A 144,179-nucleotide genomic window follows, 5' to 3' on the forward strand; every position below is an offset into this window, starting at 1 on the left:
AAGGAAAAAAGAGGGGAAAAAAGAGGAGGAGGAGAGGAAGGAAGGGAAAAGAAAAAGAAGAAAGAGAGAAAAAGGAGAAAAGGAGGGAGTAAAAGAAAAACGCGAAGACACCGGGAAGAGAAAGAGGAACAGTGACATCATTACAGCGCTGAAGGGTAGCCAGTGGCGGATCAATGATTTCGCAAAAGTGTGACTCACCCAACCCCTTACACCGACAACTCCATTTTTTGACGTTTCCATTTTCCTCTCTCACTAATGATCTATACATATACTATATATGGTCTATCATAACGCGTGTGTAGAATTGTGCTATGAAACCGACTGTGGCTGGTCTCGAACTCGACCGTGTCGTCGGGGAACATGACGCATTTTGGGATGGGGGCGACCGCCCGCCCCCCCCCCATTCAGCATTTTTTTAAATGATATCGCTAAGTAATTTCTAAATGGAAAGTGCTTAGAGGCAACTTACAAGGCCTGGGAAGTGTCATTTCCAGCGATCTGGGAGACATTTTCAGCCAAAATTTTCTTGTACGCTTCGCGCCAACCTGTGGTGGCGCTACGCTTAGATAATTTGCCTACAGGCTTCGCCCCTCCCTTGGCAAATTCCTCGCTACGCGCCTGTTCGAATTTGTAACGCAAACAGCAGATATCACATCATATCAGTGAGCATGAAAATGGCGTTCCAGGATGAAAAGCCTCAAAATTGTCCGACTTGCATGAAAAAATAACCAAAAATTTTCGCGCGCCAAGCGCGCGTTCAACGTGTTCATGTCAATAACCTATAAGCAGGCATCGGTTATTACATCGCATGCCATCATGTACCGTATGGTCCGTTCAAATTGCGCAGTATACCGCGGGATGCTAATGTAAACAACGACATGTCTCATGTAGATGCATAAAAAGCATGGAGGTCCAATTATGTCAATACTCTCTTTTACATTAGTAATGGCGAATTAGGGGCTGCACCCCGCCGCGCAGTGGCGGAGCGTCCATACGGTCAGGGGGCGGATGCCCCCCTGACGGACTCAAATGGACTGCTGGCGCCTTTTTCAGCTCTTTACCACTTTTTACTTATTCGTGATTATTGACTTTTTTATTGCGCTCTCATCTACTTATTGACATTTGTCACATTTTGTTGGTGTAATTTGGCGATGACACCTTATTCTTCGTTTATCTGCAAATTAGCCAGGCCCGGAAAGGGTCATTTCCGCGATCTAGGGAGTATCTTGACCCAAAAATTTTCTGTACGCTACGCGCCAACCAGTGGTGGCGCTCCGCTTAGATAGTGTCGAAAGCGCCCCTACAGACCATTCTCGCCACTCCTGACCAATACCCCTAGCTCCGCCACTGCCGCCGCGCCCCTACGCCTATGTGTGTAGTGTTCGCTTTCGGAAATATCTGCTATTTTTTCATTTCCTTCAACCAAGTTTTATAATAGCCGTTATAAGAGGTTGTAATATTTCTACACTAATAAATTAACTGTGTCTGAAGTTTAGAAAATTTCTGACCAACATTCTGCATCACACTTCCCTCTACTCGTGCAATTTTGACCGGTCTGTTAGGGGTTGAAGGAAGTTTTTCTATATTGGTTGTCCATCATGATGAAATTTTATACAACATTATGGGTATGTTTTGAAGTGAGTTTATTCACGAGAAATGTGAATTTTCAAATTCTGAACAAATATGGGGCTTAAAACCTTGAAAAGTGGGGCTGACGGGTATTTTGGGCCGCGACGTAGAATCACCTACAAAAGCAAAGACCCACAGGAGATGCGATCAGGTCGAACATGATGTGTGCCGGGTTGACAATCTTCAAAAAGGTTATGGATGGAAAAAAAACTATTAGGAAATACTTGGTTCTCCAGGCAAAAAGTGTACATCTGGTTGGTCATTTCAAGCCCGAGAAGTGCCGTTTCCGGTGATCTGGGGGGTTTCAAAACAAGAAATTTTCTTGTACGCTGCGCGCCAACCGATGGTGGCGCTCCGCTTAGATAGTAATTCGCGCCCCCCGGGTTTGAAAATCCTGGATACGCGCCTGATGTGCCAGACCGTCTTTACACAGTTAGTGCTTACTTTTATAGAGGTTGCACAAGAGTCATCTGGAACAATTTAACTGATGAAATCAGGAACGCGTTTTAAAATGTACCTGAAGACCTTACATCATATAGTGAATGGCTATCTTCCTTCGTTGTTCTCTTTAATGAAAAGTTGTTGTCACATTTATTTGTCTCATATCTGGTGAAAAAAAACAAGCAAGCAAACGACCCTCCTTCATTCTTGTTAAACTTTAGATTATTATATGTAAACCATCACCTCTGGACTTCATTTGAAAATTCGCCAAACGTTCCCACCAATAACCCGACGTGGGGACATGATCAGCCGTGTTAACTACCAAATACAAGGGTCCCCCGTCCTCAATGGGCCCATATAACCGCTTCACCACGCTATGAATATTTTACCTCTGCCCCCCCCCCACCACCACCTTACTCTTGTCATTATTGGATGTTCAACTTTTCTCTGTATTTTTTTTAGGAGGAAGGAGTAAAGGGAAGACGTACGTGCTTTGCATTAACGGCGGCGCTATTTACATAAATATGAACACAGCCACCCACCACACATTGTTTTTAATTTTTATTATTGTTGGTAACAAATTTTGGAGTCGACATGGAACCCCAGAAGTTGTCATCTGTTTTCAACGAAGCTTGGGAGATAAACGAGAAGCTAGATAGCTCAGAGTCATCAACAGGGTCAGGAGAATACCAGGTTTAGTGCATTTACTGTTTCCTTACCAAAATTGTAGTTATGTTTAGCCTACAGTAAGATTTAAGTTGGTATGGTGTTGTAGATGCAAGGTAGACTGTACAGTTTAGTCCTTATAGAACCAGTTGCGCGAGTAAATATGGCTCGGCTTAAATCTCATGTCAATAGACATGCACTTGTAGACGGCGTAGCCTAGACTGGGTTTAAAACTTCAATAAGATAACATATGAACCCATTAACTTTAGAAATGTGTCTTAAACGAAAAGTAGCAGGTGTACATGTATGAAGGCTTCACAACTGTGGATACAGGCAATAATGATCAAAGTAGTTCTAACTAGTAGTAGGCTAGTACTAGTCTAGCCTGGGTTGACAGAAAATATTACTTTTGCAAGTTTTGGGTCATCTCTCTTGACTAGATCCAGACCGTAAAGTTTTTGATGTAAGGGGAAAACAAAAGGAAGTATATGAAATGCACAGAAACACAAAGTTTGAGACAAATTTGTTTGTAGAAATTTGCATATAAGACCATTGTTCTAATGGTGCATTAAGATGTAGGAATTAGTTCAAGATGAAAGGAAAATATTTTTGCCATAACAAAAAGGGTAGCCATCAACATATTCTATTTCGAAAGACTATGTTACACTTTGTAAGATGTTAATAATACATTCCAACCAATAAAGCCTATCCAGGTTCATGGCCACTTCACCTCTGAAGCAAATTGAAGTAATAAGTCAGTTACAAAGAAAGAATTTAAGCGATGTTCATGTTTTCAAGAAAGAAATTCAATCAAACAAATTGTTTGACCTTTGAGTTATGTTATTTAATTCCTCACATGGACCTTTATCAGCCTGGATGCCACAGTTATTTTATTCTCAAAATAACTGTGCCCAACCAATGCCCCTCACTAATTATGCCTGTCAGTCATATTCTTGTATGTCATTATAGTGCAGTGTAGACTGCAAAAGGCAACAACTTGTCCTCCTTGCTTCTGTCAGATTAAACATGGGAACCACAGGTAGACAGTATGGGATTTAGTGTAACAAAAACCGAATTAAAAGTATTATTGAAGTTTAACCCTGTAATATTGTAAAATATTTTTAGCTAAACAAAACTTAGCCTACTTAGTATCAGTAAAGAATAGCAGTTCTAATACTAGCAGAAGTATAAATATTCAATATGAAAAATTACAAGTATGCCATCAAAAAAGCATGTGATGAGAACATAGTACTTACAGAAGTGCCTGGTGTGCATTGCCTCTACATACCGTTTACAAGCTCTGTCACTCTAATGTACTTATCTGGTCTACAATACAGGCAGCACTGCCAACTACTCTGTGTCCTGGATATGACTAGCTCAAAGAACTGAAGCTCCTTGCCCTGCATAAAACTTCTCAAATTGTTCACTGGATGTGTTAGAGTGGTTGTACAAAGTGACACCTTCTTTTACATACATGTACTACACTAGGAGTGAGTCTTTACATAGGCAGGCGGCAAACGTTCAAGATAACTAACTTTGGAGCTACTGATGAACAGCAAGTACGGAAGAAGAGGAAACTGTGTTAACTCTGACCAAGTAGTTTTGTGTGAGGAATGCCTTGCAAACCGGAAAAATATACACAGATTTTAGTAGTATCTGTATCGATATTGTGGGGCGGTAATCTGACACAATTTTTTTGACTGGCGAACATGTTCCTTTGCACAAGGCCTACCACTTTACAGTCTGAGATTGGACTGAATTTTAACACAGAGTCAGACCATTTTGCTGACATATGTCATATTCAGAAGCAGAAAATGACTACCTCTTAATGATTTGATTTTATCAATCATTGAAATATATTTTTTCAAACTTATTCTTTGCTGATGCAGACACAACTCTCGAAATGCATTCAACTGTTAGAACGGGCAACTCTCATGGTCAACGATCTGAGCCTCTTCAGCCAGAACGAGACGGCCGAGGAGATCTCCACAAGTGATATCAGGTGAAGTGTGCGACATGACTCTATATTCTGAGTTTCTTTATATTTAGAGAGTAACATGGTTTCAATGTGATCAGGATTACCACATCCTTCCCCCACCCCCCCCCCCCACAAAAAAAAAGAAAATATAGAAAGTCAAATATGATCACTTATGCTGATGCTTCATCAAACAATAAACAAAGCATGTTTGCCCTCCAGAGAAAAATTTATCTAATTAGCATATATGTCTCAGTGTCTGAAAGAAAAGGTTGGGGGAGGAAGACACTCCAGGAAATCATACTTTATGATTTTTCCTCGAAATCAATCAATTGAATAACTGCATACTTAGTCATAATGTACAGTACCTTTAGTAGCTAGATTAATGGAAGGGTGGCTTTGTTATTAAATTGATCATCTGTCTTTCCTCTCTTGGATTTAAGTTCTCAATGTTTCACATTTTACAGCTCAAAGTACAGTACTCTACTTAATCAGCCCGTCAACCGTCTTTTTAAAAAATGTTAAACTCACTCAATGTTCCAGATTGTCAGATCTATGCTTATTAATTGTGACCTTCCAAATTGCCTCGGCTTTGAAATGTTTTAAAGTATCGCCATCTATTTGTGCACAATAAAAGCCCTCGCTCAGCTTTCCTCACCTTCTATCAAAGGTATCCAGACCTTTCTCAATTTTCAACGTTTCAAAATCAAACAATGAAACAATGTCACGTTTTGCCTTATTTTGATTTTGATGACCTGCAGATACCTCCTGTTACCGGCTCTCCTCGGAGATCTCACCATGAGAATTACGACCGATGAAAGACTCGACACTCTCAACAGAGCCAAAGTTTACTGGAAAGATTTCATAGCCAGGTGTAAATGTTATGAACTCACTGAGGAGGTGAGAAGATATTAATAGAGTTGGTGCCAGGTGCTTCTCTTTAGAGTACAATGATTTATAATTGGCTGAGCTATAATAAACTACAGTACTTAATATTACAAAACCTGTATGGAAAAAAGGTCATCCTATTGTAGTATCTATATTTGGTAACTTTGGCAGTATTCTTTTGAAGGGTTTCTAAATGAGGAGACCTAGCTATAAGTCTTCAGTGTATGTTCTATCATAAAGGCCCCTATGCGCTAATAGCCAAGAAACACACTTCCTGTTGCACTACCGTGCAATGGATGTAATACAGTGTGCAATTGATGTGATACAGTGTGCAATGGATGTAATACAGTGTGCAATTGATGTGATACAGTGTGCAATTGATGTGATACAGTGTGCAATTGATGTAATACAGTGTGCAATTGATGTGATACAGTGTGCAATGGATGTAATACAGTGTGCAATTGATGTGATACAGTGTGCAATTGATGTGATACAGTGTGCAATGGATGTAATACAGTGTGCAATTGATGTAATACAGTGTGCAATTGATGTAATACAGTGTGCAATGGATGTAATACAGTGTGCAATTGATGTAATACAGTGTGCAATTGATGTGATACAGTGTGCAATTGATGTGATACAGTGTGCAATTGATGTAATACAGTGTGCAATTGATGTAATACAGTGTGCAATTGATGTGATACAGTGTGCAATAGATATAAGACAGTGCGCAATAGATATATATTAAAGTGCAATAGATGACAGTGTGCAATAGATATAATACAGTGTGCAATAGATGTTATACAGTGTGCAATAGATGTGATACAGTGTGCAAAAGATGTGAAACAGTGTGCAATAGATATATAAAAATACAGTGCAATAGATATAATAATAGTGCAATAGATGTTATACAGTGTGCAATAGACATAATCGGTGTGAAAATAAGTGTAAAACAGTGCGCAACAGATAGAATACAGTGTGCAATATATTTGATATAATACAGTGCAATACATATCATACAGTGTGCAATAGATATAAGACAGTGCGCAATAGATATATTAAAGTGCAATAGATGACAGTGTGCAATAGATAGAATACAGTGTGCAATAGACTAGACAATACTAAAGATGAAGTGATTGGTTAACTTCTCTGGGTAACTGGAAACTTATGTGTCACAATTTTTTTTTTTTTGGGGGGGGGGGGTTTCTTTGTCATTGTTTTGTTCACCAACCTAAGTTTCTGTTGAGCCAATTATTAAACAGGTTCAAAGCCCAGAAAATGAGTCTTAATGTCTATCAAATAGTTTGTATTTCACTTTTGAAACTGGTCAATGTGATGGCCATAATGCACTATAAGCTTCAAGACTCACTGATCTTCCATGAAAACTGGGCCATGACCTACCAGATCCCCCTAGTGCAGAATCTATGCACAGAGCTCATCTGACATCTGGAAAAATCCTACAAACCACTGAAAAATTTGGCTCCAGAGTTTGTGGATCTATAGAATTACTAAATGTCCCCTAATGCCTGACATCAGAGCTAAGTGAAGTTTTTTTCCGGCCTTAACAGTATGTTGATAAGCTCTATGAGATAAACTGAACAGATATATCAATACTATACTTGTACATTCCTAAATTTCTGTGAACTCTTATGTTTGCCATTCTTATGTCTTTTTACCCTTTATCATCTTGTATTTGTCTTATATGTACATATGCGAGCTTGTAATTTCCCTTTTGGGATGAAATAAAGTTTTACTTACTTACTTACTTACTAAAGAAGGATTTAGGTAGATAGCAGTGGTGGATCCAGACTTTTCAGGAACAGGAGGCCTTGGATACAAGTATATATACGACAATTACTACAGAAATAGCAATGAATATTAGAAAACATTGGGAAAAGAAAAGGAAGTCCATGAAGAGCGTACTCAAATTTTGACAAAGTGTTCCTCGGTATGAGAAAAATTATATTATTTTTGGAGCTAATTTTTTTGTTAGCGTCGAAAGATTTCAGAAGAGGGAGCCCGGGACCCCTGAACACCCCTCCTTGGATGCAGCCTTTGATAGTATTGGTTCTCATTTCTGTGATCCTTTCCTTTTCAGGAGATTCCAGAAGAGCCATCGCAAGAGAGACCCCTGGTGACTGGACCTCCTAATCTTAGAGCGATGGAGGCTAACAGAGAAGCAAAGATCAAGAGATACAAAGAGAAAAAGGACATTGAGAAGAAGATGCAAGTCATAGGAACGTTGAAGTACATTACCACAAAAGATGAGGAAACTCAGGTATTATTTAACATATGAATTATGAATTGAATGTTTTTAAATTTTTGAAACAAGGTGAAAGGTAGAAAAGTCATTAAAGTGTTTGAATGAAATCATTTAGGTCACTGGACAACCAGGCTTTACATATTGGTTGTCCGAACGGCAAATTTGGTTGTCCTTAAAAAACAGTTGCAAAAAAAGACCAATATATACACTAGAAGAGATGTGTAAGTTGGTCAGTAGATCACCTCATAATAACAAAGAGAACCAGGGGCGTAGCGAAAGGGTTTTTGTTGGGGGGGTGTGGAGAATTTGATTTGCCGACGGATCTGGAAGTGGTGACTGAAATGGGGGAGGGGTCTAAGGGGAGCGGGTGTCCCCCTCCCCTTTGGAAATTTTTTAGTTTTGAAACGTCCTTAGATGCAATCTGGTGCATATTTTAGGTCAAATTTGATTTGCCGACGGATCTGGAAGTGGTGACTGAAATGGGGGAGGGGTCTAAGGGGAGGGGGTGTCCTCCTCCCCTTTGGAAAATTTTTAGTTTTGAAACGTCCTTAGATGCAATCTGGTGCATATTTTAAGTCAAACTTGATTTGCCGACGGATCTGGAAGTGGTGACTGAAATGGGGGAGGGGTCTAAGGGGAGGGGGTGTCCTCCTCCCCTTTGGAAAATTTTTAGTTTTGAAACGTCCTTAGATGCAATCTGGTGCATATTTTAAGTCAAATTTGATTTGCCGACGGATCTGGAAGTGGTGACTGAAATGGGGGAGGGGTCTAAGGGGAGGAGGTGTCCTCCTCCCCTTTGGCAATTTTTTAGTTTTGAAACGTCCTTAGATGCAATCTGGTGCATATTTTAAGTCAAATTTGATTTGCCGACGGATCTGGAAGTGGTGACTGAAATGGGGGAGGGGTCTAAGGGGAGGGGGTGTCCCCCTCCCCTTTGGAAATTTTTAGTTTTGAAACGTCCTTAGATGCAATCTGGTGCATATTTTAAGTCAAATTTGATTTGCCGACGGATCTGGAAGTGGTGACTGAAATGGGGGAGGGGTCTAAGGGGAGGGGGTGTCCCCCTCCCCTTTGGAAATTTTTAGTTTTGAAACGTCCTTAGATGCAATCTGGTGCATATTTTAAGTCAAATTTGATTTGCCGACGGATCTGGAAGTGGTGACTGAAATGGGGGAGGGGTCTAAGGGGAGGGGGTGTCCTCCTCCCCTTTGGAAATTTTTAGTTTTGAAACGTCCTTAGATGCAATCTGGTGCATATTTTAAGTCAAATTTGATTTGCCGACGGATGTGGAAGTGGTGACTGAAATGGGGGAGGGGTCTAAGGGGAGGGGGTGTCCCCCTCCCCTTTGGAAAATTTTTAGTTTTGAAACGTCCTTAGATGCAATCTGGTGCATATTTTAAGTCAAATTTGATTTGCCGACGGATGTGGAAGTGGTGACTGAAATGGGGGAGGGGTCTAAGGGGAGGGGGTGTCCCCCTCCCCTTTGGAAAATTTTTAGTTTTGAAACGTCCTTAGATGCAATCTGGTGCATATTTTAGGTCAAATTTGATTTGCCGACGGATCTGGAAGTGGTGACTGAAATGGGGGAGGGGTCTAAGGGGAGGGGGTGTCCCCCTCCCCTTTGGCAATTTTTTAGTTTTGAAACGTCCTTAGATGCAATCTGGTGCATATTTTAGGTCAAATTTGATTTGCCGACGGATCTGGAAGTGGTGACTGAAATGGGGGAGGGGTCTAAGGGGAGGGGGTGTCCCCCTCCCCTTTGGAAAATTTTTAGTTTTGAAACGTCCTTAGATGCAATCTGGTGCATATTTTAGGTCAAATTTGATTTGCCGACGGATCTGGAAGTGGTGACTGAAATGGGGGAGGGGTCTAAGGGGAGGGGGTGTCCCCCTCCCCTTTGGCAATTTTTTAGTTTTGAAACGTCCTTAGATGCAATCTGGTGCATATTTTAGGTCAAATTTGATTTGCCGACGGATCTGGAAGTGGTGACTGAAATGGGGGAGGGGTCTAAGGGGAGGGGATGTCCCCCTCCCCTTTGGCAATTTTTTAGTTTTGAAACGTCCTTAGATGCAATCTGGTGCATATTTTAGGTCAAATTTGATTTGCCGACGGATCTGGAAGTGGTGACTGAAATGGGGGAGGGGTCTAAGGGGAGGGGGTGTCCTCCTCCCCTTTGGCAATTTTTTAGTTTTGAAACGTCCTTAGATGCAATCTGGTGCATATTTTAGGTCAAATTTGATTTGCCGACGGATCTGGAAGTGGTGACTGAAATGGGGGAGGGGTCTAAGGGGAGGGGGTGTCCCCCTCCCCTTTGGAAAATTTTTAGTTTTGAAACGTCCTTAGATGCAATCTGGTGCATATTTTAGGTCAAATTTGATTTGCCGACGGATCTGGAAGTGGTGACTGAAATGGGGGAGGGGTCTAAGGGGAGGGGATGTCCCCCTCCCCTTTGGCAATTTTTTAGTTTTGAAACATACTTAGATGCAATCTGGTGCATATTTTAGGTCAAATTTGATTTGCCGACGGATCTGGAAGTGGTGACTGAAATGGGGGAGGGGTCTAAGGGGAGGGGGTGTCCTCCTCCCCTTTGGAAAATTTTTAGTTTTGAAACGTCCTTAGATGCAATCTGGTGTATATTTTAGGTCAAATTTGATTTGCCGACGGATCTGGAAGTGGTGAATGAAATGGGGGAGGGGTCTAAGGGGAGGGGGTGTCCTCCTCCCCTTTGGAAAGTTTTTAGTTTTGAAACGTCCTTAGATGCAATCTGGTGTATATTTTAAGTCAAATTTGATTTGCCGACGGATCTGGAAGTGGTGACTGAAATGGGGGAGGGGTCTAAGGGTAGGGGGTCCACCCCTCCCCTTTGGAAATTTTTTAGTTTTGAAACGTCCTTAGATACAATCTGGTGCATATTTTAAGTCAAATTTGGCACGGAAGAAGCTCCCGTTCTCCTTTTCTCTATTCAGCTTTCCTTCTTTCTTCCCCTTCCGCTCTCTTCACCTTTTCTCCTTTTGCCGACAGACCCAAAATTTGCCGACAGCGACCAAATTATTGGGGGGGTGTGACACCCCCCCACACCTCCCCGCTCGCTACGCCCCTGAAGAGAACCTCTAACACCTCTCCATATAATAGTTTTTGCACCCCTTCATTAGTTATCACACACTGTTTGTCTGGAAGCGTTACCTGTACTACAATAAGTGAATGTTAGGCTATGTTGCAGCCTACACTAAATCCTACAGCATATCTGTTCAAAGAATAGCCTTATATCCTAGTTGCAAAATTCAATATGCCTAGATGACCCAAAAAAATAAAAAATACATTTGAGATTTGAGGATATATTTTCCTACTATTTTATATTTCCACCAGTTCATGTTGTGAGAAAATAAAATTTTATCCCAACTAAAGCTGACTTTTAAATAAAACTTCAATAATAAAACTTCAACATTTAGAGAAAAACAACATTCTTTCCACCTTTACTTTGTAAGTAAAAAACATTGAAAGGAAATTTATAGCACAAAGATTGCAAGTTCTAGTCTTGGTCAGATCATTGCTTTGTGCCTGTGCCTTTGGACAAGGCACTTTATCTCCATTGTCTCTCTTCACTTAGGTGTATAAATGGATGGGGGGCCTGTGAGATAAAACTGTCAGCTGGGCGCTGTTTAACTGCTGCCATGTGGAGGGATTGTCTCTACATGTTTGACAGGTTATCGTTGACCAGGGTAATATTGTAATGCGCCTTGAGCACTGTTATCGGTGGATATGTCTGCGCTTTATAAATCCTCAATATCAATATTATTATTGTTTGCCCATACAGAGGGAATATTACCTTCTTTTGCTCAAGAGTTGGATCAACAAGGGTTTAGAGGAGCTACCCGGGCTTTATCAAGAGGCAGAAATGCTGGAGTTCATGGCCAAGAGGAGAGAACGAGGGGAGGAGAATGAACCCACGGCGGCGGTCGAACCAGCTCGAAAAGTCAGTCTTATGCTTGAAGTTTCAAGCAATTATTTATATGTCATGGACATTGTTCTCCCGACACACAAAGATATGAATATCTGATATATTGTTAGTTCCTTATCTTAATGGTACAACAGGATAAGAAATAAATGCAAAAGCCATTTTGATAGAATGTTGTAATTTATGTAATGCCATAATATCATGGTCAACTTTTTCATAGCCCAGGTGGAGGCTTACACACAGTTTTACAGCATGTGAAGCTATCTAAATGTCGTTTACATATTAACCATGCCAACAGAAAGGTGAGGGGTGAGGCAAATTGCACCGTGGTCTTCCCTTGACAACAAATTTAAAGGGACTATATAGCAGATATACTGATCCCAGGAATTGTGTTTGTTACCCTGAATACCAACCGTCAAACAATGCTTGGTGATGACATTACTACATGTTACCTCAGTAAGGTTGCATTTTTTAAAATAATAAAAATTCCTGGAATTGTCTTCAGATTTTATCAGAATTTCAAAAGTGATAAAATATTTTAGGACTGGACATCATAATTAGACAAATATCTCCAAGCCATTTTAGAAGAAGTGCCATACCCTTGAGAAAATAAGGTTACAGTGAATGTTAGAAAATAAGTACACTAATTCTCTGCAAATGGGGCTCTCCAACAGAGGGCGCTGTCACAACGATCCTAACATGCATGATCAGTAGTGTTTTAACCATCTCTGAATTTAAAGGATTAACACGATTGCGTGAAAGCAGTCACAACTTTCACAAACACACCGGGTGCATTTGCACACTGTACCACTGGGTGATTGACAACACTGTTCCATCTGTACAATTTTACCGAATGAAAACCCATTCTTATCTGAAGACAAAAGTTGAGGTGATTAAAACAGTAAACTTGACTTGAATCTTCCGAAATATAGTTCAAGAGGTCTCTTCATCATTTATAGTTACAAACAAAACTGTATATATACCACTAATTATTGACTCATGGTACCGTTACAATCTGTGGTCAGAGAGCTCTTTGAGTTTAGGAAGGGGATGGGAGGGGATGGGAGTAAGGAAGGTAGGGGAGGGGAAGGAATGAGGTATGAGAGGTTTAATGACAGGGGAGGAGTTTGATATACAGTGTCTTGGACAAAGGTTAGGAAGTGAAGGGATTATTAAATGACTGAATTTTCCCATATAAGATAGCACTCTTAGTTTGTGAATGGTTGGTTTCACTCCATATGTTTGAGTCATTCCGTCTCTGTACGATCTAGACTCTTCATTCCTGCTATCTCGTTGGTTTTTATGTCTCTATGTGTCTCTCCCACATTTGAATCACCCAGCCGTTGAAACCATTCGTGTTGCTGAGAGACAAGTTACAGGCTCATGTGTTTGGTGCCGGTTACCCTAGTCTACCCACGATGACGTTAGAGGAATATTTCCAGAAAGAAATTGATGAAGGAAAGATACAGTTAGACTCCAGGTAGATCTTTGGTTTTCTTTTCCTTTCACTCCTTAACTGGAAAAAACATTGTCACAATGCATAAAGGTAGTAAGCACTCTATGTAGATTGAGACCACCAGCTTACAGTATTCATAAATGCAAAGCATCTAGTAGCTTCTGCAGCATATTCTGTGCAATGTTCCAACTTAAAGTGGGGGAGGTGGGAGCCCTTGATTAAACTCTTGCTCTTATGAAGCTAAGTTTCCCGGTGATACGCGTTGATCAGACAGTCTGTAAAATGTAGGCCGCACTTTCTTCCTACTTGCCTCCTTGTACTCTTACTTTGCTCGCAGCATTTTTGTAAATCTAGTACAAGATTAGGTACCGATACTCGTGCAGCTCACAGCCTTGTAATCGCCTCCTATTGGTTCCATGGGAAATGAAGTTGTAGTCATAGTGATGCCTTCAGGCTAACCCTAGTAACATTTATAGTAAGTTAACTTTATTTACACACAGCATTTGTGTAAATCTAGTACAAGATTAGGTACCTGTTCTCGTGCAGCTCACAGCCTTGTACTAGACTCTTATTGGTACCATAGGAAATGTAGTTGTAGTCATGGTGATGACTTCAGACTAACCCTAGTAACGTTAGTAAGTTAACTTTATTTACACGCAGCATTTTCGTAAATCTAATACAAGATTAGGTACTGGTACTCGTGCAGCTCACAGCCTTGTAATCGCCTCCTATTGGTTCCATGGGAAATGTAGTTGTAGTCATAGTGATGCCTTCAGGCTAACCCTAGTAACATTTATAGTAAGTTAACTTTATTTACACACAGCATTTGTGTTAATCTAGTACAAGATTAGGTACCGGTTCTCGTGCAGCTCACAGCCTTGTACTAGACTCCTATTGGTACCATGGGAAATGTAGTTGTAGTCATAGTGATGCCTTCAGGCTAACCCTAGTAACATTTATAGTAAGTTAACTTTATTTACACACAGCATTTGTGTAAATCTAGTACAAGATTAGGTACCGGTTCTCGTGCAGCTCACAGCCTTGTACTAGACTCTTATTGGTACCATGGTACCAAATGTAGTTGTAGTCATGGTGATGACTTCAGACTAACCCTAGTAACGTTAGTAAGTTAACTTTATTTACACGCAGCATTTTTGTAAATCTAATACAAGATTAGGTACCGGTACTCGTGCAGCTCACAGCCTTGTACTCGACTCCTATTGGTACCATGGGAAATGTAGTTGTAGTCATGGTGATGACTTCAGACTAACCCTAGTAACGTTAGTAAGTTAACTTTATTTACACGCAGCATTTTTGTAAATCTAATACAAGATTAGGTACCGGTACTCGTGCAGCTCAAAGCCTTGTACTCGACTCTTATTGGTACCATGGGAAATATAGTTGTAGTCATGGTGATGGCTTCAGGCTAACCCAAGTAACGTTAGTAAGTTGACTTTATTTACATGGTCGTCGAGAGGGAAATATTAATGCGTATTTCGCTCTCAGACTGCATGTATTACTTTATCCCTTATCTACATTGTAGCGATCAGCATACAGATAATAGTATCGAACAATTCAGCACCACCTGTCCCGCTCTGAAGTCTTGTAACATTTGTGATTGGAAGTGAATTACTTCTCAAAAAGCAACATATTATACTATAGACTCATTGGCAAAGGTCTTCCCATCATCAACTTTCTTTGTCAAGAATCAAGGAATTTGTTAACATTTAAGTCCTTTTGAGTTTCTATGATTTGTGATAAGTGCTAATGAAAGCTTCAGCATTAAGAAGAAACATTTAGTCAGCATCAGATTGGCACAGCAAGAGACCCATGTCCAAACGAGGATGGGGGTGGTGAGGGAGAAGGGGTGGCTGCAGCCAGGCAATGTAGGGCACAACCTATTGTGCTTAACGGTGTCACACGCAATAGTCGGCGTGTGGGCGTTCGGAGGTAATCTCTCTTTGTTTATTAATACGGATTCATCCTAGCTGAGCAAGGTTTTGCCTCCATAGTTGTTTTAACTACAGTTGCTTCATTTGATCACGATCCAATTAATCCACGACAGGCTTCTGATACATGACAAAAACACGAGAAGTATCTCAACTCTTTGACCTCTGTACTAATTCAAGGATTGAGGGTGTAAGGTTGCTCGTTAACAGATCTTTGGTACACTTTTGAAATATCGATCATCAAAAACTCACGTTCTGATAGACCGTTTGCTTTTAACAGGACACAATTTTTCATTCTCTTTTGACAACATCTATGCTTCCCCCTAACCCTCTCCCTCCTCCTCACCCCTCACAAGACACAAAATGAACATGAATTATGTGATTTTTTAGTAAGGATTCCTATCTTTATTTTTGGCAAAGTATGAAATGGGACAAACATTGGTTGCTTTCTATTGATACCATGCCGGTTAAGGAAACCTTGATAATAAGGCTGAAATCCAAATTAATGTCTACATAAAGTTGCATGACAATGCAATTTTTGTGCATTGCTTTTTGTCAATGAGTGGCAATGGGATGGAACAAGAAGGAGGGGAGTGTGGAATGTGGGAGGGTTACAGAGTTGATCTGGTAGAAAGTGGATGTGTTTTTTTGAAATCCTTAAGGACACTAATAACTGGCTGTTTTCAGACCACATTTATGCAAGGCTTATCGTTACGACTAATAACAAATTACAAAGAGGTAAGTTACAACTTTGCTAGAGCTGGCTGCATGTCATATTTTATTTTTGTTTTATTTCTCAACCTAGGGTCGCACAGTTCTTTACATTTATATGAATACATATATATATATGTGTGTTTATATATATATGTGTATATATATATATATATATATATATATATATATATTTACATATATATATATGTATATGAATACATATATATATATGTATATATGTGTGTGTGTATATATATATACTGTATATATATATATATATATATATACATATATATATATATGTATATGAATACATATATATATATGTATATATGTGTGTGTATATATATATACATATGGTGCATATGATGTACATTTTGTGTTTTATTTGTGTTGTATACATATTTGTATATATATGATGTCTATATATACTTTGTATGTATATATATATATATATATATATATATGATTCATATATTTTGTTTGCATCACCAGGAATCCTGGCCCTCAAGAGGAAGCAGAGGAGAAAGAGGCAGCAGAGGTTAAGAAAGAGCTAGAGGTGGAGACAGATGATAGAGCTGCCTTACAGAAAGCAAGAGAATGGGATGATTGGAAAGATGGTGAATTTTATTCATATTTCCCTTTGATTAAAGGATAGTACAGGTGAAAGTTTATTTCTGACCAATGAGATGGGAACATACATATTTAATATCATGGTGAAGCCTGTATTCAATTCCTATGCTCCATTTTCTAGATCATTGTCTGTCTGTTATAAATACATTTGGGTTGTCTACATCCTTGTGGGAGATGTTGGAGTTAGGAATGTAATGTTTGGACAGAGTACACTACCATTTATTATTTCTTGACAAGATTGGTAGTAAAAAAGCGTCACAAAAGTATGCTGTTATTTTGCCTATATGTTCAGAGTTAGGGTAATTACTTTCCAACAATTGTAGGTCAGGTCAACTCATGTGACCTAACTCATACCCTATGTAGCACCTCAGCATGCCCCTTCTCATGTAGCTTACTAATAATCATGTAAGCTAACTCATACCCTGTGTAGCACCTCAGCATGCTCCTTCTCATGTAGCATGTTAGCTAACTCATACCCTATGTAGCACCTCAGCATGCCCCTTCTCATGTAGCTTACTAATAATCATGTTAGCTAACTCATACTCTGTGTAGCACCTCAGCATGCCCCTTCTCATGTAGCATGTGAGCTAACTCATACCCTATGTAGCACCTCAGCATGCCCCTTCTCAGGTAGCTTACCAATCATCATGTTAGCTAACTCATACCCTGTGTGGCACCATAACACCCCCCCCCCCCCTTTTCATTTTGGTCTGACTGACATTCTTGTTTATCATCATTTGTCATTCACTGTCATATCTCACTCATTCCCTCTTGTATCCCCTCTCATACTCCTAATAAGACTTTTATCCCTTCAAAGACAGAATTGCTGCTCCTTTTGAACAAATGTTATTATGATATTAATCTTACCTGTCATCGAATTATTCTTTATTTATTGAAAGATGTTTTCCTTTGAATATGTGAAGGATAATCACAAGCGACATTGATATGAAATTAGTATCCATTGTTTTACCATCTCTTTTCACAGATCACAAAACAGGCTGGGGTAACCGTGACAATATGGGCTAGTTTCTCTCTGATGGTCAGTCAACTTTTCTGTTAACTGTCGTACCTTGAGGTCTGGACATATTGCTTCACAGGATATATCCCTTGAACCAGATCGAAAGTGCAGAAGCGACAGTTTTATGCAAACTCTAAAAATGTGACAGTTCGATTCCGGCATCAGTCATGAAAATAGAGAGTAACTGGTCCAGATATCTGATGAAGGCTTTCACGAGGATGAAATGAAGTGTTGCATCTAGAATTACCCTGGGAACCCTCCAGGGGAAGGGTCCCCAAAGGTGTTGATATCGACCCCTCCCAGGTGTCGATAGGACAACCTGCAGGGGTCAATTCAGGGGTCAATTATAAAGCCTACTGAAAGGTTATGTTAATTTATCTTCATGTGTTAAACATACTGATGCTAGTGTAAAATATCTTCTTAAGTTTTCAGATATTGCATTTGTTTTCTTTGGGGGTCAGTGAAGGATTCCATGAAGTTTCATATAGCTCCTCGAGTACTTTTTGTTTTTCCTGACATCATCTTTTTTATACAAAGATGCAGCCTGTATAATTAACATAGTCACGTGATCAGTTTAACTCTGTTCATTCATTAAGGAAACAAAGCCTGCAGTCATAGTTAGCTTGCATAATAGATGTTATCATCAGCAACTACCCCTCCCTTTCTCCCTACCCCCCCCACCCCATATAGCTTCCCAAATTCTTGTCCCACGTGAACTACGGTTGCTGTATCAAAATTAATCAACTCCATTGACTTACACAATAAATTTGTCACATTCGAAGGTCGCTAGAAACATAAATAACTGGTTTCAACTCACATGTCCTTCCCTGATAGCTTGGATTGTCATGGCACTTGCAAATGTACGTACAATACCTGTGTCGACTTTTCAGCTAGGCAAGGCATATGGTTATTGTATTACTGATCCCATTGATGCTGGTGTTGTACCCCATTCAGGCTGCTCTGTACCCATACGATGTTAAATGAACATGTTCTGGTTGAATTATTATGATGATTATTATGATTTAAAAACATGTATATTAAAGCTGAATATCTTGAAAACCATCATTATAGTAAACATGGTCATCATTTCGTGCACTTCCGGTTTCTCTATTTCGGGGGGTATAATATGTCGTATCGAGACAACAACAAAATGTCTGCCTAAGGGTTACCGTTTATGAACAGTTATAAATATGAATATGTATGATATCAAAGACAGAGATGAAAACGAGAATCAAATTATGAAGATGAGGACAACATTATCAGTAAGAGTACAAGCAGAATTTACATTGTTACTTTTATTTGAGGAAAGTCACCCTAGATAGCAAAGGAAACGACTTGATACACACTCAACCCCATACATGGCATGACGATGTCAAATCAAGTGAGCATGACTGGGGTGGGAGGGTGGGACCCTTGCAATGGGAATAGACCTATATACTGATCAGGTTAAAGGGTTGGTGAGGGATCTATGCTATGTACCGTTAACACTTGATCTTAGCCAAAGGGCAGAGAAGCAAATTTCCCTTGGTATGATACGATAACAAGACCCTTATCGGGAGTAAGCAATCTTCCACTATTTTATTTAAACTCGATTTTCCCATAATGCACTGAGTATGACTCTGCGAGCGTATACGAGAACGGACTTGCTACAAGTCGATTGATGCGTGTTTATCAATATCGATGAATATGTATAGCTGTAAAGGATCATGATGTGTTTTCAGTCACTGTATGACTGAAAGCATATATCCTTTAAAGAGTTCAGTATTCATGAATAATATGAATAATAAATGACTTATAAATATGCATGATAGATCTTCTTTTCATTGTCTTCGATATGCGTTGAATTCTGCAAATATTATTTTTCGTACAGAACTTCAGAGGATCGACGGAACTTGTTATTGTGTTTGAATGTCAGAAAGTTAAAAACACCAACCCAACCATCAGGTTTAGCTTCTATGACAGAGATCTCTATGAAGCAAAATTCCACCAAACAGCTGAGGAAAATATTGTTTCGTTTGGGAGATATCCTAGCTAAAAGTCGGGTCTGGGAGCTGTCATTATGTCACTAGGATCCGAAACCATTTTTCCTTCATATTTTCAGAGCGGGCATGTTAATGGCATTGAAGACTCGCCCCAAACCGCGTGCCTCGCTCTGAAAAAGATAACTTTCCGTTGCTTGCAAATGACGTTTCCTTCTTGTCGCTACAAAATGCAGACAGTAATGAAACGTGGTCCCTTGTTATCTTTTATCTAGACCTGAGATGTCCACGCTGCTATGTACACTGTGTTGTGGGTATTGACCGTAGCTGTATGTATTGACTACACTAATAGTGTCTAATTACCGACGGCAGCCTGTAAGCTGTGTGTGTATTTTCTGGGATCGATGGTGGTGTCTAACACTTCTGTTACACCTCCTTCGAAACTAGGTCAGATTACCGGCATGAGACGTTTCTTTGTGCGCGAATCTTCACACCCTTTAACTGTTTGACCCTGATACCAATGACATCATTAGGTCAGCTGCAATATTTAAGATTTGTAAATCCCATCATCATAGAAAATAAAGATAGCAAAGAAAGAAAAAAATAAACAATTGGAGCACGTGTGACTCGATGATGTCATATTTAGACTTGATCAAGTCTTCGGCTTTGAATATGAAGACAACATTAAATCCCATGATATCTTTAAAATGGAATAAGGTCTTTCTTAGCTGGTTTGCGTGGAACTTGTTAATGACAGTTATATGTTTTTATAATGATGTTTGGCTTTGTGTCTCCTTTTTATAGAGGGAGATACTGTGACGATTATGCTTCTACGTCTTATGAGTTTCAGTCACAATGTGAGGTAATGATTAGTCATTTGACCCCGCCACCTACCCCCACCCCTCCCCCACCCCTCCCTCCCCCACCCGCCTTTCCTTATCCTGGAAGATGCCTGTGGAGTCCCATTTCGTAATTTGCGCAATTGCTTAGCCTATGACCAGTGGCGTCACCAGACTTTTCAGTCAGGGGGGGCACCAGCATTTGATGGGGGGCACTTAGGTGGATACGGATCGCCGTCCTGGGGGGGTCTAATGGGAGGGGGTTCACTTCCAGGCGCGGCGGAACGGGAAAATTATTGGGGGGGGGCTAATGTGTAGAGACTACCTAAGCGGAGCGCCACCATCGGTTGGCGCGGAGCGTACAAGAAAATTTTGGGTTTTTCAAACCCCCAGATGGCCGGAAACGGCACTTCCCGAGTGTTTTATGCTGCGAATACCTAGCCCTAAAATATGGGTCTCAAGCTTGCAATTTCTCAGATTGCACGTTAAAGTCTGTAAATACATTGTAATTTGTATATGGTGTTTTAAGAGAGTAGCTATTACTCGTAGTGTACTCGCAAAGACGTTTTTGAGTGTAGTAAGGGGATGTTGGAGAACTGGCTGAAATGAAGCAAGCCATTGGCCTAAGACCATTGGCGGATCCAGGGCCTTTGTTTGGGAGGGGCCAAAGTGGCATTAGAGTGATATGGGGGAGGGGTATAAGGGGAGGGGGTGTCCCCCTCCCCTTTTTATTTTTTTGGAATCCTGGTGATGCCTACATGTAAAATGGTGGCACTTAGAAAGGCTTTTGTCACCCACAATTTTCTGAGAAATATGCATTTTTTTGTGTGTAGCATCAATAAATTGAATAGTAGGTGATAATTCATTCTTTCCCGTGGCATGAAAATGTTCGCTGCTCGCCCCAATTGAAAAGAATTATAGGCTAATTTGAGGTTCAAATGATGCTGTAAAGGAGGTTTTATACTCTATTATGCTAAATGCTAAAGAAATGATGGTTGCTAAGTCAAAATTTGATGCAATTTTTTTTATGTATACTTGACAATTACAATGCGTTTTTTTCGGACGCTTGTGCGGGTCAGCGGGTTTGGGTGTTAGAATGCGGGTCTAATTCCCGCGAATTGCGGGTCAGTTGGGAGCTCTGCATTTAATTTTAAACCAGAAAACGAAAAGGTTTAGACTAGACTACCACTGCTATTCCTCTCGATTTTTTTAATTTCCAATCATATGATTTAGCGGATGTTCGGAAACACTTTTGGGCTCACCTTTGGGGGGGGGGGGGCCATGGCCCCCCTTGGATCCGCCAGTGTCTAAGACGAAGTTGTGTTGCGCTTACCGGTACTCACACTCACTGCTTCCACTTTTCACGGGCGTGAAGACGCGATTGGGGTGACAATGTGGTCTATAGCCAGGGGACGTGCCCCCAGCATTTACTAAAATTATTACACCTATATAGTATATGTGTGCATCGGACAGATCGACAAGTATGCATTGAAAAATGGGCAGATGCACATTTCGGAGCCTTGGTAAATATTGAGGGGCTTATCATGCATTTGCCCCCTCAACTTTTTCATTGAGGGGGGAGGGCTGAGCCCCCCAAGCCCCCCGGTTCCGCCGCCACTGCCCCTCCCCTTTGGAAAATTTACGCATACGGAGGATGGGCTGGATGCAAAATGCTGCCACATTTGATGCTAAATTCGATCTGAAGATATCTCCAGAAATTGCTATTTTTGAGGTAATGATTTTAACAAGGCGCAGAATTTTGCAGAGGATATGAACCACATGCTGTCGATATTATGCCTAACCCTATCAATAGAACCTACATTTGTTGAATTAATGTGTGCATGACCCCGACTCCTTTCTTGTCCTTCTCGTTTTCGCCCATTATCTATTAAGATGTAACAGGTTCCAGCATCGTTATTGGCTCCTATCAGGGATCTCACCATGCAATCCAAAGTTTGATCACACATCGAGTATGGCTCAGTATGCAGGTGTGAACATTCGCCATTTGTTCCTACAAGCATCTGACCTCAAATGACTTCTGCAGCCCCTACACAACAGAGTTATTATATGGGTCCACAAATATAGGCAAGTATGGTGCCGGCGGACCCTCACATTCTCACATTTCGTCAGCTCCTAACCTGTCAACCTCAGACCAAGGCAACATATTGCAGTACCCTCCCTTCTCACAGTCATGTAGCTCGCGAAGCGGACGTGTATATCCGCTGGTATGGCGTGAGCACTGACACATTCAATGTAAATATCGACACCTGTTGTGATGGCGCGGGTTACGACTTCGATACCCGACATTCAAGGAAAAACTTTTTCATATTTTCGCAGCTCATTTGAAGAAAATACGAATTACTGTTGAATATAACAAAATATATATATATTTTTTTACCAACCTAAATCTCAGATGGGGGGGGGCACTCGGGGGGCACTCGGGGGGCACTAGGTTTTCCAGGGGGGCACGTGCCCCCCTGGTCCCCCCCCCCCTTGGCGACGCCACTGCCTATGACGCACAAGTCAGAAATAAAATGATTCGCGCTTCATGCGTGTGGTATATTACCTTCCCCTGCATGCAACGTTTAAATATCTCTCTACCTAAAAGTAACCTTAAAGTTACCTTAAAGTTACCTTAAAGTAACTTCATTCCTGGCCATTCAAAACTATGAAGCTCTAGAGCAACTATGAAGCAACTAATTTGAATACGTACGCACGTGATAATAATAAGTACGTACACGTTAAAATATCACGTCCATTAAACGTAAAACTATTACGTAGGTAAGATATATAACGTGTGAAACTATTACGTACGTACGTCTAATATAAAGTACGTACGTGGAACATACGCACGTGTGTAAGCACGTGTGTAAAACGTATACGTGATACGATTCATAACAACAACTACATTCCCGAGATGGATAGGGATAAACTCGTATACGTCTCTACTTCGACTTAGGGTTTAGTCAAAAATAAATCCTGTATAACTTGTCTACAAAACATCAGATAATAGTAAGTCCTAGACATCTGGACCGAATTCTGAAGAGACTTTCTTTATATCGACGGAAACATTCAGACATTGTGGATGTGACCATTTTTTATCTTGAAAAAATTACGAACGTCTTCGTAGTTACATTGATATCGTTGGATGCACTCGAAATGTGTGTCTAATGAACTGAGACCAATTGTTTCATATAGTTTCATATTTTCATTACGACCGGCACCATAACTTTATATAATGTATATTCCATCCTCAGTTGTTTCGCACTGAAATTATGCATTCCACAATTCCCTTTTTTTCTCCTTGCGTTAATGCACATGTTTTCTAATACTTATGATCACTACTTTTACTGTTCTCTGAAAGTGTAATTTGTTTTTTTAAAGTTTCGAATAATTCCATTATGACTAATTATTCAGCACATACTGATGTAGGCTATACGCCGAATTCCGGATGGCAAAACTGCACTGAATATAGGATATATATTATAAAAACACCAAATACAATGCATCCGGGCCGTTACCCTTACCCCCCCCCCCTCCGTTCCCCACCTCCTCCCCTTCCCAGGTATCAGAGGGAATCTAACCTTAATTATTCCCTTCACATGATCACTGATCAGATTTGAAAAATAATAATAATAATAAAAATACTTAAAGAGCTTGAGTACAGCCATGCTTATTTTGTTAAAGATCCATTGTAGTTTTATTTTCCGCCGAAACTCTCTTCCTGCATGACGTCAGACGGCAGTGGATGCTTTACCTACCTATTTTGAAGCACTTTACACAACATGACATAAGTTCTGTTTCGCGCCATTTAGGATCCTCCTGATCGTGTGCCTAATTCTCATATCAAGTTATCGCAGAGAACAAGATAAGAAACCAAGCATCCTTGAAGCCAGTGAAGTGTTTAATCTTCCTTATTGCATTAATCTTTATCTTCCATGTATATAGTCTCATATCAGATAAAAAAAATAAATAAATAGATAAATAAAAAAAGAGCTGTATGCTCTTTTCCTTTTACGATCCGATTCGCTGTTTTTTTTTATTCCACGTATAAGCCCTATATTTTCTTCTCTTTATATATTATAAAAAAAACCTTTGGCCAGCTTGAATGAGTTCTAATACATCAATGCCGGGCCGGTAGTGATGATGTCTCGCTTAAAAAAAAAATCAGTCGAAACCTTTGGCTCGCTCAAGTGACAAATTAATTAAATAAACAAAGCGAACGGGGGAAAGTTGTATGTTTGCTCAAGTCAAGAATTTGATCAGTGGTAACAACTATACGTGCTAACAATGATGTATTTGCAAAGCGACGCAAAATAGTCCATTTCCACCATTTAGACGGCACCTCTGTGCAAGTTTCAAATCAATAAAGGAAAATTATCTTTCCTCTCTAATTCTTTTCCCGCCAAAAAGCTGATCCATCAGACGGTATATGCCGGGAGAATGTGTTTTCGCCCAAACGGTTTAACAGAATATAAAAAAATATATATATAAAAAACCAGAGAGACTTGGCATATTGAATCAGGTGGCCACAATGTGTGGTTTAACCTTCAATTTCACGGACAAGAGAAAATAAGTTGAATAAACAAATCGAAACAACTTAATGAGATTTTTAAAATGAACAATTATTTTCGCTTGGCTACAATTTAACACCAACATTTCCCGTGGTATTTTGTTACTACAAAGAGCTAGTGTATTTTTTTTTACTTTTTAAGGTAACTGTATTTATATATATATATATATATATATATATATATATATATTTATATATAATGAATATGTAGCAAGTGGTATGACAGATCTTCTGGTGTGTTGATCTTAATTAATGTACGATATATATATATATATATATATATATATATATATATATATATTTATATATATGTATATGTGTGTATATATACATATATATATATATATATATATATATATATATATATATATATATATAAATATATACTTATATTTATATAATTATTAATATATATATATATATACTGTGTATATATATATATACACAGTATATATAACAAATATATATGCTATAACAAATTAATTCATGCAATCAACTTGCCATTTTAATGATATTTTTGCAATGCTATAATAACCATTCTGCACCGTCCTCTTATATCATACTATAAAGTACTCTAACTGACAGTATGAACAGTTCCTCAGCCTTCATATGGTAGAAGCATGATATTTATACTGCTCCCAGCTAAATCCCTCTTTACTCTTGCACGCCAAACGTCCCACACAGACCCCCATCCCACACCTTCTTTATTCTCAACCACTTTGTGTCCGATATTTTGCCAGTGCGATATATAGTGTTGATACAAGAAATATGAACGAAAAAACAAACTTAGATATTTGGTTTGATGAAAGAAAAAAAGAAAAGAGTTTTGCAGATATACGAAAATGTAGCTCCGCGTGGTACTTGGTCGCGTTTAGTTTATACGTATATCATTCCCGCATGTTCCCATATACTGATTCACTGCAACCGTGTGCTTAATAAGCCCATTTAAGCAGGGCATGCATGGGTGGGGATGGTTGGGGATAGGTGAGGGGATGGGTGGGGATGGGTGGGAATAGGTGGGGAGGGGTGGGGACTGGTTTGCAAGGGTATCGAGGATGCCACAAAACAACTTTCTTCCGTTACATTAACCACCTTGACCCATTGAACGTGAAATACATACAGTGTTCGGTAATACACAGGCTAGTGACGTGAACAAGGATATCAAATGTGGAGATGGGGGGGGGGGGGATTTTAATTCCCCCTGACTGATTTATTTGGGGTCATGAACCTTTATGGAAGTGCCAGAGGAGGATCCAAGATTAAGGAGGGGGAGTGACCCTCGGGGTCTATAGAAGCCGATTCCCATGTAGGGGATATGTGGGAGTGGGGGGCGGTCCTCGCCCAGAAAAAAAATCAAATGTTTAGACGTTAATTGGTGCATTCTGAGCGGCCATAATTAGACTATCAATTCAGTCTAAATTTAAATGCAATCAATAACACTAACCGATAAGTTATAGTGACCTCAAAATGATATCTCTGTTTCACTTTCCTAAACACACTTGGTCTGATGAATATTAACAATTTTGCTATCAGTCCAAAACGTTAACTATGGATTACTTTTATATTGTTTATGATGACCCCTCTTGCAACACCTCATATAATGTTATATTCCCACTGAGGCATAGACTCCTGATAACATAACATTGCCCATCGTGCGGTGTGCATCGCCCTTCAAAATGGTGCCCCAGTTGCCCCTCATGCCCATCAAGCGGTGCGCTTCCCCCTTCAAAATAGTGCCCCAGTTCCCCTCCCTCTCCCCCTGTCCTCAATCCTCTTTCCGGTTAAGCATATGAATACACTGATCAAAAACGTTTACTCATTGAGGTAGTTTCGTCCTGAAGTAATCCGCAATTTGACATCAAACCAGATGTCCGTTTTCTGATAGGTGGCAGCAAACAACCGTCGTGTAAGTTGCACGTTTACGGCAGGTGGCGCTTGATATACATGGATTAAGATCACTTATCGATGCTAAATTGTACATGGAGTTCACATATGCACATTGAATACCCCCCGGGCCAACACTTTGGCGCCCTTGTAAAACTATCAATGTGTTTTAAATGTTTTACCCGTGTCTCTTAACTCGCCATTAGTTGCGTTAAAAGTGCACGATTTGCATATATTTAGTGATAATTAAGTTTTTACCATTGCAATGATATCTGTAGTATCGCTGGTAGCTATTCAATAAGCAAAGCTCATTAAAATCTGCGCTTCTCCTGACAAGAGAGTTGTATTTGAAAATCGATGGTTTCCTTCGCCTTTGGACAAATACGTTTCCCTGCTCGGTAATACTATATGGCTATACCTACAACATAAGATATAACCGATCAAGTTTAATATGTCGCGGGCCCCTATTATACACAATTTGGGTTTCCGTTAAAAAGTAAAGAAAAAAAGTAGTTGTCCTAGATGTGCATATTCGCCGTATTAGTATTTTGTTCAAATTCTTGTTTTCATTTTCCAATGGTTCCTATAACTTACATGAGTACGTTACATATAGAGTCACTCATTTTCATGAAAGATAAATAAAGTTAATGGAGATATGGAAAGCAAAATGGAAACATGTCAAAACAAAACAAAACCCGAAGGCTTTATTTAATTAAAAAGGAACTTAATCCAAATGCCTGTATGAGTTGGTGCAACAGCTCTCTCTATATATATTATATACGTTAAATACTATATAGATGCGTGTTACAGAAAAAAAGCGACCGCAAAAAAAAAATGGAAGGCCTACTAAGTTTGTCGAGCATCTTGCATCATTGTAAAAGTCAATTTATAGAAATTAAAATGAAAGAAATACAGAGTTTAATTGATTTCATTTATTATTTTATTTTTAGGTTATTATATTATTTTCGACTTTTCAATTTCTTCCCATTTTATTTATTTATTTATGTTTTTTTTTTTAACTTTTGAGAAAGTTGGGAATATGAATTTTATATCATCTTATGTCCATTTTCAAAGTCTCATAAGTTAGTTTCTAATGAGATATTTGTAATAGACTAATTTTAAATTGATTATTGATTATTGCTAACTTTCAAATTCCGCGGTGTGTCTTCAAGTTGATTTCATAGTCAGGCTTAAAGGTGCAGCCTCGTTCCGAAAAGCTGACCCCAGAAAGAGAGAATAACGAAGGGAGCGAGAGACACTATAAGATATTTTTGCAGTATTTGTATTCTTCGGTATTTGTATTTGTATTTGTTTTCTTCGGTATTTGTATTTCGGTATTTGTATTTCGGTATTTGTATTTCGGTATTTGTATTCTTCGACCCTGTCTCTCTAACCTTCTCTACCTATCCATATATATTTTTTTCTATCCACCTATCCCTATAACGGGATGAGGAACTTACTTTAAGCTGATGATAAAATTCAAAGCCGCATACATTGCATGCATGTGTAAATGACTGTAAATTACTAGTCAATTGGGACAATTTAAATATGATGCTAATACCACTCGATACTCCCATATCATGCTTCAAAGCGCTCGTACTGATAGTACAAATAGTTCCTACCCTTTTGCTGATAGAAACAGGATATTCATTCTGTTCATACTGTCAATGTGAGTGCATAATTGAAGCAGGACATCGGAAAGTAAAGTATGAAAAAACAAATTGTCCCAACTGGGTGAAATTATACTACTAACAGGACACGTCATAGAACATTGTGATTCATCGTACAACAAAGTGGAACCAACGTTCGCAATATATAGTCCTATATCGGCGTGCGAAAAGACGTGTAGTAGGAAGGGGTGATGGAATGCCCCCTCCCTCACTTCCCATCTTCAGTCGGGAGAAACGGTTCAGTCAGGGGATTGTTACTCACGCAGCCTGGAGAGTATTAGACCAGTCCTCGAGTTGTCTTGCCTCCCCCCTGCCCCCAACCTTTCGACTTTGAACCTCACATGGAACAGTATTTATATGCAGAAACTTTCGTTTAAAGTAACTTAAACACTTACTTTGTATAAGACAGAGAAGAATATATATATATATATATATATATATATATATATATCCATACTAATCTTTTCATACCTGCATGCGGAAATGATTGTCGTTTAGACTGGTTACTCTAATTGGTGTCCACATGTCACTAGTTACGATACCTATTGACTAATGTACTACAAACTATGTTTTATACAACATTAAAAACCAAGTATCATTAACCCAAACATAACGTTATCGCAACTTTAAGGTGATGGATCGGAGTTAATTCTTAGAGTAAATACTCCAAAAGCTGTTTCACACGAGAGGAGATTGGGAGCATCGCTTCTTAATTCCTTGCCAAAGGGTTCTCCTATCGATTTTTATTCACAAATTTCTAGCTTCATTGTAGCGTGTAGCTTATGGACTATCAAAAAGCCAGGTCGATTCACTCTGCGCAGGCGCGTTGGCTTGGCTCACTTTATTAGCCCGTGTGCAATTTTTAAAAGAGTGTGGTAGGCAGTAACAGGTGCCAATATGCAATCTGAAATTTCCTGACAAGTTTTTATGGGGATACCTCTGCAGGAAACCTGAGCAAAATATCGTCCTTAAAAGAGCAAACAAGAACGATCCAAGCTTTTTTTTCAGTCTTTAAAGTTAAACGTTTTCTAAAGTTCGAAGCTGTTTCCTTCTTCTTATTTCTAATTATAAGCTTCGTGAATTTTATCTAAACGTCGATTAAAAAGCTGAATTATGTGAGGATTATTTTGTTCACGGGAATCAACTTTTATCAGCAAAAGTAACTCACAGAATAAGATAAAAAGAAAAAAGTTCGTTTTAAAAAATACGTGATAAATTGCATTTTTTTTGCTGTGTTCTTTCTTAAAAATGGATAAATCTACCCAACGAGGGACTGATCAAACGGAATCATTAGCAGAAGGATCATCCATGGGAGTAATGGATCCGCGATCCCGGTCAGAGATAAATGCACAGTTGGGATCAACTCATTTCATTGATCCATCAAAAGTGTCGTCAGATTACGATTTACCGGATTCTCCATCTTCTGACGGTAGCTCTCCGATATCCTCACCCGACGAGCCCGGCTATAAAAATAACTCTTTCTCCATCCAGAACATATTAGGCGAAGGATCCAAGTCGCATCTCACTTCTACAATTTTCGAACAAACTTCGGACAATGTCGACTTTAACAATAATCACAAGAGCAGTTTAAACTCGGTGAGACACTCGGCAGAAACTTTGAAACAGGTTCGGAACGATATGGCAGCCATTTTAAAACCAACTGCGATTCGAGAATCCGCAGGAATTCCTATCGCCGACAGTCATTGGTTAGTACCACCCGGGTTCACTCAAATTCAGCCGTCTTCACCCCTCACACCACCCAATGTGGCCCACGCATGGTCCCCCTGGTGCTCAAGCCCCTTCGGATTGCCACGCCCACTTGTTCAAGGTAAGAAGTCCAACTCTATTAAGTTATCTTGTCATGGTATATGGATTCATGGTATATTGATTTATTGTATTGTTGTGCTTGTGTGCTTTGTCGGTAGTGGGAGAAGATCATGTGGATGGGGTGGGCTAGGGGTAGGGGGGGGGGGTCTAAGACTCTAAGGACATTTGCTCTATCCGCTTCATTCATAGGGACCGTATACTACGGTTTGAAACAGAGTAAATAAAATTAAAAATCTGACAATACATACAAGTGTATCGCCCATTAATTTTGAACCATGTTTGCTTTATGGAAAGTTTCAAGAAAAGTTCACTTCTGAAAATTCCGTAATTAAACAAATCATGTGTGTGCGGAAGTAAGCATCGAAAAATTGAAAGTAGTTAAAATAAGCCTAATAAAAATGGAATTCTGTTTTTCTTTTTAATCGATCAAATTTTATTACTTATTCGAGATATCCCATCAAGTTTGTTATATGTTTATATACTTCATTTGATGAAATGCAATTAAACAAAACAAATGATAATAAATAATAAGTGTATTGGAAAAAGCCCCTCCGCCCCGCCACCCTCCACTTTGTAAGCGTAATTTGACAGAATAACAATATGACACCGCTTAAATTAGATTTCAAAAACAAAATCGAAATATTTAGCGAAATGACAGATATTTCTGTTATATCCCAAATTTTCGATATTGCCCCTAACACATTAAAATAAAATAAAAACCGAGTCAGAATCTTCTCTGTGATGGTTATTCGACGTTCCTCGCATATCCGTTTTTCGTTCCATTTTGGATGGCAAAACACTTTAATTTCAGATAAAAACGACAAAGATATAAGTCATTCCTTTCGATAAAGTGACTGTTTGGATAAGTTGCGTCGTCTCATTCCCTTCTTCTCTCACAATATGTAAATTTAATTAATAAATGGGTTATCGTAATTCAGCATTAATTTCATTGCAAAAGTTACAACTAAATATAGATGTCTGATATTAATTTTGTTTTCAAAATTTGTTGATCAGTGATCACTTTCCACATTAAATTATATCTTCGGGTTTTCTTTTATTTCTGTTCATAAACTAATTAAGTTTATTTACTTCTTTTTTATGGAGAGCTATAATTTACATGTCCTTTTATATAATATACATTCAAATAAGAGCGTTTTGTTCCCCCCCTTTGAACCAAAAGCCCAAATTTTACAACCTCCCATAAACATGAAGTATCCCAATATCTTCTCTCATCATCTTTAAGATTATTGAAGAGGATGTAAGATAGCCGGGAGGTTATTGTAGATGATGTCTTCAAAGAAGAAAACATAATTCAAGTAATTTGCTTCGTTTTATTGATTAACCCTTTTACTCTTGCTCGGATTTTGATCGCCTTTAGTTCTCTTAGGTTATTTATGAACTTTTAATTCATTGCACTTTCGGTAATAATACAACAAAAAGAAATAAGAAAAAAAGAAGAAGCCAAGACAGAAATTAGAAATGTACGGTTCAAAAGAAATTTCAAACCACGTAAGCGAAATTCAAGGGCGTAGGAACCGGGGGGAAAAATTTGGAGGGGCGGAAGTATCATTCCGCCCCCCCCCCCGCTCCGCAAGTCAGAAAACCCCTTTTTCATTTCCAAATGAGAAAAAAATCTCATTTGGAGCACCAAATTGCATCTAAGGCCAGGTGAAAATACAAAATTAAGTTTACAAAAAGGAGTGGGTGTTGAAGTGTGCTATATTGCACCAAATTGCATCTGAGGCCACCTGGAAATGCAAAAAATTCCAAAGGGGAGGGGACACCCCCTCCCCTTGGACCCCTCCCCCAGGCCGGCCATCAGTCTTCAGCCCCCCACTCAAAAGTACCTTCCTACGCCACTGGCGAAATTTATTCTTTAACTCATAGTTGGAGATAAGGGGCATTCACTTTCCCCTATTTACAGCCCCTCCCCCCTGCCTCCGCATGAGCCGACTGCCTTACCCAAACTACCCGAGCCCACCCAAAACCTCACGTGTCAAGGATTTGAGTATGAATCAGTTATTGTCCCATGATATGCTATATGGAAACACTTCAAATGCTCACCTTTATGGTCAAAGTGCTGTAGAATCATTAACGTCCCTCCCTCCCCAACTCCCACCCCAGCCCCATAGTGGGGAATTCTCTACGAGACCTGGATCATTTACATTTTGCAGCAATATTGACGATTATAGTAAAGTATGTACAATACTTAAGTGTTGAATGTTTCCTTTGTAATTGAGGTGGGGAGGTGACCGGGGTGGGGTGGTGGAGGAGGGGGGTGGGGTGTAGTACTGATGACAATCGGCAAAATGTTTCTTAACTTCTTTAACTTCCCTATTCTGGACCATTTTGCCAGAGGTTTGATAATTTTATTTGGCCCCAACTTTTGAGGAAAGGAACATGATTATCTGTTTTCAGCAGAATTGTGATTTAGTAATTCCGCTTAGGTATATAGATTCTATGTTTTTGGACAGTTGTAAAAATATAATAAAACAGACCTGTATCCGGGTATGAATCATAGTGTACATGTTGTTGTACGGGATAAGGGGGGGGGGTAACACATATAAGTATAAAACTATTCACAGACCTGCATACGGTTTCCTGCGAATTGCTGTCTTTTATTTCTCCACCCCCCCCCCACCCTTTCCCTTTTTTTCGTGTCCACGTTACACACGTAACACATTATCTATATGTTTGGCCAAAAATTCACTTAATATATATTACCTTTATTTTCTATATATATATTTAAAGCTTTCTACCCTAACAAAGTTGCCCTGTTTGGTGGAGTTTAATAATGAAGTCAATAATTCCACGATAACACATATAATGTCAAACTGAACTACAATGGAACCTATTACATCATTGAACGCCAAAATGGTCACAATTTGTACCCCCTAAACACCATATAGAACGACCCATGTACAACACAAAAAAAAAAAATATTACTGAGTTTTCATTGATTGATATGTTTCTATTCCTAATCACCTTGTTCTATTAAATTTCGTAATATCTCTTTACATGTTCAATTTCTAGTATTAACGTGGGGCATATGACCTAAAATTTGGTGGCGGAAAGATCCTCGAAATGCCTCTTTGATGTTTTTCTTTTAAAACTTGAATAAGGCCTTCTTGTTTACTTTTACTTTAGATACTTTTGATACTTTTTCTGTGTCTCAAAAACGAAGTTTCGTGTACTTGCTTTTATCCCAATACAGTTTACATTATACTGATTTATATTTGTTATAATATGTTAATTTCATTTAAACTTATGTATAAGTTTTGTCAGGAGCCGCAGTGGGGAAGAGAAGGGAAAGGGTGACGGCGGTGGGTGGGAAGGCGGGGGGGATTGGGGGGGGGTGGACTTGAGATAGCATGTATATATGATTGGAACCCATTCTACGCTAATCTGTTACCATTGTAATCTCCTTCGAAGTTCAGAAAAATATATATATATATGTATATATATATATATATATATATATATATATATATAGCAAAGCAAGGCATAAAATATGAAGTCGATGCGGCTCAATGATGTCATGTTTAGACTTGTCCAAGTCGTTCAGCCTTGTGTGTGAATGAATATTCAACCTGTAATATTTGCCAAGGAACAAGAGTTCCTTAGCTGCTTGGAGAAGTTGTTCACCTAGGTTATAATCTGTATCAAATATATGGCGGTGGGTTTGTATCTCTTGTATTTCCAATTATACTTGCCAAGTCTAAACATGGCGTACAAATCGGAAAAGAAAGGAAGGGGAGGGAGTTGAGGGAAGGAAGAGCATAAGTTTCTTTAAGAGATTTGTCCAACCATGGTTACCATACTCATCCGTTTCCTTAACGGGAGTTGATGTTAGGGTAAAACAAACATAAATGATGCATTCGATCTAGTCAAATGTGATTCCCAAACAGTTTTAATTCATAAAGGTCAAGCACTCGGAAATTTCAATTTTTAAAGTGATTGAAAATGTCATTAATTATTTTTGAGCGAAAATGAAACCGAGTGAATTCGTTTATAACTCCACCCATCGTTCTCCCAATACCCTTCCTTGGCTGGACAAAAATAACCCCCTTTCACCATTTCTAGCGTGCATTATTTCAGTCCTCTACCTATTGCAATACATTTGTGGAGTGTTAGCTCAGTGGTTAACACCGGTGCCTTCCAATCATAAGGTCCCCGATTCGAGTCACTCCAAAATTAATGTATGTCGTCCAGTTACAGAGTTGTCGACAATTGACAATTCATAATCATGGACGTTAAATACGAATCTACTAGAGACTGACTTCGGTCAGCTTGCGGCTTTGATAAGCCAATGAGGCTTCTTCGCGAGTTCCTGCTTGCAGGAGGATCTAAAATACATACATCATAAGTTAATAGGCGTACATTTTTATAATATTTCAGTTTTACAAAAGTATGGCCATCATTTCAGTACGTATACCATAAGACCCTCACCCATCAAAACTTTTTTAAGGTTAAAGAAATGGAACGTTCTTCGTTAATACTGTTGAAAGTTATACCGGTAGGTCCTATGTGTATTCAAGCATATGTGAATGTTATAATGTGGTATATACTGCGCAATGCATTATTCGCATGTTCATATGCGGTCAGTGTCTATAGTGCAAAAGCTCATTTAAAGTTGACCATGTTAAGACCGTGTAAGGTTCGTTCAATTATATATCTTATCATCCTTCATTTGTACTAAATCAATAAAAGTCAATTTTCATTGTCTATTTCATAATCCGTTGTAAACAAGAGAGTGGTGGGTGGGGATTATCTTGTTAAAGTCCAGACGACAGTCTGAGCATGCGCAGAGTTAATTTTTTTTTACTGAGTAACAGGTTATTGATTGGCTGTATCAAATCTCTTTTATCGTCTGCCTTTGCTTATCGTTTTCAGGTGTCATACATCATTGTAACACTTCACTTGAGAGGCCGTAGCCCCTCATATTGTTGTCAAACAATGGAAATGTCTCCTCTAGATACACCGATGAAGAGCCCTGCCACAATCGATATGAGACAAGTATTGTTATTTGGCGATGATTGTAACATGAAGGCACTTAAATCAACATAACAGGCTGTCAATACCCCGTTGAAGGGGGGTAGGCTAGCACCCCGTGTGTCACTTTCAAGGTAGCCCGCTGATTGAAACACAGTATCTCCGTCCTTTCAAGCGCGCTGTGTTTCCGAGTTGCAAATTTAACGCCTGAAGAGTGTTATCCAAACAACAACACATTGTCATTCAAACGATTACTATGTTAGAGTGATAAACAAGGGATTAGTAAAGGGTTAAACATTGAAAATTCTCAGTTTCCAATCCCATTGTTACTTTTATATCGAATAACGTCAATTTTGATATATAACCTTATATAGCCTATTTTTGTGTGTCGCACTATTATGCCTATAAAACTACCATACAAAACTAATTGATATAAACCTACACATATATTGCACATCAAATGAAGTCGGCGTACCTTAATTTGCATTTAAAAACTCTGGGCGGAAGTTGTACTTACCATGTAAAAATAAGGCTAGACATTAATTCTCTTCGCAATGACGAGGTGATGGAATGTAAGCTTAATTTGAAAAGGATAGAGAGGGGGCATATATATATATATATATATATATATATATATATATATATATATATATATATATATATATATATATATATATATATATATTTCATTGCCGACAATGGTTAACCTTTCAGGCTAACGTATTCTACTCTAATTGTGGGTACGGTATATACCTTATCATTATAAACGAACTTTCCAAGTGAATTGATGCTAATTCGTAAATCCTTAATGTACACTCGAAATGTTACGTGGTTTACCTTAACTAATGTAGCGCGATAATTTATGTTTGATGAACGGCCTTCCCTTGATGAATGCAACTGTCGAAACTACTCAAAGTTAGAAATTAAAAAAAAAAAAAACTGTCTACCTCGGTTTAAAAGAACAAAATTATTTATTACTTTTTTGGTTTTCAAAATTATTATTTTGTTTGTACTGTTTTAGCCCGATAATTTGTGTGACATAACTTGAAAATACTTCATGCAAACAATAAGCAATAAGAGAAAAGAATAACATAGAAAACGAGATTACCAAAGCTGAAATTAGCGCGTCTTTGACATTTCGTTTTCGGATTTTTTTTTTTTTTTTTTGCCGGTGGAAGTAATTCGATTATTGGGTCAACCGAAGCGTTAAAATGACATGTACATAGTACAGACGGTAGCTGTTTGGTCCCATAACACGGTGTTTGTCTTCCCTTCATTAAGTATTTATAATATCAATACCGCATTCTTGGTGCGCGATGGTGCCTGAAAAACCCTTGAATGGGAAATGTACTTAACTTAAAAATGGTATTTTGTTTATCGATAGAATCTACAAACCGTATGTCGATAAGATGTCATGAAATGTCGTGAAATGATGGAGAAAGAGTTAAGGAGTTCTCTACGTGCCAGCTATAGTATTATAATGAGATATGATCAATTCTCAACTATACATATATATATATATATATATATATATATATATATATATATATATATATATATATATATATATATATATATATATATATATATATATTTGTCGTGAGCCAATATGAATCTAAAATGACACAACATGAAGATTTAAATTAGCTTTCAGGAATCGGGATGAAGATGGAAATATGGTAGAACTAAACATGGAAGGATGGATGTTGGGACAGGGGGAGGGAGGTCGATGGGTGTTAGGAAGTTTAAAATCAAGAAATCTACCCGACTATGACATTATTGGACCTAGGCTGCAGTATATTTATTTTGTACACAGAGGGTGTGAATTAGAAGAGAGCAACACGCCATCATATCAATGGAGATTCGGGGTAGGGAGAAGATCGAGTTTGGTCGTGAATTGAAAATTAATACCCATTAATGCTTAAATAATGCTCATTAATTAATTCTACTCTCTTTTTATTGGCAGGACCTAAACCAGTCGGCCGTAGGCCAAGAAAACCCGGTGTCGATAGGAAACCCAGACAAGCCTACTCATCAAAACAACTCGAACGGCTGGAAGAGGAGTTTAAAGCCGATAAATATCTAAGCGTCAGTAAACGACTGGAATTAAGTTTAGCCCTCAATCTCACTGAGACGCAAATCAAGACATGGTTCCAAAACAGAAGGTAAATTTAATTAACCATTTTCCGTCGTACCATAAGTGTAACGACGCTCAGATATTTTCTATAGCTGAATACCTCCTACTCTCCCATATCCTTCACCTTGAGCCCCCCCCCTACCCCTACCCCAGCCATATTCCTCAATTCACCGGAAGCACTCTGAAAATATCAACAAAGCATTAGCACTTTCGCACAACCAGGGTACCAATGTCATCTTGGGAAACCAAATATAGCAGAATATCTCTCTGGTCAAGGGAGGGGACAAGGAGAAGGGGATTATCCGGAGATACCAAGATTGCGTGAAGGAGGGGATGTACCAAATTCCAAAATAAGTTTTTCTGCAATCTTCCAAATCTTTCGGTCCTCTGTAATATTTTGAAATGATTAGAATCGAACTATAATTTTTAGTTTACCGATTGCTATTCCGACTATAACGTTCTAGCTCATTTTCCATATTTCACTGGTCACTGGGTTGTGTAATTATCACCTTGCGGGACGACATGATAATTAAAAAACACAAAATCTACCGAAAATGGATGAACTACACGTGAACAATAAAACCATTAATAATAATTATAACAAAGCTTGTTAGACATGTTGATTAATGGAAGAGTGCGGCTGGGAAACGTTGGAGTGGCTACTAGTAGTTAACGTGAAGTATTAAGGATCATATCTCGAGTGTGTGGACAGCGATAAAATCATAAAAAACTGAAGAGTACTTTGGTATTTATTTCAAACGTTTCAATACGAGCGGCAATTTAATTAAAATATTTTATCGAATAATTATGGCTATGAATATCAATTAAGATGCGGATTGTTTGCCTGTCTGTCTGTCCGTCTGTCAGTCAGTAAAAGAGAGATGATGGGACGCAAGTGTTTTGATTGGCCAGCTGACATTGTTAAGTGAACAGATGAAGTAGGGTAATAGTTCATAGTAGATATTAATGCAGTACATTAATCATAATGATCATACATTATGTCCGCAATATCTATAGTACTTGTCTGTCTATTCTCTTTATATTGTTCCTTTCGGTAGCTTAAGTTCTTTTGGAAGCCTAACTTATCTTAAATTAATTTATATATATATATATATATATATATATATATATATATATATATATATATATATATCGTTCTTTACTGATTACAATGTGTATTGTCTGTTACAGAGAGTTTGCATGCAGCCTTAAAACATGCTTGCATGCAAGTTTGCTAAACATCCTAAAAGTGTTCAAAGTTGTGAGGATCTAACTTTAGTCATGTGCGCATGAAATGATCTTGCGGACCGCAGTGAAAATTTGTACTAAATCCGCGGGGCGCAAGACATGAAACCCTCCCGTGACAAGATGGGAAAATATTACATTTTATATGAGAAATGAGATGCATTTTAAATAATCATTGATGTTAATTTGTATTTATGAAACAAAGGTCGTTAACATAGTTATCCAGCATATTTCGCCTGATTTGATCTAGCAACGAAACAAAAAGAACAAATGAAAAATTAATGACTTTGAACAGATTGAAGTTGGTAGCATCGAATGATACAGTTTCAACTCTTTGCTTTGCTTTGATGAAGATCGGCAAAAAGAAAAGAAACTGGATATTGCAGTGTTAACCAGCATGACGTCATGACCAGCGTGACGTCAGAGTTATATTTGGATATGTCGTCTTCAGAAGTTACTTCAAAATATGACTCCTTTCCCTTTCCAAGTTGACTAGATGGAACATTGTTTCTTTTCTTGTGTATCAAGAATTTGATTATAGAAAAATTCATTAGGTATTTCGTAGCGCTGTTTTGATTGAAAACTATGAGAAATTGGGGGCGAAATCGCAAGATCCAGTTGATAAAATGATAGCCAAAAAACACAAACTAATTTGAAGTTCAGAATTTGTCATTTAACCTTAAAGCAAGTCAAAGATACACAACAGAATATTTTCACGATAATCGTTCACGGTTCATACAACTTACACTATCAATGACCTCTTTAGCATTACTCATTGTTTAATTAAAATTCTTTATGAGCTTTTGTTTTTTGTTCTTTTGAAGTTGTTGTGACGCATCCGGTGAAGGACAAGATATCCCTCCGGACCAATCTGATGAAACTATAGACAAAAACATATTCAATAATTGCATTAAAAAAATATTTAAAAGCATTTTCCCTTTATTTCACCTACTTTTATTTAATTCAATCAATACATTTCTTATGTAAACCCTTCAGGCAAAGGGGACGGTTATAAACTCACGTCGATCGTCCGTCTGGGTTGAGAGTATTAAACAAGAAAATATTTGCATATGATTAGTTATAAATGCCTATCACCAATCCTGGCGGGTATTTGAGAAAAAAATGAAAGCAATAATAATAATAATAATAATAATAATAATAATAATAATAATAATAATAATAATAATAATAGTAATAGTAATAATAATAATAACAATAATAACAACAACAATAATAATAACAACAACAATAATAATAACAACAACAACAATATTAACAACAAAAATAATAATAACAATAATAATAAAAGTTCTTACGCAGGTATAATTTGCCTAATGATCACTTAAGTATTATTGTTACTACGAATAGTAACAGATGTATATAGAGAATGATCGTTAAACGGAAAAAAATAATAATAATAAAAAAATAATAATATAAAAAAAAATCTGTGTTTCTCAACCTTCGGTAGAATGTAACGAAACCCTCTTTGCTTTAAGATGGGAACAAACTGAATAACAACAACAAAATATTTAAAGAATGGATTCGCCTACGGGCATGCGCAGAGTAATCTACCGAGAGTGGCCCCATCACATAATGTTTCTTTCAGGCCATATTTGCTTTGGAAATTGGCTAGTTTTAGGCGTATCCAGAAGGGGGAGAGAAGTTTTGCAATGACGTGTATATATATTCAACGAAAGGGGTGCAGTTAGGGGGTTACTATTTTACGTTAAGTGGAAAAGTGGAAAAATTAGAAAGATTATCTGCTCCAAGTGAGTCTTAACTAAAGTGAAATAGTCTATATAGCTGCATCAAGAGAACTGGAATTGTTTGTTCCTTCTTTGATATTCTTTGATTAATTTAATTTGTCCCCAAAAAAAAGCTGAGAAAAGTAGCAGAAAACAGGAAGATGTGAAATGACGAACGGTTCCTTGTTATAAAAACTAAGTTTTATTGGCAGACACCAAAGTAGTGAAAAGTATTTTAAAGAAATGCTTGTTATTGATTATTTGACAAATAATAACAAGTAATAATTAATAAATGTGAATTTGAGATTTCGCTCAAGAACGGCTGTATTTAAAACAATTTACCTTATTGCAAAACCATGAAATTCCATCTCTTGATATTAAAGTACCCTATTTCTGTGACCAACTCTTTTTTTGCGTCTTGCATCATAAAAGAATAAAAATTCTTAATACCATTGGATAATTAAAAAAAAAAATTCTCGTTAAGACAAATCAAGAAAAGATGATGTAAAAATAACTGAAAATATTTTAAAAGAGGTAAAAAGATAGTTTCAGCGGATTTTTTTGTTGTTGTTTTTGTTGGCTGATGAAGAGAAACATACTCTAAATTGCATTTAATGTATCGTTTTTGAGATAACAACATTATGAACATTATGTGAACTTCAAGCAAACAGGTGTGATGTCATAGATGCAGTCGAAAACGCATTGTAAGAATCAATTGTATGCAAATTTTAGCAGAATGATTATAGTATGTATGTCCCAATTTCATAAGTCAAATACCCACATTTCCTCTGGACTATCTTCATAGAAAAAGGCAAGAAATTATCAGACGGATAATTTCGAAAGTAGGCCGATGTAATGTGATAGTTTTTCATCTTATATATTTAAAATAACCGAAGTGTTTTCACGGATTAATAATGATTGACGGAAAACAAGAAAAGAAGATATTCCTATAGAATGTTTGACTGCTAAAATATTTTAATAACAAGTGAACACGCTTTAATGACAAAGTCTTACAACAAGTTTGTCATTTAATAATACACACATATGACAATAAGAATATAAAGGAACCTTTGTGAAAGAACAAAGAATTGTAAACAATAGTTGAAGATAACAATAGAGGAAAAAGCTGTAAGAGATAAGAGAAGCAACAGAAAATATACACACACTTGTTTTTAGAAACAAACCGCAAACTGCAATAATGTTTTCATTCCGAAAACGTTTTTTTCCTTCTCTAATTGACACCGAAGGGAATATTAAGATAGGGCAAAGTGATCTAGAACACAGGGAGACATTTTGATCATATTAAGGCCTAGATATGTTTTTTTTCAATCATCGAATAATTATTTATCATATTCAAAGGTGATTCTATACTTGTTCCAGTTCTTACAAGGGCGGGATTGATCTTGTGAGGGGGGTGGGGGAGGGCGAGGGGTGGAGGTGCTGGCAGGGAGTGGCGGGCGAAATGTGAGGGCCCTTTCAGCATAACTTATTAATAATCAAAAGTAATATAAAACGACATATATCGAACAACAAAAACTGTAAGAGATACCTAAATTCCATAATCATGATTATAACCTCACAGTATACTATTTAAACTGCGATCCGTTTATAGGCATAACTGCTGTGTAATCACCAATGTGTTATGCGTTACGCCCATGTGTTACCAATGTGTTATATGTTACGCCCATGTGTTACCAATGTGTTATGCGTTACGCCCATGTGTTACCAATGTGTAATATGCCCATGTTTGGGTGTTTTTCACAGTATAACTTGAATATCACGTAAATACATCTCGTGTATTCAGAATATTATGAGAATACCGTTGTATTTCGCATCGCTCATCTTTATATAGAACGGCAATTAATAATGTTAACAAATATTTTGGGGTCCTACATTTGGGGGAGGGGGGGGGGAGCTGCCCGATGGCCCTCCCTAAATCCCGTACTAATTACTTCAGTTTTACTATCAATCAATAAAATGCGGTTCGGGATCACCTTCACCTTAGGAGGGTGTTGGTGGGGATGATGGAGTGGGGGTGGGGTGAGGGGAGTGGGGGTTGGGGCGAGGAGAGTGGGAGTTGGGGTTGGGGTGAGGGTAGAGTGGGAAAGTGTCTCACCGCATAGGGACTGACATTTATTTTAAAACGATAACTGATTAACATAGGCATCGTTTCAACTTTTTCTTTTCATCCCATTAAAGCGAAACAGCAACGTTAAATGATTGTAGCATACGTTGATATTGACTGTGCATTGGCACCTGTTGAATATATATATATCGAAAAATAGTGTTTTGGGTGTTATTACCTCACATACGGGATTCCTTCCCCATCCGGTCCCCCGCACGGTCCCGTCCCGTCCCGTCCCAGCCCGCCACGTCCCTCCACCCACCTCCATTTACTTTACTCCATAAACGAATTATTAAATTAAATGTAACGATATTTCACGAAATACCAAGCCAAAAGACATTTAGTTTTATTTTACAGGCTAACTGTGTGGATTTAATTACACACGGCCCTTAATGTGTTTGAGTTAAAAGGAAACTTAGTCTGCATGCGAGTAAATCAGTGTGAGCTACTTTGGCAACAAAGAAATATTTTCAGAACTAATAAATATTCATTATTTGCATAAATTAATTTCAGAATTTTTAGCATTGATACGTCCGTTCCACTAAAAAAAAAAAAAAAAAAAAAAGTTTCGTTCTTGCGACACAACTTCTTGAACATTTTATTAGCCGAGAAGAACCTTTGATAACGCGCTTTCTTTAAATTTCCCGGGGCTTCAATTTGCAAAAACGCACGAAGCATTGATGTCATCTTTAATGATTTATGAATATGTAATTAACGCTGACCAATGCCAATGAATATACAACAAGAAATTTGGCAAAATCATTTGTTGATCAAATATGTTAATTCGTTAATTGCTTTCTGCGTGGTTCTTTCAAGATATAGATTTAGCAGAATATCCTGTGGCAAAAGTGGTCAATTAGAATGTTTGAAGAAAATTCAATTTGTTTGTAAGCGGCCCTGGGTCGACCTCATCTTTTGGGGTTAATATAGTTTCTTGAAATGGATCGATGGTTTTGGCGCCAGTTCTTCGTTTTCACCGGCTCTAGGGCAGTTTCGATAACTTGCCGGACGCCCTCACTATACCAATCTTTCCTTTCTCCCAGTACTAATCTCAGATGCACACAGTCAATTGTTTTTACTTTTTTTTCGTTGCGGAAGAATCTCTTGTCGGCGGAAGCGGTTAACCCCTTCGCCGAATTGACTGTTAACATTTAATCTTATGTAATATTTTGCCACGCAAACACCTAACGCACGCTTCGTTACACACGAGTTAAAAACCATTCCAACGTGCGCACGCGAGCGCGCCTTTCACCTGTCAATTAACTATTTTCAAATAATAATTCCAAATCTCAACTAGGAACAAGAAAATAAGTCCCTTGAACCGCAAAGATAAAAAAAAAAAAGATAAAAAAAAAAGATCTTTTCTGCGGCAAAGTTTGGATCGATACCTTTTGATGGTATTTCTGAGGTTATCTAATTAAGGGAAACGATTACATGCAAGTAAAAACAAACTGCAATGACGGAATGAAATAGCGTTTTCCCCTTAGCAATCCTTGGAACGCGAAGAGGGACATAAGGTTCTACGATTAAGTAAATTAGCTGAGAACACTATTGATTTAGGAAGTTAGGCAGCTTGTTCGGCCTCTGGTTAGGAGATAATTGAAACAGTTTAAATCGATGAAGAAACGTCTTCCTGTCTATAATCCTCTGGCGTAGTCAGACGATATTAAGCGTTTCATAAGAAGGAAAAAAATGGCGCGAAAATTGTCAAAAAAGGAAAATTTATTAGCACGTGATTTTGTCACCTATAGCAAATACCATATAGGAGAATGAAGTTATTACTTGGATTAAATTTCTCTTTCAAGAGTATTGACTTCCTTCTATAGTTGGAAAGAAAAGAAAATGTAATAGAAAACAAAGAAGAATAAGAGGAAGAAGAAAGAAATGTATGGAAAATATTGCTTGTAGATATTCGCTTCGATTTAACATTTCGAAACGGCTCTATTTCACAGTTATATATTGTATAAAATTTTAATCGCGCGGGAAATTGTCCGTGATTATGGAATTTTGGTTACTGTTACGCAATCAGATTGATATTGGTGAAGGTAAAACTTTTTGTTTGTTTTCATATGCGAGTTCGTTTGTTAAGAAAGCGGAAAACAAACCGAAATTAAGTTTTTGCCTTTTATTTATATTTGGTTTAGGTGATTTCTCTAAGATGTTTACATTTTTACGAGGCAGAGGAGGAAGTATATGAGTGAAGACAACCGCAACATCACACACTCAATAATATCTAATTTCGCTTAAATAATAATAATAAAAAATAGTTGTTTTATTATGTGGGCAAGGGATAAAATTATTTATTCTATGTATTCCTGTTAATTAATCATATATATTTTGTTTACTATTCCTTGCAGAACAAAATGGAAGAAACAAATGATGGCACGTCTGAAGATAGCTAATCGACACGGTCTTTGGGGTTCTCATTTCTTTCCGCCCTGGTTTGGCCCTCTCGGTCCAATGGGTCCTGCATTAGGACCACTAAATACAACGTCAGCTCCGCCATCATTTCTAGCGGCGACGCTTCCCCCTGCAGGGACCATCATGTCATCCGCGTCGTCTTTGCCATCTAGTGACGTCATCACTCTGTCAAACGGCTTGAACAAACAAATGAAAGTAAACCCTCCTAGAGTTCTCAGTGTCGGAGATATTCCTCCGCGTTCACCGTCTTCGACAACAAACTTATTTGCTCCTTTTCCGTCTCCCCTTCACAAAGCATAAATCTGGTTAACATATGCAAAATATGTTTTCATATTGCTCATGAATATATGGAGTTTGCAAAGGCATTAGGACCACTAAATACAACGTCAGCTCCGCCATCATTTCTAGCGGCGACGCTTCCCCCTGCAGGGACCATCATGTCATCCGCGTCGTCTTTGCCATCTAGTGACGTCATCACTCTGTCAAACGGCTTGAACAAACAAATGAAAGTAAACCCTCCTAGAGTTCTCAGTGTCGGAGATATTCCTCCGCGTTCACCGTCTTCGACAACAAACTTATTTGCTCCTTTTCCGTCTCCCCTTCACAAAGCATAAATCTGGTTAACATATGCAAAATATGTTTTCATATTGCTCATGAATATATGGAGTTTGCAAAGGCAAAATATCACTGCGTAATAATAAGAAGTTTAGTTAAGTTAAACAGTTTCAGAAAGAAGCAGAATGAAAATGATATATATGTAAAATTTAATTGTGTATTCATAATCGGGTATGGATCGGTGCAATTGTACACACTTTTCAACCTTTCTACATTTTCTTCTTTTAAACTCTCTTTTTCTTTCCTGTATGGGTTGACGGGGAGCCGGGGGGGGGGGGGGTAAGGGGTTGTAGGACAGGGAACTGCGAAAAGATCATACAGTGAGTGGAAGGGCAAACTTATTTTTGGTTATAGAGGTAAAACGTTTTCGTTTTCAAGAACTCTATGAGGACAAACTGCATTGTTTCATAATAGTTTAAATTACTTCTCTCTTTCGCACTATGTTATTTGCTTCTCTGCTTCATGTCACAATTGGCTGCAATCATTTAATATATAGAACAATAGGTTCTAACTTTAAAAAAAATGCTTTGTCTACATACTAAGCACTCTTTCATCGCAGGTGGGTCAATCTAAACTAGCCTAATTTGCAATAAAGAATTCGGTATGAAGCTGTAATCAATCTTTTCTGGCTTGTCACCGTTTTTTTCACCATTTTCGACATGGAGCAGAAAACTTCATGAAGAATCTTCACAACAAAAATCCAAATGGATATTGAAAGAAACTGGTTCAAAGCATAGGCGTAGGAGCCCAATTTGATTGGTGGGGGGGGGGGGGGGGGCTGAAACGACTTGCCCGAAAAATATAACCAAAACGTTCAACATGGCAATGTACATATCATATAGGCATGCATCGGTTATTACACCGCATGCCATCGTGTACATTACGGTCCGTGAAAGTTGCGCGGGATGCAACTGTAGACAACGAAATGTCTTATGTAAATGAAGATAAAGTATGGAGGGCCAATTATGTCAAAACTCTCTTTTGCATTAGTAATGGCGAATTAGTCGGGCAAGCTTAGAACTTTATTTTAATTACCAAGGAGATTTTTTAAAACTATTGATATCCTTAAGCTACATCATTGCAATTTATTTTTCTTTCAGTAGACGCCCGAAAATTCTCAGCATATTGCCCGAATTTTCCCAAAAATATTTGGTTGGGGACTGCAGCCCCCAGCCCCCAGCCCCCCCCCCCCCGCCTCCTACGCCTATTGTTGAAAGTGAATGTAGTTATGACACAAACGCATTTACTTTTAATCGCAGTCGTCCTCTTGTAGACGAGTTTATTCATAATTAACTCGAATAACTGAAATAACACTAGGCTCACGACGATTCATGTTAGGCTACACATCAATCCGCACTTTGTATGGCTTATTTATCGAACCTTAAAAGTTATTTATACATTTAAGGTTTCGCTATTACAGTAAAATTCAGAATAGAAAATTGTGACAATATGAAATGTATTCGTTTTGTTTTACTTTTATCGAAATAATTATGATTATGAGAAAATAATGTCAAAGGTATAAAAAATTATATTTATCTCTTTATTGAATTTTTATTATCGTAGCTTGTGATATTAGCTTAGACACCTTTAATTATGTGCTTGAGTATATTGGTCGTTTTTTTAAAGAATGATACCGTTAAAGTATATACATTATAACGTAATGATTAGGCCTACATTATAATGATGACTACATTTTAAAACATTTGTGTACATTTTTGTACAAGTTTTATGTCAAGTTTTGTTTTAATATTCGATGTGATGCTCAGAGCTCCAACATAGAGAATGATTCAATAAAAACTCGAGAAATTAGAAACCTAATAAAGATATATATATATATATATATATGAAATTGTATATGTATGCATATAGTCTCTGGTTCTATGCATTCACGAGAGGTGGCGGAAAAGTGTTCGATCGGCAGGGGGGCGATGGGGGTGGGGGTTGGGTGGGGGGTGGGGTGGAAACGAGATAAACTTCGAGGGGCAGGAGGACGTGTGACTTTGAATTGAGGGGGCAAACCCCCAAATCACTTCAAATTTTCCCGTTTTCCTCTGTTCATTTAGTACCACAGAATCCAATACTTGGAATGTTTTTCAATCAAACGGTCCTTATTTTACTTACACTTCTAGTTTTATATTCTTCAACAAAACGGCACGTTTTATTCCATTTTTCTTAATGTTTTAACAACATAGCACTTTTAAATACCAAAAGGACACTGTTTTGTCATAACAAAGATGAAAAATGCACTTCTAATCAATGAAAACGTGTTTTTTTAAATTTTTTGCACAAGGGAGAGGGGGGGGGGGTGTTGACTGAACCCTGTGCCCCGCACTCCAAATCACGTTAAGGTATATACAACGATAACACTGTCAAGAACAGTTTATGTATAATCCAATCACACACATTTTTTAAAAATTGACAAACTTTTGTCGTAAAATTAAAGTATGTTACATTCTGGTCCACTAAAATGTCTTAAAGTGGGTGGGTTTATATCGTAAATTGTCAAGGATTTAAAAAAAATAACAAAATCCATTTCAAGTGAATGAAAACATCAGTGCTGTTTGTTATATTCGTTGTAGTAAGAATAATACAGAAGTCCTTCTATTAAATGGAATCCTCGTGGGAGTAGAGTTAAAATATCTTAGCCTACTTAATATCTCCCATTATCGAACGGCATGCATGTATATTAGTGCCTTACAGATGATTAACTTCAAGTAGCCTAGCGTCGCCAAGTAGGAGTAGTAGGTATCCATGAATTTTCCGCCCTCCACTGGTGCCCCCCAAATGAATTTGCCATGTCCAAAAGAGAAAAAGGGGCAAGAACATACCGAAATCTTTCTCTTCTACAGACTATCAGATAAATATTACAAGTTTAATTAACTGGCGTATAACCTCCAATATTCAGCAGATTTGATGCTGGTATTATAACTTCCGGAAAGTTTCAGAGGATTTCACCCCCTTGGACCCGACGCCGAGAAGGCTTCACGCTCGGCTCTCGCACGGGCGACTCCCGCACATGACCCGCATTCTTTACCCCCCCCCCCCACACCAGTGCAAACGTCGCTTTCATTTGAGTGTGCCCCTCCACCTCACTTCCAAATGTCAAGCGACGTCACTGGCTTCAAGAAAGTTAATTTCACTTTAAACTTTTCTTTGTTAAGAGTTGATGTAATGATCCAGCCTTACGTTATAAAACGAGACTTTCCATGCAAGTGAACATAGATTTATTCTAATTTGCATATGATTCTCAGGGCGAAAGTTGTTCCTGACAATCCCGCGTCAAAATGAGTGATTATAGTCTATAGTCGCCCGATTTTAGAAATTCAAAATGGATGATTTTGGTAAAACGGTATGGGATTCAAAAATCTACCATTCAAGGCATTGTCATGGTAACCAGATCAACGTAGCTAATAAAAATTGGGTTATTGCGTTACATTTAGTCCAATTAAAAAAAGTTCAATAACTTTCGGATGATAGTAGGGACTCCGCCTTCAGAATATGTTAACCTTTAGAAATTTGATGTTATCTTTTTATGGCAGGCATTGTTACAATTATGTGATAAAAAAAGGTTCCTAAACAAAGAAATGGAAAGAAAAAAAAACATAATTGAGGAAGCAAAGTCTTCCTCGTAACCAGAGATTATTTTTTCAGTTTATTTGAATTTATTTAAATCCTTAAAAGGCTGGTTGTGACGTGTTCCCTGACGTCACCAACTCAATTGTCTTCAGATACTGTTTTTTGTTTGTTTGTTGGGAAGTTGTTATTTTATCCTTGAAATATGTTATGCTTAGGAAGAATTCCTAAAGCTGCAGTAAATTATTATATAGCTGAGAGGAATACAAATCACGATTTCTTAGTATTTGACCTTGGATAATTACAAAAGACAATCAGAAAAAACAACAACAATATCAATTAAACAAGAACAAAAGAAACTGATTTTGAAATGGTGATCAATTGAATTATTTTAAAAGAAAATACGGAACTCAAACATCAAAGACTATATCTGGCGGTAGAGCGATGGGTGGGGGTGGGGGGAGGGGAGGGGAATTTTGGGGATAGGGATACCACATGCAAACGCAACTTTCGGGCTACAAACAGGTGTTAATTAAACAGTTGTATAAAACAACCAGAATTGATTTGGATTTTGAAAATAGAAAGGAGTCAACTAAATGTTTTATATTAAAGATGTTTAAAAAAACATTCAGATTTTACAACTTCTGTTCTTCTTTACTATTGCTTACATCTTTATTCCGTTTAGTTTCCACATGCACACACATATGTTTTTTTACATTTTTTTAAATATATTTTTATACATATATGAACACCATAACGTACGTGCATGGAAAGCAATAAGGAAAAAAAAAACCCATATATTTAAAATAATTTGTTTTAAGAAGTTTAGTTTAAAACGAATAGCGATGGCTTTTGTAAAGCTATGCATGCCTGATGTTGTTATATAAAGCCATCGATTAGGTTGTCAGTGCACACTGAATCATTAATTACATGCATCTTTGTATGTTGAATCACAGACCGAGTTTACTGTTGAAACACCTGCCTGAGACGTGTACACATGAACCACTCAAGCAACATAAGTTAAGTAACAATTAAATCAACAAAAGCCATTTCCTATACCTATGGTTAATTCTTAACGACAGATTCTTCCTCTCTCTCTCTCTCCACCTATTTCTCTCTCTCGTTTTTTTTTTTTTTTTTGGTTTTGGTATTTGCAGGAAAAAAGCTCTTGTTTTCATTTAATTAGCCTTGATGAAGTAAACCATTGATTCAAGGTAAGATATCATATGCATGGTGTTATATCACATTAATTGGCCTATATCTCTATAGGAACAGTGTAACTGGTCGCTCATTCAGCCGTTAAGACACGTCACCATGCTTGGTTGCTTGCGAGATATTCTATATATCGTAAAACCAAATAGAATTATGTCGTGGGGAGAAATTTAGTTTAGTGCATGTTAACAAGTAGATTAAGGAAATCGGTGAATTTGTCGTCTGGCTTTCAAAAATGTCACTTAAGTTTCAGTCTATAAGGCATTAAGACATACATGAAAAGTGTGTTGAACCACCTCCACCCACGGCAACCACCCCCTCAACAGGCAAACATACAAGTGTATCAATATATATATATATATATATATATATATATATATATATATATATATATATATATATATGTGTGTGTTGAGACTAATTGAGACTAGTGGAACACTAGTAGTTGTAACTCAGAGTTTCACGCGTTGAGCGTTCATCAGACAACTGCAGTTGTCTGATGATCATACATATATTCCGCTCTGTCCACCGGACATAGAGCACTCTGCGCCAAGATAGACGCCAACCAACCAACCAACTATATATATATATATATATATATATATATATATATATATATATATATATATATTATATTTAAGTTATATATATTATATATATATATATATATGTGTATGTGTGTGGGTGTGTATGTATGTGTATGTATATTTATGTGTGTGGCTGTGTGTAATCCACCACATCCTACGCAAGCAAAGTGAAGGACCCCAAAATGTTGAGCTTACTCATAGATGACCTGTTATGTTGCCGTTTGAATTAAAATATTTACGTTTATGAGAACAAGGGTAGATATAAATATCTTGAATTTGTCGAAGTTAAACCAAATATGAGGATCTATTTACTTCACCATATAAAGTTGCTTAGCGTAAAATTTCTCTTTTCATGCTTTTAAACTGAGAGGAGTAGAGGGCGCGTAACTGATTTTCAGAAATTTATTGTCCCATACCTGTAGATAATCGCTATAGATCAGCTTTACACTGAACTGGTTCTCATTAGTATGCACTATTTGTGACTTTCGTGAGGGCGGGAGTTGACCAACCGGCATAATGGCTAGGAACCGGTGCGCCGCTCGCTCCCAAGGCGCTGCCAGTGTGCCGATTTTCTCTTCGTCGCAAAATGTGCTATAGTTTCATCCGAGGCGTCAAGTGAGCGTTGTACAATGTTAACCATCTCCAAAGTCTAGAAAGGAAAGTCGGGGATAGATAATATAAGCTGAACCGTATTTTACCATCTTTGCATATAGGGCAGGGTGGATAGTATGCGTTGTTATTTCAGATCACTGTAGACGAATTAAAAGAGAGGGTAATTTCATGGTGTAAAGGACACAACTTGAGCGCTCTTAACGGTGTAATCTTTAAAAAAAAAAAATTGACGTAGGTGAGGACGCCCAACTGATATACCAAACAAAGATGTAAATTGCTTTATCCTGTAGGAACCGTGCCACAATTAGAGTAGTGTGCGTCCGCCTGACGGGTTAAAATAGGCCAAAATTGGTTATATTCATCACAAAAATGATGTATATCAGTAAGGAGCAAATGATAATGGTTGAGTTGGCTTTTATCTTTCGAAGAAGTATTTTGTCCCTCTATTTCGGGATCTGATATGTTCAAGCGAAATAATTTAATCTACGCTAATGGAATAAAAAATAATAATAATAATGGTCAAAACGTAATTTTTTTCATGTTTGCTGTACTGATCATGAACTGCAAAATATGTTTTACCCTTTGTTAAAGTGTTTTGATTGGTCGAAGAGAAAGAAAAAGATACAAAAATGAAGGAGAAGGAAATGAAACCCCCCCCCCCACCCAAGAAAACCCTTCTGGGTGTTTTTGGACATTTTAACTAATGTGAGATTTTAGTGTATACATTTCCGCTCATTTATGACTATTTATTCATCTTTTCACATGGGGGCCTCTCAATTATTGTGGCTATTCTCAAACCTTAGGCGTTATAGAAACATTCCATTTCTGTTCGGTTCGAAAAATACATTTCGCCTATCGGCAACGTACGCTCTAAGTTCGTTGGTTATTCTCTTTGCATTGGAAATATATATATATATATATATATATATATATATATATATATATATATATATATATATATATATATATATATATTATATATATTCCCCTTTCAAATTCCTTATATTCTCAAATGTACTCAAATATAAGAAAATGACGACGATCGTTTACACAAAATTCCAGTGAACAATTTACGTAATTCAGTAAGCACTTAATGTAACCAAACGGAGCGTAAGACGAATAAAGAGGGAAGGGGTAGGGTGGAGGCAGTGCGCAAGGGAGGGAATGGCCCCAACGCCATCGTCGTATGAATCCGGTTTTATTTCATAATTACAGAATATCAATTGCGTTTGTATCTAGTTCAAAACGCAATTTTATTTATGCTTCGGAATGCACCATTTTTCTGGGGGGGGGGGGGGACTCCTAAACCCCGTCTCCTGCTCCTACATGAAAGTTCACTTCAATTATACCAGGCCATACACCATATACTCTCAGACTTTAAAACCTTGGTCCGCCTCTGGTCCTTCCATAAAGGTCAAAGCCTCTTCCTAGATCAGTCGATAGAAACTTAGAATTTAGCATTTACGATGTACGTCAAACATTTGATTTTTATTTTGAAATGTTATTAATCTATCTGGCAACATCAGAATGAGTCAGTGATATTGCCATGACAACTGCATTGAAAATGTCCTTAGTTTTCCTCATTTACAGAGGATGATTTTATTCTTGAAAACAAAGTGAATTTTGGCATAACCTTCATCATTTCCAGCTTATGCAAATCTATTCAGATTCTTTGTATCACAATTTCGAGAATTAGCCGAGAAGCTTTTCAAGAATCTGTTCAATGCTGACGTCACATCTCTGATCCATTTCCAGGGGTAATGAAGGCTTTCTTTGGGAAAGTTAAGACCCATCAGATGCAAAAATCAAACACAAAAAAAGAAACCGCAACAACAGATTTTTTTACGCTAGCACTGTTTCTAGAATATTTTTCCCCTTCTAAATATAAATGTTATTGTTACTCTTCCCAAGATAGTAACTCCAATTGGAATAATTAAATCAAAAACAAATACCCTGACAGTCATTACATCAACATGCATTTTTATCTCTCTATGAAAATAAATGAAGAAATTCTTAGACGTTGAACTATTCACAAATCTTGTAATCTGGAAGCAATGAGTTTCAAAAGTCATGCCTGGTTAGAAATTGTGTTTCCTTCACCTAACACACTCGTAGACGTAACTTTACTGTGACATACAAATTTTAATCCACATTATTCGTCGGTAGTTCTTATCATTAGCAAGTTTTTTCTTATTTCTTGAATTTTAAGGAACCCCCCAAAAAGATCATTTTATAGAGACAAATGCTTCCAAATGTACAATTCCTACTTTGCTGGGGATTTAAATAAATTGGCCAATCATTCTGAACCAGTGGCCTCAGAATCTCTAGTCCTGTAAACTACCAACTCAGCTTTCCAACCCTTGGTTGGTAATAATACATTTTTACACCTTCACATCTTTAAGTACTTGTTATTAAACATATTTGAAGCTAGCACAACGGAATAGTTCTGTAAAACAAAATATAAACACAAACCCTCAGACCTCAACTTAAATCTACCTCAGTGTTTTTAAACCAAACTAAACATGAGCCTAGAACTCATTCCACTAATTGCGTCATCCCACTATGAAATAATCGCAGTTTCCTAGCTCCAAATATGGTAAGACCATGACAACATAATGGAAGCCTTTAGGCACAAAAATTAATTATGATATGTTATGAGAATGCTATAAAAAAACACTGCCCTCAGTCTCAATCGGATTGCTATAACACTTTTAAATGTTTGAGAAATGACCATTTAAACAAGTGAGGTTCACTAATTAAAATGACTGCACTAGTTAGTCTAATATACATACTATTTAGGTCATTTGCTCAGACACTCAGTTTTGTAATACAAAACGCAAATGACATGATTACAATACATAACAAATTTGTTGATGACAAATGGTGTTTGGATGTCACCACAAGGTGGCCCTGTTTCTTGTAAGAGTTTTTAATAAACATATATAAAAAACATATGTTTAGGTTGAATTATTAGAATTGATAAAAACAATGAGTTAACATCGATATTTTGACATGTGATGAGAAGCTGACGTTAACCTTCCTTGTAAGCATTAAAGTAGCATTCCAGGATAATAGAATACTTTAAACGTGAATATCTTGAAATCCTGCAATAGCTATATCAATGTTGCTATCACTCACATATTTATTTTTTATTTCTCCCTTTTTTTGTTTTTTGATAATAACATATCAAGACTTAAATTTTGCCTGATGTCACCCTTGTCTCATATTCAGATAAAAACTTCTTCCAAGATCAAGAACCAATATGTTAACGTACATAACCGTACAAACGTTACATTTTGCAAATAGGGCCGGCATAGTGAGCAATAAAAATAAGGCCAAAAAAGTTCATGCCTTTTCTAGTCGAACAAAAATTTACTTTTCATAAGGCACATCATTTGAACTACAGAGTTGGAAAGTATCTATAGTTATATCAAGGAGGGTTGTTAAATTGAAAGTGGTATTGTCTTTAAATATGCTAGAAAATATCTTAACTGGTTACCTACCACACTAACTTATGATTCATGTTCTCTTTAAAGGTCATGTGTATTGGTACGACATTTTCGCATTATAAATTCACTCAGAGTTGTCAAATGAGTACTTATCGAAACTTTTCTGCTCTTTTTAAAGCTATGCTCACACATTGAGGAGTGTCGTATTAGACAATTAAATACCTAAATGAGCAAGAATGTTAAAAAGGGTGGCAGTAAATACCCATTGTTCAAGTTTGACCTTATATTTTTTCGGGTCAATCCACACGAATGGCACCATTTACCAATTCCGAATCCACAGCAAATGTTATCAGATGTGAATTTAAAATGAATGATTCCTCCTCTGAGTATATGCGTAGGTTTTTGGTTATTTACATTTTTCATTGCATCTTTTTTTTTTAATATTTCATTTATAGTCCTCCTCATCAAGTAGTCCGTCCATCAGTCTGATGGAAAACAAAACTGTGCAAGGTTATACTTCCTTCAAATTTGCTTTTGATTTTACGATAAACTAACATGAAAGATTTCTGGTAAGATACAACAAAAAATAGGGGAAAAAAAGGAAGAGAATAAAACAACGGCAGCTTCAGAAAGCTGTGAGGCGGAATCTATGGAAATCAGGAAGATTGGTTCTTGAGTTGTGTGAGGAGGTATTAAAGCTCATCTTTATTTGGTCTGCAGTAACCTGTAAAACAAGAAAATGAGAGGGAATACGTTTAGACAGTCTAAAGCCAAAACCAAACTCGAATCACATCATTTCAAATCAAGCAATGGTAGTATATTCAGCAATAAAGAAACCAAATAAGACTACGAAATACTAAGCATTTTATCTTCCATCTCGTGAAGAATTTATTTAGGCCAACAGGAGTAGAAAAAAAAAATCATCTATATTAGATAATGATGATCTAAGATGCATTGTGATATATAAAGTGTCTTGTATACCATCATGCAGAAGTTATGAGGGTAATAACTGAGGAACTACTGTTACCCCCACCCGCCCCCCCCCCCCCACCTCACTTCCTATCATCCCAACCCCCTCCATACTCCAACTGTATTGCATTTCCCAGTTAACAATGATCAAGGATGGTAAAGTAACTCCCAAAGGTATAAACTATTTGAAAAGATCAAAGAAATTTGATTGGTTGGAGCGAGATTAAAAATCAATGACCTAAGGTCAATGGTTCAATATTCCAGCCAACCAAAAATTTTTTTTTTGCTCTTGTCAGATTCTTTACAATTTTCCAGGCATTTTTTTTTGTTTGTTCCATTTTGGATATACAATTTCAACACCCCCAAAAATTGGACAATGTGAAATAGTTGAGTCAATATTGTTTTTTTGTTGTAAATCTTACAAATAAAATATACATATTTCATGCAAAAAGAAGTTACAAAGACGGTTTTTGGTTTTCAGAAAGCAGTATTTTTTTCATCGTTTTGTTGCAAACAATGTTTTCTTTATTTATTTTATTTTTTTGCTTCATTTTTCAATCCATCGATCTGACCTTGGATTAGATAGGGTTCTAACTAAAAAGAAAGATAAACCAATGAAATGGTTTCATAATTCAGCTACATCCCTATTCTAAAGTAGAAGACTGGATGTAAACTTTCACGAGAAACGTGCAACACATTTGTCAGTGTGATTTTATTGACATGACACCTGCAAGCTAGCTTCAAGTTCACTTTTGGTGCAAAACGTTTCAACTTCTTCAAAGGTAGTTATCTCGAAAATGGTACGTAGGAGTTCAATGCAAATTTCACCAACGATGCTTTAAGAATACGTTTTCACTTCCCAATAATTGTTTTTAACAAGCTTTTCATAGTCAACTCTTTTTACTCTTTCAACCAGTCAAAAAGTAAAGTTTCACCTAGGCTATCATTCACAATTAATTGCTTGAGAAGTTTGGACTTACCTATAATATTGTCACAAAGTTCTTCATGAATATTCATCGTTTTGGCTTTAAAATGTGCAATTATATCATCCTCGTAATCTTCCAATATGTTACCACACTATCGAAAGAAAAAAAGAAAAGAAAATAGTTAAAACTAAAATTAAACCGTGATTGCTTGCTTGCTCAACTCTTGTTTTATATCAGAGGTCCCTTGGATTTGAGTTTGATCATCAATTCGTAAACATATTTTGAGCAGTACTCGGTTAGGTTGATAAAATGGCTGACCATACAGGGGGGGGAGGGAGGGGGTACAAGCTTCGAGGGGCAGTGGGAGTGTGGGACATGTCATTCTGATTTCAGAGGCAAACCGCAAAGTTACTTCAAATCTTTCAGACGAAAGTTATCCTTTTGTGCATTCCATTCTACAAATTTCAGTATTTGAGTGTCTTTCAGCAAAAGGGCATTTTATAATGACTTTTTTAAGTACCTTAATTTTTCAACAACAGTACATATTTAAATAACAAAAGAACACTTGTGAATAGGAAAATGTAAATAGTGTACGTTTTATTACTACAAGGGACAATATTTGGTTATGAGAAAGGGCACATTCCAGGTGTTTCAATTTTTTATGGCGGGGGGGGGGGATGGTAAAGAGGGGGAATGTGCTCACTGTTCCCCTGGCTACCCAACCCTGACAGTAACTAACAAAAGCTGCTTTATGCCGTGGTTTTATCTTACAAGAGGAAGTTTTGTGTAAACCACATCTAGTGGCGTGCACAGAAGCCCATACGTGTGCATGTGACTCTACGTCACCGTGGCGACCTATTTCTTAGAACCTTACAGGTGGGAGATGGGAGGAAGCCATCAAATAGAATTTCATGACAAGTGAAATAAACAACTTCATGATGCTACAAAAAAAGTTCAAATACATTCAATGAAGCTTTCCTGGAAGGATTCACTATATATTTTATCTCAAAGACTTCAAAGGATCCTCATTAGCAGAAGGCTGTTGGTAAACGCCCCACCCCCAAGGCAGTAAAAGTCAAGGTAGCAATATAATGGGAAGATTTAAAAATGCAATGTCACCAGCATCAATCAAGGTGATGAAAACCATTGTCCAACTGATACATCAATTTCAGAAGACTCAAAGTAAGCTTATAGCAGATCAGAGAATGCAAGGACAGTGATAAATATCCCTTACGACTATCCCCACGACGTCAACCCACATGCACGCACACTTTATTGGAGTTTAAAAAAGGTAAAGGTAAAAAAAAAAAAAAAAAAAAGAAAAAAAGAAAGAGAGAGCATGTTCTCTTTTTTTTTGTAACTTCTTTGAGTTCACATTATATGTATCGTCATTGGAAATGAAAGGTTTGGTTACAGTTTTGTAAGACCAGTACATTTGCTGAGATAAGGCCACAATAAGTTCAGAGTGTTTGGTGAGTATAGATGCAATCTCAAATTCTACTCAGTGGAGTGACGGAAGGGATTGGGGAGGGAGGGGAGTGGGGGTAGAGGGGAGTGGGGAAGGGTGGGAGTGCGGGGAAGGGAGTGGGAGAGAATGGATGGGGGAGTGGGAGAAGAGTGAGGGGGAGTGGAAGAAGGAGTGAGAGTGGGAGGGAGTGGGAGAGTGGATGGGGGGAGTGGGAGAATGAGAAAGTGGGAGGCAGTGGGAGAAGGAGTGAGGGAGGGAGGACGAAAGCAAAAAACTTAAAATGAAAATGTAAGGAGGAGAAGGAAGGGGTGGGGGTGGGGGGACTTGTTGGGGTAGGTAGGGTAAGCAAGGCAGACTGTATCACCATCCTAAGTACTTACCCCCTTTCTTTTTATTCCTTTTTCCATCAACTGAGTATTCCAAAACACATATGGTTTGGATATTTATGGGCAATAAACTCATCTCATATGACTGCACGTTCACACTACCATAACTAGAGCACTTGATAACCTTTTAGCAATGTCTCCCAACCTGTGGCTGGCCCATTGAGGTCTACAACTCTCATTCTCATGTATGCATTTGTTGCGACAAGACTTGATTTCTCAATTCTCAATTCTTCAAGTTGCAATCTGCATTGAGATCTCCTTTGTTTCACTAAACATGATCAAGTTGCACATTTCGTAAGAAGTAGACACTTAATTTGCAAGCACTTATTGAAACCACTGACAATAGCAGCTGATCTAGAAACATGTCATTGATATCAGAGAAAATAAAGTACCCGACCTTCCTCAAGACTAAACACAAAATGACAAACAGTAATTGACATGGCTATGAACACAATTTCTCTGCCCAGATGGGGAGCTTTTGCCAAATGCTTCGTTAACTACGTCAAAACTTACAGCTATTTTCAATTTCTTTCCCGTTTCCGCAGTTATAGATATGTGTTCAAGCTCCAAAGGTTCGTCTCCTCTCGCTTGGAATCGGACATAGCTGATCTTCTCCGTTTCTGGGTCGGTTTTTACGGCGTAATCCGTCATCTTGTCACAGACCGTTTCCACAATTTCGTGCAGGTGTGTCTCTGAGCCTGCATATGGTATCTAAGGAGGAGGAAAGAACAGAGGTTGAAATATAATATTGTTTATATCAGATAATCTAATAAACTTCCCAACTGGACCAATAGAGAAAATATTTCCTTTGTTTGTCTTAATATCAATATTTGTGTTACAGGTTTTCTGAAGCCATTGAGGAGTTTCCTTTTGTTGTTAAAATTTCTACAATGATCACAGAGTGCAATCAAAGATACAAGGACAAACTTCCATCTATGATGTTATCCACTGCTAGCCTATTGGACAGAATTTATTGCATCAGAGACACCACCTTGCATAATAAATACAAATATTGATATTTAAGTAGCTGGTAGATAGGTCCGACTTTGATTGCCATTGATAGCTTTCTTTCGACCCATTGATATCTCCTGAAAATACTTCAGGTTAGATCAGACTAATATTAAATGGAAAGCCCAAATGAACGCTGATTCAGAACAGTGACAACTTTTGAGATTGCTTGAAATGAAGGTTACGCAAAAGCATTGTATTTGAATGGGGGCTACAAGCAATAGACAAGACATGCTCAGTTTCGATAGGTAATTACATTAATTACATTATATATACATTATAATTACATATCTTAACTTTCTCTCTCTTTATTCTCAATTTCAGGATAAACATCTCTCCCTCTACCTCTCCCTCTGAAAGTCAGCAACCCTTTTTTTACTAACAAAATATGGGACTTGTTTACCACGGGATAACTTTGGCAAATTTTCTTTCCTCTTGGCCTGAACATGCAATGAATAACTTAAGTATGGGATACACCTCAGAGGGATATACTGTACCTTTACACCTTGAAGGGACACACCTTTATTTCCCGAAGTTGATTAAATTACCAACAGGGATTTTTTTGAGCCACTTTTTCAATAATATCAATAAGAGAAAAGGATAAGGGGAAAAAAAGGGGGCGCTATGGAAAAATTAACAGCACACACATGTTTTTGTCCATATCTGAGAAATCCAATTAAAGGAAGGTAATATCTTTTTCCAGTCATTCTGGGTTTGAAAAGTGAAACCAGAATGTAAGCACACTGCAACAGGAGATGGTTCCATTGGCAGGTTTATGACACTTGTATGCTTAAGTTCATGGGAGAATACAGACAAACCCAAAACTAAGATATGAAAATTACTTTTGAAGTGTTAGTCTAAATAATTTGCAGAACTGCTTTACAGATAAACCCCCCTCTACCCCCCCCCCCCAAAAAAAAAACCACAGAAAAAAAAAACAGATTATAATACAAGGGGAACAGTATTTTGAAAGTTATTTGAAGTAAATAACCTTTGTTATTTTGAAATTATTTGTAAGTTGGATATGTATGGTAATAAGTACATTTATAAATTTCGTATTTTGAGTAAATTTTTTAAAGCAGCTTTCTTAGTTTTCTGTTCCTTCATGTTTTGACTCCTTTCAATAAACAATGCAGTCCATTCACTTGCTTAAAGGCATTCAAGACTCGCCCCAAACCGCGTGCGGCCATCTGAAAAAGTTTACTTTCTGTTGCTTGCATGTGACGTTTTGTTCGTGTCGCTACAAAATGCAGACAGTAATGATACGTGATACCTTAATTGTTTTCTTTAGCTGGACACGAGATGTCTATCGCTGTATCGTTTGTATGCTGTGCTGTGGGTATTGACCGCAGCTGTATGTACTGACTGTACACTAGTGTCTAATTACCGACGGTTGCAAGCTGTGTGTGTGTATCTTCTGGGATCGATGGTGGTGTTTAACACTTCTGTTACACCTTATTCGAAACTAGGTCAAATTACCGGCATTAGACGTTTCTTTTTGTGCGAGTCTTCACACCCTTTAAGTCTACTTTTTTTCCCCATAAAACTTAAGGAAAAAAATTAAACACATTTTGATTTTACATACATGTATACTTTCTTTTGCATACTATACTAAATGATATTCAATATTGTAAAAACAAATGGTGTGGGATGACATCCAAAAGTTGTTCTGTTTACAATGGATTAACATTAACATTTTGACTTTTTCTTATGAACAGACCTATTGACCTGTGTGTTAGACTAAGTCGTTCAGTCACTTTAACTGATGAGCCTCTGAAGATTAAAGGATCATTTTTAAGAAACTAGACAGCAGGATATAGAAACAGGCCCCGCACTGATAATTTAAACAGTGAAGGGGGGGACACTAAATTAATTTGGCGGGCCACGAGGATACATCTACCCGACTCCATGTGCCACAAGATTGGACTCATAGCATTTTATGGGAATTAAAGGTTAGAATATTCTAAATGCATATATTGTCTATCTGTTATAATCCTGGTCCGATACACAAACTGCACAAAATATAAATATTTCAGGTTTGACCTAGTTACGAGGTTCTGAGTGCCGCATTGATATGGTTGATGAAAAGCTTCTCTTCGGCCACAAGCGCATATTGTTTTTTAGCAGGATGCATATCAGCACACAGGCACCACTTTGCCCACCCGTGATCTAAATTACAACAGATTAACATCAACATTTTTGTGCCTATTTACTGTCAACCGTTAAACAACCATGCTAACATACTTAATATCTTGATACTAGTATTAAATACCGTTTCGTGTTTTCTTTGGCCGTTTGGGTCAATCCTAAAGCTTCCAACATCTATCTTCCTTCGAGGATCTTCGGTCTCGATTACGTACCTGATTTCATCGATTAATGCCGTGCAAGCTGCCAAGAAAAACAAAAAACAATGTCGTAAAGTATTTAATTCATCTTTTATGATTGACAGAGGCACAACCCCCCCCCCCCCCCCAGGTAAACGACCTTAATTACTTCTTGTTCAACAGGATACCCTTTGCCAAGGGTGGGATCACCATGAGGAAGATGCCAGATGTTAGCACAAGGCAAGCAAGAGATCTGCATGCATGTGCAAGAAAACAGAGATTGGTACAACACTGTGTCATGGCAACAATGACAATAATGTCACTTTCATTACAAGACCCTGCGTGTTTTAAAAACTTGTTAATTTGACACAACATTGTCACTAATTAGACTTTCATGTAAGATCTACATGAAATTTTACAGAAACTGATATATGTTTCAATTCATAAATATGCCTGTGAGTACTTGATTTCAGCCCGTAGATTGTTTATGGAGTATGTATTGTTTTAGCCAAAAAAGGCTAAAATTGGTAGGAAAAAAAATTGTAGGCCAGTTCTAGCGTTATTAGCTAGTAGATACTAGTACATGTGACCAAGGAAACGTGACTTTGTCAAAGAAGTTACATAATCTATTGGCCTTAAAGGTTGAGAACCTCCAGAAAAATCACTTTTGAAACAATTAGCGATATTAGCAACATTTAACGATTTGGAGCCGGCTAAAAACTGATGACCTCTAACTGTTTTATAAAATATTTAAAAGAATGTTTTGCCTAGACTAATGCAATAAAGTGGATAATACAGATTTCATTTGAAGGAATCTATTCCAACTTCCATCAAAGTCAACTTACCTCCGCAATAAATCTGGGGATCTCTTTTAGCCCATACTTTATCGGTTTGTAGCAAGATATTGAAGAGTGAAATGACGATTGTGCAACAAAATGTGTTCATCTCCATCTCTGTGAAGATATAAAACCATACCATGTTCAGTTAAATGGACCATTCAATCAAGACATGAAGTCAGCAGTTTCGATCCCAATTATGGTTTCGATCCCAACTATTTCTGACAGAAACAACACCATTATGTAGCTCTGCATAGCAATTTTGCATGACAAAAAATATGAACAGATATTCAAATTTTGTGATATTTTGTGAACGCAGATCTGGTATTAACTGCAGAGAGAATGATGTCATCACACAAGTTCGGCAGAAAATTTTGGATTTTTGTCTTTTGGCTTATAATATTTATTTCACTTATTCTTAAAAGGAAGATAATATTTCTGCCAAAAAGTTGCATTTTGATGAAATTCTATAATTGATGAAAAACACTGAAAACCATGGCAGCTATGTAAGCATTCAAACCTTATAACAGCAGGAAAGTTAAGCTTTTGAAGAAAATTTGCCATTATGAGGTAACAGAACATCTACTGTGATCTACAGTAGGGTAGACTCTAGGCTTTACCCTGCCAAAATAGGTTACATATATATCTTGAGTTAGTATGGGCAAGATATTGAGATGGGGGTTTCAAACTAGCAAAGTGGTGAATATTTTTCTCTTCGATATTATAAGTTTCACATTGTTTGTTACTGGTCAGAAAATCCTTATTTAGTACAAGAGCCCTGTTTTTTAGCTTACATTAAATGTTCTCATGTGAAATTTGGCAAGGAATCACTCTCAGCCAACGAACCATATGGGTTGAGTTAGGAACAAGATAACTGAGACGGGATTATCAATTAATATCAGTGTAGAAGATATTTCTGCCACCAGCACATCCCTATTAGCTCCTCTCCTCTCTGCCCTCCGTTCTTAATAACTTCCAAAAGAACTGGTCAACTTCAAAATAGATAATGTTGTCCTTAGTTACCACACAAGTACACAACTAGTACTTAATATCACTGGTGAACATACTATTGCCTAGCAACTATTGTTATAGGCTAAGGAAACAATTGAAATAAACCTGGAAGATCACAAAATATCACACTTAAATATTAACAGTAATACCAATTTAATAAAGTATGATAAGTCGATTGAAGGTTGAAATGAGGCACAAATAATTAATAAGATGTCCTGAAAAGAAAATAATATATATCACTGTTGGAAACACTGAAACATACAGCAGCCTAGGCTTAAAGTTAAAGCCCAATTATTCATTCTATTCTATTCTACGAACTAACCAATCCTTCACTCAACAATGGTTTTTGGCAAGAAAGTACATCATCATGGTTGTGTGATTATTTACAACACAATAGTACTGAAAAAAAGAAGGTTTACACCACCGAGAGTCAATGTGGAATGACGCTTTAAGGTGACAAAACTTACAGTACTCCTCCAGAGTACAACAAATTTATAAACGTTAACGTAACAATGTACCGACTGAAACAAGGCCTTAAGTAGTTACATCGACTGTTATTGTGCTCAAGAGTCAATCATCTCTTTGAAACAACTATTGTATGGAGGCTTGGATTAAATGTTGTCAATTGTCAAGTAGCATATACGCCTATCATACCTATAAACACAAACTCCTACTCCTAGTAGATTTGCTGTTACTGCTGTTATTACTTATGTTTACTCTGGTTAGTAGACTTGACTAATACAAGTATCTCAATAATGAGAGAGCTTTGATCGAAGACTACCTGTATCTATTCAAATTTAGCATTAAGATGCAAAATTTTATGTAAGATCGCACTTGCCATCGTTAAGTTTGAACCCAGGCTGGGTTTGAACTTAGGCTATTCCTAAGGAAGAAATTGTATAGGCCTAATGCCGACTTCGCCTAGCCTGTCTCATCTAACTTCTAAGTTCAAGTTGACTTTCTTTGCCAGTGTAGTTACTAAGCCTTAAAAGTACCAATTTTGTGACGATCCTTTTGATAGTTTCGCTATAACAATCCAACGCTGAATACACATAACCGAGAAGGAAACATTACGTGACCGAAATTTCAATGAACACCGGAATGTGTTATCTGCTGGCACCTGATACCTCTGATACTTCACAACAACAGGGATACATACATACTCTAGAAAAAGTACACGTGTATAAACGACCGTTGCCCAGTTACGCGACGAAAGGGAAGTTCCCATCAGGATGTACAATTGTATTATCGATCCTACCCATAATTAAAATACGTTACTGTTCGAAGAGAAAAAAAGAGGGCGTTTGATTTCTTTTTAGCTGTTTTACTTAATTTAATTTGTGTATCTCACTCGTGTTCCAGCTATTCTCTAAATGCAGCAATATATATATATATATATATATATATATATATATATATATATATATATATATATATATATATATATATATATATATATATATATATATATATATATTCTTTTTTCCTATTCGTCTACGACTTAATAATCACAAAAGCACAATCAGACTCAACAAAACCAGTTTTCCAGTGGCTGAACATTTTAATCTTCCACAACACAATATCGACTGTCTTAAGTTTGCCATATCCCTGGGTAATGTGTTTGACCATAATAAAAGAAAATATATATATATATATATATATATATATATATATATATATATATATATATATATATATATATATATATATATATATATATATATATATATATATATATATATATATATATATATATATATATATATATATAAAAAGTTGGTTGGTTGGCGTCTATCTTGGCGCAGAGTGCTCAATATCCGGTGGACAGAGCGAAATATATGTTGAGACTAGTGGAACACTAGTAGTTGTAACTCAGCGTTCACGCATTGAGCGATCATCAGACAACTGGTAAACCCCGTTGTAAGGTCTGTCATCACATTATCACGGACCCTGATATTCAGCTCTCTCCTTCAGGGGTATGTTACATCCAGGTACATACAATTATTGTAACACTACCTTTGTTGGCGAAACCAAAACCACCCTCAAGAAGCGATTCTATGGTCACAGATCCCCAGTCAACACCATGAAGACTGAGACCTCAGTTGGAGAACACTTTAACCTTCCCAACCATGCCACTAATGACATGTCCCTATACAGGAGATTGAATCCTTAGGTAGCCGCCCCGATCTAGTACGAATCAGCAGAGAGAAACCGTGGATGCAACGTCTTCGCACCATTCGACCTCATGGGCTCAACATTTAGGAAGGACATGAATAACTTTTCTTTTGTCCCCCTCCATCTCCCTTGCCCACCACCCCCCCCCCGCGACACTTCCCTTCTCATAGCTGTCTTGCACCCTTTTTTTCCTCACTCCTGTCTATGTCCTTCTCTAGTTTATGCCCTGCTCCTTCCTATCTTTGTCCCTCTACTGTTTATCTCCTTTCCTCTTCCCCTGGTTGTTCTTTCTTTCTTCTCTCAATCCCTATATATATATATATATATATATATATATATATATATATATATATATATATATATATATATATATATATATATATATACATACATATATATCCGCAGTGAAAAGAACTTAATGTATCAATGTATGTATACAACGCTTGATTCAAGTCCCCAGGGGAATTTCCGCTGTGGAAATTTTCTCACCTATGGAGAAATGTGTTCAAAGTCTCACATTTTTAGCCCACGCGATCGACCAAACTTTGTCCAGCCTTCTTGAAAAATCCATACATTTCAATGGCATATGCATGCTGATCCAAACACACAAAATAATTCGACACCACAACCCTATATATGAATGTATAGGGTCCACTATCCGTAATGATCAAGGATAATGATGATAATCATGATACTAATAATAATCATCATCATAATAATAATAATAACCTTCTAACAAGCACCTGGTTCAGCAGTATGATAATACTTTGTGTAAATAATCAATTATCGCTCTGTACAAAATGATTGTGAAAACTGGTCACATGTCTAGTATAGCGACAGGTGTTGAAAGTGCTACATATAAACGCGACTGCGAAAATAACAATGTATAGTTACCGTGGCATTGCGCATATGAATATATATGCCTGACTAATCATTTAACGTCATCATGCAATCAAATGCAGCGTAGGCTTATTCTTTAACTACCTGTTCATGATTTTATGGATAAAAAACGAATGAAAAAGGGTTTAAATTGTACCCTAGAGAATATTCTCCAAGTGGGAAAGCGGAACATTGACCGCTTTCATCAGGAGTTTGAGAGAAGAACGGGGAGGAAGACATCATCGCAGAATAGTTTGCTATAGCTGGGAAATTAACCGTCATCACTATATAGTAATTGGTAAATCACGGGCACACATACGTTACTAGTGGATGTTTTGTAACCCGCAGCGATTGCCGAGATTTCGTTACTTTTGAACAGGTTAAAGGAAAACGCCATGGAGAAAAGCAAACAATTCTTCTTAACCTTGTCCCTGGGAATCTGTGTATTGGTCACGTACTATCTTTTGGAGCAAGGTATGGTTAATCGATCGATATGTATGTATGTGTGTATGTATGATCGATATGTTTGATCGATATGGGTGTATGTATGTATGTATGTATGGGTGTATGTATGTAGGTATATATGGAACATTCTCATTACCTGTGAGGGTACCTGTGATGTAACTTGTCATTAGTCACAGTATACAACTGCAGCCGCCTGGATGGATTGTCTCTGGCACAGATTATCATTGACCATGGGTATTTAACGTATGTAAAACGCTTTGAGAGCTATTGCTTGTACAAAGCGCTAAAAGTAGAAAATTATTATTATTATTATTATTATATTTATGAAGATGAGATACAGTAAAATGTTCAATATCAATGAAAGTCGTTTTGCTTTTAATTATTACAGGACAATTAATACCCTTCGCTGATGTATTCGGGAAAAAACAGAGGAACATTTATCATCCTAGTGTGGATGAGGCAACTGCGTCCGAATCGAGTCATTTAAGAAGAAAGAAAGTTATATTTCTGGTTTCATCTAAACGGTCTGGCTCGTCTTTTGTCGGAGAATATTTCAACAAACATTCCGATATCTTCTACGTCTTCGAGCCTTTGCAGATGCTTACTTTTTACGTACTAGAAGGGAAATTAAATAACAGCGCATTTGATGACGTTGCCATGGATATCATGCAAGGTTTGGTAGATTGCCAATTTAACCATGGCTACAATTCTGCCAAAGAATGGTTAAGGCGTGCTTCATCAGTTTGCGCTTTTAACCAGGAAATAGGAAAGTCAAATCTTTGCCCCTTTAAACACTCAAGTGTTAGCCAAACGGAAGTGGAAGCAATGTTGACAGATACTTGTGAGACTACAACAGACATTGCCTTTAAGTTAATAAGGATACGAGACATTGAATTTATCAAACCGTTAGTATTAAACCAAACTATAGATGCTAAAGTATTGTATCTTGTACGAGACCCTCGAGGTACAATGAACTCAAGAGACAGAGGTGGAAAGAACTTTGATCTGATTCGTCGGATGCAAAATGCATCATTGGAAGTTGAAGACTTGTGCGATACGATGGAGAAGAATCTTAAGCATTACTGGATGGATACACCCACGTGGTTAAAAGGGCGGATTAAAATGATACGATACGAGGATGTCTCCCTCAATCCGATCGATCTCGGAAAAGAAATCTTTCAGTTTATAGGAAGAGATTTCGATCTGGAAGTCATAAAATGGTTATTTTTGAGCACTCAAAATCAGATGACTGATGAAGTGGGTAAAGCACACTATTTTACGACCTCTCGTAATTCCGCTGAAAGAGTGACCGGTTGGCGAAAAGAAATGAGTTGGTCAAGAATTTCATCTATCCAGAATAAATGTGTAAAAGCTATGAAAATGGCAGGATACTTGTCTATTCAATCAGAAATATTTTTAAGAAACTTTAGTATTCCTTCCTTTTTACCATATCAACCTTTAATTAACAGTACCACTACCCATTAATGTTTCATTCTATCGTTGTTATGTTTTGTTGTTCTGCTCGACCTGAAACCGCGAGTATAGCCTATATATATAGAGCCAATATATATATATATATATATATATATATATATATATATATATATATATATATATATATATATATATATATATATATATATATATATATATAGCCTATATATAGCCTATATAGCCTATATATATAGCCTATTTATATATATACCTGTTGTGAAGTCTATAAGTAAGGATAGGAAAGCTGCTTATGTCCTAGGATTACAAAGCTGGGATTACTTTGTACGTAAAGACTTGCTAATAGGATTAAAGGATAGAGCTAGAGATGAGGAGAAGGGGTTACGGACAGTTGGACTGTGGCTTTTTGAGGTGAGGAGCCAAGGTATTAGGAGAGGAGAAAAGGAGAGAAGCGTAAGGGAGTGTGGGAAGATAGCGAGGATAGTGTTGCAAGGAAGCAGAGGTTGTTTAAGGAGAATTGATGTTAGTGAATTGTGAAAGGAAGCAGTGGAGTTATGTGGAGCTATGTGGAGTTTGAAAAATAAAGGAAGAAAAGCAACGAATGACACTGTCTTGAACTTATTACCCCACACTACGTAACAGTACCCTATATGTAAAGCCTATATATATAGGCTATATATATATATATATAGGCTATATATAGGCTATATATATATATATATATAGAGCAGGTTGGCGTCTATCTTGGCGCAGAGTGCTCTATGTCCATTGGACAGAGCGGAATATATGTTGATACTAGATGAGACTAGTGGAACACTAGTAGTTGTAACTCGGAGTTATAGCGATCTTCAGACAACAAGTTGTCTGAAGATCGCTATAACGCGTGAAACTCCGATTTACAACTACTAGTGTTCCACTAGTCTCATCTAGTATCAACATATATATATATATATATATATATATATATATATATATATATATATATATATAAGTGTGTGTGTGTGTGTGTGGATGTGTGCGTTTGTTTACATTTAATACATAGGTCCCTGATGCTTTCTTGTAAGAAAGTACCTTTCACATGGGTGGCAACAAGTGTATAGTTGCTTGCCGGCTGTTTGATCATTTAGTATATAAGTATGTTTCATTCATGTTACAATGTATTGGCTCATGTTGACAAGGTTGTTAGCATCTGACCTTGTTCACTGTTTGTCCATGCTATAGAATATTGTTCTTTCGAAATTTCCACAATTTTATCTCAAAGATTGGACTGTTTCTTGCCTTACATTTCGGATGTTTTGTCATCAATTTATGGTTTTTTATACGGAAAATTCGAATGTTTATGCCAAAATCTGGAGCTTTTCATGTCAAATTTTCATCGGCTTTTTTATTCGAATTTCTGTTGCACGAAACATGAGTGACGAAATGTCCTGACAAACTGTCACGATTTCAGCCTTGCAACCGCAATTTTCACTGATTTTATGTCGAGATTAAAAATTTTCTCTCGAAGATTTTGCTGTTCTCTAAAAAGTTCGGAAAGTTTTCGAATTGCGTTCGACTCTTTTTGCTAAAGCAATTCCGTTGAATTGGATGAATTTACTGACATGGAGAACCAGGATGAACCGTAAGTTAGAAAAATGAGGAGTAACGTACTCCTGTCCCCCTCTCCCCCTACCCTATACTTTTGAATTCAAAATAGAGTGAAGCTGTCCCATCTGCCCGTCCCCCTAGCCCTCCCATTTTTCTTACTATATGTCAATATGTAGCTTTCAGGATGTGTCTTCAACGGAGTTTGGATTACGAATTTACAAAATCGATAGATGAACCTTACGAATGTTCCTCGTGTAATTCACACAGAGGTTGATTGGCGATAATTATATTACTCTGATAAAGTTCTGGTAACAGCTGGACATTTGTCAACAGTGCCCTAGCAACCAGTGGGATTATTGCAAGATAGAGACAGTTATTATACCTCCAATCAAGATCATTTAAGCCACTAAACTAGTTGCTTCTGGTCGTTAAACGGGTTGCCAGCCAGATCGCATAAAACCAAATGATACAATATATGATAGGTATTAGCAGCCAGTGGCGTAGGAAGGTACTTTTGAGTGGAGGGGCTGAAGACTGATCACCGGCCTGGGGGAGGGGTCTAAGGGGAGGGGGTGTCCCCCTCCCCTTTGGAATTTTTTTGCATTTCCAGGTGGCCTCAGATGCAATTTGGTGCAATATAGCACACTTCAACCCACCCACTCCATTTTGTGTATAATTTTGCATTTTCACCTGGCCTTAGATGTTATTTGGTGCTCCAAATGAGATTTTTTTCTCATTTGGAAATGAAAAAGGGGTTTTCTGACTTGCGAAGCGGGGGGGCGGAATGATACTTCCGCCCCTCCACATTTTTCACTGGGGGGGCTGGCGCCCCCCAGCGCCCCCGGTTCCTACGCCCTTGTTAGCAGCAACGAACAAGGAATTCTCATCATGAAGCTACAATTATCTTAACTGGTTGATACTGTAGACTTCATGCATTCATTTGTTGACGTCATCATGACAATAGTTAGAATATTAGGGGGTGGGGTTATGTGGGGACTTGTGGTGAGGGGTGGGGGGATGGGCGTGATCTTTCATTTTACCAAACGTACCGATTATTAAACAAAATATGGTTGAAAACGATCCAAACCTATATAGGCACCCTCCTATACTTTCTCTCGTCCCGCCATATTGTACATTTAATCATTAAGTAATATTTTTTTCCCGTTCGGTGCTCTGACATTTCGTTTCTCGGAAACTTTTGTTCGTATACTCGTATTAGTCTCGTATGAAAAACCGCTGCTGACTGGCTGACGTTTTCGTCCGTTTATGAAATGAGACTATAGTTGGCTAATCAAGTTATTGAAACATAACCTGTTAATGGATTTTGACATCGAATAGCTTAGAAATATTGATCAAGAACAGCACAACAACCTACATTCCGTCTATCAAGGAAATAAAAAGAATGTATCAGAAATGACCTGAATAGGTTAACAGCGAAAATACAATTTAACCCAAACAAATGCTAACATGAGTAAACATACGGCGGTTATTTGCCTGAAAACTACAATTTTTCTGTTCAGTTATTTCCATGAGTGATATTTTCAAAAGTGAGCGACTAAATACTCTAATCTCTAGCATAAGAAATATAGGAAGAGAGAGATGATTACGGAAAGGGGGGCATGTAGTGAGAGGAGGAGGGGGGTTAGAGTTAAGAAGTTGTAGAGGAAACAAATTAACAAATTAAAGAATGGACACAAACAGTGGAAGTCAATAGAGGGCGCTATGTATTTATTGTCAAACACCGAAGAAGGTTTTCGAGCACAATTAGACTACTGACATATTCAGTCTTACATAACAGTAAAACCGACTGAAAGCATATCAGCGACAAACTGAGCTGTATCTATAGTCTATGAAACATGTACCCGCTGGGCAAATTGAATCATTCTTGTTCTGCTAAAAGCAAGGCAAAAATATTTATTTTATTTTTATATGCTCCAAGTTTACCATCATTGGTCCCATACGTACCGTGTAAGCCCCCCCCCCCCTGTAGCAATTCAAACCTCAGATCAGTCAGAATAAGCGACATATAAGAGGAGCTGAGTGGCGTAGAAAGGGTGTAATTTGGGGATGGAGGAGTCAGAGTGGAGGAGCACTCCGAGGTGGAGGGGGGGTCAATAATAACAGACTCCCAGTTTGGTAACAAAAACAATGAATTTTTGTAATGAAATTTCCCATCTTGTTAATCACACTCCAATGTGCCCTTCTAACGAAAAGTTTTAATAAAGTAAACATTTCCAACATAAACATTGATGCAAAGTTGCCTATTGTTCAGTAATGAAGAAAAATATAAATCAAAGTACTAGTCTTGATTTCACCAGCGCCTCCCCTGTTTTAGAACCAAAACAAGGCTTTACAATCGTCGTAATCTTCGCAGACAATGAAGGACTAAAGAAACGAAATACCCGGAATTAACTGAAAACTTTATAACGCATAGAAGTATATGAATAAGGGAACACTGTTTAGTAAATTATAAGCAATGGAAAAATGCTATCCAGTCATAATGCTTGTTGAAAGCGTTCCATAAAAAAGGGCCATTTCTTAAATAGGGGCGCTAGACAGATTTGTTTGGGGGAATTCATGACTAGCAAAGCGAGTGTGAATTCAGTACAATTGCCCCCCCCCCCCTCCTCCTTGCCTCCTAGAGCAGATCATTATTTCCCCGGGCAGTGATTATGTGTTGACTCTTGGCGATGTTTGGTCTACCGGTATGTGGATTCCGCCCCCCCCCTCCGCCCCTGAAAAATAAACACTCAGACGTCAAATGGTGAATTCTGAGGCATATTTTGACTACAAATTAGGCCTTTAATTAAGCTGTCTTAACGCCCGGTTTAACTATAAAATACTTTTCTTTTCTTGTATAAACAGCCTAGTGTACCTTTCTTTTTCACAAAGCTATTTTCCCGTATCTATTTGCTGTGTTGCCCAGAGAACGCCCACGGCAACGCTTTCGATGGTGACATTCGTATAATGTTCCGACGTCTCTATGTTCCGACGTCTCTCTATGTTCCGAAAAAAGAAAAAAATCGGAACAATTTTTTTTTATCGAAAAATTTGTTTGTACCAATAAAAGTAGTTTTGTAACCCCAATATTTTTGTGACCAAATTTTTGAAAGACTTTTTTTTGGACCAATATATTTCGGAGCAAATTTATTGAGACCAAATTTTTTTTCACGAAAAAAAAAAAAAAAAAATGTGATCCAAAGTTTGTTAATTGGGGGCAGTGGCCTGCGCGATTGATACTAGGTTTGTATCGGACATATTCTCGGGTATGTAAAATACAGTGGGCAGGCCCATTCGTGGTAGGGAGAAACGGACTCTGAGCAGGGAGTTGTTATGGAACAACTCCCTGCTCTGAAGCATGTACAGTCTGCACACGAGCAAAATAGTATTACAAACGACTTGGCCAAGACTAAGACGCGGTAATCTCTTTGTCTTCGTCTGCTTCAAATCGTATGGACAGCCATAGGCGTACGAGGCGGGGGGGGGGGCAGGGGGGGGGGGCAGACTGCCCCCCCCCCAAATTTCCAGAGGACAAGAAATTCGGGCAAAAGTCCTGAAAAATTCGGGCAGCCTAAGAGGAGAAAAAAAAATATCTATATATATATTTTTTTTCTCCTCTTAGGCTGCCCGAATTGTTCAGGACTTTTGCCCGAATTTCTTGTCTTCTGGAAATATATATATATATATATAAATATGCAGTAGCTTGCCCGAATCTTTTTCAAATTTTTGCCCGACAATTCCATGATTTTCTTTATTTAGCATCATGATGCCCGAATATTTCCGTGTAACACCACCGTAAGCGCAGTTCATCTGGGCTACCACGCTTTTTGCACGATCAATTTTTTTCTAACTAGTCAATTGTATACCTGGACCAAGGGCGGCGGAACCGGAGGGGGGCACAGGGGGCACGTGCCCCCACTTTTCCTCAGGTTAAAAATGTGCCTTTTATCTACATAAAAATTGAGGTGCCTCAAGTTAGCAAGAGGCCAGGGAACCAGAATGAACACTCGGGAAGGGCCGTTTCCGGCCATCTGAGGGGTTAATAAAACCAAAAATTTTATAGTACGCTCCGCGCCAACCAATGGTGGCGCTCCGCTCAGATAGTCGTGCATACAACTTTGCAAATCCTGGCTAAGCCCCTGACTTTTAATGAATTTCTGTGGGTCAAACTCAAAGCTATTTCGAATGGAAAAGATTTGTTTAGATATTAACAAGAAAAAAACTCTGATTCGGAAGATTCCTACATTAGCAACTAGCATGATTTCACCTCATTTTGTCTCAAAAGAAAACTTGTTCTTTGTTTCCCAATTTGCACATTGGATATTGCAGTGCTAGTATGCATATATTCCTTTAGGGGGGGGGGGGCGTTGATGGAGTGATGTGTTTACACAAATAAGATAATACAATAAGAGTTATAAAGGGTACTAAATATAAGGCTGCATCAGTCCAATCGAATATCTGCAAAGTGCCCTTCGACACGTTGGTGCCCCCCCCCAGATTAAAAGTGCTTCCACCGCCCTTGACCTGGACATCCCCAACATGAGTGTATATAAGAAACGTATTCTTGTACATGGATGGTGGGGGGGGGGGGGTGCCTACAAGCCTAGAAGTACAGGTTTATCATATTCTTTGTTATATTTTATACTTTTTTGTGAGACAAATTGCAGTCTCACCCGACACAGCGACATTATCCCGCCTACGTGTCGTTGAACAATGTATGTTTTTCTGGAGGTAGCTGAGTACTGTGTTAAAATAATAAATAAGGTAACTAAATAGGAGCTTCAAAAATATACTGTCCCATTTTTCCCCTTCAAAGTGATGTTACCATTTTTTCTTCTTCTAATTTACCAAATTTTTGGGGAAGTGTAAAATTTCTAAAACGTGAGATTATAAAATAAAGAATGTTTAGATGCAACTTGCAAGGCCTCAGAAGTGCCGTTTCCGGCAATCTGAGAGGCATTGTGTGCCAAAAATTTTCTTGTACGCTACGCGCCAACCGATGGTGGCGCTCCGCTTAGATAGTGTCATGGGAACTTTCGGGCACAAAAAGTTCTGCCCCCCCAAACTGAAATGGTCCCGTACGCCTATGTGGACAGCCTGGTGTTGCAAATCTCAGTGTAGTTATATATACTCTAGATATGATACATGGAGATACATGGACCAGCAAAACATGACATAGGCCTAGTTGGATTTATACTGTACTATCATCGCCCGCCACCTGAAATGTAACCATCTTCCTACACAACGAGCACTACTGCACTAATCAGCAACGAGGGAAAGCGTTACGAATAGATCTTGACTTTCAGTACTGCTGTTTACAGCAACTCATAAACCGACGACTACACAGCGACCGTGTACGTAACCGGGATGTGACCCGTACGAAATTTCTCCGCCGCGGATTAGTTACGCTACGACGCACGCGCAGTTGTGCTTTATTGTCTAGTATTTCTTCGATTGACCCCTAATGATGAGCAAGACATAACATATATTGACTGTATGTCACAGATCAACTGTGTGGCGCTAGCTATCCGCTAAAAGCAACGCTGCTCGAGGACTATATGGCTTCACACATGTTCAGGTAAAACAAAATACTTCAACTTATCATCCCACCAATCTTTAGTCCTTCCTTGTTTTGCAAAGGAAGGACGTATAAACCGATTGAAGTGTCAGCCTTTCCTGTGTGTGGTTCATCTTTCGGAAACAGTATACGGATGATGTGCCCAAGCAATATTTTCCGTTATTAGATCGTGTTACAGTGTCAAACCATCTCATCATTTCTGCGGGCTATGACAAATCGGCTGTTTCGAATCATTCCGTAAAGATGTCTGCCACTGTCGGCCGGTTGTACAGTAAGTCTATTTGACTGTTATTTCGTATAAAACTCTATATTAGTATTTGACAAATACGTCGGTGGCATTTTCTCATTGTGTTCTACATACGTATCATTGTAATTGATCTATTTATGAAAATATTTATATTCGAAGTATAGTAGGCCTATGCTCATTTCAGCAGCTTCAGTCCTCGAATGTTTTGGAATGGTTTGTCGAATCGCCATTGCGTATCAGGTTTTTATGTTTTGCCTGTTGTGTTGATGATTAATGTATATTTAAGATTGTGAAAATGGTTAATTACTTGTAAAGTGTATCGATGTAGTACATGAGCAGGACTACCCTTATTCAAGATGACAATAATAATTAAAAAACAAAGTACTGGTATACAGTCCAGCGTGGTCATACATCACAGGAGAATACTTGCAGGGAATGCATGGTACATCCATGCAAAGTTTCTGCAGGCCTGGTAAGTTCGCGATGACAAGTCAATCTATGTATGTGTGTGTGTATGCGTGTTTGTGTGTGTGTATGTGTTAAATATAACTTGGCGTGTAATCCCGATTACCCTAAATGTTTAGAAATAATGTTAGTCATTGTGTTAGAAACGGTATGTGGTTAGTAGATGAACCGTATAACTAAGCACAAAAACCATGTTGCTTTTTGTAGAGGTCAAAGGCCATTTCAAGGTCACCAGAGGTCAAGGGTCTAAAATTCTTGACAACGGATTAGTTTTGATATAACTTGCAAGAACTTCATAGTAATTAGTAATGTTTCAGCGTCCATTTAAAACTTAGTTCCAGAACAGACCGTCTCTTTGAGGGTCAAAGGTCATAGACCTTGGTGTATAGCGCCACCTTTATGAGTATAAGAACGATATTTATCATCCGTGGATGTCAAAGGTTGGTTGAAAACTCCGAAACTTATTTGTGAAAGAACTTTGCTGTCAACGATTGTCAAAACCGTGAAATATTATGGTGTGTCGTGTTTTATTTAATGTTTCACATAATTAAATGTGACAAGGAATCACTAAGCCTATATTTATGTTATCTGGACTACTACATACCCCTCACTCATAGTGTGAGACGTGAGGTTGACTAACTTGACTATGTTGTGTGTAACGTCAATTACGTATGTCATAATGTTCACCACCCATCAGAACAACCCATTCATCCGTTTTTTTACCAAATTCTTTATCGCTCAACTTCGATACATTAGTGGTAATGTGGCTGGGAAATTAGAAAGCATTTTAGAATTTCAAATCATGATTGATAAATTGAAAAACCCCAATGCAACTTTGTGCTTGAATATAGTTATGTCAATATGTCGATTCACTTTTTTACTTCTTTGAATTGCATTTATCTTGGGATTGGTTACCGCCTTTCATGTGCGTGCAGTTTGATCATTTGAATTCACAGCTATACATACACCTATATTGTATGTAATAAACTATTGATTGATATATGATTCATGACGGGGAGAAATCTAACACATCTCTACATCCCTGGCACATGTCTTCATCCGTTTACTATATAACAGTCGTACGTGTGAACTATATTGGCAACAATCCGTCCTATATACCATCAATTAACATAAATATATATGCAGCTGCATCCGTCCGATCTGTAACTTTTCATCACTATAATGATCATCATATACCATAGTTAGTATCTTCACACCTTATTTCATACCCCTCAAGGCCTCAATGCTATATTCTTTACTAATATACGTATAGTTTGCGATCATATCTCAATTCTGAGTACGGTCTTTGAGATAACAGCATTTGAAGTTGGCACGTTTTGAACTCAAAAGTAAACCTGAAGCAAGCTGGTGTGATGAAATAGAATCACAGTGACCATTTCGTTTATGTTTTTCTATAAAGTTAACATCCAAGTTTTACCAATTCAAATTAAGGATGCAACTCAATATGAACACACTACATGTAGTCATTGGCTAATTATTAACTCTCCATCCCCTTAGAACAAGTTGTAAGTCTATATCCAGTCCAAGGTCAAAACACATTTAAAGAAAAGGAAACCATTTTGCTGCCCGGTGTGCAACTATGACGTCACATCAGCTGTTTGTCTCAAGTTCAACTATTGCGCAATCTGTGTCAATGATCAATATCTCTATATAACGCTATGTGGGAATTGCTAGCAAATTTCAGCAGAATGCTTATAATGCTTAGAATTTATTACTCTTTCGACAAAACAAAAAAATCTTCTTTACGTTTCCATAACTTAATAATGGATTTACAAATGAATTTATTATGTGAATGAAAAAATAATGAATTGGTCAATTTGTGGCCAATGTTAAAATATTTAGTGATCGATAATTCGAGCCATATATAGTTGAAAGTTGCCGAGAGATCTTATCATTTTGACGATACCTTTTACGTTTCGATATACTGTATATATAGGTGAGTGTTTACGGCGTAACTTATTACATGGAGGTAAAAACCTCCATGCTTATTAACACTGGTTTTCGACTGTTTACGTTCATCGTGAGCAGGTGCCTGTCAAATAATGCTCGCAATCGTTCAACGCGTTCTTTCTTTTGTGTTGTTGACCTTTCGCGCTAATGCCAGATTATGTAATACTCACTCAGCCATGAAACTAACTCCTCGACTCCTCACTTCAACGGTATAGGTTAACGGTAGGTTAATCGAAGACACACGTTACTCACACCAGACTGTACATAACAGCCTTTATGTATAGTTAAGGGTATACACAACTGCGTATGTAGCTATGTATGCATACTGTTAATCAAAGCAAGTATGTGTTGTGTTATTGGGGGATGATTGTTTATACTTACTTGGCATGGATGTTGCTTTTCTACACGGTGTTAGAAGATAAACATTTGATCTCTCCGTCGTTTGAAAGGATTTCACAATAATGCTCTTCTGCTTATTCGGTAAACCGTCAGGTAAGTTGTCGTTACAATTTTGATGGTACCAACTAAGAACTCTCAACTGGGTTTTGTCCTCTAATACTGTAACCGACCAATACAATGCAATCTGTCTGCTCTGCGAGAACGACTTTCATGCACTGAATCAATAGTGTACGTACATTTTACCCCTATAGTATAGAAATACACGGTATATCGTCTTATTATGATTATGATTATATTTGTTTTTGATGCGGTGGAAATGAATTGATACTTCTTTAATTTTGTCAGAAGAATTAAGAAATTAAACCTTCAAGTGTAAACAGGACTTTATGCATCGTTATTGTACAGGTCTCGGTCACATCAATATAGCGTTTTGAAAATTGTTTCCAATATACTGTATATATCGACTATAGGTATAGATATATCAGGGAATTGTTAACAACTCCCTGGATATATTAGCCGTTCACAACAATTTGATCCATTCACACCATTTTGGTGGGCTGCATCCAGTGGCGGAGCTAGGGGTATTGGTCAGGAGGGGCGAGAATGGTCTGTAGGGGCGCTTTCGACACTAAGCGGAGCGCCACCACAGGTTGGCGCGTAGCAGAAAATTTTTTACAGAAATTTTTTGAGTAAAGAAGATACTCCCTATAGATCGCCGGAAAGGACCCTTTCCGGGCCTGGCTAATTTGCAGATAAACGAAGAATAAATAGGTGTCATCGCCAAATTGCACCAACAAAATGTGACAAATGTCAATAGGTAGTTGAGAGCGCAATAAAAAAGTCAATAATCACGAATAAGTAGCAAGTGGTAAAGGGCTGAAAAGGGCGCCAGCAGTACATTTGAGTCCGTCAGGGGGGGGGGGCATTCGCCCCCCCCTGACTGTATGGACGCTCCGCCACTGGCTGCATCCATTCAACAGCTCTTGATATATTGTATGTACGGCTGAAACAATGAATTTGTGATTAAGGTATAGATAGAAAGTGCTATGATATAATGAGTCATCATTAATGACGTAACATCGTCGTCGTTATGAAAAATATTCGTAGCAAGAGTATCCATGTTTATATCGATGTATTTAATTTGTTTTAACAAACATCCACTAAACCATTTGGCATTTGGTTATAGAGAATATCATTTTGATATGTAACATTTATTGACTGGACCTCTCCTCCCTCTCTGAGATATTTACCTTCTGAAACTGGGGTCCGTGACATTCCGCCGTCGGTACATCCCGCCATAGAAAATGTGCTTTTGCCGCCAGGTAGAAAAGGGGCCATTCCGCCATTTTATCCCGATGGCGGTAAAGCACTTTTTGTATGGCGGAAACTCCGGAAAGAGCACATCATTGTGGGTGCACTGTGGGCCTATATGCACTGTATATTGCTTCGCTTCACACTTCCTAGGCCCGCAAAATCGGTCATTTTAATCGTAAATCAGAATCGGTAGTTTGAATAAACAATCAGCCGAATTTAATTTCGATTTATTTAACCAACTGTATATATATTTGAAGGCAGTGTATCGACTCTTACGAACTAACAATTAAAACTATTCAATCAATCTGTATACATTGATTAAAGACTCCCAATTCTTGTCTTTACTACAATTCAGTCTATCCAGCGAACTATTACATTTGAAGACGAAGTACTATAGTACCTACGTATCCTTCCACGCGTTTCAAAGAAGTTTCAAAGAAGTTTCACCGATGCATTCCTGTACACCAGGGTAAAATCCATTCCTAAAATGTACCTTTCCGCCAAACTTACGCATTACGAGTAGAACACCGGGCCTTGTGACTAATCTTACGCGGTACAGGTAGGACCCTTGCAATGTCATCTGCGAATTAATCAGGTCAGTGAGGTCACACATCCGGAGTCTATGCATGCTGTGTTCTTCAACACCGTCCTGATTCCTTTCGGGGGACATTCATACTGTATAGTTTCGTTTTTCGTCTTCTCTTTTTGAGCGCCTAATGATGTCTTGTTAGTTGTTACCACACAGGCTATGCCAAGCTGAAAACAAATATTCTTATTTACTAATGCGGATTAAGATCTGGGCTTGTGATAGTCCTTCATATCATGGAGCTATTTCGTTAATAGCTCCATGTTCATATATAAAGTTCACGCTGGCAGTACCTCAAGTATATATATATAGTTCAATGGTTGATCGATCTCAGGTTTCTTTTGCATGTGTGATTCGTCCTTTCGGGGTCATCCGATGCCAACACTAGGGTGTCACTCACATAAATCTCATAATCACAAGTAAAAATTGTTTATAATTACTGTGGCCGAAAGCATGCATGTAACCAGGGAGTTGTCATGGAAACTCCCTGATGTAACGCAAGCAGGAATTTGTATAGCGAATTGTTGAAATAGACTTTGTTAGATATGGTCAGGTGTCACTCTGTGGTAGACTGTATTATTATGTAGAAGTAGAACCAAATGTGTTTTCGTCACAGAGCACGCGCCACAGGGTTAAAAGGCACCGATTGTAACATGCAAAACTGTGGTTTTAAAGTATCACTATATTCGTTAAAAACGTTCCTGATTTGTGGCAACAACAGGACGACCGTGTAACAATCGTCAACAACGTCCAGATATGTAGCAACGGGAATGTAAAATTCGTTAATAACGTGATTTGTAGCAACGGCGCCCTTACAGAAAGTTTTTGGGAGGCGAAGTTTTTCTCTTCGCGTTCCATAACAGAACCGAGCGTTCACGCTTAAATCTTGCACACCTTTCTGCTAATATCAACAAACGACGAAAGTGTATGACCTGCCAAACCTTTTGATTGAGTTTTTTTGGAAAGACCCCAAGGGTAATTCTTTTTCTACTCAGTACTAATTGCTGCTGTACTCCTATACTTGGGTAAGTCTGGTAATAAGGCTTTCATCTGTGGCTTTTATCTTTTGTGTGGCCTTATGCATAAAAGCCAATGAAGCAGTCATCTGTAAAAACACACAAAAAAACCACACAAAAACCCAGCCAAGAACCAGTATATCTTCGCGTACCGCAAAGCACCAATGCCTACGGTGACGAGTATCTATGGAACGCCAAAAGGACCACAGGTGGCGCTACTACTCTAAACAGGAGGTGCTACTACCCTAAACAGGAGGTGCTACTACCCTAAACTGGGGGTGCTACTACTCCTATTAGGAGGTGCTACTACTCTAAACAGGAGGTGCTACTACTCTAAACAGGAGATGCTACTACTCTAAACAGGAGGTGCTACTACTCTAAACAGGAGGTGCTACTACTCTAAACAGGAGGTGCTACTACTCCTAAGTGACGATGCTGCTGTAAAAAGGTGGCGCTGCTACTCTAAATAGGCGATGCTACTGCTACTACAGGCGGCGATGCTACTGTAAATTAGTGGCACTACTACCCTAAACGGAAGGTGCTACTACCCTGTAACCAGGGCGTGTTTCCAAGGCGTGTTTCCAAAACAATTTGCACACGGGGTCAGCGAAGGTCACTCTTCAGTTTTCCTACATATACATATTCATGTCTGTACAGAATGAGAGTATCAACGGTTACTACCATATGAAACGTTAGTTTCGATATTAAATTGTGGGAAAATTCAAACAGTTTACGCGAAAAAAAAATCCATACTATAATTACAAAGAATGTCGTTCAACGTGGACGAGAAGATACGCGAATACGTAGAGATGGGTTTTACAAATCAACAAATGGCTGAAATGTTGGACATAAGTGTAACAACGACTAAGAGGAGACGTCGCGATTTGCACATACGAAAGAAAGATTTGAATGTCAAACTTAGTGGTCAGTGATTTCTTATTTCCTTAAATGTAACTCAAACAGGCTCAGGACTGTTAATTCTAGATACATGCTAAATAACGGTGTAGTAAGAATCAACCAATTGTACAATCACATCTAGTAATATATATTAATCGCATATCTCTCATAGTTCAACTGTCAGAGTTATGCAAAAATGCATCGTTTTCAATCCAAAGAGGCAAAGGTTTCCCGATTGATCGAACGAAATATGTTCTACATGTATCTTATAATGATGGGCGAGGTTGTGTTCGGTAGTATAGTAGCTAATGCTTCAAAGTAAATGGGGCCTGACGTTTCGATCCTAGCATAATCTTTCCAGAGGCTGGATGACCAGTGCATTATTTTACAATAGTAACTAATTATTCTTTTTTTACGCATTAATAAGAAGGTATGTTCTCTCCTTAATGTGCCCTCTTCAAATTATTATCAGAAAGAGATTAATGACTATTTCGGCGTAGAATACCATTTAAGGGCTGATCCATGGCGTATGAAAGGAGAGGGGGCCATACCTCCATAGTCTGTCCGAAGGGTAACGTTTTAGTCGTCGGGGGGGGGGGGGGCTTTCGGGGAAACCGTGAAAACAAACAACAACTTTTGAATTTTGTTTCTTCAAAATTTAAAGTTTCAACATACACAACCATGTGTATATATAAACCTAATTATTTACCTAATTTGATTTAGGCTAAACATACATTTGAAGCCCGAACTGTGTAAAATTCTTCCGAGAGCACTCCCCAGGAAAATACACATTCATGAAACCCATAGTCACAGCCTGTCTTTAAGGTGTATACCTCAACAAATCATTCGGGGAGAGCGATTGGAATTTAGTCCCCACCTTTGGAATTATGTGCCCGTCACCGGGGCGTGGGTAGGCTATAACGTTTATTGAAGTTTAATGCCAGAGTTACCATGATCACAATTTACCTAACCCATACAATCTTGTAAGGTAGATTGTGTTCGAGGAACGTAATAAACTTGGCGTGGTGAAACCAAGGAGCTGTTACTTGCTCCCTGTCCAAACAGGATGACAGTATATAGATACACTATAAATGACACAATACAAAACTTTTAAGTATGACAGTCTTTCATATACTTATTTTAGTTAATGGCTCATGCACATATTTAAACCTGAAACAAGAGTCACAGAGTAAAGAACCCCCATTCCCCCAACACAAAATAAATCATACTAATGTTTACATGGTGATACACCTTTTCCTTACGGACATGTTTGCAACCGCGCCACAATGAGTAACAATAATGGGTTGACAGAAAACTTTATTTTTACCAAGGAATTGATACGTAACTCATTGGTTCTACCATGGAAGTCTGATCAATACTTCCACGGTTCAACCGATGACAGGTTTCTTTGAATAATAATAACAACTACATTGAGGTAACCGAGCAATCAATTTGGTATATGTTGTCACAAAGAGATAACACCACCCTTCCTTGTCGCAAACCCGTACGTCCCTAAAAACACATTAAAGACCAACTATGGAGACTTTTCGATGAACATAAAATCCCACCATTTTTCATGTATGTAATCCTTAACTGACTCCAATTACATTGCTGTAATTAACTTTACCAATTTCGGACGTTAAATAAGTGAAAAATGGGACGAAAAGTCAGCTTCTATTTCAGACATTCCTGAAACATTCCTAAGACATCAGGTGACCATGTGACGTCAACGTTTGTATACCTCACTCACAACTATACTTTTAGTGTGTAAAGTCGTATACTTGAGCTGCCAAAAACATCAACGATATTACTCCTTTTTCCTCAAAATGTCACAATTCTGTGTTGTTGGAGGTTGCAGTTATACCTCATCCAACAAAATCATCAGCTTTTTTAGATTTCCGAGTAAAAGAACCGACGTAAAACGCCGCAGACTTTGGATCAATTTTTTGAGATCCACGCGGAAAGATTTTTCAGCACCCGGAGTATCTCATGCCCATGAGTCCACATGCATGACCCTGCTTCTGTGTATGCTGCAAGCCTGCAAATGTCTCATTCTGTGAAAATTATATACTGTCGATAGCTGTGTCGGACCATGGTCGGACATAGCTAATGTGAAATTGACCGTAAACACGCCCTGGACGTCCTTACATGTAACATTATATCACGCAATTGACAGTAATATATTTACTGTAAGAGATGACCGTATATATATACGGTAGTTAGTTACAACTCTCGCCGGCGTTGGCTCACAGCATGTGTAAATAGCCATGTTAGGATTTATCTATTTCATTTGTTGTATTCCAGTATCGTGAGTTCGTGATACATGTGTAATATTGTCCGTTCTGTTTATTCCGACATCTGCATGGTCCAAGGAGTTGAATAAAAACGGTAGTATGTAGCGATCGGACGTTTTATTTCGTTAGTGACTGTCTTGTGATTGTGGGATGTTAGTACTGGTCAAGGCCTGTTTCAACTAGACCTAACTCTATGGAATTACACAGACTCACGGTAGTTTTTCGCCCAGGATTGAACAAGAAACGTGGATTAGGATATTCACTGCTAAATTTGTTACAGGATACTTTTTCTGTGTTTGTATACTTTTGGATTTTAAAACGAGTAAGTACTATGTAAGTATATTGTACCGCACGGACCTATTGACGCTACGCTATGTAAAAGATGCCTCCATTTGAGTGGAAATTTTGCTAATAAAATAAGCAATTTAACTAAAATTTCTGCTTATAATTTTCTTAAAACTTGTTGTTAACCTTCATGTGTTCTTGTTTTAAGCTAACAGCTTTTCAAACGCTCGAAATTGGAAGTCAAAAACAGTACAATTGTTCGCTATCTGTGTACAAACAGTGCCTATATCAGCGTTTGATTTTCGCGGTATACAAACTTTGACGTCACACGGTGACCAGAGGCTCCTTTGGGTCAATCTCTGTTTTCAGACATTCCAGAGGTTCATGTCACGTGACTACCCAAAATGTCCATTTTAGTGGTCGTTTTTGATGGGTTATAGTAGGTTTTGGAAGATTATTTTTTACACATATTGATTATGGGTATGTAAACTCCTAAATTAATGGAAAATCTCAAAAAAAAAAATTGCCTCCATATTTGGTCTTTAACCACTTTGTGGGTCTATTTGTGGCCGATTAACTCTTCGAGGCTATCACATGGAAACTTTTAGCAATTTGTCAAAGCAGAGAGAAAGAGAGAGAGAGACACCATATGCCAACAGTAAATAAACCAGGATAATTACTCAGTATATGCACTTCGAACATTTCCATATTTTTTACACAATCAGTATAAGGATAGCTTGCTTTTTCAAGTTGATTACCCTTCCCTTCACCTCCTTTTTCTTAAATTGGTTTATTGTATTCATTAAAGATCAGTGCATATAAATTATTATCCCCTTTCATGTAAATAAATGTATATCAGCGACAGAAACTTCACTCTGCAGTTTCTTTCTATATTTAAAGGAGTTTAACCGCTGATCGACCTCGCGAGAGTTTCCTGTGGGGAATAATAGCTTTGTTAAGAATAATGTGGTTTGATTACGCAATAACCACATGCGGCGTGGAGATTGACCTTCATGATAACCCCCTCTATGCATATTGTTTTGGAAACACGCCTTGGAAACACGCCTTGGATACAGGGTAGTAGCGTCTCCAATTTGGAGTAGTAGCACCTTCCGTTTAGGGTAGTAGCGCCACTAATTTACAGTAGCATCGCCGCCTGTAGTAGCAGTAGCATCGCCTATTTAGAGTAGCAGCGCCACCTTTTTACAGCAGCATCGTCACTTAGGAGTAGTAGCACCTCCTGTTTAGAGTAGTAGCACCTCCTGTTTAGAGTAGTAGCACCTCCTGTTTAGAGTAGTAGCACCTCCTAATAGGAGTAGTAGCACCCCCTGTTTAGGGTAGTAGCACCTCCTGTTTAGGGTAGTAGCACCTCCTGTTTAGAGTAGTAGCGCCACCTGTGGTCCTTTTGGCGTTCCATAAGTATCCACATGTCGGAATCGTCTAGTCTGTATCCAGCTGAATAAGGTTTGTTGCATCAAACTCTTCATTTTTGAAATCACGGAGAGATCGATATACAATCTGCTATATATAAATATATATGTACGTTTTAAAGGTACTGTATATTATAGGCGTTGCTTTACAACTTATTTGCTTTCTGCATCAGAATGCTTGCCACTTGTAATACCAATATTTAAACTTTGAACAAATACGAACCAGACATAGGAATATAGGCCTACATATAATGTAGGCATCGTTACAACACATGCAGACATATATTTCAAACGATGTGGTAACTTTGTACTTTTAGGTATATAATCATTAAGATAAATATGCGAATTCAAGAGTGGGTTTAAGTGTCCCAATTTGTTTATATTAATGATATGTCTCTTGTTTGTCCTCGTCAGTATATATCCGGAATTAAAGGTGTAAAATAAAGGTATCTTTCATTAAACACCAGGCAATACACCATGAAATGAATTTGATGGGAAGAAAAGAAACTGCTTTTCATTTTGATTATGCAGGGTAAACACAAGGGGTTAGTTAAATATTCATAGTTAGGTCACGTTAATGCATGTCTTACTATATGAAATACAGTTTTTATTTCATCACACAATGTCATCATTTAAGATTCTGCGAAACCAGTTCGTGGCTCAGATCCGATATATCTTTTATTAAGGCATACATCATATGGTGTTGAACATCAGTTGGTCAGATAGAGTATACGAATCATACTGTACAACATAAGTAACGGGAAGGATTGGCTAATGATTTTTTTTTTCTTCAAAATCAATTTCAAGCACACATGTCAATTTGGTGGGGAATTTGATCGTTCATTTAAAAAAATTAAGAAACCCGAAAAATTATACATAATCACCATATGAAAAATGCCATAAATCGCGGTATCGTTTTGGGGCCTATTGTAATCGTACGCTAAATTTCATCTCGATATACTTAAACGATGTATCGTAATATCGTTGTAATGCTACTTATAAAAGTAAAACAACAATTCTCGACACTGAGGGAACCACGTTTAAACAAAGAAGAAGCTCATTTTCATGTCAGGGCGGGCAACTCATGATTGGAACATTTCCTTATATCTTATACGTTGCAATGCAATGTTCACATTGCCATGCAGTGTGACGAAGTGTAAATTCTTCAGTAGGGTCGTACTTTGTTCTGGGGACTTATAATACTATCTGGTAAATCGATGAATTCGAAGAGTAAATTTAAAACTTGTTCATTCTCCTTTATTTTTACTTCTATATAGTAATAGGTGAATGTTGAGTGTTGACAAACTTGACCTTAAAATGATGATCATGTCAAGTTAAAGTGCTTGCACGTGACGTTTTTGATTCCGTAACTGAGAACGATAACATTGATATTAAACTTTAAAAAAAATAATAATTATATGAAAGGTGTGTGGTTTGGTGATGTCATATGTAAATTTAGACATTTCTTATAGGCCAAACTGTGTGTTAAAAGGAACATTAAATGGAATAAATCTTTCTTAGCTGTTTGAGGAAGTTGGTAATGACAGTTATCTCTTCGATAGACCAATTGGTTGTGTTTCCTGTAAAAACAAAACAATAACAAACATATATATATGTATATATATACAGACACACACAAACACATTGCAGACAAGAAACAGGATTACAAGCACAAAGCTCGTACGTTAGAGATAGCAGGGCATTGTAAATCAGGATGTTTCCCTGGTTCTACTGTATAGTGTTCTTTATACAGTGCAGTGACGAGTCGTAAAATTCCATGGAAAGTGACACGTTAAAAAGCGTCACACGTTATTCCCCATAAAGAGATATTATAGTATATAACTCGAGTAAACTCGAGTCCAAAACATATGACTTCGACTATAGTCATGAAAATCCCTTTGCAACTGACTCGACCTAGGACCGTACAATGAAGGCTGTATACAGCGCGGTACATAATTCCACACAGTCGTTAGTTTGGTGTACAGAGTGTTGTTACGTATTATCTGTTTGAAGTATTGTCAAGTTGTACATGCTAGCTTGCGATGCATGTTGCCTTGAGGCATATGCTCTCTAGTCCGTAGTAATACGGAGGCGTCTATCGGAAAGAGAGATACAGTACTGTATGTTGTGGATTTCCTGTTACAGGAAACAATTGAGGGACAAAAACTTATGTAGTATATCGAAGCCTATGCCAATTTTTCTATGCAATTATGTCATATACATAATACATGGTCAGTATTCAGAGGAACAGTTTTCATAGACAGTATACGTCCATGATTCATTTGTGTTCTTTGCGCTCATGGAAAGCCCTTACTAAGGACACGGTGATTAAGTGGTTTGATACGATTGCAACCTGAAACCATGCAACGGTCTTTTATACTAACTCCAAGAACAAAGGGGAAAAAAAGTAAGGCGATATTTGTATTTTTTTTTTATTAAATTTATTTCTATGCACCAATTTCGCGAACATCAGTGTCGAGAGCAACCGCGACTACTTTGGAGGTTAATATGAAAGTTATACAGTAATTTAACATTGGTGCATGCCCATTACCGATATGATTGGTATAAGGAAATTCACTGTGAAGTAATATTCAAATATTTCTTCATGTTCATTTACTCTAGATTTAACTTATATATATACCTAACCTACATGTGCCTATAACGTCAATAGTCATGGCTACTTTACTAACTCATCAAAGTTACAAAATCGTTAAATTTCGTATAGCAATGGAGTAATTTGTATAATAGCCAATATTATACTTTTTAAGAAAAAGTCGCCCAGGAAAGAACCTGGGCACGAAAACCAAACTACTGAACGACTGATCCGCTTCTAAACCCAGTCCCCTTACATCAGGATTGTGACTGTGTGATCATCGTCAGGTGTGCATCACCATTCCCCTCGAAGGGAACAGATACTACACATGATCTTAGCCAAAAGGCCGAGAAGCGATATTATATACATGTTTGGGTGGGGTTGTATATGAGGAGTAAGTGACGTCAAGGACTGAACCACATCGACACTAATTAAAGAAGTGTGGGTCCGCTCACAACCGCGGTGTTAATCTGCACACCTCACTATCTTGGAATGTATTTGGGACCATAGTATAGACCGAGAGTGACATGTGATTATGAAAAGCAAAGTGTTCCATATCATCCGAATTCGAATGGCTACACTGTACGTAAGCATGGACGTCTTCATCGTATGCAGTGGATACATAATAACATACATACTACATAATACTACATAATACATACTTAAAAGACATGGCTCCCTGATAACACAACTGGGAACAACGGTAAGTAAGTGAAAAACCATGACCAGCAAAATATATCTTCACTGATCCATGTATGAACGTAAGCATCAACATGCAGAGTTGTTTATCTGTGTATTATAACATCATATTGCAGGATATTAATGATATTCATATATCGTTAACCAATAACCATAATTAAAGTCACTTTAATAATGCTGGTATATGCGAACTGTTCACGATAGCAGCATCGTTTCGTATGTTCATAATTTGTCACTGTAATATGCGATACATCATACAGTATTACAGTTACCATGGCTTCAGTATGTCCAATCGATGATATGCGATCACGTGGTTACATAATAACAAACCACTTATACAGTAAAGAACCATGTACAGTACTCAGGTACTTAACGAAGCTTTGTCTGTATGGCTGGTATATGTCCGATGTTTGAAACTATACCAAATTATAGGCTAAACAGTATACTGATAAAACAGATGGTTCTGTGGCAGGAGCCCATGTCTTTATCCAACAGGACCCCCCTCCCCCTCACCTCCAGTTACAACAGAAATATGAGAAACACTACATAGCGTCCACATATAATGTTAATGAATCTATACTGAGTTTCTTGAATGAATCTGATGTTAAATGCATGGAATATGATGTATGACGTAATTTTGATACTGGGATGTATTGCAAAGCACTTACTTTGCTGGACTCTATACAAGTGTTTTATATCCACAGTGCTTTGTAAGCTGTACCTGGATAACACTAAGCAGACAAGGAGTAGGCTACAGTAGACATGTTCGTTCATGTAATGAAATGTCTTTTAACCATTAGTTGTTCTGCTCGGCTATTGGCATGGCAATGCGTCTGTCTGTCTATCTGTCTGTCTATCTGTCTGTCAACAATGGTTGAGAGGCTATACTACTCACAGGTCCTCTGCTAAATTTTACCAGGCTGCTGGGGGGGGGGGGGAGTCGTTAAATACATTAGGAGGGTATCGATTTCATCCTTTTATAATCCTTTGAATCTTTCAAACTTCTAATCCTCCATTTCCTCTTATTTCTTATTTGTTCGTGGTTGTACATTTTTACGTCTTTCGTATAGCATTATTATGTGTCCTATTTATAAATTTTGTAATTTATACTGGAATAAAGAAATTGAGATCAAACAAAAGGTCTTGTCATTTGTGTCATGATAATAGTACAAACAGTGAAATAACGCAAAGGGCTTCTCAAACTTGATGTACTCTATTCTAAGGTCAAAGTTCATTGGTGTTAAAAGGGTAATAATAAATTGTAAAAATCAGCTAACTAGCTCAATTGCTTTATCAGTGAGCTAACTGTAGGTTAAAATTTGAGGGGACAGAGGAAAGGCATCACAAAATCACCAGGCTCTCTGCCTTTTAATTGATCAACATAATTTCATTACTTTTTGACAGATAACCAAGGAAACGCCATGAAGAAAAGCCGGCTATTTTTCTTTACATTCGCCCTGGGAATTGGTGCATTGCTTACCTGCTTTCTGTACGAGGAAGGTATGTTGGTATTATTTAAAGCCTATTTTTTCCATATATATATATATATAAATATATATATATAAATAATATATATATATATAAATATATGTATATAAATGTATATATATATATAAATAAATAAATATATATATATATATATATATATATATATATATATATATATATATATATATATATATATATACATACACACACAGTATACTTGAAAATCTTGCTTTCAGTTTTTTTCTTTCTTCATAGACAAATATAAATATATATAAATAGCTATAGGAATCACTATGCCAACTGGCTTTCTATTTTTGGATATAGAAAACACTCTTTGAAACCTCACAAAGAGGAAGAAATAAAAACGTAAAGAAGAAGATAAGAAAAGAAAGTAAAACAACATAACATTTTGTGATTAACGATTAGTTGTTTTGTTTTCTGTTGTAATATGGCAACTTTCTCTTACGAGGCGGATGTATTTTTCAAATCATAATGTTGTGTATTATTATACCTCCAAATGATACTATGATTTTGATGTAATTTGAGAATTGAGAGGGGATCTAATGTTTTAATATAAACTCAAGTTCACGGAAATAAAGTCCGTTTTCAAAATATACCTGATACTACGAATGCCGTCACCTCGTTTGTTGTCTGAATCAGTCATGAACTTGTGACCTTTATAGCATGTTGTAAGGATTTGTCCATGAAAAATAAAATAAAAATGAAATGATAATGATGAGGAACTCAATGCCACTGACAACTAGATGGATTTGGCGCCTTCTGGCAGTAATGCAATAAGCTCAGAAAATGGACTCACAAACTGCACCACTAGAAGTGATTATTTTCTGATTCAGAGGAGGCCTGGAACACCTATAACCCCTCCCTCGTTTTACTCCTCTGAATTTTACGACCGTCGTCTAATTAAAACTGTCACTGTAACATGCTAACACGCTCTCTTATAGTACGGATTTATAACGATTCCATCATTGCTATTAAATTAGTCTCAGGTCTGTATAGCATGAAGATTGCAGGAGTTGAATTCTATGGGCGAAATTAAATGACCAAAAACAAAGTATAGGGATCCACGTATGATGGATGGTATGCAAGAGACTGTGTGAACTCCCATGCACACTTCTGACTGCATCTGTATATACGTAATAACAATAATAGTTTGGGCAAAGGCGACTTTTAGAGAGGGGGTAGGGTCAGTATTGTTATTAGGATGATTGAACCAGGGAGACTCCCTGATTGAACATACGGCCAAGGAAGTGAGGATATCAGCGCCTCAAGAATATTGCATCCGCTGAGAAAAATTAGAAGAAAGGGACGGGGGGGGGGGGGGGGTTGATGCATCCGTGTTGCAGTCGGTCATAAAAGCGCGCCTTTTCGGATTTTCCCGTGCAAGAACATATATTGTAATGCATGATTTATCATTACCCCAATTGACTCATTGGCTTGTGCGGTATGTACCGTTCTGACTAATTGGCTTGTACGCATGTACCGTTATGACATTGACAATGGCATATAATGTATGCACTTATTCGGATAACCTTGAGCCAAATTAAGAGCTCTATACCAAAAAGTTCGTTGAGTAATTAACCGTTCAATGCAGAACAGAATTGCCTGTGTCCCACACATAGTGTTAGTGTAGCGAGTCATGACTGGTAACCACTCATACTTTCAAGTGAAAAGGAATGGGGTAAATAGTTGACGTAATTACACTATTGCTATTATAAACAAATATAAATATTAACTTAACTGTATCATGGTTTGACGGATGACGGCAGGAAGAATCTAATCAATACTATACAAGAAAATTAGAAATTTGAGTACTGCTATAACGTCATATTGCTACTTCGCTTTTCAAGATTTTTACCTTTCGAATGTCTGAAATGCCACTTTAAGGCTTGAGGAGTTGATGACGTAGGCGGCACAATTCAGGTCTAAATGCTCAGTAGTCCATTTCTTGTATAAATTCGAACTTTTCAACCAAAGACTGTACTTTTAACCTTCATACCAAGCAAAATTTCCCCTAAAATAAGTTAAATAACACAAAATCTCTACCTCTGCGCCATCTGTTAATGGCATGCAGTTTGTAAATTCATTGCAGATTGGAGGTTTTAGGGAGGACGGAGGAGAAGGGAGGGGGAGGGGTGGGGTGAGACGGGGTCCTCGAGGCTTTCAATTTGATAAGAAACGGATATGTGATCTTGTTGTAACAATGACGGAGAGAGGGAGAGGTGGAGATAGAGTATGGTGAAGAGAATGGGGCGATAAAAATGGTTTTGTCTGAGTATTCAATTTAAACTGAATTCGTTTTACATTTTGGTTTCATTACCAAAATTAATATTTTTTTCTTATTTCAGGAAAAACGATACCTTTTGCAGAGGCCTTCGGGATCAAACAGAGGAACCTTTATCATTCGGAAGTTAGCGAATCGACTGCGTCAGAATCGAGTCACGTCGAAAGAAGGAGGAAAGTTATATTTCTGGTTTCATCGAAACGGTCTGGCTCATCTTTCGTCGGAGAATATTTCAACAAACATTCCGATATCTTCTACGTCTTTGAGCCTTTACAGATGCTAACTTTTTACGTACTAGAAGGGAAATTAAATAACAGTGCATTCGATGACGTTGCCATGGATATCATGCAAGGTTTGGTAGATTGCCAATTTAACCATGGCTACAATTCTGCCAAAGAATGGTTAACACGTAAAGCGCCAATTTGCATCTTTAACCAGGAACTAGAAAAGACCAAACTGTGCTCTGAAGATCACAATGAATTTACCTTAACGGAAGTAGAAGCAATGTTGACGGCAACTTGCGAGACTATGAAAGACATTGCCTTTAAGGTAATAAGGATACAAGATCTTGAATTAATCAAACCGTTAGTATTAAACCAAACTATAGACGCTAAAGTATTGTATCTTGTACGAGACCCTCGAGGTACAATGAACTCAAGAAACATCAATGAACAGAACTTTGATCTGATTCGTCGAATGCAAAATACCGGTACGCTGTTGGAAGTTGAAGACATGTGCGACACGATGGAGCATAATCTTAAACATTATTGGCTGGATACACCCACGTGGTTAAAAGGGCGGATTAAAATGATACGATACGAGGATGTCGCCCTCAATCCGATCGATCTCGGAAAAGAAATATTTCAGTTTATAGGAAGAGATTTCGATCTGGAAGTCATAAAATGGTTATTTTTGAGCACTCAAGATCAGTCGACTGATGAAGTAGGTAAAGGACAATATTTTAAGACCTCTCGTAATTCCGCTAAAAGAGTGACCGGTTGGCGAAATGAATTTAGTTGGTCAAGAATTTCATCTATTCAGAATAAATGTCAAACAGTTATGAAAATGTTAGGATACTTGTCTATTCAATCAGAAGTATCTTTAAGAAATTTTAGTATTCCTTCCTTTTTACCATATCAACCTTTAGTTAACAGTACTCGTTAATGTGTTAACTCGTTCTTTCTCTTGTTGTAAATCTGGTTTCTATGTTACTCTTTGTCTTTCATAAGTTTCTTGGCGATATTCACTTTTCTGGTTGAGTCGGTGAAGGCCGTTATTGATCATACTAAATTTATATATTTTATATGTGTTATATATATATATATATATGTTATATATATATTATATATATATATATATATATATATATATATTAATATATATATATATTAATATATATATATTAATATATATATATATATATATATATATATATGTTGATACTAGATGAGACTAGTGGAACACTAGTAGTTGTAACTCGGAGTTTCACGCTTTGTAGCGATCTTCAGACAACTGGTAGCTTCAAGTTATGCTCCATGAATATATAGGATCCTCGTCGGGATTACCGGGGATTATGCGGTTGTTGGTGTATTGTTCTGCCTGAGTATTCTCTTTCGCGTCCGTTCTGTTTGTGGGTTTGTAAGACTTTCTTCGGTGTTCGGCTGTTGGTGTATTCTCTTTTGCGTCCGATCTGTTGTTGGGGTTTTTTGCCTTCCTTCGGTGCTCGCTCCTTAGTTGTGTGTGGTTCTCTTGACGGTGTTTGGTGGTTGGACTGGAGTTGTTTATGTCAACATAAACAACATAAAATACATCCCGTCTCTCACGAAAGGGCTCCTTCCTCCTCTCCCTCTTCAACTACCTGCTCCCACCCCACTCTCTCCCCTCGACTCTTTCTCGCTTCTTTAGTTATCCTTTCTCAATCTTTAAGAAAGGCTTGCAATGTTTACAGAAAAGCCGGCACTACGAAGAACTGAAATAATACCGATGTAATAATAACAATAATAATAATAATAATAATAATGATAATAATAATATTAATAATCAACAGTTATTTTTACGACGGTTAAGCGACCACTAATGTAGGAGAAGCGGGTGGCTTCCAATTCAACACTGTAACTCAAATTTGGAATCTTTTCAGAATATAATATCGGCTCGTTATGAAACGCAGACCTATCGCTTACTTGTTTTCACCCTTCAAAGGCATTGTAAACATTTCTTAACACTTGATGTTACAAAGTTTGAGTTCCTTCTGAGGATAAACGACCAAAATGGTATGTCATAATAATAATAATAATACCAATAATATTAATAATAATGATGTCTTGGTATGCCAGCCACTTTAGTGAATTAACAATCCGTAAGTCGGTAAGGGTTCCTTCTAAAAACTGAAAGTATTATTGGTCAATGGGAATGTAGTTTGAACTGATATTATATACATCTTAAATGAGTACTGCATGTCAACCTTGCTTCTTTATCTTTTACGTCATGTTTTAATGAGGCCATAAGATTTTTTTTAGTCTTTTCTTTTAAAAAGTGTTCTACCACTGTCACAATACTTGCACATTATCTTGCGTGCTGACAGCAAACTCAGTGAGGAAGGTTAAGGCCTTTGTTTTATATTGATGAGATTTCTGTATAATTAATACCCATGGAACAGAAGGTGTCACGTGAACCTCCTGTGTGTCATCTGTCATAATCTTTGCGTCATTCTATTCTTTATATATTATCACAATGCACCTGGCAATAATGGTAAGGAAGGGGCGTACCGTACCCACGGGTATGTTCAGGTGTCGCGGTCATTCCGTGGAACGCCAATTCACCACAGTCTTACGTCAAGATGAAAAAGTATAAAAAACAGAAATAATATGGAGATTTGGAGAGAAAGGGAAAGGAACCGAAAGGAGAATAAACACCACATAGAGTACTATATAAGAAAAAGGTATCATGACGTATGATATTGTATAATGTCGTTGAAAATTCACAACACGAATATGGAAAAGATCAGAAGTTTTGTTCCATCTTTATTCAATTTTCATATTTGCTTATCTTATGTAAAATCTAAGTAAAGTCTTATCAAACTTGCAAGAAGAAAACTACTTAAATTTGATGTCAAGTATGAAACCGAATGAAAAGCCTTAGTTGGATAATAATAATAATAATAATAATAATAATAATAATAATAACAATAATAATAATAATCATCATAATAATAATAATCATAATAACAATAATAATAATAATAATACCGATAACGGTGCTAAAGGCGCATCACAATATTACTCTGGTCAATGATAACCTGTCAAACATAAAGACAATCCCTCCACATGGCAGCAGTTAAACAGCGCCCAGCTGACAGTTTTATCTGACCGGTCCCCATTTATACACCTGGGTGAAGAGAGGCATTGGAGATAAAGTGCCTTGCCCAAGGACACAACGTAATGATCTGACCAGGATTCGAACCTGCAATCCTTAGATCACACGTCCACTTAACCACTTGACCACAACAATAAGAACATGTAAGAAGTTAACGCTGATTTTAATTGCCCATAAATAATAGATGACCTAAGTTGTGCCAAAGTTTATCGCAAATTAAATCCTCTTTAATTTGTTTTACCGAAAATATAATAAAAGTTTCATTGTTAAATATTGTTATATATTACTATATCAATGTTCAAAGAGACACACAAAAAAAAACCCACACAAAAATTAACACGTGTATGCATTTGATCATGCATCCGTTTTATCATTCATTTCTGTTAACGTGGTACTAATGAAAATAGGTTCCCTTTTTGCAAATTCGGGAAGAACGTTTCCCATGTATAGTAATGAAGCTTTAGTATAGGTCTCACGGTGTCTCCTCTCATGAAAAGATATATGCAGATAGGTATGTCATGTGGGTGTCGTGACTCAGTCATGAAATACGACAAGACGACGTCTAGTGTGCCCTTTTATTGCTTCTCGTGAAAAGTTACATATAGAGCTCGGTCATGCACGAACACCTCCCCACCCCCCCAAATCGATCCACTCTCAATTCAAGTTCCCTTATACACTGAGACTACCATAAGACGTACGATCGTGACGTCATCACGTCAAGTGAGTACAACGAGTCTCTTGGGAAATAGAAAAAAAATAGTTGTTCAATTGCTCAGTTGGAATGAAGAGAACAATTGCACATTTTGCAGAACAATGTCGAATTGACGAGATATGATAAGTTGTCTATTAAACATTTTGTAGAAAATTGTTCAATTGATCAGTTAAAGCAACTGACCAATCCAACATTTTTTCTGATTTTTGATAAGATATTATCTTGTCATCCAAACAATTTACTGAAAATTGTCAACTTATGGGGCAAAGATTTTCTTATATTGATGGCACTTTTAAGCTTCTGTAGATTCGTGTACTTACACATTAAAGTGAAGATAGGCATGAGAGCTTCTCACGAGGTTACAACAATTCAGTGATGCATCACATGCAGTTCACTTACATCCCATATTTAAAAAAAAACATAACCTTTGAGCGAAAGGATGTTTAGTCGCAAAACAGACCGTGTCTAAACAAAGAAAATGGCTACATATGCCGTGGTGCATCTTTGCTAGGAATGGGCATAATGGTATATAACACGGCAGCTAACAGTTTTTGTGTCATTAAGGGATATGGACTTTTTAGAAGCCATGTCGTTTGGCTTGGAACGAGTGAAACATTTTGAGTCACAGACAACGAGGTGACCATAGAGCCAAGAGTCACATCAAATCACGAAGAGAAGTTACAGGCCGAATCAAATCGAGTCCTTTTGACCTATATACGAATCAAATTGATGCATTGGTGTCTTTCAATCATAAGGTCCCGAGTTCGAGTCACTCCAAGATTAATGTTTGTCGTCCAGTTACAGAGTTGTTGACAATTGACAATTCCTAATCATGGACGTTAAAATATGAATCTAAGAGACTGACTTGCAGCTTGCGGCTTTGATAAGCCGAACAAACATACTTTTCATGCAAAAGTCACAAAAGTTAAAGCTTGGGAACGAAACAACAAACATCTATCTTGACCCATTCTTTCTTTGTCATCCTATCTTGAACGAACTCGAGTAAATATACTGATGCGATAGAGAAGCGGAGCAAGAAAACCAAAACCAATTCGATCCACTCATATCATTCCATTCCCCTTACATCGAGGCTGTAACCGTACGAGCATGGCGATGTTACGTCAAGTGAGCATCACGGGGTCCCTTAGAAAGGGAATACATACTGAGCACGTGCGGACATAGAACAGGTTTAATGACGTCACATGAAAATGTATGTACTTGTGGATACATGTCCGGTTATTTGCCCTTTAATTGAGGGCGACAAAGTGAAATGGTATATCGCGAGCAATCCTTTTATACCCCGTATATCATCCGATCAACGTTTACATGTGGTCTCGTAAAATGAGCTATTTGCGTGAAGTCGTCAGTTCCGAGAAAGGTCTATATGTTATACACATGGAACTATTACGGTAATAGCTCCATGATAAACATAATTATTACCTAAACTGTAATGGTACGGTCAATGTCATATGTCATGGATATTCATGTATGAATGCTGGAGAAAACGAGAAAGAAAAGATGGCCTGATAAAGTATTCACATCAATTGAAAACATCTCTCCACTATCATACAGTTCGACACCGTATATAAATATGGCTAGGAGTTGGTTCTCCTTTAAAGAATAAGAAAAAGTAAGGAAAATACCAATATATTTGTCAAATCCTGGAGAATCGTGTGTACTATCTGATGACATGTTTGCAAACACTTTTTTTTTTACCATGTTATTGCAGTTGCAGTATATATAATGCTAGTTTTGTTGAGAATACCGATTAGCGTTGCAGTGCCGAGCTCGCTTTAGGCTAACACACAAACCTATTCGGTACTGACCAATCATCACTCCTTGATCCCGGGAAAGCAATGTACCGATATTCTTTAAAATCCTATAGTACCGTATAGGCCTATAACATGCCGATTCCCATTATTGCGAGGGTTATATTCAAGTCAATTGTTACCGGTACAATTATAGCTAAGCATTACTTTTTGCTTAATCTGACCTCTCACTTCTCACCTTTCGTAATTCTTAACAGATAAATGTTTGAGAGACAGAAGTTCCCTGCACAGTGTACTTCCCTACCAAGTGTGAGAAATATCGGCCGAGCCCTTTACTAGGAATAGATTTTGACCCACAAAATGGCACTTTCTAGGCCGTTTTAAGGTTCAGATTCGTACATGCGACCGAGAATGTTTCAAATTTGGCTACTTCGTGTGCATGGTTTGAAAATCAGTACACAAATTTGACAGATATTTAAATTGTACATTTAAACCATGACCTTTGACCTCAGTTGACATTGTAACCGCATATATTGATAACGCTATGCATGCTCATTAAAACTGTGAAGAGGTATTTTGAAGGTTTCCCTTTGGGGGTATTGCAAAAAAAGTTAAATTTCGTTTAATTAAGTTCACCTCTAACCTTTACATTAGGTTTGAGGAAAATTCGGCAAGCCGTGAAGAAGGTGTTTTTAAGAAAAATTTCCGATGCATAAGACATATAACCACTCGCTTGAAAAGCTTTTACCACTCTCCCAGGTATGAACTTCCGGTCACCATACACCTTCGTCCCCTTGATCCGCCGCATGATGTAACAGTGATGCATTTAACAGCTTTGGGGTGCAGCATTCTGGGCCACATATAGCTACCGCAAGACATTTCCATAACGGCAACAGCAATTCCAAATTTGAAACATGACATTTTACAGTGCAATATAAAAGTCTTAGACTTGGTCTAACGTGAATAATTTAACTTTTCGATAACGAAAGACGTAGAAACCAAGCCTCGCATCTTCCATGGCACTTAACTGTAACCGAAATCAGTCTACAAAACATAACGCTTCAGCGTTCAGCGTATTAATATTCCACCATCCTGCGAATCGGCTAAATTTGTTGGAAGTTTCGTTTGTCAAATAAGGCTTACGTATACTATAAGCGCGGGGTTCCTTTGTCAAATAAGCCTTTGGTGTAAGCGCAGTCTAGAAAGTATCCCTCCGCCTCAACACTATACATCCGCCCGCGAAAACTGTAGCCCTGACTATGCAATGAAAGGACTATCACGCACCTCAAGTACGATATAATACAGTACCTCTTCATCGTAAAGTCCAACGCCGTTCCGTTCGCGGATCAATTAGTGTACTGTACATATACATCGACGACAGCTTCTATGCAGTATACACATACTCACTATACTGTACATGGTACACTAAACCTTTGTAAGCAGCTTGCTTGCATCGCAACTCGTGTCGGGCGACCAAGCAGCTGAGCAAAAGTACCGTTGAAATTGTAAGTAAACACGAGCTTTTTTACGAAGTGGATTACTCGACATATCTATTGTTCATGACAGTTGTATAAAATATTACTCCTGGTTTAATAATGTGTTTATTTTGAGGTAATATGTATCTCAAGTGTTGAAAAAGAAGCATTTTCTTAGCTACGTGAACGTTTTAATTCGGCAGTAATATGTTCGCAAGAGGCCTTTCGTTAGCATACTGTGTTCGTTATGTATAACTATATGGTGGTGATAACACTAGGCGTTCTTTGTGTGCATGGTTTCGTTGATTTGCAGGGCTTCGTAGCACTTTATGATTGACGTAGGGCTAGGCTAGCGTGTGGGTAGAATTATCAAATCACCGATGAACATGCTTCACATACAAGTAAGATATCTTGTGGTCATTTGTGAACGTGTTTCGCAGTGACTTAAGAACAACATAGTAAGTCATACTGAAGTAACACTGGTGGTTAGGCCGTACCTTACTACCGTACAGAGCAAATCGTAAATAGAAGGATTGTAAACTTGTCTAAGAATGTAGTACCGGTAAGATAAAGAGTCATTGTTGAGAAGATACCTGTCGCCCTCTTTCAGCCTATTCCCTACCCAAACGTGTACAATTGTATAGTGTAAACACTAGCCTAACATATGTGCTGATAATACTCCTTAAGCACATGTTAATAAGTTTTTTATTAAATTTTGATGAGTGTTAATGCATTACAGTACACGGTGCACAGTATTAGAAAACTGGTTAGTTTTTCATGATTCTAGTGAATAGCATTTCAAAAAGGCCAACCAATTTTTTCTTCATCAACTAGCTGTAGACCTACCATTATGTCTGAATTCTCAGTTCCTGTTAGTCGAATCAAACTTAACTGCAGAACACGGACAACAATTTATGGGAAAATTTTGTGGCCATTTAGTTATGATTGATAAAACAACAACGTTATAACATTCTACAAAATCAGTGACTATGGAAAAACAATGGAAAACCCAACATAAGATAAATTGTGTACTCCACCTGTTGACATGTGTCATTGCTTAAGCACAGCTACTGTAGATAACAGTCCTGAATTGGCTGTACATTGCATTAAAGCATTGTCTTTTGTTACAATTCTTAGTATAAATATTTATTTGTGTATACATTTATTTATTATGTGTTACAATTCTACAAGGATGTAATAACCTGAGGATAGGTAACTGTTTCATAAATTTCAGTGTTGTGTCTTGGTATTTTTCTTAGCATTTAATCGTTCATGCAGTATGTGGAGACTTACATGGACCAATCAGTAAGCGTGTAAGCCTAATATTAACCAAAAGGAGGTTCTCCAGTTCAAGCCTATAGTATATGTAAGCCCACAGGTTGAATTTATAACCAGTATAAAAATTCTGTGTTGATATTGAAAAAAAATGTGTCATTGATTTTGGTTTTCACATTTTTCTGTTATCACCCATATTGTGCAATGAGTGCAGTAGTGCTGATAGTCGTAACCGGAAGTAGTCGTGATTACACTGGAAGTTTGATTAATTGTGCTCAAATCCTAAGTTGCGATTACTCGACTACAAGCTAGCACAACACATCTGCTTTTGCAAAATAGCCTAACCTATCAAAACAAGACTAAAGCAGTTTGTTAGCAAATATCGCAAAAGTACAGGTTCTCACAATGCTACACTAGAACTGTGTTATGTTAAAAATCGGCAAGCACCTGCTCCGGTTCGATTTATGCGTTTTCTTGTAAGTAATACGCTAGTTGTACAGTGCAACATTCAGTCTTAGCAATGTTTGATCATTGCGCATAATCGCAAATTCGTAAGTTATTAATCTTTTACGATTGCCAAAGTATTTGTCATTTCTTCAAACATGATTACAATTACTTCATACTGGCCTGGTTCACATTTATCAGAAGTCTGATCGAGTGTGTCGATTGCGGTGTAGTATAATTTCAATGTGCCTGCAATTGCGCTAGGCTAGAGCATAGCCTAGAATGTTGAACATCCTAGATCTACAGAAAATTCTTGCATACTAATCATCATACCGCTACAAGGTGTTACATCTATTCGTTGTTTGCACGTTTGCTGTTGTTAGTGCTAGCAGTTGGATTAGCCTCGTAGATTCATTCGAAAGTTTTTGATTTTCTATGAAGGTTTTTAAGAAACGTTGTAGAGCGAAAGTTGTTCACAGGTTTGTTTGTTAGATGTTTTAACATGATTTAGACACCACACGTTAAGACACAAAGAACAAATAAAGACAGTGCACCATGGAGAAAGATTTGTTTTGACTGTATTTCTGCAAGGTAAAAATGACAGTGAGGACGTCATAACTCTAACGGAGAAGAGCTATTTGGTTAATCGACAACAAAAGTAAGAGTCCACTATCAGCATTCAGCACTAGAGTGCAGTATGGTAAATTGCGTAAAATGTTACATGGGCTTGTGTGTTAGGATACATACAGTAAGCCAGGTAGTAACAACCTGGTAGGCCTACAATGCAAGTCAATGAATGTCTGCAAATTTGTTGCCAAAAATCACTGTACATATCAAACTTTTTTTAAACTGCTCAACTTTTTTACATTGGTTAAAAATACCAATAAACATTTAGAAAATTACACAAAAAATCAATGAAATATTTGCCACCTCTCATGTATTGTTATTTTGATGCAAATCATGTCGACAATCCAAATTAAAATACTACCTTTCATTACTTTTCGTTACAATAAAGCATTTGACCACTCTGCAGTACTTAACATGCATGCATAATTTGAGAATAAATATTTTCCAAAATGTCAAATAGTCGTGAATTATGCGAAATGTAATTTAGTGTTCAAGGTTTTTGCAGCACTTTTGAAGGCTCTGAATATTTGTCTTTAAAAAAATAATATGACCTCTCTGTATGAAACTTCTGATTTTCTAAATTTTTCTAAATTGCTGAATGTAACAAAGTTTTGAGGTTTGGTCATGTTCTTTCAATGGTTTTACAAAATACTGTACAGCTTTGGTCAGCCATACAGTAGTGTTTAGTAGTAAGGAATAGACTCCCATCACCTACATGAAACTCAGTATTTAAGACAGTGGTGAGATACTGAAATAACTGAATAACACTCTCATCTGTCCATTGGGGAATATACACTCCTGCCCTGTAATTCTCTAAATTGTACCCTGTCCTGCACTGCTAATGTTTGTATATAATAGATGACATCGCTGTACAGTTTGTTTTTATGTTGGATACATCATGTCCCTGCTTATAATCACATTGTGTATCCCACTGTACAGTGTTTGCATTGAACAATGTTTTTTTCCCCCTCTCTTCTGCAGGATTGCTTCATTATCCATCATGTCTGTGGGTCACGGCTTGGACGTTTTGTTACTCTGCTACGATGAGGAACTTCAGCCGTGGCAGAAGGCCGTCTTTGAAAAACACAAACAGGCAGAGAAGAAACATGAAGAAGATTTGAAGAATTACAAACAAGAGATGCGGCAGTTTTATGCCGGTCTTGGTGTTACTTACAATAAGAAGAATGGTACGTTGTTTTGCGATGGGTAACATTTGGTGTATAAAAAGGCAAAGATAAATTTATTGCTTTTACAGTCATGCATTCATTTAATTGATCCAGCTTAGTCTTCCTTTAATGTGTCACTGTTGCAGCAGGTATTTTCATAATAACTGTATTATGACAGTGATATGTTTGAAAAATGTTATAACAGAGAGCAGCTGTTTGAGATGTCTTTTGATATGCTCTACAAATGAAATAAAATGAAACAAGTTGAGCAGGAAAAGCACCGAAAGGGTGTTATCAAGTCCAACATACACTTAAAGTAGCATATTGTGTTTAAATATCACCCCAAAGTGATGCCTGCATACTAGTTATTGTGATCCTTACCCTACTCCAAACATACATGTACCAACATATTTTGCTGGAAAAACAGAAGAAAAAAAATTGTAAAAAGGATGAACATTTTGTCAGCAAATCGACTAATTGTCCAACGATAAGCCAGGCCTGTCCTCTCTACTACTGTACATGCATTTCATACATACAGGTCAAGTCGGTAACCTGAGTACTGTGCAATATGTGTATAATTTCAGAATAACTAACCGTCCCATATACTGTACCAGTGTGCGAACGATATATATACAGTGCATTATAGTCCTTTACGAATGATGAAAGATGAACTTGCATATTGCATCGAAAATCTGTCATTTTTGCAACACTAGCCGGCTTTCCAATTAGAACTTAAAAACACTTTAAAATGTAAATGAAACTTAAATGTACAAATTTTACAATATAAACAAAGAAATCATGACTACAACCAACGTGCAGTTTACGAATAATCCAAGCTCAAAGTCGGCAAGGACCATTACGTGTTGTTAATCACGAATCGGACGTGACAAAAAATACCCACATGAACACTGATTGGTCAGTTTGAAAACAGGTTACATTGATTATTTTGAGAACAGTTAGCGAAACATTTAGGAATATACCGTGCGTTATATCAAAGGCCAAACGGCTTAGGACTATTGAGTAAGTCTAGTATTTATTGCATTTCTACGACCTTGCTTTTGCCATGATTGATTCGTTTCACGAACGTCTAATACACAAACTAACGTTACTCGTAATAGTAATACGCTTATGGTACCTACAGGCTGCAATTATTATACAGTCAAATGATTTGCTCGTGTTAGGCTAGCTAGCTCGTTCGAAAGCTTCAGTTCATGTATATAGTGAATATTTGTATACGTCTATTAGGAGGTTGTTTTGTAAGAAATGGATGTGAGCACATGTTTAGTAAATTGTGAACACATTGTGAGTCAAATACCCCCCAAGCTGCTCTCCATGTGGCACTCATTAGTTCATGATAATGATGATAAAATTTGACTTGATTTCCCAAAAGACATTGTCAATAGATCTGGACAAGTAGTTATTCAGAATCTATTTGTCTGCCACACAAATTATACTTGTGTCACTTATCAAGCTCTAAAATCATTTTTTTTTATTGCTTGATTTCAGGGGAATCCTCTGCAATGGAACAGCAAGTATCTGAATCAAACAACGGAGTGACCAGACTTGTGACAACTCTCCCTGTCACAAAGTCCCCGATAGCCAATCCTATCGGTGCACCTGTGACCTCAGTCGGTAACGTTCGTTTTGCACCCCAGACGAAACAGGTGAAGAAAATTATCACACCTGTCATGAACGCACAGTCTCCTACGATAAAGCAACTCCAACCGAAGCAGTACCAACCGTACAAAGCTCCGACACAGATATCTAAACCGGCACCGGTGATAACAGCTGTCAAACCATTCCCTAAGATCACCATGCAGTCTGTTCTAACTACACCTGTGACAGTTGCCTCGAAGGTACCCTTCAAAGCACCTCCCAAGACCGTCTCCAAACCCCCACTAAAGCGCCCCCACGAGGATGATGCCTCGTCGACGTCGGCAGAGAAGAGGCACATGTTGGACAACGGGAGCAAGTCCGACAAGTACTATGGGTTCAAACGGGGGAAGGTGACTCATAATGAGGACGGGGATCGCAAGTTCAGGATCAAGTGTTTCCATTGTGACAGCGTGCTACCCAATAACATTCTGTACATGGAACACATTCAGAGCTACCTTGACATCTCCAGGCAATCCATGAAAGACAGCCATCTCTTCTGCCAGTACTGCTTTAAACGGTTCAAGTCGGGACCGGATCTCGAGTCCCACTTTGACAGGCACCACTCGACGGTCAACAAGTACTACTGTAAGATCTGCGACTACTCCTTCAAGTCCAAGTCCGTTCTCAAGTCTCACCTGCAAGGGGTCCACGACCCTCTCTCGATGCCTTACGTCTGTAAGGTGTGCCACTACCGCACATCTAACTACCAGGACGTGATACTGCACTTCAAGTCAGTGCACAAAGGTGCCAAAGCCCTCCTCTGCCCTTACTGCTGCAAGATTCTCAGGTGCAGTAGGTCATACCTGCAACACTGTCAGCGTCACTACGCCATACTCCTGAAGAATCATGGCACCTTCAACTGTCCCTGCTGTAAATTACAGTTCCTCTCGTCCACGGAGAGGAACGAACATCACCAGACCGACCATAAGAAGGTAAAACTAACTGACAAGGATGGCCTGCCTCCTTACAAGACGATCATTTTCACCAAGCCATCTACCAAACCACCGAAAGTGGTTTCGAAGAAGCCGAAACCCGCCCAGGTCTCTGTTCCTACTCTCACTCGTACCAGGACAGACAAAGTGATACCCCTGATGGAGTGTCTAGAGTGCGGCGGGGGGTACGACAATCTCAAATCTCACCTCGGTACCAAAATGATGTGCTCTTCATGTAGCTATGTCACATTCTGCAGTGCTGCATTTGCACAGCACACAATCGTGTTCCACAGTTCATTCAAAGCCCCGCCAAAGATCCATCCAGTGAAGAAGGAACGCTTAAGTGACGGTCAACTTCGTATGACATGCAGGAAGTGCAACTTTTCCACCTTCAAGTGCCCTGTGATGGCTTGGCACACGGTCAGTTGCAGCAAAGGTGCCTCGTCTTGTGAATCGTTTGTCTACCTCAAACTGAGGCAAAGGAAGCTGTTTGATACCGATGATAACAGTGATAAAGAGGTAATCGAGATATTGTCTGACGGTGAGTGATCGTTCAAAGAGAGCCAAACAGAGCATGATGACAGCCAAAGAATCTTTTCAAACATTCTGAAAATTTCTGTACATTACATTGGCTTATTTGATAGGGTTTCATTTTAAGAAGCCTTCCTCTTTCTATGTCTTGTAAAATTATCCCAGTGTGATTAAGTTAGGGATATTTGACGAATTGACTTCTTGAACAGAGTCGCACAGTAAAAAAGTCTACAACATTTGATATAGAATGTTGTAAAGTGTTCACTTTACTTCACAAAAAAAAGTAAGAAATTCATAATATGCTTGACTCATATTATTCCTTGTGGAATACTTTTGTAATTATTTAAGGGATTGTATGAGTTACCTTAAGAGTTGCCTTACCCTAAAATATTCTACACAATATTCTCTCAATATCTTGACCCTAAGTATGGTTGATTGAATATAACCTACTATAGTTTGTCTGACTAAAACCTTTTCCAAAGAGGTGGACTACAGTTGGCAATCGTAGATGTCATCAGTGACGATGCCCTTCAGAAGTTTGACTTTTCCTATTTTAATCTTCTTGTCGATTCATCCTTGAAATACGTGTGTAATGTTTGCCTTGTTGCCAATGTTCTCTGTATTTAGAATCTTTATCAAGATGCAACTGTTTGATAGAAACATATTCCTCTGGTTAAATGGTTTGTATGTTACAAAGAAAATTAAAGACATCGTCAGCTCAATTAAGCATGAGGACGTCTTTCATTCTGTCTTCATCAGATGGATTTGACAAATTTATATCTTTGTGATACAAAAGTGCTACGATGATGGGTTGTAGTCTTCACCCAAAGATATCGACAATTTCCAGCAGTTTTGTTTGAAGCAACTAACTACAGACATTGTAATAACCCTTTTTAAGATGCTTCGAGTCCCTCTCTGCACAAAGAATAGGAAGGATTCCTGTGAATCGTCATAAATTTCTACGCGTTCTAGATGCTCATCTTCTTCAGGTTTCTCTCACAAAAGTATTGCATGAACTTATCAATCAGTATCAGTTCCCTTGGTTGGGATTTATGAAGCACCCAAATATGAATTTACCATATGTATATTTTAATTCACTTTCTTAGATTATGTCATAATGATTCTTTTTTCTTTTGTTTCACTACGACTAAAAGTGAATGCTTTTGTATTAATCAAAAAAAAGAGTAAAAGCAAAGCAAGTAATAATTCTTACTGTAAGAGCAGTTCTTGCAGCAGTTTTAATATGCAATGTAACCTTTACTTTAGTTCAATATGTATTCAAGCGGAATTCGATTTTGGTAAAGACGTTGTTAGAGATACATTTTTGCCAAGTGTTGTTAATGCCACATAGGTAGTTTGTCACGTCTCTCTCATACATGTACAACTATGAAGAAGTGATTATCATATAGATAGAATGAATTTTGGAGAGACAAATAATTTTTTTATAATCTCACAATTTTCAATACAATGTAATTATGTTTTGCTTAAACACTGTTTCCTCATGAAACTTAATCATTTATTTAAGCTTTGAAAATTGCATGTGATTATTCAGTGGTACGAATATGATCTTACGTGTTGATAATTTTGTAATGTTCAAAGATTCTATCTCCATTTTGTTAAGACTTTGAGGAACAGTTAGAGGCTGAGGTCGTATAGGAATAATTTTCACATGAAATTGTGAAGTCTACTTGAGTAATAACGTAATTTTTTTTTTATGCTTTAAACAGCAGTAGGACTAAAGGGAAGGGGTGGCGATGGGTGGGTTAAATTGGGGTAGGAAGAGAAAAGCGATTACCAGTGTCTTATTTGCCAGTACCAGTGAAAGAAATAGATTATATAGACTGTTATCAGTGGTGCTTTTTGATGTATCAATTTCTTGTCCTCTGTATGTCTTTGAGAAACAGTATTGCTGTTTATACGTAAAAAACTGCAAACTACAGTATGTCTCTGTGCTGAATGCTTTTCTTATATTTGCTCCTTGAAAGGCCACCATTTCTGGTTTTATTCAATCCGATATAGCATTGTTGTTTTTAAAACATGTCAAACAGAAGTCACAGTGAGTTAGAAGATGCATTAGTACAAAAATTGGTTTGCTTGTCACAAAACAGTTTTTATTTTGATTGATGATACAACTTTTAAAAGTTGAATATTTTTGGTACATCAAAATCCATGCATTCAAATTTTACAGCAGTCTAACCAGACCAGAAGGGTTAACCTATTAAATATTTTTGCCTTATTAGCTTATTTTTTTGTGTCTGTTGTACATATGTATCCTACAAGTTAAGTTATTCACGAAGAATTTTTGTTTGGAACTGTTATATAGGGATTAAGCCATTGAAGGCCTGTAGGACAGGCAACAGGAATTCTCTTCCATGACGGTTTGATGGTGATATTGATCATCCGAAAGCTTTGCCTCCTTGGTATGATAATTTGAACAGAAAGAAGAGTAATTTTAAATACACAAAAAATCTGCAAAATAATAATTTCACTATACTCAATATTCTATTTATCTCTTTGTACTTTTTGTCAACCATCAATGTTTTCTGAGTCGTTGAAGATAAGTAACTTCTATTTTATTTTTCATTTCTTGTCTGATTTTTGGCCTTTCCGTCACCCGAAGAAGTTCTGTAAAATGAAGGCACGTGAAGATTTCCAGGTCATGGATATAACATATCTACCATTCTGTTGTGTATATTTGCGTGATACCTTTCATTTCAAACCATTGATTTCTGCAAGTCAATTGCGTGAAATTATGAATTTACTGTAAAACAATAAAAAATTATAATCTGTATTAATTGAGTTAATTCAACTTCTATGAATATCAAATTTATTGCGAAAATACAAACAATGACTGATATTGTCAACAACTAAAAGACTGGAGTAAGCACTAGCTTTATGATTTAGTCTGTTTACATTGCGGTACGGAGTTACGAATAACAGTGCCATGCTATATCGAGGAACCGACGCCGTTCAGATAGGAAATTCTAACCCCCCTTTCCCCCTTCGGGTAATGTTTATGACTGGTTGCTGTATAATCCATGGGAACGTAATTTGTAGTGAGCACCCACGATCAAAATGGCAGTGTGCGTGAAGTTGCGTAACCCTCTCGTATTTTGTCATATTTTGAAGATTTGCACTCGTTTATCAACATATCGTGCTCACAGCTATGGCTTTGAGAGAAAAATCGCAGACTACCGCTCTTGCAACTACCCAAAGGTAATTAAACAACGATTTTGCCAATGTTAGCTTTACTTCACATGTAACGTTAGGCTTATGTAAGAAGCATTGGGCCTAGGCGTACTACGTTAGTACTGTAATATTGGCTAGGCAATAACCTAGTAGACCTGACGTTATGCGTACAGTTGGGCCTGTTATAGCCTAACCTACAGTACTCATTGGCTCGTACATAAATCAGGACCGAATTTGTCAATGCGCAAATATAGAAAGAAAAATTGATTAATTTTAGTAAGAGCTTTTACACACAGTTTTCAGTTGTGTTATCTTTTCATATTATTTTAGAATTGAATGTCAGTTCATAAAGGCCTACCTTAGCACTAGCAGTTAAAATACCAGCGAAAGATGGGACTTGATCCCAAAACATTACTGTCACTGGTAACCCAAACCCCCTTTCCCTTTAGTCCATTTTGACATCAAGGGTTATGAATCGAAATATGCTTAAAGGGAGGGTGAAATTTTTAGAGTTTTAGTTTCTCTATGTTTCAAACAGTCAAGTTTAGAACCCCTTTGAAATAGGTCTGAATGCCCATGATGTATGAATCCATAGTCGATATCCTTATTCACTACTAAGCTTCCACCTGGAGATGACTTCTTCCGTTAGATATGAATTTTTGGCCCCTACATCAAAACTGTTTACAAACAAAAGGCCAGACAGGTATACTGTATATTGAAATTATTCAGGGCCATTTGACAAATTAGAGACAATTGTTGGGACAACATAAAATTTGGAGACATTTCTAGGGAAGTAACATGAAATACACGGACTGTTTCCTGAAATCAAGGACATTTAGTCAGCTAACTTGAGGCTAGGCCTAAACTACCGAATGTTCCATAGGGCCTACAACTTTAACGACAACGTTACCATCACAATAGGCTTGAAAATTTTGTTTTGATACTGTGAATGGTCAAGGGCCTAATACCAAAATTAAACTTTTCAGTTTCCATCTTCTAGAAAGTAGAATTGCTTTAATGGAGTTGTTTTCCTCTTGTCCAAATTTTGTTTGAAAAATCACGAAATGTATAAACCATTCTTTTCCTTCCCTTTCAGGTGTACACTTATCGTCAAAAGCGCAATGCAGCTCTTTTGAAAAGGTACAGTAACTAATTGTTTGGTAAATATTTACAATTAGCTCATTTGATGAAAGTTTTGACATCATGTTTGATACATATAATATTATTAATATCATTATTTATTTGCTCCAAGGTATTAAAATGTATTACAGGGATGTGCTCACACTGGGCGGCAATGGGCAACTGCGCCTAACAGATCTGCATGCAGCCCAGCACAAACAGTATTTTAAACATTTCCGCCCGGCACTCTTTTGATGATAATTTAACAAATTTTACCATAACCAAAATCTGGGAGAATACATGGCACAGAATAGGAAAAATAGCACCACCTAAGCATACTTCATTTGCAAAATTTGTCCAGTGGGGAGGGGGTACACCACCCATGAGATCCCTCTCCCAGGGTGTGGATCACACTACTGCACAATCTGCCCGGCACTCAAATATTCCTGAGCACATCCCTGGTATTATATGCTGAACTCAAAGCACATAGAGCTCTGTAAGTGTGGTTAGCAATGCAATATTTCCTGCAATGAGTATACAGTACAGTACATGGGTACAAAATGCATTGTATCACAACAGTGGGTAAAAATTAAGGTTCTCAGAACCAGGTGCCACCAGGGGCGTAGCGAGCGGGGGGGGGGTGTGGGGGGGTGTCACACCCCCCCAATAATTTGGTCGCTGTCGGCAAATTTTGGGTCTGTCGGCAAAAGGAGAAAAGGTGAAGAGAGCGGAAGGGGAAGAAAGAAGGAAAGCTGAATAGAGAAAAGGACAACGGGAGCTTCTTCCGTGCCAAATTTGACTTAAAATATGCAACAGATTGCATCTAAGGACGTTTCAAAACTAAAAAATTTCCAAAGGGGAGGGGTAGACCCCCTACCCTTAGACCCCTCCCCCATTTCAGTCACCAATTCCAGATCCGTCGGCAAATCAAATTTGACTTAAAATATGCACCAGATTGCATCTAAGGACGTTTCAAAACTAAAAATTTTCCAAAGGGGAGGGGTACACCCCCTCCCCTTAGACCCCTCCCCCCATTTCAGTTACCACTTCCAGATCCGTCGGCAAATCAAATTTGACTTAAAATATACACCAGATTGCATCTAAGGACGTTTCAAAACTAAAAATTTTCCAAAGGGGAGGGGTACACCCCCTCCCCTTAGACCCCTCCCCCATTTCAGTCACCACTTCCAGATCCGTCGGCAAATCAAATTCTCCACACCCCCCCAACAAAAAAACCTTCGCTACGCCCCTGGGTGCCACAACCAGTGAATATTAGCTCCCTGGTTCACAGACACCTTGGTGCAACCTTTGGCCTTTTGAAATTAAGCAGGATGCATATATCTGCTGTTGCCAAATCTATCTTTTGTACTCTTGATGTTACACAAACCTATCATGAAGTGAATGCAATAAGGATGCATGTATGATTTATTCTTGCTTTGAGAAGGCTCGTCGTCCGAGAAGTGTTGATGTGCAAGGCACTGATAAACAGTAAGCCTTTAAAGAAAACCCAGCTCTCTTCAGGGATCTATGAGGGTTTTTTCGCAAGTTATGGAAGGCCACATTTGTTCAATATGCTTTGAATGTAGATTTAGTACTGTTACTGTTTGTGAACAAAACACCATGATGATGTTGACAATATGAGCAAGCAATGAGGATCCCCCACCCCCCCCAATCTCCCTATCCCATTTCAGGATCGACCAAATTCCTTCTATACACTTTCATATTATACTGTGCACCACTATTTTATGACACGATTGTGAATTTTAAGTGAGGTTTAAGTAATATTATTTCTGCTGCTTTCTCTTCCTGACAGGAATGCATCGACCATAGCGGAAATTACCAAGGGCACAGTAGAAAGTCCCGAGAAGCTTTGTCAAAGTGAGCTGGCTGATCTGCATATGAATATACGAAAGGTGCTGCGGGACTCTCTCTCCTTTATCTATTTCATTTTAGAGACCAAACTGTGGCTGTTAAAACAGCAGTTAAACAGTTAACAGTCTTGTACCAAGGCAAGGCCTTCTCACACGACTTTACAACAGTTAACATCAATTCTTCAACCCTAGCCATTGGAGACTTGGCACACACTCACACTCCAGAATGTGCACATAGTCCTCCAGGGGTACTACAGTGTGCCACATCTAAATCAGTGGCGGAGCTAGGGGTATTGGTCAGGAGGGGAGGGGCGAGAATGGTCTGTAGGGGCGCTTTCGACACTATCAAAGCAGAGCGCCACCACAGGTTGGGGCGTAGCGTACAGAAATTTTTTGAGTAAAGATAATCCCTAGATCGCCGGAAATGACCCTTTCCGGGCCTGGCTAATTTGCAGATAAACGTAGAATAAATAGGTGTCATAGCCAAACACCAACAAAATGTGACAAATGTCAAAAGGTAGATGAGAGCGCAATAATAAAGTCAATAATCGCGAATAAGTAAAAAGAGCTGAAAAGGGCGCCAGCAGTCCATTTGAGTCCGTCAGGGGGGGCATCCGCCCCCCCCCTGACTGTATGGGCGTTCCGCCACTGATCTAAATGTCCCCTGTAGGACTTCCCATAGGTTTACAGCAAGTCCCCATTTTATACACCTGGGTGAAGAGAGGTAATGAAGATCAAGTGTTTAATTGGATGATATAAAGAGCAAAGTTAGTGCGTTCAAAGGAATCTCCATTTTATCTATCTGTCCATCTGTCTCTTTGAAATGTGTCCGTAGTCTGTTTGTTTCAGTTATACTCAAAGGAAGATCCCCCCACAATCAAATGTCAGGCCCTTGAACCTCCTCTTATGATCAACTTTGTCACATTTTCCCTCAAAGTTTAATACTACAAGTCTATAATATGGTATGGATTTTGTTTTCCCCAGGAATTAAATGTAGCCTCCCCAGAGGTGGATAAAGTATCACAGTATTATTTTGATGGGAAAGGCAAAGCATTCCGTCCCATGGTAGTCGCATTAGTTGCAAAGGCGTGCAACTTTCATTCATCAAGGTCTCGGTGAGTATTGGAGACATTTCAAATGACATACTTTATGAGAGACGTTACCAAAGAGATATTGTAATATAATATATATAATATAGCATTGTCAGCACTAAGACCTGCATTGAAATTAATAGCTGCTGCATGCTTGTGTTCATCTGTAAAGATATTAACTCCTGTCACATTTACTAATACACAAAGTTGTGTTATGATGTACAGTATCAAGACCAATCATTTAAAAGTAAATTAATAAGTTACAGTAGGAATAAAGTAAATCATATATGCATTGGCTTCATGGCTGCCATGTTGTTACAGCAGTCTACTCGCTGAGCAAAATGTATAGAAGGTGTTGTCATGAGCCCCCCCCCCACCCCACCCACCCCCTTGTAGAATATATATTTGTCATTCATCTGTATAAACCGACACGTATTGTAATTGAAACAAAATCTTGAAGAATTATTTTGTACTTACATATTATCATAACTCTCTTGAGATTCGCTAGTTAGATTTCCATTCAATAGATTCATTAGTGTGTCTGTGTATGAAGCTGTTATACATTGTTGCGTCTGCATTGCAATTTTTTAACATTTTGCAGAGTCCTATGCTAAAGCTATACAGTAACCAAACAATCAAGTTCCTGAAGTTATATGTCTTGTATTAGTGCACAACAGCTTTGAGCTTTTATAAAACAAGCAAAAGGATTAATTTTATCATTGATCAGATGATCTCTTTTGCCCTTACGGTTCAGAGCACTTTTGCCGAACCAACTCAGGATAGCCTCGATAGCTGAGATGATACACACAGCTAGTCTCATGCATGATGATGTCATAGATGCTGCTGATACAAGGAGGAACCAATCATCAATAAACCAAATGTGGGGACAAAAGAAGGTAAGGAGATCCATCCCCCTCAGCACCCTTCCCCTTGCCCCTATTGCCCCCGCCCCCTAAATATATACATGTGCTATATTGTTTACCTTCACAGTTTAGTGCTTTTGGTGATGCAAATATAGCTTCTTGATTGTGTCTTTGTAGAAGGATTTAAATCATTGTGTGTATTTTCAATTGGTATTGGCAATGCTGAAGGTTTTGACATGAATTAATATTTTGTTTATCATACAGTACTTACAGGACAAAACTATGTTTCTATCTACAAATTGTGTTAAAAAAATGTGCATTTGTTTCATCATTTTACCATTTTGCATATAATTTACTAAAATAAAACAGAAAAATTGGGTAAAACTTAAATAGCAAAATTAATCCTGTGAACCTGCTGCAAAAAAAAAACATATTTGAGCCATCAGATTATTTATTCACTTTACATTCAGCAGATTTAATTTTGAAGAGATACATCTGCTTTTTAATTTTTTTGGGGGGGGGGGGTGAATTAGGGGAGGAGGGGGAGAAAAGAGAACAACAGAAGAAGAAAATAGGATTGTAAAGTAAGACAAAAGGTCTTGCAATTGCAATATTTATCTTAAAGATGGTTTTACATATTTTTTTTTTGAACAGGCAATATTAGCTGGAGATTACGTTTTAGCCAGGGCATCAATGAGTTTAGCAAGAATAGGTAATCCTGAAGTGGTCATCATGTTATCTCAGGTTATTGAAGATTTAGTAAGAGGTAAGTAGTACGAGTTTTCCCCTTTACTTAGTATTTATTGTACTCAGACATGAAAGAAAAGGCTAAATATTGTCAAAAGGGTTTTTTAAAGTTAGTCATTTCTTTCAATCCATCTTACTTTGGGCATTGGTTTCAGATTCAAGAAGACTATGCAAAACATGTAATGAATAATTCAATACAGAAAATGACTGACTACTATAAACATGTAATGTGATTTTGCACAAATGTTGACAAATTCAGAATATCGGATCATTGCACATGACCTGATACTGTATTTGGATTGTACTTGGTAAATGTCCTTTGCAGTAATATTCCCTTAGATAAGCTCTTTAGAAATATACTACATAATTTCAATATGTCTTTTATTTTGCTGGATCTAGAATTGTACCTTCTTCAGTTATGATAGATTCTAACATATCATTCCAAAATGCAATTATCTTGAGACGAATGGATCAAAGAGTCGGTCTTGAATTGGGCTCTTTAGAAGTTATGTAACAATAGATAACAATAGAAAATATCTCAAAAGTTATCTTAAATGATTTCATTATTTGACACAATATTATTATAGTTATAAACATGTATCCTTCAGATAGTATTGGAAAATTCATCATATTATTACTTTTTCACCGAAAAAAACAACGTATGCGTCCCTCTCCTCTTCCACATCCTCCGAGAAGTATGATAAGCCATCAACAATTTATCACAGATGTCTGTCCATTTGTTTTGAAAGTACAAGGAAAATGGTTCGGGTGGAAAACTTGTCTAAACAAATGTCATGTATAGCACACAGTATGCACATTAGCGTCGGTGTCAGCCCCTTTTAACCACAATCAGGGTAATATCCGAGGTATGATGCTTTTCTGTGAACCAGACAACACATCTCCTTCGCATGTACCCTTCACAAACAAGAACGTTTCGGAAGGGATATTTGCGAGGAAGGGTGAAGATGACTCGGGAGGTGACAGAGATGCTTTTAATGAATATTCATATGCAAAACGTCTGTCTAATTAGGAAGACATGGAAATGAGATTCTCGGTTTGAATAATTGGAGGAGTGTTGTTATTGATTCTACTATGAAGGACAGGGGAAGGGTAAAATTGGAATTATACTGTATCATTTAAAGATTTGGTCTGTTGGAAATACTGAAGCAGAAATAATCTATTGGTTCATTTGATTTACAGGTGAATTCATGCAACTTGGCTCGAAAGAGAACGAGAATGAAAGGTTCTCTCACTACCTCACAAAGACGTACAAGAAGACAGCTAGTCTTATAGCTAACAGTTCAAAAGCAGTGAGTATTTTATTGAATCCTTTGGTAAATTTTAGTTTTTTTCTCGTTTGAACTTGATCACCTTATTTTATATCTATTGAAGAGGATTACAAAGACTCCAAAGAAGGAACTGATGTTTCCCTGTTCAGTTATGTTTTTTCCTCACAATTCAAGGTATATTTAAAATGATTACAAATAACAGATGTCCACGCTCATGCCTGGCAAAATGCCATATCACACTTGAGCCAACTGACGAATCGTTTGTCTAACACAGGCAGGCTTTTGGTATTGTTGAATCCTTTATTGCTCAAAAGTTTGGTGGCACCTCGCATGGGAGTAGCGAGGTAAAAGACATAGAGACATTCTTTTTAAGCACCTGCCTTACGGACTATATTCGAATCACAAGCAAACAGAAAATGGAATTCACTCAAATGTCGCACATTAGAAATATAATGATGTCGTTAAGTTGTATTACTTACAGTTACATTACTGAAAGTATAGGCATTTGGGGGTAGGGTGGAGGCTTGGCAGTTTTATTTGCCAATTTCTGTTTACCAAAATAGTATATTGTGATATGTTTAAGCCTTTGCCCCCAATTTTGTTCGGACATGCTGTGAGTGAGGGAAGTGTGTATTCCTATTACCTATCACTGAATTGTTCTGCATAAAGAAGTCAACTGATGAAATAATGCGTTTTGGATACTTGCTGGTGTGATGTCACTCTTGGCTTTGTAAGTCCGTCTCTGTTTTTGGGGCTTTTGTAATGGTAATGGAGAATGAAGATGACGACATAGAAATAATCGTGAATGGCTTAAGTACATCCTGTAGCTCAAGCACAAAACTCTTAAGCACTGCTCCTTGTCAGTTATTTACCATGATGGAACTCGTTATACACTAAATACCCACCCAAACAGGTGGCTGTTTTAGGTCAGTGCTCCGAGGACGTCTGCCAAGTTGCCTACGAGTACGGCAGGAATATCGGTATGGCCTTCCAACTCATCGATGACATTCTGGATTTCACGTCCACCGACGAAACTCTCGGGAAACCGACGGTGGCCGATCTCCGTCTAGGCCTTGCGACGGCTCCTGTCTTGTTCGCTGCCCTCAAGGTGAGTACAGTTTTTAGATTCTCCTGTTAATCAAAGTTTTCTGTTGATAAACAAAGTTGAAATGAGTGTCGTCAATGCATGACCAACGTTTGATTCTTAATTCTAAAGTTTCATTTACATTTCTGTCCGTAGTTGATTGAAGTATGGTTTGGCTAACAAAAACAGAAAGGGGAAAAAATAGCTTTGCTTATGTTAAAACCCCTTACCTATCACTATCTGGCTTTCTTTGGGCAATTGTGAATGCACATGGCTTTCAGTTTCATGTTGACAAGATAAGGGTAATAGAGATGCAATCACAACTTATGAAAGGAAAGTTGGGTAGTGCAGAGAACTTGTTTCCTCTAAAGGAGTGATTGAAATCCAACTTTAGCCAATATTTGTCTTGCCTTAAGTTTTTATTCAAGTCAGTTTCTGTTTCATCATAAGTACAACACACCTCTGTTTTCAACATATTGCCTATCCTCTATTTTGTTAAGAGGGAAAATAAATCTGTAATAGTTTCTGCTCTGTTGCCCTTCTTCTCATTGTGCTGCTATGGTAGTATTTTAGCGAATTGCCACAAACTGTGCTTGCTATGGCCTGCAAGAAACTTGGATAACTGCAAAATGTTTCTTTGACTGAGCTCTCTCTTGCAGGACTGACAGAAACATGATTATCATATTTGATAATATCATCATCATCCTGATTTATTGTTTTCTTGTAAACATAAGATGAGATTAATTATCCTTTCTAAGATGAGGTTTATCATTATGTTTCATCACGCACCCATACTCTTGGTCGTACCAACCTCAGTGTTAATTGACAGTTATTGACCCGTTTGTTCTCCTTAGCAACCAGAACTAAATGCAATGATCATGAGAAGATTCGAAGTGGAAGGAGACGTTGAGAAAGCAAGAGAGGCCGTCATGAAGGTGCGTAATGTTGTCAACGCAATACATTAAAGGGACTGACTGTGTTGACAATGTTAAGTCTGCTGCCACACAAATATATATATATATTTATACATGGTTCAAGGAAGCATTAGGTAAGGCAGCTTGATCTTCTCTACCTTGAGATTGTTCAAACATCAAAACATGCTTAGTTAGCTGAATGAGTGTTACAACAGAAGTATGATATCTCTCGACAACCACTTTACGTCTTCTAAGGAAAATTTTGCCACTTGAGCAGCAAGACCAGCAGTGTAATTATTCTAAATAACCCCAAAACCACTAGATGGATCTTGTCATTCCCATCAAGTGGAAAGCATAATTACCAGGGTATTGCACCATGTACCTATTGTGGCATCTGCAGCCCCTCCTCCCTCCTCCTCCTCCTCCTCCTCCTCCTCCTCCTCCTCCTCCTCCTCCTCCTCCTCCTCCTCCTCCTCCTCCTCCTCCTCCTCCTCCTCCTCCTCCTCCTCCTCCTCCTCCTCCTCCTCCATCATAATGATAAGGTGACAAATGATAATATTATTTATGACTGGCCTGAAAAAAGGGTTGATTTGATGGATGTAGAGACCAGCTGCCTGCAAGAGATATTTTGTGTACACTGAAGAATAATTGATAGACAACTCTTGTATCGACAGTTATTTGTGAGATTATCATTAATGTCATTGATAAGCACCCCTGTGATGGACTAATGATACCTTAAAAGCAACAGAAGAGTAGGTATGCCCATTTAGATCAAAATCACCAAAGCACTTTTACTATTTGACACATTGTTTATTCATTGACCGTGTTCAGCCTTCACAGTGCCGTAAACTGTAAATGATTTTTCGATTTACGTTTCAGACTAATAGTATAGAAGAAGCCCGTTTACTAGCCTACCAGTACAGCCAAGAGGCTGTGTTACAGATACTGAAACTAGAAGACAGCCCGGAACGTAGAAGTCTAGAACAGCTGACACAGAGGTTGCTAGATCGCAATAAATAACACCGCTCAGCGTAGGTTTCACGGTCTTAGGCGCAACTGGAATACTTATTAGCACTAACAATGTCTTTTAAAAACTATAGCTTGAAGAGATGACGTAATCCTGTTGACAGGTGGGACCGAGAGCCAGGTCACACCCCCTACCCCCCCTTCCCCCCCCCCGGAACAATATACAACGGGAAGAATTGCATTCAATTTACAGATACTCATGAAACAGTAGTTATGCTTTAAAAGGAACACAAAATGGTTTTATCATAATTGAGGAGAGACCTAGAGAAAGTTGAAAGAGAGAAACAGGCAATATTGTATATCACACAGAATTCTGTCTTAGATGAAAGCTTTGCTCTCTTAGTTATAATGGTCACAAGAAACTTCTTCTCTTGAGGCAAAGTTGAAAAGGAAATGTTCTTGCATTCATTTTTCACTTTTATTATTTTATCCTCCATCCACAACTTGTACAAGCTTAAAATACCAAGAACAAACGACATAGAGAAATGATTTTCCAAGCTTAACCAAATAGATTTCTCAATCTTATTACTTTTACCTATCAGGACTGTTACATCACTAGTGTAGTTTAATATAACTAGTAATGTAATGTAACAAAAATTATCAAGTTAAAGCAGAAAGTTTAACATGCTTGAATCATGGCAAGGCCTTCAGGCACGACTTTTTAACAACCAATTAACCCCTGGTCGTTGGTGACTTGTTACACCCATACACACACAGGTGTTCTAAGTCCAATCAGCCCCTCACAGGGGGAACTACAGTGTACCACATCACAAAGTGTCCTGTGAGCATTGTATCCTCACCTAAACACAAACCAGTGCCTACCATTATATTTACCTATATTTATTGATGATATAAGTTGTCTCACTGGTTCCAATCTATTAACCTGTGTGAAGAGAGGCAATGGAGATTACATGCATTGAACGAGGACGTAGCGTAACAATCTGGCCAGGGCTCGTACCTGCCACCCCTTAGATCTCAAATCCGTTGCCTTAGCCATTTGGACCACAACTATAGTTCATATAACAAATATTTATAGTTACATACCCCTATTAGTTGATACATAAGTGATACAGTATACACATCCAGTGTAATTACATAACTTATACAACTTGTATGATGGAGCCTTTGATTCTGTAAGAGAACAACATTGTCTTCCTTTCATTTTAATTTGTGATGGTATTCTATACTTTATAAGTGTTCTTTGAATGGTGCTAGCTTTTAATCTTTCACACTTTTCTTTTACCCTCCTCCTTCTCAACCTGTTTTTTTTTTTTTTTTTGGCCACTGTGCTTTTTCACAGTATATAAACCCTTTTGTGTGGTGGATTGTGTTGCTTTTGTAGGTTAGTGTTAGGCTTGCTAAACGAAATTCTGCTTTTATAGAAGATTCTGATGCCATCATAAACTATCTAAACCAGAAAAAGTGCTTTTTATTTTTGGTTTGTTGTTGTTTCTGTTTTTTTTTTTTTTTATAGAATATTTTCCGGTATTTGCAAATGCCATCGTGGACTTGTGATTGCTTTCCCATGGAAATATATATATGTAGATCGATACTGAACAGCGTATATGGCTGCCAGTGTTACAGTAGGGGTGGCAATCTTCTATATGAAACTATATTAGCGCCAGAAGGTAACACAGACAGGATGCAACAATGTTGAAAGCCAAAACAAATTAGACCAAACTGCTGCAGAATTTGGAGCGACTTCCTTTTAAGCAAAATGTTGACACAAATTTGACAGCCTTGCAGAGCATTTTCAGTCATGTTATACCTGGGTTCATGTTAATATTGTATGGACCCAGAGTGAGATTAAGTCACTGCAGTATCAGGACGGTTCAAGGTTCAAGTCATATCACAGTGTGGTTTCAATGTAGCCTGTGACTTGATCAACTTAATGAACGCAAGTTCGAGACAACTTTCTTCTATAACTTTTAGGAGTTTTTTGTGTTTTCCCTTAGCAATAGATGGCTGCAGTTCTTGGTTTCTTATTTATATTGTGTGGAGTTAGTATTTCTTTGTGGAAATGCTGCCTATACCTGACATTTTTTTGTCATCTTTAGTATATGTGGGGAAAAGTTTTACATTGTCAAATCTAAAATCTTGTGTGTTTGCTTTAACATGTACCTAAGTACTAAGTCTCAGGGAGTGTACCATTCTTTACTGTGCGAACAGGTTTTCTATTTTTAGCAAAGGGAAGGGGCGTTGGTCCCCCTGCCAAACTTTGATAACGTCACCAAAGTTTGTGTGGAAAATAATATGAAAGCACTATTTCCAGTTGTTATGAAGATTCTTTACAGTGAAATTATCCCATGACTTTGGGACTTGCTAGCTTAACAGGTTACGTAGCTTTATGTGTATGAAGTATGGCATTGTAGAAATAGAGTGACTTTACATCACTCTATATTATATTTTAATTTTAAATTATTTGAATTTGCCAAAGGTTGCTTGGTTACGTTCGCATTAGTGTGCCTTACGGCTGTTTGTTAGTATAAGAATTAATAATAATAATAATACTAATGTATTAGGCAATATGTTTATGATCCATGCACGTTTATAAGTTTTATCAAAAGAGGGCGGTTCGGGGCAAAATTGCTACATGTGGACACAGGTTTATTTAGGAAGCCTCTCGCAAAAATACGACAGCAGTAAAATTATTTGAATTTGCCAAAGGTTGCTTGGTTACGTTCGCATTAGTGTGCCTTACGGCTGTTTGTTAGTATAAGAATTAATAATAATAATAATAATACTAATGTATTAGGCAATATGTTTATGATCCATGCACGTTTATAAGTTTTATCAAAAGAGGGCGGTTCGGGGCAAAATTGCTACATGTGGACACAGGTTTATTTAGGAAGCCTCTCGCAAAAATACGACAGCAGTAAAAAATAAATGAATAACTCTGCAATGTCGAGATGAAATGATTTAGGGCGCTACGTTTTAAGGATGAAGATCAGGGTCTTAGACCACTTCCAAATGACTTACATTTTATAACACACGTATACGCAAAGTTGTATACACTTTACGATGTTTGAACTTACTATACACAATTGTAGTTAAAAATAATGGCACATTTAGCATGCATCAATGGCCCCTTTACTAAACACAAAACTTCTTGAAGAGGAGAGGTGCGAGGGAGAGGAACACCCTCTCCTCTTGCACCTCTCCGCAGGGCGACCATAACCGCACTTTGATGACCTCCTCCTCCCCCCAAAAAAAATTGAAAAGGGGAAAACGATAAGGTTTATAGTGATGGCGACATTAACAAATGGTATAATTATGATTAATGCAACATTAACCCTATCGGGAAATTTAAACTTCAAAAATATATATTTGTTAAGTGTGCGATTGTATGTTGGTTTCGATCACTTTACTTATATTTTTGGAAAGGGAATATTCTTGAGTCTTTCTACAGTTTGAAATTTATTTTCAATTGATTTACTGACAAACACAAACCTACACAGAGAAAAAAAGACAATACATTGGATATTTTTAAATTTTTAGGTTAACGTTTTCGTCCATCCCATTCATTATATTTTGTCGTATTTTTTTCCTGATTAAATTACATGAATTAAACTGTACATAGTTCTATAAGCGTTTAGCTATTTCTATTTACTGTGCGACGTTGAATTGAAATAAGGTCGTGTTAAGCATAAATGCGTTCTAACATGTAAAATATACTTTTTTGTGAACGGAAATAATGACTGGGTTTTTTCGCCTTCTTTTGCATTTCCTGACTCCTTCGATGTCCTTGTTATAATTAACACGAAAGTGCAAGGTTAAAGAGGGACTGTGCAGGGATGAACTTCATGGCTGTTCAAAATATTTCAATCTTCTGACGATTTAACCATATTTACACGTAAAGAGGTAGTGTAATAAATGATGTTTCTGTTTTAATTGCCCGTCTCCATTGAATCAGCTTTATTCCTATATTTGATCAATCGTTTTGAAACAGTTCAACCAGGTGAAACTAAGAACAAGGCATAATGATATTACAATGATAAAAAGGAAAAAGAAAGATTCATATCAAAAGTTTGAGTTTCTTCAAATGAGATTTACAGCACCGACATGGTTACATCGCAGCACACAAAATGGATATTATTAACTCTAAACTGCGGTTATAATTCAGTCGTTTATATTTGTCCACTATATTAGTTAGTGGTTTCGTAATGCTTAACGAAGTCTGTAGTGTACCCTGCTGTCTGGGGACGTGTCTTTTCCGTCGTATTTTGTGTCAAATAATAGAGTTCAAAAGGTGCCGGGAGAGGGGCACTGAGACGCCCCTCGCCCCCGTGTGAATGTCAGGGTAGGGAATTTGCCGGTGCTTAAATAGGATCCTCATGTGTACCTAATTCTAGGGGAAGGGCCACTAACCCTGCAGGGGGGGGGGCGGGTATGGGGAAGGCGGGGGGGGGGGTTACTGATTGATCTGCCCTTTGAAAACTCCATATACGCTATATGGGGATTGAATATACTGTGTAATTAGATCATGTACATGCGCGTTAGTACAGTTTTCTTAAATTTATACCAATGACGTATAAGACCATTCCCTACCCTGGTTTGACAGTGAGGTAGGGGATATGGTGGGGAGGGAGGAGGAGGGGGTGCTGTGAGGAATACGCAACCGTCGCACCCTCTGCAAACCTGCCTGTTAATGTACTGAATGTAATAGAGGGTGCGGAGGAGGAACCACTATGCAAAAGCATCATAGAGAAATATTATTTCGTTGAAAATATATATCTCAGATTTAATTGACAAGAACGGATATTTTAATGTTTCTAAATATGGCATCATTTCTTCACTATCGCTTGAATTTGTATTATATATATATTTTTGACTATATTTTCCCTTGATATAGCTTTTTCCAGATCTCTTTCTCAAAGGTTGATAGTCCTAAAATATAAGCAAATATTGGCATTGTTAACATCAAAACGCGGTTTACAACCACCTAGAAAATATTTTGTGTAATTGGAAATAAAAAAGTTAAAAAGGAACAAAAAATTATACTCCTATAGAGCACCACAATGACATCACCTATTGACAAAATGTCAGCTCTCTGAAAGAGCGATTAACCAAACCATGGAGCTATAAACAGATTATCTTTATAGCTCCATGACCAAACGAAGCGAACGCTTTCTGAGCTTGGTTCATCGCAATCCTCTCGTAAATCATGATTTATGGTTAAAATTATTGCTGAGTTTGCTACGACTTTAATGTTCCAAATAGTACGGTGGCACCTATAGATACTGTAGTTTAGTTCTCAGTTGTAGCTGTTCTCATGAAGCACACACATTGCGTGCTGAAGTCAGGCCTAGTTTTTCTAGCATGGATCATCACGGGTAAGTCGAAGATTCTCCTCGGTTGTTTCTTGTTGTCAAGTTACCAGAAATGCATCTTTGATATATATATCATAGTAGCCTAATGTGTACATTCATTACACCCTTATATATAGCATTCTTGCGTTCGGGAGCTCTATATGGGTAATGTTAAGCAACTAGTATACTACCTTATACCTTGTGATGTTATTATGCAGCAACATTTATCCTCATTAGAATGCAGGTCTCGTCTGCACATATTATGTACGAGATCGTTATCCCTTCGTTTAGTTATAAGAACGTAAATCAAGCATGGGTAGCAGCTTGTGTTTTTCGTGAATAACTGATGACATTCAAGCATGGCGGTTTTCTTGAATTTATATAGCTACTGCATGCATACGACAGGGTCTTAATGCAAATTGAGAGAGTTCCTCGCTATACTGTTACAAAAGGTTATATGTATCAGTTACAACCAACAGTAATTGTCAAACTGTTTCATTATAAAGGCACCGGGGTCTGTCAATGGGTTTCACACTTTAGCATGGCTTTAATTAGAAAATCGACTTTTATTTGTTGCTAGCGACTAAACCAATTTAATCTCCTCAGTGATACAGCAAGCCTCTAGTACTGCTTACCATATAAATCCTACCTTATACACTTTAAAGGGGTATATTACCACGAATCTGCTTTTGGTATAACACATGTGTTAGATTAGCGAGAGAAGAAAAAAATCGCCTCACAAATGTTACATTCTTGGTCGAATATATTCGTATCTAGTATGAGAGTCTAACGGCAGAGTTGTAATAAAATCTCAGGTCACGGAGTCGAATTAATAGCTGTCATTTTCCTGACTCGAGACTGCGAGCCATTTACCCCAGTAATAATGTTATTCCTGTGTAGGAGGGAGGGTAGGGTAGGGTATAGGCCCTTGACAAACCGGTTCGAGACATTTCAGTTTTGAAATTCACTGACTCGAGTCTAGACTAGTTACATCTTTCATCTCGAACTAACTTAGAAACGTTGAAGTTATGTGATTGATATAGAATCATTATGATAACAACTTCCTCGTGGGTTAAGGTAAACTTAAAGTGGCAAAGGCCTATGATACACGAAATGGCGAGTGGGACATGGGGGTAACGTTGGGTGGGGCGGGGAAGGGGCAATATTGAGTGTATTAACCCGTGGTCTAAGATAGACTTACAGTGACATAGGCCTATGATATACTAATTGGCGAGTGGGACATCGGGTAACGTTGGGGTGGGGGGATAACATTTAGTGTATAAACCCGTGGTCTAAGATAGAGTTACAGTGACATAGGCCTATGGTATACGAAATAGCGAGTGGGACATCGGGTAATGTTGGGGTGGTGGGGGGGGGTGGAGAAGGGGGCAACATTTAGTGTATAAATATATTACCTCATCTCCACATGACTTAAGGTTTCTAAGTTTGCAATGTGTTTATCTTTATGATGCATTTACTACTGAAAGCAATCTTGTTTACACGTCTTCAAGTTTGGTACTCTATCATCTTTGAATTGTATGCTCAGAGGCTGCGGTGTGGGTAAAGGACGGTTCTTTAATGGAGGGAAGGACTGGATACCGGGTGGGAAGGTACGGTAGCTGATATAGGGAAGGAGGCTCTATATGTAGCCTATATACACTTTCATCAACTTATTTTGGTAATTCTGTAGAAACCCTGATGACGCAATGCATAGAGTAAAAACGTGTGTGTAACTGGGGGCTTTGTATATGAGGGATCAACTATACCGGAGATTTTGTCTTGAAAAATATTGGTACTCACTTTAAACAAATTTAGCCACAATACGTCTTTACAACAGGAAATGAATTTCCCACCATCGTTTAATTTGAAACGGCGTTTTAATAGTTTGTCCAAGTGTATACGGTTTTATAGTTACAGCACAACATGTTCCTTTAAGTATATATTCTTACCTGAAATCATCGCCTACATTCAGTGCTAGAGATAAATCTGAATGGAAAGGTTTACTGATACCAATTGTCTTTACGATATAAGTAAACTTAAAGGAGCATATTGTCCTAATATTTATAACTGGGCTATACCAAAATGTATAGATATACCGTACTTCACAAATGTTTAAGTGATCAATGTATCTACGAATGCTTTAAATCCATTTCTCATTCCCAGTGCGCAACCACCATTTTTGGAGGATTTGGGGGCGGAAGGGAATGGGGGAGGGCGGAAGGGTGGGATGTGGGAATGGCTAATATGGTATATCGTCCAAGGTGGTGATATAAAGGGAGGGTATCCTCTTTGAGTGGTTCAAAGTGCTTCTATAGTTTTGGCAATTTATAACACATTGTGGAAGAATTTTCAACTGTTTAGGTTGTATCGCCGTACATACATGTTGTCGATTTATGTACTGTGACTTTTTTTCTGGGGAGATGCTAACGCCCCCACGCCCGCCCCTCCACCGCCCGCCCAATCCCCTCCCCTGAAGGATACCTGTTTGCGCCATTGTTCAATCCAAACTATATTCGTTTACTGATCGCATGATGGCCTACATAAGGAGGAACTGACAATATACATATACTGACGCGGTCCCAATTTTTCCATGCAGAGTTGATAATTTCTTTTAGTATGTGACCGATACTTTCAAAGATTTTCACTTTGTACAGACACAGGTATGTAAAAGTCAAACTAAACGTAACAAGTTAAGATAACTAAATTTTGAAATTTTTCCATGAAGACAAATAAATATGCTTGACAACACAGCAAGTTTCTTTAAAACAAAAGGGTTGACCTAAAATAGGCTTGATTAATCAACACTATATACGCGGTAGAATGATTTATGGCTTGTCATAGTAGGCTACTTTCAGTAGCTGCAGTTAATCCCACGTCACTTGGTTTTGTAGAGGGACAAAAATAGATCGAAAGATTCGTTTGTAGACACTTACTTAACCAAAACAGGGTTAATTACCTAATTAATATCTATAGTGCTATATGCGAAGTCCTCTAGTCAAGAAAAGTTCCTTTCAGCCAGAATATGCCCGTTTTTATGATAGAATTGGTAGAAAATTACACAGAGCTCAGATAATCAATATTTCATTATAATAGGAGCGACATGACGCAAAGGCCAGACCTGCGTTGCAAAACAATAATCATAGGTTACGAATATGTGTATAAAGGCGACGAAATGTGAAAGATTGAATAAAATTCAAGAATTTCTCTTTCATTAATTTGTATTCAGACCTGACGAGAGAGGAATGGTGGGATGGGGGGGGGGGTGGAGGGGGTTGGATCAAGAGGTTGCTATACACTCCCAAATCCCCGGAAAATATGGAGGAAAGAAGTAGTGTGTTTTCTTTGTCATAATGTATATAAGAAAAATGCAAGAGCTAACAGAGGGGGCTAAGGGGCTGAGGGGGCTGAGAGGGGGGGCCTGAGGGGTTACATTATTGCACCCGTAGGGTGATGGTGGCTCCCAACTCTACTGTCTCCATTTGATAAAGAAAAATTATCCGCAGCGTGTCTGTGATCAAGTGTAGCCTCATTTTGAATAATATTCTGTAGGTTTGGTAAAACTGTCGACATAACAGTACAAGCTGTTGAACTTGACTATTCTTCTAACCCACGCAGCCATACACATCACATTACGATCCAAATTCTTAGAAGCTAATAAAAGAAATGTTAACAAAACAAAAGACTATCATGTTAAATTTCACAGTCACTCGATTTAATTTAGTAGCTTGCCTCAGCGATGATCGGCCCAGCATTGGAGAAGAATAATAAACTTGAACTTCGAAGCGGTTGGAGAGTAATGAATAATTTACTAACGACGAATATTTGAATGACATTCTTTCCACTTCTAAAAGCACTACAAGACATTTTAGTTTATGTTTCGCTTTCATCGCTACCTAATAAATCTATTAAATTTCTTCTTTCTTTTTATTGTATTCTTCTTTTTCCCCTTCTTTTTAGGCTTGCATCAGGGAAGGGGTTAGCGAGGTTTCCATTATGTTTTGCAAGAGATGCTGTGCTTTTAAGACGCTACATTTTTAATGAAATTTATGAGAATGTTTGGATGTTTGTTTCGTTATTCATGAAGCCGCTTTGTGCAATCACCGCTTCTTTCATGGCTAATAGCAATAAAAAGCTAAACCATATGACGCGTAGTATAACGAACGTATACAGGTGGAGTAACTGAGCTATAGTGTTATAGTGGGTATAGGCAGTGGTGTGCATGTGACTTAAAGGTAAAAGAAGGGGGGGGGGGGAGGAGGGGGATTCAAAACTACCCCGACTGATTATGGTAGATGGCTGAATGTTTTGGAAGGGTTCATAGGCAAACGAAGGATTCCATAATGGAGGATGATGCACCGGTGTCATTGAATTCGACTCCTTTGTAGGGGGCTCTAGGGGTGGTCCCCCAGAAAATAATTAACATATTAAATACTTTGTGTGAGGTTATAAAAAAAGAGTTGGATGGAGCGTACACAGTGCCCATTCTGGTGTCAACATATTCTCTTGAAGTTAGTCGAACGTTTAATGAGGTCCATATCACCCTCCCCATCCCACCCCCCCCCCCTCTCCCGACCTCATTCTTCACCAGGTTTCGAAGTGAAATTACTCCTGAGAACGTACGTCTGTGAGTTGTATTATTCCTTTAGGAACTATAGTTGGTGTGCTCCATACAGACACTGCATGTGCGTGTAGGCCTATATATATATATATATATATATGAAATATATATATATATATATAAAATATATATAATAATAATATATATATACATATATGAAATATATATATATATATATATATATATATATATATATATAAATGATGCGAGGTAGTTGTAGGCAATGACATGTGATAAACGCTACTGTATAACTTTGTTTTTTTCGCAGAATTTGGAATGGCAATCGGATATAGATATGAATATTCAAGTACCATTCGAGAATCAGCGTGCCGTCGTCAACCGGCAAATAAGGCAGTTTGTGTATAGTACTTACGTATACATCGTTGTACTTAGTACTTATGCACCGTTACATAGTACGTTGAGATTGTCCAGAGCTTCGGTTCTATATAATGCTTTCAATATCTCGATAATTATGAAAGCTGGATCGTTTACATAAAGTCGTGTATGGATCAGTAATTACTGATAGGGTCTCTGCTAAGCGGTCCGTCATGATAGTATGCCACAACACCGAAACAATATATAGGATAATATTGTTTACTTCTCTGGTTGCTTCCCCCTTGTATATACTCCTATAGGCTAATAGTGCTTATTTCTCGGTATATAATTATATATATATATATAAATGAAAATCGTAATGAGTTGGAAAATCAAGAACAATGAAAAAACTTCTAGCCTCCACCGGGATTCGAACCCGGGCCTCCCGCTTTGTACGCGGACACCCTAACCAACTAGGCCATGGACGCTGATTGTATGTCCAGAGGTTCGAAACCGGTAAGGAAGGTCGTAATTCCACTGTAGGCGTTTGTCACCTGTATCGAACAATACTAGTTCTGTTTTTGGTGACATATTTTGCCTTGCTCTAGAGATCAAACATGATGCTAACCAACTCGAAAATCATTTGTGAATCCTAAAGCCGGATCTCGAAAGAGATACTTTGAACAGACTTTATAATATATATATATATATATATATATATATATATATATATATATATATATATATATATATATATATATATATATATATATATATATATATATATATATATAAGGGTTAATATCTCAAACATCATATATACATTTATATTTATCTTTTTTCTTCAGAAAAAAACAAAAAAAAAACATATATCTTTAAATACATAGTAGTATATAGTATTAGTAGTAAGTTAAGTCTCGTCTATTCAACATGCTCAGTGATTAACCTCTGCAACGTATCACGATCTTGCGCAAGGTTTATTGCTTCCTCGAAATTGTTAAATTTAAATACATACATGGTTAAAATGTACATGTAACCAGACTCGTCTATGGATTACTTGTTTTTACATATATGTTACATGTATAGTAATATACGTGCTATTTTCCGGGATACGGTTTAATGTTACACAAAAAATCTCCGGCAAACGGTTTACAGATGTCTTAAGTTACCAGTTTACTAAACCGGTGTTGTTAAGTGGGCTTTTAGACCTAGGGAACCTAACTATTTCTCAAAAAAAAATTAAAAGTGATCTGGTGAAATACGCAACTAATGGTAATAATGATTAATATTTGTTCTGACACAGTTTATCGTTTACACAACTCTTTTTCGTTATAGTGGTATATGGTAATTCGTTTGTGTGTTTGTGTATTTAGATATAGTCCGTAGATCCGTAGATAAGAATCAGAAGTCTCGACCAAATCTCCATTGACTAAAGTCTGTCGGTAACTGCATACGTCGCTGCATACATGTCTGTGTACAAAGCTGTGTAATAACGTTGTACTGTTTGTTCATACGTTGCTAATAGAATGGACGATATCATTATGAATCATTGGTATTAATTCTTTGCTTCCGTTGTTGAAGTTTTCCGTCATATTTCGCAATTGTCGATATTCAGTGCCACATAAAAACTTCAGGTTTGGATGTAGTAACATTGGGGAAATGACCAGGCGCCGTTTACGAAAATTAACTGTCACCTGACACAAAGTCTTGGGGACCAGGGAGTAAAAATAGCCCGGCGCCTGCTTAATGTACGGCCTGTAGGTGTATACCACATTGCCAGTACCACATTGAGCCTGTTGTCTTTGGTAGAGATCAATCTGTATGCTGAATGCAAGAAAAGTTTCCATCTCGGTCATCAGCTGCCAATGTGAATATTGTTTGTCATATCTCAACGCTTTTTGCTGTACTACTTAGACTGAAGTATGTTGTTCATCCTGGCTATATCTCTGCAGCCTAGTGTGTCATATTCATATAAGGTTATTCATGTAGCATCATTTTTGGATGTGTATGTGTTGCTTGAATGTTGAAGAGCATGAATAGAAGTACATTTAGTGCAAAAATTGGGTCAATTGAGGCAATTTTAGACCCCTTTAGGCCTCCCAGGAGCAGCGTACGAAAATTGTTTACAACTGAGTAAAGAGGTTTGTTTACAAGTGACGAAAGCTTCAGGCGCTCATAGGAAAACACTCTTCACGGTCATGATAAGGAAGATTGATGGTGCCATGAAAGGCCAACTTGCAGCTCTCCAGTGATGGGGTAGTATTAAGCTAGTAGGATCTGCTATCTAGACTTAAAGAACCGATACGTTGACGATGTAGAGTGTAAGTCAACGGGGAATTTAATAGGTGTACGCGACCATCACCCAGCTATCATAATATGGTGGGTAGGACATGCCAGTTAATAAGCTCAAGCGATGAATTTAATGTTTAAAGTCAATGGAACTATTAATGGTGGTGTGTCACCTGTAGATAATAACCTTATAATGTTCGTGACGTTTCAGGTACCATGTCACACTTATTATGCAGCAATGTACACCCGCCGCTCGAAAGGTTAACCATTGTCGAAATAAAATGACCTAAATTGCCAAACAGTAGTGATTTGTTTTTGGACATATTTTCATCTGTTATCATTGCCCTTTCTGCCTTTATTTAAGACAGCATGTATCAAAGTACCGGTGGTGTCAAATTAAGCAGGATTGAAGGTAATTTAAAGCTGTTTAGATATCTCGTGGTTAAATGGGGATATTACTACTCCGAGCGAGCAGACGAAAGGTTGGAGTTCATTGTGCTGAAACTTGCTCCCGCCTCTGCTAGCTCATAATCTAAAACGGCCGTCATGATAGGTCAGGCCATCAGCTAAGTAATGGGTATAGATATGATAGTTGCGAAGCTTCTATCTATGCTTTAGGGGGCTTGGAGAGTGACGAATCTATAGTGTCTATAAGTCAACAACATGGAACGAATTTGGTACGACACCTTTCATTGATCGTGGTTGTATCTTCAAAAAAAAGTTATGACTTAAAAGTTGAAGAGCGCCATCACATTTGATTGTGCGGTGTTTTTTTTCGTTGTCGACTAAAAATGGTGTGATGTGCAGACTATCTAGTTCATCTTCTGCAGCTAGCCATCCGCCCATAATAAGAAGAATTTTCAATTGGTTTAATCAAGGAGGTATCTTGTAGATTTGTTGCTCGTGTTTTTTGCGAATATCTACAACCTTTCTGTGACCAGACCTGTTGCAAAGTCTACAGCGAGGAATAAAAATGATTGTATTAAATAGTTTAGATATCAGGGTGGAAATATACACAGTGTATATTGGAGAGGCCGCTGCTTGATGAATATATTTATTGTTTTTCAAGTATTTTTGAAAGCTAGATGATTTTTTTTGTCATCAATCGACTTAGCGAATTTGAGACAAGTTTGCTATCCCGTTGACTGTGGAACGCCCTTACTCACTATATACGGCACAATCTTTTCAAGAGTGTTCGCTCTAATACAAACAGACTCGGTTGAAATCTAACGCTTAATTATGATTTAATGTAGTAATATTGGTAATTGATTTGGAAAGCCAGCAGTTTTGTGGACTGAAACGAATGGTTGCACTTATTTCTCCAAGGAACAATATTTCTGATACTGTTAAATCTTTATTCAACATTGATATGAAAAACGGTTGGTCGTCTCTTCTGTTAAAGTTTTGGAATATTCGGAGAATTTATTTCCAGAAACTCATTCCGGTAAGTTACCTCTATGTTTTGGTCAATTCATTGATTTATTTGATAAAAAGCATCGCTTATTTTCATTTTTTCGGGGTGTTTCTTAAAATGATATCATTTTCAGGATCATGCAAGCCATGTAAACCATTTTCGTTTTCTCGATACGGCAGAGATATTTAGTCGGTGGGTAGTTTTTTATATTATAATCTTCAACACAAGTAAACTGAGGTATAAAGCTATTCGGCTTGCGTAAATTTGGTGACGTAGTAAACACAGGCAACGTGGTTAAATTATTAGAGTGTTTAAATTGATTAGGTGTCATATAATTGGTGGATCAGTTGTCCTAACTAGGCGTACAACTTACTGTCTAATTGCTTCAAGTTTAGCAAGGTAACCATACTTGCATTATCACTGGATATGAATACAAATGTTATTAAAACTAAGCTTCAGTAATTTAAACCCCGGTTTAAAACAACAACAAAACAGTGCAGTCCCGTTCCGTTTGCCTCATTCCCGGAAATAGTAGGCGTATTACCTATCCCTTACCCCTAACCCCTCACGAACAACCACAGCGTGTGAACTGTAACTTCTGACATGGTAAACTACACCTTTGGAATGTACTATTGAAATTTACAAGTCCACCTATAACCTGTATTTAAATACCAGACAACACTTCCCATCCTTGCCTCATCCCACAATGTAGTAAACCTATTAACCACCCCTTACCCCTTACCCTTACCCCTTACGCCTTACCCAACCACCCAAACAACCACTCTTTGTAAACACGTACATTATGAGTGCGATTATACGGTATTCGGTATTAACTGTAGAAATGCCACCTATATATTAAATGATAGAACCATAACCGATCACTAAATTTGACGTATATTTCATGTAATCTACACTAACAAGCTTCATATATATTCCTTGGCTGGCTCTATGATCAACTTTAAATTGGCCACAACAAGAAACTAACTTCAATAGGTTACTTACATCTCGTATTCAATGTATTCACAAGCGTCAGTTCCAGGAATTTCATTCTTGATAGTTTCTTATCTCATTTTACACTCAAGTGGTTTTATGCGCATTTCTTTGGCCAAACAACTCGTTCTAAACAGCGTTTGCATTTTCCTGTATAACAATTTGAAATAAATGCCCTAAAATCACGTACTTACATCACGTACTATGCTGTTAAAAATAGCACAGAAAAGAATAGCACAGAATAGAATAATACAGCATAGAATAGCACAGAAAAGAATAGCACAGAAAATAATTGCACAGTAAAGAATAGCACAGCATATAGTAGAACAGCATAGAATAGCATAGAATAGAATAGCACAGCATAGAATAGCACAGAATAGAATAGCATAGCATAAGATAGCACAGCATAGAATAGCACAGAATAGAATAGCATAGCATAAGATAGCACAGCATAGAATAGCACAGAATAGAATAGCACAGTATATAATAGCACAGAATAGTATAGCACAGAATAGAATAACACAGAATAGAATAGCACAGCGTAGAATAGAATAGAATAACATAGAATAGCATAGCATAGCATAGCATTGAATAGCACAGAATAGAATAGCACGGTATATAATAGCACAGAATAGCATAGCACAGAATAGAATAGCACAGAATAGAATAACACAGAATAGAATAGCACAGCGTAGAATAGAATAGCATAGCATAGAATAGCATACCATAGCATTGAATAGCACAGCATATAATAGCACATAATAGAATAGCACAGCATACAATAGCACAGAATAGAATAGCACAGAATAGAATAGCACAGAATAGAAAGAATAGCATAGAATAACACAGCATATAATAGCACAGAATAGAATAGCACAGCTCATAATAGCACAGAATAGAATAGCACAGAATAGAATAGCACAGCTCATAATAGCACAGAATAGAATAGCACAGAATAGAAAAGCACAGAATAGAATAGCATAGCATAGCATAGCATTGAATAGAAACGCATAACATAGAATAGCATATCATAGAATAGCACAGCATAGAATAGCACATAATAACATAGAATAGCATAGAATATAAAAGCATAGAATTGGAAACTGATTCAATTCTGTGACAGGATGTAATTTTATGTTGGTAATGTGTGATCCAGTGACGTCATCACAACAGTGATGTATATATGTTCCCAAAACGACATTTGCAAAAAAATTGAACAAACAACCTATCCTAACTGAACCTATTACAGGTTTAATATTGGAACAACAAGCTTTTGTTACTAATTAGCTTATACAAATGACGTATACATTGAATTCAATGGACCCATGCTTTAAACCTCTCAAATCTACATCGCTATACCAATAAGATGAAGGATGTAGGCCTAGATATATTAGGAGACACTTCATAAGCAAATCCACGCCGTCCCCCTTGGGCAGATAATATATGCCACGTTGTAAACAACTTCTCTCTTCATTTTTCTTCTTCTGTTTTTTGTCTCAAATATTTTCTCCAATGAGTACATTGAATTTCTTTTCAGCACCCGGCACGCAAATAACCTCTTCTATATTATGTGTGATTACATGTTTCTACTGGAATAGTTTGCTGTAGGGTCGGATAATATACTGCACGAAAGTTATATAGAAACGGAAGCCTATGAAACAATATTGATTTCACAGTCAATATTTCATTCTATTAAGCTTTAAGTGTTAATGGGGGAAAACACGCACACACTGCAGATACATGAACTGTAATCAATGTGGCAGTGTGCACTTTTGTTTTAGGGATGTATTTCATACATTGCTGCGAACAAAGTTGATATGACCAAAGTTTTCTTAAACATTCCAGTTGTTTTTGTGGTAAAAGCATATAAATATCTACATATGGATCGGATAGGACCACGTATTTCTCAGGTAAGTGTGAAATATCCTTCTCAATGCTTACAACGGCTTGCAATCATCTATTTAGTGTAAAAGCTAATTGTGGCTATAACCTGAACGTTTATGTCTCGGTCAAATGTATCCTGCAACTTATGGACAATGCTTTTCCTATTAACCTATTGACTGTAGCACAAGTCATGAAAGATAAGGTATAATGTTGCAAACAAGAATGACAACATTGTCAAATGTTAGCCTGTCGACGAGCACATGCATGATTTGGTTGTCGGTAATGTTGCAACTAACATAATGTTCGTTGTGTGTGTTATCAACATATGGGTTTCTATATACTATATCACATGTGCAGAAGGCTCTATGAAGTAATGTTGTGACTTACAGAATTGGCTTTTTACATGTTAGACTATTGACTTGTGCACATATATAGGAACAACATGTGCATGGTAATGTTACAGTCTGAACATTACCGAGGCTTCGGGGTATTTTAGGCTATCGTTATAAGCAGAAAGCTTCGGGAATGTTTCCATGTAAAGTGATTTTGTTGACGAAAGTTGCATTTCAAATGGTATTCACAGATTTATAACTCAACACAAATGCTGTTTAGTTTTAAGGTCATAGTTTGCTACGATTCCGATGTTGCTTTAGAAGGCTCCGTGTATGGTAATGTTGCAACTTACAGAATTGGCCTTGTGCATGTTCGACTAAAGAGGAAAAGATTAGATCGTCAAACATCTATAATAGATTGAACATAACTGAACCTCCAAGTATATATACACATACAAACATACATACATACACACATACACACATACGTACACCCTTACATACATATATATATATATATATATATGTATATATATATATATATATATATATATATATATATATATATATATATATATATATATATATATATATATATATATATAATACGATATATATAATACGATATATATTAACAGTACACATATTTACACAATATAACCACAACCACCGTTCCACACAACAGTATGCAACCAGTATATTAAGTTAATCATGCGAATTTCCGGTAACAAATTCATGGTCTGTTTGATTTGATTACGCCGTTGCAGTTGTTACATGTTACCTGGTATATACATATCGTACAAATCAATATTGTCAGTGTGTGTATGGAATGAGCTAACTGTATATGCATGTATGGCAGAGGTTTCTATGTTAGCTCAGGTGTGGGACAGGGGCGAAATCAACCAAGTAATATCGCTTTGGAAATTAAAACAAAATTACCCATTCCCCTTCAAAACAATACCAAAATCGGAAAGGAAAGTTAACTCAAGCTCAAACTTAATTGACAGTCTCTGTGTAATATTGATGCTTTCTGTATACGGGTTATTAAGAAGGCCTGGTTCTCAGGCTCGTTTTGCTAAATTTCAGTCCATAAATTACAGAGGCCTTTTTTTTCTTCAGAAATGTAGGACAGGTTTAAAGCATCCGATATCAAAAAACTTGGACCTCAACCAAAAATTTCGGGTGAAATAAAGCAAACTCGATGTACCCGTTTCTAGCTCGTTAAAGTTAAGCCGACGAGTGGAAACTTGCTCAAACGAGTTATGTTCCTTTATATGTTGCATTGTTGAATGTTAGACAGAAATATATATGAAGTAGGTTTCATGCTTTTGGTTTTCAACTTGCATAACAGGTTTCATGCTCTTTTTATAATATCTATACGTCTAATTAAAAAGCGAGAGGTGAAGAGAGATAGGGAGAGAAGTAGGTGGAGTTATTGTTGGAGAGAGAGAGAGAAATATAAACGTTGATCAAACTGTTTGTGTGTTATTCATATAACTTAAGACAAAATATAGACAGTAATCCTATTATTAACTTTTTTAATATGACCACAAAAAAACTTTAAAATCAGGAAACCAACAGCAGCATCAGGTACGTATAGCCAACAATTCTGAGTTGGATTCCTTCTTCTCTGTGTGTGCGTCTGAAAGACAATTAGAAATGACAAACCCATGATGCCTCCCATGAGGAATTAATAACACACCAAAACGTCGAAAAGTCACTTTATCCTCAATTAGATTCAGGCACGGGTTCAGTGCTGTACACCCCCCCCCCCCCACACGTCCCCTCCTTCACAATCCCTTTCAACTCCACACAAACATTTAAAAAATTTGTTTACCACAACCGTGAATTTAGGCCTTATATAGATCTAATTTGCAGTCTAAATGTACCTCAGAATACACCAGGTGACGTCTCATATTTCTTTATTGTTTTCTGGGACGGGGTGGGGGTGGGATTTCTCCTAGAATCCCCTACATTGGATCGGTTACAATGACAACACGGCCGACCCATCCTTAATTAACTCCTGAACACTCCCATCCCCCACTGGTTGATAACTGTGGGATCATCTCAGTGGAGGCATTACAAATTTCAACAGTCAGAATGATGGACTGATCCGAGTCGGCGGGAAACGGTGTTAGATTACATTTGTTTTTCTTGTTCGGTATTTCATGCATTCATTTATCTGTCTATACTCGATTTGACGAGAAAGAAATTATAGAGATGTTTTGACTTGTCCGCCAACTACCCCTCGTTAGATTAATGGGCACTACAGCTTGTGAGTTGTAGTTCGATAGAAGCATCACGTCATCAACGATTAGGCTATACTATATACATGCATCAATGAACGTGCTCTATTCGCAGTATGGCACAAAGAGGAGCCATACCCCCATACCCGGGGTTTGATATGGGAGGAGGCGGGGGAGGTGGGCATCCTTTAAATAAAAGTGTATTCTCATTTTCAAAATATACTGAACAGCTTTAGTGGATATGAATAGTAGAGGAGGATGATTGGTGACCTAATTGTCTCTCACGCCAGCCTTGGCTTTTCGACACCTCTGCAGGCAGTACACCAGCACTAGTACAAGTTACAGGTGGATTAGAAACGGCCCCAGTAGGTTTACAAGTGCATCACTAGGATATCGCAATGAACTTGATGGGCCCTATATCATTGTAGATAAACCGAGCTCGTTCCCCCTTCACCCTCCCTCTCCCCTCCCCTACCCGACAGCTGAAAACAATGGCCTTTATATTGATTTGATTTGGCCGCTACCAAAGAGATTACTGTTAGCATTTTTTTATACTGTAAACAAAAAAAACAAACAAAATTGTTCTCTGTATGAAGTCAATTTATTACCTACGCAGCAGTATGACTGATATATCAACTCTACGATGAAAGCACACTGCGGTCGATACGTTGTCATTATCTTCCTTGTTATACAAGGTCAATAATCTAATATACTTGCAGTGAACTTTCATATCAGCTGGTGTATATAGGCCTATATATATATATATAAATATATAAATATATATATATATATATATATATATATATATATATATATATATATATATATATATATATATATATATATAAACAAATATACATATACAAACGCTAGCCTGTAGTCTAATGTCATTGACCGCGATGTCTCAGTTGATTTGAATTGATGAATGCAAAACTCTACGAATCGACGGCACTTTTTAGTTAAACGCGGATGGAGCTTTGGTAATGAGTTGTATACATGACGAGTGGCAATAATGATGTTACATCTCCAGCTGAATCTCAAGGATATATTTGTTACGCTTCATGAAGCGGTAATATGAGGGATGTTATAGCGGTAGGCATACGGTCCAACGGTCTTTATCATACTTCTACTGTTCTACGAAGAGACAAGAAGCTTACACTATATCTACTTGTTGAAACGATTTGCAAAAACAGAAAGAGGCTGAAAAAAAGAAATTAAGAAAAACAAAACAATAAACACCTTAGGCTATATTATTTTGAATGTCTTCTTTTAATGGTATTCGTATTGCGTGAACGCTGTTAAGTTTCCTTAACATTAAACTCAACTATACATATAGGCGTATAGTGTGTGTTTTCTATATAGTGACTGGCACGGTCATTTATTTCTGCTTACGTATTTACATGTGAGTTTTATCGTATATGGGCTCGGGGATACACTTCTTTCCTTTTTCTCACAGAAGTACACCTAATAAGAATCTACACTACTGGATGTCATTAGCAAATGTCGCTTTGAGTGCCTCGATATGCAAATTAGGCTGCAGTACCTTCAGGGATAGGTAGTATACACCACAGCAGAAGTAATTGCGCTGACTGACAGTTTTAAAATATTCGTCAACAACGTTCCTAATACAAAGTCATCTAGTATGCTCTTCTTAAGGCTAAGAAATAAAACCTTTCTGGGTAGATACAACTACGAGGCTTTACCTGATATGTTTCATTAAAGGTCCTGCATGGGGAAAAAACTGGCGAAACAAGCTGAAAGAGAACCACATCTATATATATATATATATAAATATTTATATATATATGTATGTATATATATATACATATTTATATATTTTATATATATATATATATATATGTATGTATGTATGTATATATATATTTATATATATGTATATATATTTATATATATATATATATATATGTATGTATATATATATATATATATATATATATATGTATATATATATATATATATATATATATATATATATAGTTTTGGGCGTTCTGTTTCAGAACAATACATCTGCTTCAGGTGATCAACTATACTGCATATGGCCCTAGCCCTACGCCGCCTCATATACCCTATACCCTACCTATACTGCGTACCTTACCCTATCCCGCACCCAACCCCTATCTCATACCCGCCTTCTATCCCTCATCCCTATTCCCCCGACCTAGTAACGTATAGGCCTATACATAGTTAAAAATTTGTAAACAGTGCTGTGGCTCTACGCAATTTAGCAGCCTTCAGCTTCTTCTGTTTTGAAAATCCTAAATTTTGAAAGAAGAAAAAAGTAACTGCATATTTCTGTTATTGAAATTGCAGGAAAAATTCCTTTTGGATACAATCATATTGTGTAAACTATTAGAATGGTTCATGTAGCTGCATTATTGTAACTATTTATATATGCCTACTTTAATCTATATTAAGCCTATATGTTTACCATGACCGCGTATAAATCTTGATATTAATGACGTCATGCTACATGCGCAAATGCCATATTTAAAACCGAATGAATATTATCAGTATTTCCAATACAACAGTAGTAAAATATGTAAATTTTATCCCATTTATAACAGTATTGGATGACTTTAATGGTGCGAAAATATGCATTAAACTATTACGGTGTTTCACAATGATCCCCAGATGGTATATGACATTAAAATGTATGCTGGTACCATTGGAGATATATATAGTAAGGTATAGATCGCAGCTGGTTGGAAGTAAAATATTCGGACACTGTATATTTTAGACTTTTCATGTTTATCTTATGAAATGCTCATTGGCGTATAGGTTTATATATATATATATATATATATATTTATATATATATATATATATATATATATATATAAGGCAAATGTGTCACCAAAACAAGAACTAGTATTGTTCGATACAGGTGACAAACGTCTACAGTGGATATATGACCTTCCTTAACGATTTCGAACATATGGACATACAATCAGCGTCCATAGCCTATAGTGGATAGTAGTTTTGGTTAGTGGTTTGCTTACGTATTTATTTATTTACTTATATTTTTTAAATATATTTATATGCAAGTATATTCTCGACGAATGTCAATAAGTCAATCTTCTAGCAGTGAATATTCTCAACAGACACAATTTCAGGGAAATTACCTCCGAGGTAGCTCATTTTGTAGCTTTCTCCCTCACAATTTTCCTGATTTATATAGAAAGAAAATGGTAAGGGAATGGTTAGAAATTTCTCACTTTGATATGCTTGAGGCTATGCATAACCTTTCCGTCATAAGTTCACCTTACATTAACCTTAACAACCCTATCAGACAGATATGACTGAATTGTGTACCATATACAAATACATTTCTATATATATATATAACTATATATATATATATATATTTATGTTATATATATGTTATATATATATATATCTTACAGAACTATAAAACGCCTAGCCAACGATCCACAAGTGATAGCCGTACATTGCCTCTTAATTCGGCCGCAATTGGATTACTTCATGG

The 144,179-nt window shown here is 37.6% G+C and overlaps 7 protein-coding genes and 1 pseudogene across 15 annotated transcripts in view; 6 read left to right on the top strand and 2 right to left on the bottom strand.

Annotated features, from left to right (window-relative positions):
- Positions 1-2,603: 2,603 nt before the first annotated feature.
- Positions 2,604-19,390, top strand: LOC139966630 (immunoglobulin-binding protein 1-like). Its single transcript, XM_071969868.1, has 8 exons — positions 2,604-2,763; positions 4,626-4,738; positions 5,473-5,611; positions 7,698-7,877; positions 11,677-11,835; positions 13,158-13,297; positions 16,432-16,556; positions 17,555-19,390. The coding sequence occupies exons 1-8, from the start codon at positions 2,665-2,667 to the stop codon at positions 17,593-17,595; spliced, it is 996 nt and encodes a 331-aa protein (XP_071825969.1). The 5' UTR covers positions 2,604-2,664; the 3' UTR covers positions 17,596-19,390.
- Positions 19,391-29,418: 10,028 nt separating this feature from the next.
- Positions 29,419-45,892, top strand: LOC139966019 (uncharacterized). Its single transcript, XM_071968659.1, has 3 exons — positions 29,419-30,360; positions 37,318-37,516; positions 44,961-45,892. Exons 1-3 carry the CDS (start codon positions 29,781-29,783, stop codon positions 45,322-45,324), a joined length of 1,143 nt encoding a protein of 380 aa, XP_071824760.1. The 5' UTR covers positions 29,419-29,780; the 3' UTR covers positions 45,325-45,892.
- Positions 45,893-53,449: 7,557 nt separating this feature from the next.
- LOC139966619 (protein canopy homolog 2-like) lies at positions 53,450-65,172 on the bottom strand. 2 transcript variants are annotated; one of them, XM_071969843.1, is made up of 6 exons: positions 64,996-65,172; positions 62,999-63,106; positions 62,102-62,217; positions 59,335-59,532; positions 57,022-57,118; positions 53,450-55,796 (listed from the first exon to the last, which is right to left on the bottom strand). In XM_071969843.1, the coding sequence occupies exons 2-6, from the start codon at positions 63,102-63,104 to the stop codon at positions 55,765-55,767; spliced, it is 549 nt and encodes a 182-aa protein (XP_071825944.1). In that variant the 5' UTR covers positions 63,105-63,106; positions 64,996-65,172; the 3' UTR covers positions 53,450-55,764. The 2 variants fall into 2 exon arrangements, with proteins under 2 accessions (XP_071825944.1, XP_071825945.1); XM_071969844.1 differs by lacking the exon at positions 64,996-65,172 and adding an exon at positions 64,839-64,976.
- Positions 65,173-67,014: 1,842 nt separating this feature from the next.
- On the top strand, positions 67,015-69,110 carry LOC139966628 (carbohydrate sulfotransferase 1-like). Its single transcript, XM_071969866.1, has 2 exons — positions 67,015-67,528; positions 67,908-69,110. The coding sequence occupies exons 1-2, from the start codon at positions 67,450-67,452 to the stop codon at positions 69,002-69,004; spliced, it is 1,176 nt and encodes a 391-aa protein (XP_071825967.1). The 5' UTR covers positions 67,015-67,449; the 3' UTR covers positions 69,005-69,110.
- A 6,595-nt stretch (positions 69,111-75,705) lies between these two features.
- Positions 75,706-97,128, top strand: LOC139966625 (carbohydrate sulfotransferase 1-like). Of its 6 annotated transcripts, none has more exons than XM_071969858.1 (4): positions 75,706-76,407; positions 80,888-81,091; positions 91,737-91,832; positions 94,187-97,128. In XM_071969858.1, exons 3-4 carry the CDS (start codon positions 91,754-91,756, stop codon positions 95,284-95,286), a joined length of 1,179 nt encoding a protein of 392 aa, XP_071825959.1. In that variant the 5' UTR covers positions 75,706-76,407; positions 80,888-81,091; positions 91,737-91,753; the 3' UTR covers positions 95,287-97,128. The 6 variants fall into 6 exon arrangements, with proteins under 6 accessions (XP_071825959.1, XP_071825957.1, XP_071825956.1 ...); XM_071969857.1 differs by lacking the exon at positions 75,706-76,407 and adding an exon at positions 78,745-79,311; XM_071969856.1 differs by lacking the exon at positions 80,888-81,091 and having other exon boundaries at positions 75,713-76,407.
- Positions 89,892-89,991, bottom strand: LOC139967144 (U2 spliceosomal RNA; annotated as a pseudogene).
- A 13,978-nt stretch (positions 97,129-111,106) lies between the features above and the next one.
- LOC139966639 (all trans-polyprenyl-diphosphate synthase PDSS1-like) lies at positions 111,107-124,969 on the top strand. Its single transcript, XM_071969882.1, has 10 exons — positions 111,107-111,297; positions 112,367-112,410; positions 114,203-114,302; positions 115,245-115,375; positions 116,106-116,247; positions 116,869-116,980; positions 118,162-118,271; positions 119,164-119,358; positions 120,189-120,269; positions 121,128-124,969. The coding sequence occupies exons 1-10, from the start codon at positions 111,157-111,159 to the stop codon at positions 121,266-121,268; spliced, it is 1,197 nt and encodes a 398-aa protein (XP_071825983.1). The 5' UTR covers positions 111,107-111,156; the 3' UTR covers positions 121,269-124,969.
- A 1,255-nt stretch (positions 124,970-126,224) lies between these two features.
- Positions 126,225-144,179, top strand: part of LOC139966641 (dual 3',5'-cyclic-AMP and -GMP phosphodiesterase 11A-like) — a 100,181-nt gene continuing 82,226 nt past the window's right edge. Inside the window, exon 1 of one of the 3 annotated variants that reach the window (XM_071969885.1) lies at positions 126,225-126,607. The gene's annotated coding sequence lies outside the window, so the exon portion shown is untranslated. Of the gene's footprint in view, positions 126,608-134,656; positions 135,250-137,825; positions 138,120-144,179 lie in introns of those variants that run through there. The other 2 variants (XM_071969884.1, XM_071969883.1) reach the window with 2 other exon arrangements.

The sequence above is a fragment of the Apostichopus japonicus genome, chromosome 4, assembly GCF_037975245.1.
Source record: "Apostichopus japonicus isolate 1M-3 chromosome 4, ASM3797524v1, whole genome shotgun sequence".
Classification (NCBI taxonomy): Eukaryota; Metazoa; Echinodermata; class Holothuroidea; order Aspidochirotida; family Stichopodidae; genus Apostichopus; species Apostichopus japonicus.

What these genes read in the sequence shown, in the direction of transcription:
- LOC139966630 (XM_071969868.1), top strand. Translation starts at nt 2,665, where the DNA reads ATGGAACCCCAGAAGTTGTCATCTGTTTTCAACGAAGCTTGGGAGATA. An exon ending in ATCTCCACAAGTGATATCAG is followed by an intron (nt 4,739 to 5,472) that starts GTGAAGTGTGCG and finishes GATGACCTGCAG; the next exon opens with ATACCTCCTGTTACCGGCTC. An exon ending in GTTATGAACTCACTGAGGAG is followed by an intron (nt 5,612 to 7,697) that starts GTGAGAAGATAT and finishes TTTCCTTTTCAG; the next exon opens with GAGATTCCAGAAGAGCCATC.
- LOC139966019 (XM_071968659.1), top strand. Translation starts at nt 29,781, where the DNA reads ATGGATAAATCTACCCAACGAGGGACTGATCAAACGGAATCATTAGCA. An exon ending in GCCACGCCCACTTGTTCAAG is followed by an intron (nt 30,361 to 37,317) that starts GTAAGAAGTCCA and finishes TTTTATTGGCAG; the next exon opens with GACCTAAACCAGTCGGCCGT. An exon ending in ACATGGTTCCAAAACAGAAG is followed by an intron (nt 37,517 to 44,960) that starts GTAAATTTAATT and finishes TATTCCTTGCAG; the next exon opens with AACAAAATGGAAGAAACAAA.
- LOC139966619 (XM_071969843.1), bottom strand. Translation starts at nt 63,104, where the DNA reads ATGGAGATGAACACATTTTGTTGCACAATCGTCATTTCACTCTTCAAT. An exon ending in GCCAAAGAAAACACGAAACG is followed by an intron (nt 59,533 to 62,101) that starts GTATTTAATACT and finishes CCTCCTCCTTAG; the next exon opens with ATACCATATGCAGGCTCAGA. An exon ending in ACTTTGTGACAATATTATAG is followed by an intron (nt 55,797 to 57,021) that starts GTAAGTCCAAAC and finishes CTTGTTTTACAG; the next exon opens with GTTACTGCAGACCAAATAAA.
- LOC139966628 (XM_071969866.1), top strand. Translation starts at nt 67,450, where the DNA reads ATGGAGAAAAGCAAACAATTCTTCTTAACCTTGTCCCTGGGAATCTGT. An exon ending in GTACTATCTTTTGGAGCAAG is followed by an intron (nt 67,529 to 67,907) that starts GTATGGTTAATC and finishes TAATTATTACAG; the next exon opens with GACAATTAATACCCTTCGCT.
- LOC139966625 (XM_071969854.1), top strand. Translation starts at nt 89,402, where the DNA reads ATGCAACGGTCTTTTATACTAACTCCAAGAACAAAGGGGAAAAAAA. An exon ending in AAGAACAAAGGGGAAAAAAA is followed by an intron (nt 89,448 to 91,736) that starts GTAAGGCGATAT and finishes ACTTTTTGACAG; the next exon opens with ATAACCAAGGAAACGCCATG. An exon ending in CTGCTTTCTGTACGAGGAAG is followed by an intron (nt 91,833 to 94,186) that starts GTATGTTGGTAT and finishes TTCTTATTTCAG; the next exon opens with GAAAAACGATACCTTTTGCA.
- LOC139966639 (XM_071969882.1), top strand. Translation starts at nt 111,157, where the DNA reads ATGGCAGTGTGCGTGAAGTTGCGTAACCCTCTCGTATTTTGTCATATT. An exon ending in TATTGAAGATTTAGTAAGAG is followed by an intron (nt 116,981 to 118,161) that starts GTAAGTAGTACG and finishes TTTGATTTACAG; the next exon opens with GTGAATTCATGCAACTTGGC. An exon ending in TAGCTAACAGTTCAAAAGCA is followed by an intron (nt 118,272 to 119,163) that starts GTGAGTATTTTA and finishes CCACCCAAACAG; the next exon opens with GTGGCTGTTTTAGGTCAGTG.